The 144,179-nt window shown below is 36.3% G+C and overlaps 1 protein-coding gene across 1 annotated transcript; it reads left to right on the top strand.

Moving 5' to 3' along the window:
• The first annotated feature begins 62,522 nt into the window (after positions 1-62,522).
• On the top strand, positions 62,523-107,734 carry LOC150096345 (FAS-associated death domain protein-like). Its single transcript, XM_090408994.1, has 3 exons — positions 62,523-62,762; positions 79,199-79,567; positions 107,207-107,734. The coding sequence occupies exons 2-3, from the start codon at positions 79,207-79,209 to the stop codon at positions 107,488-107,490; spliced, it is 645 nt and encodes a 214-aa protein (XP_090265120.1). The 5' UTR covers positions 62,523-62,762; positions 79,199-79,206; the 3' UTR covers positions 107,491-107,734.
• Positions 107,735-144,179: the final 36,445 nt, after the last annotated feature.

A 144,179-nucleotide genomic window follows, 5' to 3' on the forward strand; every position in this document is an offset into this window, starting at 1 on the left:
TTCCCAAATTTCAAAACCTTACACTTTGAAACATTGAATTGACATGCCCACTCATTTACCCATTCATCCAGTGTATTCAAGTCCTCTTGCAAAGCTACAGCATCCGCTCTACTTCTGATAGCTCTCCCCAACTTTGTATAATCTGCACACAACTGCATATCACCATTCAGACTTCTCGAAATATCATTTACATACAAATTAAACAGCAAATGGACCCAAAACAAACCCTTGAGGTACACCATTAGCAACTCTCCTCTTCTGTGATATCGCTCCTCCATAGACAAATCGCTGATAATTATCAGACAACCAATCTTTAATCCAGTGAACCAATCTACTATTCAGCCCCATTCGTTCCAATTTAGTTACCAGCTTGTCATGTGGCAATTTATCAAACGCCTTTGCTAAATGTAAATATACCACTATATATGCAACACCCTTATCCAACGCATTTGTCACTTTATTATAAAAAGTAAGCAGATTGTTAAAGCACGATCTTCCTTTAGTAAATCCATGCTGACCGAAAAAGAGTATTTTTCTCTCATCAACCCAATTCTGAATCTTACTCCTAACTTCTCTAATACCTTAACCACAACTCCAGACACACAGACTGATCTATAATTCAAATCCTTACTCTTATTATCTCCCTTATGAATTGGAACAATTTTAACCTTTTCCACTCTTTTGGAACTTGACCCAGTGAGAGACTCATGTTGAAAAGATATGCAAAAGCGGTTGTTATCTCTGGCACATTCCCTCAAAACACGTAGTAAAATAGCATCAAGTCCCACAGCCTTATTTACATTAAGTCTATTCAATTCCTCATATAACTCCTGTTCACTTACCAACAGTTCCTCCTCCTCCTTCTTTCCCACCGCTTTCATGTTCTGCATTATGTCATATTCACAAGAATGAAATACCTTTATAAATTGCTTAATAAATATCTCAACTATATCCTCCGCAGCAGTTATCATTCCTCCGTTTTCACCAGTCAATCCCATCCTACCATAATTATTCTTTCTTTACTGGCGACATATCGAAAAAACTCCTTAGGATTTTTTGGCCGCTTTAGTTAACTTCTGCTCATACTGCATTTTTGCTACCCTTATCAAGGTAGTCACCTTCCTCGCCTGTTCTTTGTACTTCTCATGCAACTGGTTGTTATAAATACTCATTTTGTGTTTCTTCCATAACATCTTCTTCTTCCAGATTGCATACCTTATCTCTTGATTCATCCATTTTACACCTACTCTATTTACCCTTTTAACGTTTGCAATATACTCTGATATTGCCTGCACCAAGTAGTTCTTGAGTATGGCCCAACCAGCATTGATATCCTTTCCATCCAGTTCCTCTTTCCAATTTATTATCACAAGCTGTTTTCTGAGCTTGTCATAATTACCAGTCTTATAATTCCACATATATCCCTTTCTAACAGACGTCCTCGAATGACTGGTCACCCTGCAAGTGATCACCTCGTGGTCACTCTCACCAACTGGTGGAAGATTTGACACCTCATTTATAATAACATCATATGATGAGATGATCAAATCCAATACCCTTAATCCTCGTGTACCCTCCGTTACGTGCTGTCAAACGTAATTGTCTTTCAAAAACTCCAAAAATTCATTTTCTTTACTTCCAGATGCAGTATCTTGCTTCCAGTCTATATTACCATAATTAAAGTCGCCCATAATGATCACTCATTTCTTTCTAGCTAGGCCAATTGCCTATATATTTCCTTCTCATTACCCTTCATATTACCAGGTCTATAGCAACGCCCAACTAAATATTTCATCCTGTTTACTTCTACCGCACACCATACTGACTCAAAACCGTGGCCACTATTTGAACCTCACCTTAAATGGGCACAACTTATCAACAGGGAAGAAAGGGAGGCACAACCTCCCTTTCTTCCCTGTCTATCTTCACGAAAAATATCATATCTGTTAATCTCTATTCCTGTCAGGATGTAATCGTCATCTAACCACGTCTCACTTATACCAGCAATTTTGTTGGTATAAGTGAGACTCATTTGATGGAAATGAGTTCTGAGTTTGGGGTGAATAAACTCAAGCAAAGTAACAATTTCGTTCCCCTTATTTCGAATACTTCTAGCATTAGTGAATAAACATAAGAAATCATTACTGCTTCTACAAGTCCTATGAATGTCACTCCTACGATGTGACCCTTCAACACCTTCCCCAGTCACTTCCTTTATATTACCACCAATTCTAAAACTTTCCATACACCTAAACTCTCCCCACTCATCCCGGGCCATCTCTATTTGTGTTTGCCTGCTCAATCATTCATCTCTGAATTCAGCATCCGCATATTTCATAAAGTGTCTCACTGTCCACCCTGATCCCCCGGTTTCCCTGTTTGTGTTGTACCTCCACTCTCTTATTTACTTCATTCATAATATTCGCCTCCCCATTTGCAAGTGAGCAAATACCTCTCCCTACCCTGTTTTTTGCTCTTTAATATCATCTCGCACGACCTCAGATCTATTCATTACAATCACCTCTCCTGCCAGCAACAATCACTCCAGCCGACTCACACCAAAACCATTTAAATGCAGCCCATCTTCTTTATACAATTCCATCCGTCCCTCAAATTCCTCCCACACATTCATAAAATGTACTCCATTCTCCTCACATAACCGCGCTAACTCACGCATAATCTTTGCTCGACTCCTCAATTCATAACTATCAAAACCTTGGCAACACACCGACTACCTTTCCTACCACACTGTTATCGTTTCCTCTTAATAATCTCCTTACATCCAATCTGGCATTTTCCTTGTTCCCATCCAAATCATTTGTTCCTACTACAACCATCAACTCTTTTACTCTCTTATTCCTCGTGTCCAACGCTTTAATCACTCTCTCCATTCTACCACCAGGAAAACAAACTTTATGTATCTTTTCATTCACCACAACTCTAATAATGGAATCTCCAAAGAGAACCACTCTCGAATCATTCGATATATCTTTTGCATGGCCATCTTTCCTTCTGCTCTTTTTCACTCTTCCATGTATGTCTCTAATTCTTTTCATCTCATTTCGCATGCAGTTCATCTCTTGCCTCATCATCATCACCTCTGCTTTCATGTCCGCATCCAATATATATTCCTGTCTGGCATTTGCATGTAGCTTCATATCATGTATTTGGATATTTCCTGTTGCGCAGCATCTACAACAGACCTCACACTGATGTTCTGGATTATCCTTGGATAATTAATTGACCAATTTGTATTCTCCTGAGTGACATTCTGATCCTGTAGTGGAAGCTGCTTATCATGTGTTTTATGAATGTTTGGCGTAACAGCAGTAGGCCTGGATGTATCCCAAGACATCATCATCATGGGTCTACTGTCTTGATGTGAAGAACTGGCACAAGGGGAAACTGCAGCTCCGGGTAATAGGAGTGAGACACCAGGTTCGATATCTTTTATCATACTTTTTTCAACTTGAGAAGTAGATAATTCAGGTGATACTGAACAAGGAACTAATATTTGGCTATCTGCACTTGGCCCTGATTCTATGTTATTTGAGTGAGTTTCAATTAACCCAACAATATTAAGAACAGGCATCGTATTCATTACTGAGATTAACATTGGATCTTGGAGCAAACTGTCAAAAGATGTTGTAACCGCCTGTGATTCCTCAGTTTCTATTATTGTATCTTCACTTTGTTGTGATCCTTTTACCAACACTGAACTCTGTATAGATGGAAATGAGTTCTGAGTTGGACTAGGATATATATTTGATTTAGAAACAGAAATCTCATTTAATGGATAATCAGTTCCAGACAGTTCCAACTTTCCTTCACTTGTGAACGACTTTATTGACCTGTTGGTACCTTCTGGTGTGTCTAATTCATTTACTTTTTGGATGACATATTGATCTTCATGCCTATACTGTTAGAACCATGAAGATATCTACTCCAAGGTCTTCCTCCTTTCTTCTTAATTACCGGTGGCAATTCTGTGCTGTGTTTTTTTGGATGCACCTTAGCAAGTAACAAGGCCTGGTTACTTGAGTCATGTTCACTCTTCTCCTGAATATCAATACTGGAAGTATCCCTCTGTGCAACTTCTGTACAGATCTCACCATTCAGACTTTTAGCAGCACTAAGCAGCGTAGTAAGTTGGTCCTGCGAAATGATCACTTCATCCTTGTACATAAAATCTATTATCATTTTTAAATCCGTGTATTTTATATATTTGAGAGTAACAACTGGATGTTTACAAGAGTTTTCAATAAATATGCCATAAAAGAAAGAACTGCAGGCAGACAACACTATTTTGTGTGCTTTAAGTCTCACCTTCACATACTAAAGTCACATCTACAAAAGTTTCAGTAAAACGTAATTCATTAAAAGCAGTTAGTACATTGACATGGTGATTATTCCTTCTTAAAAAGATTTGCTGAGCCTGTTTGACACTTTTTTTGAAGTTAACCAATAAGTTGGAAAAATGAAACTAGCACCTAAATTGTTATGTCTTGACTAGCAATGCAATGGTAGTCATACACGTGTAAATTAAACCTAACTCGACGCGTGTACGACACCGCATTACTGACTTTACTCACCACATTAATGACTTCATTTATCCTAGGAATGTCTGATCACACATATAACATCAATATACTTGAACTTCTGCAATAATAATGTAAACACGAGAACTGAAAGTTATCTCACATTAACTAATACGCCACCTATGAGAATTCTGTATTCCATTTTAAAACACGAAAAACAAAGTGTTTTTCTTCCGAACTTTATTGTTTATGATGAAATAAGCAAAAGAATAATAAGAAGACAGGAGGTAATAGCAATTGTACTAAGATTATGTATAGTTTCTATATATTTCGGAATTATTTCAATGTGCTGAATTAATTATATACATATAGTAATATATATTCGACGAGAGAAATCCAGAACTCTTCAGCGAACTAGCAATCGCGGATGATGGTGGCATCCCTCCAGAAACTTGGTTTCTCATATCAGGCAGTTTTCGTTTCCTTTTATTAATTCTGACCAAAATTTCTGAATTTTTACATAATTTTATTCATGTTTCGCACTGAAAAAACTGCTCTAATAGCTCCTTTCGTTTTCAGCCGATTTGATCTTTTTTTTTAAATTAAAAATTAGAAACGTGTTTTATTTTCTAATTCAACAGCAGTGGTCAGAACTTGTAAAACTCAATATAGGAGCTCCACTGCTATTTAAAAGTCAAACCGCGAACGACTGTTTTTCTGTAGATATTATATGTCGCGTGATGATAGCGGATGTAACCAGCAAACTCTAATAGGTATTAGTTGCTTCCAGTGAGTTATTTAACGGCGCTTTGCTATCATGCAAATTCAGCTACAGAAGGTCTTCATGCCTTCTGCAGTATTCGAGACCACCATGTTGAAAGGAGATCGACTCGTACAACCAGGCCGACATATTAGGAATATGTTCGTTGCCTTGTAATTTATAATAAATAATTTTCACAGATAACTTCCATAAAGTGTATTTTATGAATAAAAAAGTAATATTAATATTAACTGTTTAACAATATTAGTAATTATAATTTTATAATGATGGTAATTACTTACAAAACACCAATATGAATAATTTAGAAACTATTTTAACTAGTAAGGAAGTTATAAACATATAAGAAATCAACGGAATTAGCAAAGAAAAATTAAAACGTATGCAACTAACACAACTGTTGATAAAAACGTATAACTAATATTTTTTAGAAATTGCAGACATCTTAAGGATAGCTACTATCGGACAACCAACTTTGATTTATGTTCTCAAACATTTAAAATTGCTGACATAGTTAGCCAGGTGGATAACGGCTCTCTCTCCAATTAAAAAGCTGTGGGTTCGAATACTATCGTAAGTGGATCCCAGTGACTGTGAATGTTGGTAAACATCTTTAGGGGTAAATGAATTTAATTGTTCTGTGAAAGCTATCCACCATGTTTAACGGGACTGATCATGGCTTGAAAGAGTTACACGTTTGTTTTTTTAGAGTAAGGGATCCTGATCAGGAACCTATTAGCACAAACCCAGTGTATTAATGTACAGTAGGTTTATAAGTGTTCGTGAATGGGATTTACATAAAAATTTTTCACATGGCTTATGAGAAGATTACGTTAGTAAGTTGCTTCATTCAACTAACAAGAACAAAAAAAGCTTTCAATAATGAAGCAAGAACTGGCAATACTCTGAAGTACGTCATGTGAATCGACAGTTATTGTTTCACCTTATCCCTGTTTCACCCAAATCGATTCAGAAATTTAGCGCAGATTAATATGTAGAGCGCCCTTTTTTTGACAAATAAGTATTTCTGGGAAACTAGTCTTGTTCATATTATGTTGAAGTACAGATATAGTTCTAGCAGCATGATCAGCAATTCAATAAACATTTATTTCTAATGGCAAACAATTGTGTTGAGTTGTTCAGAAAGCAACAGTGATATCCTGCGATCTCGCTTAGTGATATGGGAAGTATCGTAATGTCTGTTGTGATGTTAATTATTTACAAAGAGGTTAGTTTATTCACAAAATCGAAATAGAGAAGGTATGCTGTAGACGGAGGCGCCCTTTATAATCCTTTCAAAAACCCCCGTTAAAAACTGATTCAAGCCAATTTGCTGGGAGCATGAGTCAGTAAAATGAAATTTTAATTAAATATTACTTTCATTTCATATAACAAGATCGCTTTTAAAAGCGAATGAAATATCATTTTAACTTTCTATAACCTTCGATTTCAACAAATAAAATAGGAATAATCTATTTTGATATTTCAAATTGCTTTGTGCTTTAGACAATCAACACAGATTGCTATTTTGTAAATATTAAAAATCTAGAAACTAATACCTGATTAAAAACGAAAAGAAAACCGAATGAATTCTTTAAGAAATAACAATAATTATTCGCCTACATAACTATACTTTCTTTTTTCAGGTGCAGCAGAAGTGGAGACAAGTCCATCTCCAACAAAAGCTGACCTGTCGAATATGTCTCCGTGCTTAACAGTTCTCCAACCTGTGCAAGGCACGTCGCTAAGTCCTCCAAATACGTATAGTCCCCTTGGTTCCTTCGGACAATACCAAGGTAAACAAGGAAAAGAACTTAAAATTCTTATCAGTTTCGCCATTCTGTTTTAATGTTCAAATGTCCAGTTAGTTGTATACTTAACTTTGTCCCAACTCATTTAATATTTAATAAAAATCTAGCTGTAGAAGTTTACTATATTGATCCAGCACAAAAGCCCATCATGAGCCAACCAACGTTAAATCAACTGTGCACCTCTTTCTCCTTTTCAGTATTTGACAGAAAATTCGATCTTCTGAATCATTCTCAAAGAAAACTGAATGTGTGAAGTCGCATGGTCTGGCGATCTGAACTGTATGAAGAAGTTTTAATAATTCTCAACCTATTTAATGAATCTTTTCCCAGACGACATACACAAAATAAGCACCCTTCAGTGGAGGACTCATATGATACAAACCCTGTATCATATAAAGCTATTTATGATAACCCATGCTTCATTTTGCATGAATCGTCAAGGAAATGACTCATTAAATTGGTTGAGAAAGTTTTTTTCTGCTTTTCATAAACGTATTTATCTGTTTTGTTTTTCTTGTTTAGTTTATGATTAAATTAATCAATGAACTGCTCTCGCATTTTGGATAATATCTTGTTTTAGGGTTTTTAGGAGTATTTTATATTTCGTTGAATATCCGTACTCATTTAACAGAACTAAATGAGTTTTAATATTTAAGTGATATAGTAGCAAAAAAAGATTAGCCCAATAAAAATCAATTAATTATAATTTACATTGTTTCACAAATTTAACACGTTCATTGCCAAGCTGAAAATTGGAATTTCGTGTGGTGGCCAAATTTTTTTTTTTTTTATTTAGTTAGCGACGTCTACGCGATAACGCGTGATCGGCCACCCGGCGAGAACTCGCAACACGCGATATCGCGTGATTGCAATGAACGTGTTAACTTGCATTCAAATTTTGAACCAATTAATTTTATATTTTATTTTAAAAAAATCTAAATTATATAAGGCTTACGAAATGCAGATTGTTTTTTTGTTTTTTTTTTCATTCTTTAAAATATTGTTTTCCGTCAACTACAACTTTAATGAGATCATGAAATTACTCGAGTAGGTTTATTCACGTGTCTTTCATTCAACGAATGCTAACACATCTAGAAGATTCATATTTAGTTGTTTTGTAAAACGATCATTTAAAGAATATGGTGCCAAAGATTAACGCTCGAAGGAGAATTGTAAGGTGATGACGTATAATTCTGATAGATTTATTCGAGCAGTTGTCTTCAATTATGCGAATATCTGTTTAAAACATAACAATGACTCATTTTTGTCTCATTCAGGACTTTTGGATTTTGTTTTTTACTTTTCGTAAAATAAAATAAAGAAAAATAATTTGAATTTAAAGTTTCATACGTATGGGAGAAATATCTCCATTACTTTTAAAATTAACTACGCTTAAATAATAACGAACTGCTCAGTAATGACTGTTTTAATGAATTGCACTTGCAAGCCCATCTAGTAACAGTGCTTTTATTTAAAAAGTAGTCGACGTTGATTTCAGTAAAAAAACAAAAAAAAAAAAAGAATCTGATTAACTTTAACAAAATTATTCAATTTTAGAACCCAATCAGAATATAGCTATATAAGTGAACTAAAAGAAATATTCAATAGTATGACTATATATTTTAGTTTAAAATTTACTAAACAAAACCTTACCTTTTCCTTTTTCTTTTAGTCACAGGAGCTGCTATGACAAGTTCCGGATGCTCAAATGTTCAGGAATATAGTTACTCTTCACCTTATGCCCAGTATCCCTCTCCTACAAACTATACATCGTACGGGTACGGACCCAGTCCTATCATCAGTAAGTACCGACTTTTAGTAGAGCAATATGTATAATTCATTAAAACACCTTGCATTCAGCAACATACAAATTTTTTCTGGAACAAAACGAAGTCAAAAATTAAATGTTTCATATTTTACCACTGATTATAATTATAAACATTAATAAGTCCAGACTATAGAAAAAATACTTGAACTGCGGCTGCTTTAAAAAAAAAGCACAGGATCATAATATGCCTGGTTTTAGGACACATGACACTATATCGTTAGAGAGATGATGTCAAATGTCCGTTCTAGGGTATATAACACAGGTAGCCACGGATATGTACACAACGTGAAAATGTGACAACAAATTTATTATTGCAAGATATTATTGCAAGATAGGACCGAGTGCTATAGGTAGGAGCCAAATGTGCCTGTCCAAGCATCGCCATAACTTTACAAATTGGGGTGTTTATGTACAGCCATGTCTCCTGTGTATGAAGAATTGTCCTATCGCTGTATATAGTTTGTTGGTGTGAAATCCGACAGAAGTTAAAGTTTCTTCAACGGCCACAAACGGTCAGGTCACCGGATTATGCAAATCTCAAGCTAACTAGCTACCCGCTGAAAGTTGGTAATCGCTTTATTAGTATATGCCAAACAACGTGCAACTCGCTACTATATTTCGTATGAATCGACCTAACAGGAATCATAAGTGAAGCATATTCACCGCAGTGACTATGGAATCACTCAAGTGGTCCAGTCCCGCAGATGGCTAATTTCAAGAAAGAAAATTAAAAAGTATTGAAGTTAAAAATTATATTGTGAAAACATTATAATATTAAATTAGTAGTAGTTGCATTGGGAATCTATCAATACAATTTGAATTTGTAGTTTTTATTGAAAAAAACATCATATACATATCAGTCTTCTATACATCATATTAAAAATCTATGACATAAGTATATATATATGCTCAATAAGTATTTTTCCTGTTTTAATTATTATACGCCCATTTTGTTACTGTAAACATGCAATACAAATATATTATTCAATAGTAGCTTTCTCATTATGCACATATTATTTTTCAGACCCAACCTACTACTACGGAACCCGCTCTACAACGTCAAATCCTGCTTTGACGACAGTAGCTTCTGTCAATATGAATGCTTACAAAGGAGACAGATGTTAATGGAAAATTTACTGCAAGGTCATTCTCATCATTACGATCACTTAAAAGTCCAGTCGGCAACTACAAGTGTACAAATGTCTTCCAGGAAGAGGTCAAACACAGTCTACCTCACTCCCATAGTCATGTTATGCCAAAGGTCTCCACAGCGACTAAGGGATTGTCCACACTGCTCAATCATTATCATGGACTTCTTGGAGAGTTTGAAAACTCCTTATCCCAGTAAACAGCTCCTGATGGCGCTATTTTGTGCTATTCAATACCAAAGAGTCGTGCTGAGTTCCATATAAAACTGATAATAGACTAAATAATTGCCGTCTCGGTGTCAAACAGAAGTGCAGCTTATACCTTCCCCAGGTGAAAAGTAGACATGCGCTTAAAATTATGTGTGCCGCAATCAACACATTTGCGTCGTGTGGAGAGGTGGTTGATACCTTCTCTGCGATTTAGTCAGCTTCGGTCAATACGTAGTAATGGACTTCCAAAGTACAACGATCGCATTCATCTGGGGGAAAGAGACTTCGGTGATATAATTTAAGCAGCAGTGATATTAGCGTATTTTATTTATAGATTTCGATTCTGAGGAGATAATGCCTCCTATTCAATGTTTGTTTTTATTCTTTTGTTATCATTCTCTCATGTACAGTAAATTTATATGATGGATCCCGACTATTCCAGCTGTTTTTTTTTATGTGTGTGCGTGTGTGTATGCAGTGTAATTTTGCTTTTAGCGTTTGGTGTAGCTGCAGGTTAGAATAAAGATATTGCAAGTGCAATTGCAATTCAGTGATATTAATAGCAATTCTTAACATATATATATATTCACATAAAAGCTCACTCATTTATTCAAGATGGTTCACTTAATAAAGAAATAATTCTAGTTAAATAAGACTAATGAATTCTAGATTTAGCTCAGAAATATACACCACACAGATTCATCCAAAAATGAGAAAAGTATTCATTATTCCACTACACCTCACAAAAGTGAATAAGTTGATTATTAGATGAACTAATCCAGCAAGATCAGTTTTAAGGAAAGATAAGAAAATATATATTCAATATAGTATAGGAAATACAATGCAATAATTTTATTGCAAAGTCTTTCGCGCAGATATTTTTAACTTGAACTATTTCGTGGCTAACATTTCCTATTTGAATTATACCCGATCACAGAGGCACGTTTAAGTATTTTTCCGCGATTTCTAATGATATTAAAAAATTGTCAATCAATTATGGATCCAACATCAATAATAATTCTTCAGACAGTATAATAAAATATATTAATTAAATCTACGATGCCATACTATGGACATTTAAATCGGAATACAAATTATCCTTGCTCTGGAGACCAAAGAATGCCATCTTTGGTCTCTGGAGCAAGGATACCAAATTACCTGACCATACCACATCTAGGAGAATCAATGACACACGCACACATTAGATAGTCCTCATTTAATACAGTTTCTTTCTCACACCATTAAGATCATATTTCGAAGAATCCTAATATATTATTTTAGAATTTTAGGCCAAAAATAATGTTCAAACTATAGTCCATTTGCTTTGAAATAGGAGAGACTGTTCCAAAGACACCAGTGGGAGGAATGAATGAATGATGCGGAGTAGAAAACTGTTCTCTGAATCTGGAGTCGAACTGTGAGGAGTAATGAATAGTTGCTGCATCCATTATGACAAATTTGGAGAGCAGTTGTGGGAATTACCATTGCCTATGTGGATAAACAATGACCACAGAAACATGGAAAATACAAGTAAATAAAACTGAATGTTTCGAGAAAAAATAGACTGAAATGGGGAGTGACAGATCAATAATCGCTTTAATTGTACTCTTATTTTACTAAGTCATCGTCAGCTATTTTTATGGAGCTCTTAGACATCACCCCAAATATGAGAGCAATATTAAATAGTTGGTCGAATTTGTAACTTGTAAAGAGTTAATGACTGGCCAGAAATAAAAGTAATGCTTTGAACGGTAGAGAAAAAGGCTGATTTCTTGGATGCTGACGAGTCTATATTTGTAATATATTTATGCTAAGAAAGAATAGAAGTCAGACTTAACCCAAGAAGAACAATCCTGATATGTCTACAGAAAACACCAAATGGCCAGATATCCTATCCCAATGACTTTAACAGGCCTTTAAAGCCTTCCAAGCATGCTTGGATTCCCTAACCGAAGTACGAGGATTAGGATGGTCACCCCTATGCCTCTAAATATTCCTGGCTGTATTCCTGTGTGTTCACGGGGCCGGTTTGCCTGCTTGCGGATGAAAAACCCCCAGATAAACTGGCGGAAAAACCCTGCTGTCCAGGCCCAAGGTTTTATTAGTTAAAGAAATAAGGTTATCAGAACCCCATTTAAAAATAGTTTAGTTGCAAAGTTTGAAGATTGAGATCCATACGTAATAAGCAACCACAAAGAAAGTTGGCAATCTAGTTTTAGAAGTTCGGAAAAAATAATCCACATAATTTATTTTTATGGGGATTATTTTTTGTCCATATAAAATATTTGATCAGGTTTAGCACATAAGTATTTGTGCTAAACCTGATCAAATAATTTAGATATCACGAGAAATCACTTGAGATCCTAACATTTTCCATAGCATTCATCTATAAGTGAGCGACATAAAAAGATGATGCCATATTTGATAGAGTACAATCCATACGGGCAGTTATTTATTAGTTAAGATGTTTTCCTGTAGTATAGAAGTTGAATTCAACTCTTTCTAAAGTAATGGATGAAACCTTTACTTTATAAAGTGTTGAAATGAGAGAAGATGATTTCATGGTAAAGATTTGGTACCTTTCTTAGGAATGAATTGAATATGGACTAATTTCCAAACTGCGGAATAGATACTAAAGAAATTAAGAGGGAATTTAAAAATGGGCACCTTCCAACAGTTGTCAACTAGTAAATTCTTTTAAAATAACCGGAGAAATGCTATTAGAGGACTATCCAGTTCGCAGAAGATGCTTCTTATTTCTTTCTAGAGAAAAATCAATGTATGGCATGAATTGTTGAGCATTTGGAATGCTCAACATGAATTGTTGAGTATTTAAGCGAGAAATATGAAAAACGTTTGGATCTGAAATTCTTGAAATCGGTTCTGTATGTATTGATAATTTGATTATAGTTATCTGGGGCTTTATTAGAAGAGAAAAAAAGGAACATGTACGTTTCTATGAAAGTCATTTGTGATATACTTGCTTTTCTCTAAAATACCCTTGACACAGGCTTTGGAGAAACAAGAAGTCAGATAAGGGATGAGAATTTAAGTGTAACTCTTGAACTTCAACTTCCTATCTACCATAACTCCAAGATCTCTAAACCTCATTAGTTATCCCAAATATAATCCCACTAATATGATATGCCTATAGATATCTCATGATACCAAAGTGCATAACTTTATACTGTACTTATTAACACTGAATCAACAGAATATGATATCATCATCATCATCATCATCATCATCAGAGAATGTGATAACGTGCAGCATGATTCCTTTTCTAACTGAGGAGTTATACGATTTTTTACATTAGTCAAATTTACTGAAAAACAAAAATAACTGATGTACATAATTGGTGTAATTTTTGATATATATAAAAACTGCTACAGTAGCATATCTACGGACTGTTGATTCAAATTCTGACAGACTACGATCCGCCAAAGATCAACTTGTAATATTTCTGGTAAACCTATGAGAAACCAGTTTGATTAGCATTATTTGAACATCCCTAAGAAGTTAAAGTGCTTCACAGTTCTCATCTCCTTAGCTAAGATGAAGAAAATGAAAAATCATGTATATCAAGAACCTAAAATGACGATGCAGGATGATTTTTCCCCCTCTCATGAGATATCTGAACAAAAAAGAAAATTCATTCTGTATGTTATCACATGTTCTTCACTCAGACTAATCCATTGTTTATTTGGATATAAATATATATTATAAAACGATGGTACACCCTGATATTAAAAGGCATTTAAAACTACCAGAAGAGAATTCAGTACTCGTCGTACAATTAAATTAGAAATATTTCTCTAATATACCATTAATTATGTCTTGTCTTAAGCTTTTCACGAATCATTGAGGTCCTCTAGCTGTGGACTTCACAACCGCGACTGTCTTGAGGATAAGGTGGTTGGCCCTATGCCTCCCGGTGTGCCGTATGTTTGTCAATGAGTGTGTTCACTGGGCCGGTTTGCCTGTTCTGGGGGACGAAATACCCGAGTTTTCGGAAGAAAAAAACTCCTACATCCGTATGCGACTGGCTAACTCACCTTGTCGAAAGAGACCAAATAAAGGGTCTTCATAAATTTAATTATCTAAATTGTACGGCTTGATAAGAGTATTTTATAAGTTCTGTGCCGCAGCGTCAAATAAAGGCCGCAGAAGTTGAACGTAATTTGTTAATAATTTGTCTATCATAAAAACATATGTAAAAAAAATTAATCGAGTAATGAGAAAAGCAAGTTGGCTGCACTACTGAATCAGCTGCAGCTAATTTGCTGGAATTATCTTTTATTAGTGTCTTCATTTGTGGTAGTACTTCTTGAATTTCAGAAATGGCATATTCAGCGATTAAAATAGTAATATCCGCTTTTATGCCTTAGACCGGCTTCTACTTGTACTTCGCTCACATTTTTTCCCAAATATGAGATTTTTGGGAAAAAATTTATGGGAAATTTTGGGAAAAAAAAACACTACATAAAAAATGATTTTTATGTAGTGTTTTTAGCTGAAGTAATAAAACCAACGAGTAGAACGATTTCGAAAAGAAGAAATCATCTCATGAATGCAATTTGTCAGTAGCATTTTAGTTCATTCTAGCTCCTTTATAACTTTTCTTTCATTTTAGTTCGAATGCACTGAAATTTTCAGGTCTTATCGACGTCTTGGTACTACATGGCGGCACTCGTGTGGGTTTCTTGGCGTTAAAAATAGTACTATAATGTGTTTGAGTTTTGTAATTGTAAAAGATTACATTAGTTATCGAGGGCTGGAGGCCTGAAGGGTGATATGCGATCATGTTAGTGAAAGATATTATTAATGTAATGGTACGTATTATTTATGAATATATATTTATGAATCGGCGCGCACCCCACGTACGACTAGGGACCAAAGAGCCACCACGCCCAAGAAAAGAAACTATTCTGAGGCAAATTTTGAAAAAATTTAAAAAGGAAACAAGCCTGGTAAAATTCAGAAAAACCCACAATTTCAGGCGTTGTTTTTGAGCGCGTTCTTTAAATGCCTATTTATTTATGGTATGACTACACGACGATATCCAGCGTTCCGAAACACGCACGTAAACAAAATCACGTGACATGGTGAGTGATAAGATTTCGACATCACTGGAAATTACGTCAAGGCTATCGGCACGCCATCCCAAGTACGACTGGGGACCAAAACGCCACCACACATAAGAAAAGAAACCATTCTGAGGCAAAATTTGAAAACATTTAAAAAGGAAACAAGCCTGGTAAAATTCAGAAAAAATACCACAATTACACATATCAAGTAATAATAAAAAACAACAACAACAACAACAACAACACATCATTAAAATATGTATATATACGTAAAACATGCAACCAAACATACAAAATAATTATTAATAGTTCCTTTATTCCTATTTGTTACGAATAGGAAGGGGAACTTTTTTGTTACTCTCATGCATAAGAATACACCTACTGTCATTCTACTACCATTTATTTGTTATATGATCTTCGTGGAAGTAACTTCGCCTATGCCAATAACTAAATAAGTTCTTCAAACAAAGATCAATTATTCACTAACTTCGAATAATTATACAATATTCGTCTATTTTTCTTGCAGCAAAGAAATTTAAAGTTCTCTAACTTTATTTCCGCTTATGCTTGGTTTGTTTACATTATGCAAATACTGGTGATAAAAACATGAAAATAAATTTTAAAAAAGAACTTTGGTTAAGACTAAGCAGTTATATTTCATGCTGTATATTCTTCTGCTGCAATGTGACAGTGTCGACTTAAATGGTTATCGATGAAGATGTCCCTGATAGTATTTCTTCACTTCCAGTAACAAAACTTAGCATCCAATTTATGTAAATATGCAACGTGTGGTTTCCCTTGAACTAGAAATACTAGATTTTATTTCTTCCAAATTTCACTGAACACCAAATTAATGTACCATGATGGGTATAAAGCTAAGCAGAAGCATTTCTGCTTATATAGATGTCGGTCCAGTAAAACTGACACTGGTTTCAAAACCAAAATTAATCCAAAAAGAAAAGAAAGAAAACACTATACAACACACTTCAAATGAACATAAAACACCAAATCTTCAATGGTGCTGGTGCTTGGTACTTGTTGCTCGCTTTTACTGACATTGACGTTTTAAATGGTCAGGTTAGATCTCTCGAAAGCCTGGCAGCCCTCAGAGAGCTAACCTGACCATTTAAGGTGATTGAAACGAATAAATCGCCACTCCAACACAAAAAAAAAATACCTAAAACGTGAAAAAAATTACTAATGATTTAGTATTTTTTAGCGCTTCTGGCCTGCGGCCCCCAGAGACACGTACACCTACTCATCCCCCCCCCCGTCCCACTGGAAAAAACATCCACACACCTGCTATGCCCCACCTCAAATCAACCACCCATCTAGTGGACACATCGCCGGAAGTGACCTCACATAGGCAACTGATGTCCAGCCACATCACACCCACCCATCTTCCCCGGCTCAAAAACCCCGACCTAAAAAAAAAAAAACACTCATCCAATGAGCCGTACATCGAAAAACAGCCGCAGACTAAAAATAAACTGAACTTCCCGTCATCTCCAAAACACTACACACACATGCCCTCCTCACGCCACATTCATCAAAATATTAGCTGCAATCCCTAATATAACACGAACACATGTAATAAAACAAAACAATCATGACAAAGAAGAACACAATAAAGACAATAATTACAACCAAGTCACTTAAAGAAAATAAAGAAAAGTATGAAGAACAAATAACTCGCCAAATAGTCCGTTAACACTTTCATTGCCAAGCTGAAAATTGGAATTTCGTGTGGTGGCCAATTTTTTTTAATTTTTTTATTTAGTTAGCGACGTCCACGCGATAACGCGTGATCGGCCGTTTGGTGAGAACTCGCATCGCGTGATTGGCAATGAACGTGTTAAAATAACAAAATATTATTCGCATAAGCCATACACGAGAGAAACTCGTGGACAGATACTAAAAAGTAGTGTATAGAAGACCAGAGTCTAGGATGAAGCAGGTGACCAGTGGTGTGCCGCAAGGCTCTGCGCTTGTACCATTATTGTTTCATTTGTACATAAATAATACAGGAAATTATTTGAAGGGAAATATTCAGTTGCATGCTGATGATGATGCAAAGTTGGGTAGCGCAATAATTAATCAAGCTTATGTAGAGAGCTTGCAGGATTATTTAAATAAACTGGTAGTATGAGCAAAAGATAATTGATATCAGTTTAATGTGGAAAAGTGTAAAGCTATGCATTTTATGATTAAAAGATTACAAGCTGTGTACCACACTGATGGAACTGTCCTCCAAAAGATTGAGGCTACGGACTCAATAATCCTCCGTAGCCTCATTGGAGGCTACGGACTTTGGAGGGAGGGAGGGTTCGTGGATAGAGAGTTGAGGCTCAGAGGGCATATTGCTAAAGTGTCCTGATAGCTCATAGATTACTTGGATATTGAATAGCTTATTAGTGTATGTTATAGTGAACAGCATGTTAGTGTATATTTAATATTGAATATACACTAACATGCAGAGATAAAGAAGTTATTATTCCTCTTTATAAGGTGTTGATACGTTAATGTCTGGATTACTGTACTCAGGTCTGGTCGCCTGGATTCCTTGGAGATGAGGAAGTGATAGAAAAGATTCAGAGATGAGTGACCAAGTTGGTGAGTAGTGTGAAGAAGGCTCCTTACCTTGATAGATTGAGAATTTGTGGGATGAAGAAGTGGTAGGAGAGAAGGGGAGGGAGGATATGAGAGAACATTTAGGTTAAGTAAAAATAATTCATTAGTATTCATCTGATCCACTAATTACACCTCTCTCATGTCTCTAAAAACACCGTGGAACAACTAGAAACTTAAATGTTAAATGTAAATTAAATACACATTAAATGATTAAATATATTAATATAAAAGATATATAACTTTATCAGGTATTAAATTAAACAGGTATTAAATTAAATTAAACAGGTATTAAATGTGAATTACACATTGATTTAATGAAATAAACATCAATACATATCGAAATTATACAGATTAATCGGTACTGCATAAATGAAAACAGGTTTATTAATCGCGCTGCACTTAAAAAGAATGCTACAAACCCCTCCTTAATTTAAAAATTTAGAATTTTACTGAGATTGTAGAGCTTATCACAAATCTCACGCAGTTAAGGGCAGGCCTCTTCATGAACTAGACCTTGCTTAACTCTATTTAGAGATAAATGTAAGCAAAATAAGCTAAGAACCACTCAAAAGCTATGGATCGTCACCATCTGCAGATGCAAATAATTAAGCGAACATGTAACCACACGCAACGTCATCTGTCGCGACCCATTAATCGAAATTTTAGGTGTGTAATTTTGTCAGGACTAAAGGAGGTAACGGGCCATCCTTTGCCGGAATATCGATGGTGTACATGTATAAATAAGATTATGAAGTCCCAAACTGAACAGTAAAGTGTAGATTCACTGAGCTGGATGTACATCTTGTCATGGAATTGGTGATATGAGGAAGGAGAAAACGCCTACTGTCAGAAACGCCTACGGCCCTTAATTGCCCTTAACAAAACTGGGGGTATATTTCTTACATATTTCATTTTTATTTAACTATACATGAAGAATGCACACATTTTCTAAAACGCAAATTTATAATATTTAACACAACTGTTCCAAAGTTGCGTTAATATTATACGGTGAATTATTATTATTATTATTATATAAAACCTCCATGGAGTCTAGGACTCATCGTGAGAGGTCCACTGTTATACACAGAGTTTATCATACATTCATCTGATCCTTAAATCAGATTCATCTGACCGCGCCTTAAATATATTCACTACCTCTGCACTCACCACACTCTCGGGCAATACATTCCAATCACTCACCACTCTCCAAGCAAAAAACCTGCTCCTCACTCCCTTGCTCACACCCTCCCTATACAGCTTCCAGGGATTACCTCTTGTTCTCCTGCTATCCTCACCCATTCTGTGCAAACCCTCCCCGACATTAACCTGGTAATAACCTCTTAACAGCTTATATGTCTCAATCATATCTCCCATCTTCCTTCTATCCACCAATTTCTGCAAATTGCATTTTGTCAATCTGTCTTCATAATCTACATTCCAGAGACCAGAAACCATCTTATTGAATCGTCTCTGAAAGTTTTCAAACGCATTTTCATCTTTTAAAACCAGGTGACCAGATCTGTGCACAGTAATCCATAAGTGGCCTGATCAAAGCCTTATACAAAGGAACCATAACATCCTTACTTCTACAAGTCAATGTCCTCCGCATCATTCCGATTATCCGCTGTATTGTCTTCAAAATTTTAGTAATATGTCACCGAATTTTTAGGTCCTTCTCTACAACCACTCCCAGATCTCTTATCTCCTCTATCTCTTCCAAGATATTTCCTCCGATTGTGTGCGTTACATCGCATCTCTGCTTCCCAAATTTCACAACCTTACACTTTGAAACATTGAATTGACATACCCGCTCATTTACCCATTCATCCAGTGTATTCAAGTCCTCTTGCAAAGCTACAGCATCCGCTCTACTCCTGATAGCTCTCCCCAACTTTGCAGCATCTGTAAACAACTGCATATCACCATTCAGACCTCTCCAAATATCATTTACATACAAATTAAACTGCAATGGACCCAAAACAGACCCCTGAGGTACACCACTAGTAACTCTACTCTTCTGGGATATCGCTCCTCCATAGACAACTCGCTGATAATTATCAGACAGCCAATCTCCAATCTAGTGAACCAATCTACTATTCAGCCCCATCCGTTCCAATTTAATTACCAGCTTGTCATGTGGCAATTTATCAAACGCCGTTGAAAAATCTAAATATACCACTGTATATGCAACACCCTTATCCAACGCATTTGTGACTTTATTGTAAAAAGTAAGCAGATTGCTAAAGCACGATCTTCCTTTAGTAAATCCATGCTGGCCACCAAAGAGTATTTTTCTGTTGTCAACCCAATTTTGAATCTTAGTCCTAACTAACTTCTCTAATACCTTGACCACAACTCCAGACACACAGACTGATCTATAATTCAAAGCTTTACTCTTATCACCTCCCTTATGAATTGGAACAATTTTATCCTCTTTCCACTCTTTTGGAACTTGACTCAGTGAGAGACTCATGTGGAAAAGAAATGCAATAGCTGTTGTTAACTCTCTGGCACATTCTCTCAAGACACGTGGTGAAATAGCATTAAGTCCCACAGACTTATGTACATCAAGTCTATTCAATTTCTCATATACCTCCTATTCACTTACTAACAGTTCCTCCTCCTCCTTCTTTCTCACTGCTTTCAAGGAAGGAAGGGGGGGGGGGGCAGTGAAATAAACAAATAGCAATTTCAGAAGGTGTCGGGAATCTTGCCGATGGTAACTATTTCCATATTGTTATGAAAATAGGCAAGTCAATAATAAAAAAACACATTTATATCTGAAATAAATATATACAGGGTGTTCGGGATAAATTTGACATATTTATAATTAATTATATTTTTCCGTAAGTTACATGTATTAACACACACTTCTCTTCATTTAAAAGTTTGTACCCTTCTTCATTCACATACAAGATGTCAGAAAGGATGGATAGCTGGAACCCACCTGAATCATGGAAGAGAATAACTTGTATCATGATGATTCGTGCCCGCCATCAAAATAAGGATATTACGACTGCTGCCCAATGCTCCCTGAATACAGTAAAAACAATCAGGCATGAACTAGAGACTTGCAATGGTGACTACGAGGATGTAGCAAGAAGAAAGATCCCTAGCAGACGATCTGATTGCGTTCGTACAGCAGAATTCCTCGCAAATCTGCAGGAACAGGTGTTGAAGAACCCTGGCATTGGAATTCGGGCTTTGATAACAAGGATAACAAGGGTAGGCAATGGTAGGCCGTATGTATGGCAGCAGGATTCGGCCCCTTGCCACACCTCTGGGAAAAGTCAAAAATGGTTGTCTGAAAATTTCTACGACTTCACCAGTCCAAATGTTTGGCCTCCAAACTCCCCAGACCTTAACCCCATGGATTATTTTGTATGGGGCGCAGTTGAAAAAGACACCAATCGCACTTCCAGTAATACAAAAGCCCAGTAATGGATAAAATTAAAACAGTTTTTGCGGCCCTTCCCAGGGAGACTGTAGCATCAGTTTGTTCGAGGTTCCGAAGCAGAATTGAAGCTGTGATCGATGCTAATGGTGGTTATTTTGAGTAAATCTTGTTGATAGTATTGTAATTAACTCTGCCTGTAATGTTTTTTTGTCAATTCATTAAATTTAATAGATACAAAGAAGATTTTCTTTTTCCTTACGAAACTGTCAAATTTATCCCGAACACCCTGTATAAGCTTTCAAAATAAATATATATAAGTTTTTTGTGGTCGTTTCAGTCCGACAATAATAATATGGTAATAATTAATTACAATCCAAAATTTCGTATAATTTCCCCGAAATGTTGTAAAATTATGGTATGGGAGCAGCAGTAAAATCATTACCCTTAGAATCCTTATCCATAAAATAATTTAGATTACAATATGCTTTGTGGAGTTTGGCCTCCTAAGAGGAATCTTATGATTCCATGGAAGTTTGAAAATGATACTAATGAGAAATATATCCATCAGTTTTATTATTGCTCTGTTTATTTTGTGGGATTTAAATGCATTTGATGAAAGATGAAACGGTACTGAGTATAATTGCTATATCTCCACATTTCCAAATAATAATAAGAGAACACAAAGCAGAGAATCGCAAAACTCTCCCAATACATAAACATCGACAAGCAATTCATTTGTAAACTAAAAAAATGACTGCTTATAAGGGTTTTTAAAGAGCAAGAAACAGTAACTTCTGATTACTCAACCCTAAGAATAAGTCAAATATTAATTGATAATTATGTTGATATAACTAGATGTAACACAACTGAAAAGGCCGGGAGAGTTTAAGCATATGGCAAGAGTCACTGCTACATTTGAACTAAAGGTAAACGGCAACTGCGAATTATGTCACTATTTCCAGAAGGGATAAGAGCAGTTTTAAACCAATAATTAAAGGAACAGCTCGTTATTTACAAAATTAAAAACTATCTTACCATTATCAAAACTAAAAAAATTAAACATCAGCAGTGGTATTGAAAAAAAATATATATTGCAGGTTATAAACTTAATTAATAACACAAGAAAATAAATTCAACACTAATAAGAAACTTTCTTTTCTCGTCTGCAAATTAATTCTAATCCTCGCCGCGTTGACCAGTAGTGGCTCTGCATGTGTGAAATAAAATGTTAAAAAGGCATATTTAATATAAATAACAAATAAATATAAATGTATAAATAACAAATAAATATAAATGTATAAATAACAAATAAATATAAATGTATAAATAACAAATAAATATAAATGTATAAATAACACTGAAATTAAGAATTTTAAGCTTTAAACACAATTTGAATCCACTGCAACAAATTCACTATTCGAGCAAAAACGATACTATTGATATGCGATCAACAATGATTATCAACCAATTGGTTAATATTTTATAAAGCTACGGCATATGTGTACGATACATATTAAACGGGAAAAGAGTTTATAAATTATATTACAAAATGCGTAAGGTATTTATGAAATAGGTAAGCTAAAATATAAAACAAAAATAATAAGCAGAAGTAAATATGTTACTGTTTTGTTGCATACAGATTTGATCAAGCCACATATGAATTATTGTTCACAGATCTGGTCACCTGGTTTTCAAAAAGATGAAGATGGCTGCAAAGTATGCTTACGGGACATACTTTCCACAAGCGTCAGATAGCGATCAATGCCGATTTTGGACCATTCTTCCTGTAGGCATGTAATGAGGTCTTGGACTCTTGTGGGGCGGACGTCCTTTGACCTCACCCAATGCTCCAGTTCATTTCATCCCACAGATTTTCAATGGGGTTCAGATCAGGACTCTGTGGAGGCCAGTCAAGTGAGATAAAGTTCATGTCTACAAACCGCGCAGTTACAGCAGCGTTATGACAGAGTCCATTGTCTTGTTGAAAGCGACAATTAGTCATTTCCTTAGAGACGACACAAAGTAAAAAGCATTGCATTTGTGACACCACAAACAGAAGTCCAAGGCCAAACCAGCAAAAACAGGACCATACCAACACACCGCCACCTTCGAATTTCATAGTTGGGATTATGCACTCTGATATGAAACGTTCATCAGGCGTCCGCCACACCCACACCCGTCGATCTGCTCGGTAGAGTGTGTAGCATGATTCATCGCTTCATAACTCAGCTTTCCAAGCTTTCACGTTGAACTTTACACTCTCTTTGCACCACTGAAAACGAAGTTGAATGCTATTTCGGGTAATAAGGGATCTTGCGCATTGTGGTCCTACTATGGAAACCCATGTTGTAAGCCTCGGTTCTGAATGTTTTTGTGCAGATTTGTGTTCCCTTTCGATACCCGAACTCATCATTCATATTATCCTTTGTAGCACCCTTCGGTCACGTTCAGTGAATTTGGCGGATATCATTTGCAGTTGACTCCCTGTGCTTAATATCTCAGTGTCGTACCACTGACTGTTGACCTGGGATGGCCCAATTTGTCAGCAATTTTCCGAACAGATATGCATGCAACATGGTAAGGGTATCCTATTATAATGCCCGCTTTCTAACTCCGTTAGTTCCCTGCTCGCAGCCATTTCACCCAGACATAGTTACACTGATTTGGGAGCATCATATTCCTTCAATTTTTACCTACCCGTGATTTGTTACATGACACGATGCGCCCTGCTCATGGGGGTGGGAGTCCGTTGACTTCTTGCAAAGCAATGTATATCTTTATATATGTGTATTTATACACATACATGTAAACAGTTAAGTCGAAAAATGTCTTGTCGTGAGTACTGAAAGAAAAAACTACCACCATTTAATATCTTCCTCAGATAAGTTCTGGCCATGCTTCAAGTAAATCGGAAGAAACGCCAAAAAAAAAAAAAAAAGTTCAGTGCAGCGGTGTCAAGAACAATCATGGATGTCTATCAGAAATGAATGTTCCCGGTATTGAACAGAAAATGTAATAATAAAGTGCTAACTCTACATATGTGTAAAAAATACTTAATACTGTACTATTGGACAACTAAGGCAACTGGAAACCATCTTGTTTTATAAGAGTTTCCAGTACAGGTAGCATCGCTACCTCAACAACCAATAGGTTGAGGGAAGGAGTTTCACATATGCGCCAACAACTAAATATCTCCATATTTAACGCAATGATTGATCAGAAATAGCCTTAATATCTCCCTGATACTGCTAACTATACGCAACTCATTATTATTATTAATGAGACAGTCAATTGCTAGTCCACTGCACTAACCTGATATCTAAATCTACATGATGTAATTTAAATGTCAATTTATCGTGTAGAAACTTGCAAATGTAAATGACATGTAAATGACTTCTTACTAGTTCTTCCAAAATCTTACCAACCACAAAAGTAACACAAACGGGTCAGTTTGATGTCTCCAAATTTTCCACATCAGATTGCCAAGATATCCTTACCACCTTTTCAAAATAACGTTTGATTCCTTGATGTTAGTTTTCAGGAATCTATATGCCATCCGATAACAGCATCTTCTTTTGAAAGCTCGCGTCCTTCGAAATCTATGTTTTCCTAGTGTTATCAAATGTTTAGTTGATAATGAATGACGTCTTTATAACAAGAGAGCTATTACGAAACAAATACATTGGGTTCCTCCTCAGAAATTGACAGTAATCTCTTCTTATTACGAATCTGAGACCAGTCTGAAGGTTCACTTAACAATAATCATATAATTCATTCCGTTCCACTCTTCATTAATGTCAGATACAATGGCTTATAACCATTAATTAACTTATCATGAATTTCATTGTGCTCTTACATGATAGTTAATCATATTGCCATGGTGTAGGCTGACAGGCTTCCCTTTTCTGTGGAATGAAAACATTTCCTTGAGAAATACTGTATCTGTATTCTGTATCTTAAACCAAACAGGATTCGAACCCAGATACCCCTCCCCCCAGTCCAAAGGTATTTACTATTAACTGTGCTAAGGAGACGGTAATAATGTCATCATGTCATCAGAAATGCAGTATTTTTTTTCTAAAGTGAATTTACAAACAATACACTTTTTTTTTAAATATCACTCCCACACTCGAGAGGTTTCAAGCCCTATAGCAAATAATGCCGTGTGTGGGCTGGGGTGAAGAACAAAGTAATATGTTGATATTTCCCTTGAAGAGGTGGAGGTTGTAGTTCTTGGGGAATACTTCCGAAAGAATTCTATTCCAAGAATTTAGGCATGTGGAGGAATGAGAATAGTATGTTCTGTGAGTCAACAGTTCAGTAAAAGGATCTTGGGAAGCTGTTGCTTGTAGTGCTTGATCTGCCAAATGGAGCTCATAAAAATATCAGTAGATGAAGAGAGATAATGCAGAAACTGACGACATCTAAGAGAGGAGAGTTTGTGACAGAGGACTTGTCATTCTACTGTTCACTTCTAAACAACATCTAGAATTTTAAGAGAGAGATTTTAGGTGTACCACTCCAAATGTGAGAGCGATACTTCAAGAATGGATGAACTTGGAATTTACACAAAATAACTGATCGTCTACAACGTGTTTATAACACGTCGAGGCTTGAAGTGCAATGGTTGTCGTATGAATAGGATGAGTGTGGAGTATTATTGCTATTAGTCTAGAGTATTATTGCTATTAGTCTAGAGTATTATTGCTAGAGTCTAGGTTGATATGTTGCTGGTAGACACATCACTAGTTTTTGGAATTATTTGTATATGCCTTTACTTTCTTTTTGTAGAATGGATGTCAGCCGGGTATAATATAGTATAGTGATGACAAAAAGCAGATGTTATAGTTCAGAAGTACATCTCTTGAGCACAGTTGGTTGGATATAATCAGAACAAGAAGCCGTTTTGCTGTCCAAGTTATTCAAGATTCTTGAGTAAGAATCTTGAATAATTCCACAGGAGGCATGCGATACAATGCAATGTTCCAGATAAAAAAGGTAATGTGCATTCAGAATCTAAATGATATTTACATTCTAGAGCGGTCCAAGGATTATTAGACTCCGTAGAGCAGTCCAAGGACTGCTCTGTAGAGGTGGAATTGGTTTAAGTATGAATCAATAAATCTATCGTGCCAAATGAGAGGTGGAGACAGAGATGGAATCACAGATGAGCAGAAATTTTGCAACTTTTGCGAGGGACAGATGTCTTTGACTGCCACTGGCACAGGCGGCAAGTTTTTTTTTTACATTTGGCTCTTTCAAAGGCAGACAGCCCTGTTACGATGGTTTTGCAAGTGCTGAGGATTTCAGTGTAGGCTGTGAAATTCCGGAAACTTGATGAACAGTGATGGACTGTCCGCAGTGAAGTTCTAACTCACAGAGTGTTGACTAAAAATTAGATACGATATCCACTCGGGCAACCAGGCCTGCAGTTTCAATATGTTGAAATATATCCAGGTGCACTGTAGGCCCGAGTGGATATCGCATCTGGATTTTAGCCAACATGCTGTGGGTTAGAATTACACAGTACGCATGGATTTTTTGTGAATACCTTAGGTGATCGATAAATTTTTGATTTGTGACTACCAGCCTGCTTAAATGAAAACCTAAAGTGCACATGAATAAAACAAAAAATGCACATGAAGTTTCTCACGTAGAGTTTTTGAATATCCTATCCGAAGTCCAAGTCCAACCAAGGTACTAATGCTAATGTCTTGTGTGTTCATAACCCTTTCTTGTGTTGAAGTTTGTGTGTGTGTGTGTGTGTGTGTGTGTGTGTGTGTGTGTGTGTGTGTGTGTGTGTGTGTGTGTGTGTGTGTGTGTGTGTGTGTGTGTGTGTGTGTGTGTGTGTGTGTGTGTCAGAACTTTTCAGCCACCCCTCGTATATGAATAAAGCAGGTTGATAGATACGACAAAGGCCAACAGCTCGACTTGTCTGATTTTGAGCATGGTATAATATGCGACACAAGATGGGTGCGTTTGATTGTTAGATCTGTCATCCCTCTAAGTATTCATGCACAATAGTTTGGTGTATAATGAGAATAGTCAAACAGAAAGAAAACATCGGTCAAATATAAGGACAACAATCTCTTTATCCAAGAGCAGTATAATAGTGGCGACTGCAAATGTGAATAACAGAAACCATTCTACTTTTTGATTCTTGTATTGGTATACCTGAATCCTGTCATGAATGGGCTACAGTAACAGACAAACTCGCCAATTCCATTCACGCCAACTAAAAACAACAGGAATTAGATTAATTTCCGATTTATGCCGTTCCAGCTGTTCACACTGAGAGGACCGAGGTATTGGTTTGGTTTTAAATTATGGATGCAACTAAGGCTATGGAATTAAATATTATTCACCTTCCTCTATGAGAATGGCTAACTCATCTTGCAGTTGAAAGATTCCCATCCTATAGAGAAGTCCAATGGTTGCTCAATTGGAAAAGCCTGTACTAGAATCGTATTTAGATTTTAGAGCAATCCAAGGACTGCTAGACTCCGCAGCGCCTTCCTTCAACTGCTCTATGGAGACATACTGGCTTAAATATGAATCAATAAATCTATCCTATCAAACAAGTACACTGCGCAGGCTCCTACCGGTATCATGCGATATTTTATTGGCGCACATTAGGCCATCACAGTGATGGAATAACGTCTATCATAACTGAACATTGCTGGCAACCATACTGGCTTAAATATGAATCAATAAATCTATCCTACCAAACAAGTACACTACGCAGGCTCCTACTGGTATCATGTGATATTTTATTGGCGCACATTAGGTCATCATAATGATGGAATAACGTCTATCATAACTGAACATTGCTGGCAACCAGGAAACATATCTTCGTGTTCAATTTATCCGCCTAATAACTGTTATTATCCTGAATTAAGCTGGAAAATATATCACTTAAAAGGTGCAGATGGTTTGGAATAGTTCCAGAATAGGAAAGTGATTTCAAAAAGATATGTTGCGACTTCTGAATTGTGATATGAAAAATAATCTTGTTAATGTTTTTTGTTTATATACATACATACATACAGGATTCAACAAATACGCTTGCCTACTCACCGATAGCGAGTAGATATTGCCAGCTAGCGACCAAATAGAATATATTTTCATTTAATATAAAATAACTTTCTTAAACCAAATTTTAAGAATACATAGAAGAATATGCGGAATATAAAGGACTAGTCCATTAAAAAATGAGTATTGAAAGTTTTTCCACTTGGCTAAACTATGAATTAAAAATGCCAAGAAATTATAATTCTGAAGTCATTAGCCTCTATATACGAGTTGCTCTGTCCTGAAAATATTTCAGACGCAAACTTTGTTTGCTTACACTTGAATAAAGGATTAAACCAAGAACGTAATTTCTTGGCATCTTTAATTCAAAAAATTAGTGTGACAAATTATATTTTCCAAAAATCAATTTTTTATTTAATTATTCCCCCAATTCTTATTATTTATTGATATGCATACATATAGGGTTTATGTATAAATTTATGTATTATGTATAAATTACATACAGGAATTCCATATGGTCATCTCCTTGGAAGATATGGAATTCCTATTGACTTTTTGGTACATGATTATATAAAGAAACCTGTGGAGAATTCATGACTAAATAAACACATGCAAAACCAATAGGTTTTTTTTAACCAAGCTACCGGCCAAGACGTCTATAGACGTCAAGGTTATCATGGATGCAGAGTGCATATTAAAATTGTAATACCATCGATATTACATTGAAATATATGATGGATACGAAGCGTATGAGGATGCGTATTTGATTCATGATGACCGGTAAGGTGGCTAATACGTAAATATTTCGACCTAAGTGTCTTAGGACATCGTCAGTACAGTTCAGAACAATACCAGGAATAACATACATATAAGGCGCATGAATGCAATGGAATAGGGAACAGCTATGGGGTCCCCATTATCACCTAACTTGGCAGACCTGTTTATAGAAGATCTTGAGGAAAAAATGTTCGCGTTTCAACCCAAACCAAAAATCTGGCTACGTTATGTTGATGACGTCTTTGCAGTCTGGGGTCATTCCGAGCAAGAGCTGCATTTGTTTCTAGATAAAATAAACCTTCTTCACCCCCGCATCAAATTTACGTTAGAAAAAGAATCTCCACAGAGTATCTCTTTCCTGGATTTATACATCCAAAGTAAACGAAGACGGTTCCATCTCCACTTCTGTCTATCGAAAGCCGACATTTTCAGGTCGCTACATCCACAACGCTTCTGCTTATCATCCTTCTCAAAAATTTGGCATCATCAAATCACTGGTAACCAGAGCGCACAGATTTTGCTCCTCTGAGGAACAGATATTGCTCCTCTGAGGAATCTTTAAAACAATAATTGGAAATAATCAAAAACACAGACATTCTAAATGAATACAATCCTAAAACTACTCAAAAAATCACCAGCCACTTCTGCACACGTCAACCTAGACAAGTACATGCCCATAGGATTCCCATACCTTATGTCAAAGGTATCTCAGAACTTTCTAAAATTATGAAAAAATACAATCTTGCTGCGACCTACAAACCCATCAACCAGATCTACAACTTGTTACCTTCGCCTAAAGACAAACTCCCACCTCTGTTACTACCTGGCGTGTACGAGGTACCATGCCCCTGTAAACTGTCATACTTTGAGCAGACAGGCAGATCTGTTCTTAAACGCATCTCTGAACATCAAGATCACATCCTTCTCATCAAGCCGCAGAAATCCGGCCTCTCCCAACACGGAGTTGAAAACCTAACCATAGGATCCACTGGGAAAAGGCCAAACTTCTACACAGATCTTCATACAAACATTGACGTTTATATAAAGAAAGTGCTGAAGCCCTACTTCACAGACCCAATCTGAACCGCAATGATGTTCTTGCCATTCCTAAAGTATGGGAAATTGTCATACAGAATTGTGTAAAATAATTCAATTTTAATTTAATCTATATAATGTAATGTTTTTTTTTTATTTATTTTAAACGCTAGAAAGCGCTGCTGCACGCATTTGGATTCCATTGTATTGATGCGCCCTATCTGTATGTTATTCCTTGTACTGACGATGTCCTAAGACACTTAGGTCGAAATATTTACATAATAAAAAAACCAATTACTGTGGTTTTACGTGTGTTTATTTAGTTATTGGGACATATCATAAAAAAATGAGGGGCGGGGGAAAATCTTCAGTAAGTACATTCTTTTCTTAGCGAGTAAGATTTTGCATATACTGATAATATTTTATTGTTCTTAATAGACGAGTAGAAAATCACGTAATGGGAAATATTACTTAAAAGGCTTACTCAAATTGGGTGATATAACTGGTAGATAAAGGCAATTGAATCCGCCCTGTTACAGTCTGCTTATTAACTATGTTTAGCGATATAATTGTGCTCCTGTTTGAGAGCAGAGAAAGAATCAAAGGGCACATTAAGTTAGACAGGGTACACACTGGTCAACAGAGAATTCTTTCTGATAGCTATCGGAATATAATCATACAATACATCAACATCAATAAAATATTAGCAATCTGAATTTAAAAGCTTAGAGGTGTGTTTAGTTATGCGATTTGCATTTTAATTAATTGTCGTATAATACTTATAGTACGAGTATAACTCTAAAATTACCTTCAGAATAATAGTTTTCTTAAAATTAATTTATCCCATTTCGAATATGACTTCCTATTACTGTTTTTATTTTAATGCAAAATGTAATTAATTTCAATTACTTCCATTAAATTAATATTAAAATGCAATTAAAATGCAAATCCCGTAACACTCCACAGTCGAAAGAAATGAAAGTAGTACATGATTTTTAATGTATTTGCAACCGAGCTGAACGCGTATACATTATCCGGGCAATCTCGTGGAAAAATTGGCCAACAGTAAGTGCATCGGAGAACAGCGGAACAACTCAAGCTTATGTAATTATAGTAGCTTTAGCTATAATTTAATTTTCAGACATTATGCAAGCAATGCGCCACTCAACAATAATGACTGTTTTGTGCAACTTTTTTTAGTAAAAATTTTCTCCTAGTATGCGATTTTGGACATATTCGTCAATGTAGTGAAAGAGTTGCGTCAAATATTTCAAAAATAATATTACTTAAAGTTCATTACTGAAAGAAAAGGGAACTTTGTAAGGGTATTTAAATCTTGTAATTTTTTTATTTTAATACATAATAATACAGTTTTCAACTCATAAATATTCTCTATAATCAGATAGTTGAGTTTCAGTGAGGTGGAGAAAATCATTCAGTTTGATCGTAATCTATAAAATGAATATTGTATGGAAACAGTAATAGTCATAAAATTTTCTCTAAAAATTAGTTCTGTTTTTCAGAATTTTCAAATTTTAATATAACATTTTAAATGTTATATTAAAAAGTTTATATTTTTAAATTTTTTAAATTTTATATAAAATTTAAAATTTTGAAAAGTGTAATTTCATAAAAAAATCAGACGTTTAATTTATTAATAAAGTATTAATGTAAATTCCGATCTCTTGATTGCACAGTAATGATATAATAATAGTCATACGTTTATGTTGTTGTGATTCTTTCAAATAAAGATGGCAGCACTGTAAGAAATTTAAAACGAAAATATTATTATGATAGCGCTATACCAGAAGCTTCACAAAAAATAGTAATAGTTATGAAACAAAATTTAATTTCTCTCTATATTTTTTTTTTATAGTAAAGTTGCAGCTTGCTTTTTGATTCAGTAAATGGCGCTGATTAGCAATGTCTTGTTAAAATTTTGATGTTGTCATGGTAACTATATCTTTAGGATTTTAATTAATTTAATTTGAGAATTTAAAAAATAGGTATTCAATAACTTTTTAGTGTCAGTTATAAAATTTGAAAATCTGGGTTTGATCTAGCCTTATATATGTGTCTCTCAAGCATGCTATTTTCGAGCTGCGATAGCTTAATAGATTATGACGATGCGCTTTGGAAAGAAACTGGGTTCAAACCCCGTGTACGACACAAAGGACATTTATAATAGTTTTTTTTTTTTTTTTTTTACTGAAGTTAAATTATTTATTCTCATATGTATATGGCACGTTATTTTCCTCCTGGAGACTCAGCTTTTTCAACCATCAAAACAAGCAAACCAGCTAAAACACGTAATCAACAGACAATCAATCTAAACCAATCCTCTTCTCAAGCACACATAACAATAATGGCATTTAATAAATAAAAGGAAAGGAATTTTAACATTTTTCAACATTTACGTGTTTACGATGCCTGGTTTATGCATGCGAATGGTGGATAGCTAATTGACACTTGCGTAATAGAAAAATAAATCCTCATCGCCTTATGTTCCCCAAAAGGAGTATGTGGTACTCTCCACCTCAATTATTTTTTGCGGACATGAGTTAATAGCTGGCCTCCACTTTTATCATTCGTTAGAACAGGGTTTCTCAAACTGTGTTCCGCGAGAAGTTCTGGAATTTGTCATTTTAGTTTTCTAAGCATTTTTCATGAATAAATATTTTATAATGGCAATATTCTGAGGAGAATAATATTCGTGAATATGTCGAAAAGCTCAGACCCAGAACGCCTAATAACATCTGTGTATCGTTAATTTACACACATCGAAATCTTTTAACAATCGGGAAAGAGAATACTGCCGTTTATGACCGATCATAAAAATTGCCTGCAAGCCGATTACAACAATGGGTAGCGTGTTCTCAAAACTGAACGAAATAACATCTGTGTTGCAAATGTTAGTGACCAATCAGCAAGGAAGTATAACGAAAATTTTTCCACTGAAATTGATGGTAGTCTGTATCCGATTCTCAAATCTCTTAATACTGAATACTTTCTTCGCAAGTTCGTATTGCAGTGTGCAAGTGCTTGTTCTGAAACCGGAGTGCCTTGATTTTTTTTAAAAGTAATAGGAATACAGATTTAAATTATAATATGAATAAGAGACAAGGGAATTTGTTTAATTTTAGTATTAAGAAATCTCTTATTGAAGGTGTTTGTGACAGAACAGATAGTGAGTCATCCACCACCAGCTTACAAAAGCGATCTCCAGGATGTACAAAAGGAGGGGAAAACTACCAGCACACAGGAGAAAAAATCTGCATTCACTCGTAAGTACTTATAATAATGTTATAAATATATTTGGTGATCAGAATAGGATATGTCAATGAAAATCAGCACAAATTAATTTTATGATGGTTTATTGAAGCTTTAATTAAATCAATTAAATTAAACTTTAATTGATCTATAATTAATTATTAATTAATAATTAATTATCGATTATTAATTAATAATAAAATAGGCTAATTTGCCAATTAATTATTAATTAATACATTACAAAATAAACAAGGTGTTCCTTGAAAATTTCAGGATTTCAGAAAGTGTTCCATCGTAGAAAAAGTTTGAGAAACCCTGAGTTAGAATATTAACGTCACTGCAACATGCATAGAAAAAGCTCAAAAGGATATAATAAATAACTGCCGCCATCTCGTGGTCATAATCGTGAACTAGCAATGTGATGAAGAGTGTAATAGCTGGGGTCGGTCGAATTTTTTGCATTGATAGATTAAACATCCTAAATTTCTTCCGGAAAATAAATAAAAAAAAACTTAGCAGCGTTAAAGATCGATTAACTCGGGAACTAGCCAAAGAGTCGTCTAAATAAGTTTTTTTTTTTTTCTAAACCGTAACTAATAATATCAAAAATATATTTCTTCTGACATAAAAAATAAATAAACAGATAATAATAATAATAATAATAATAATAATAATAATAATAATAATAATAATAATAATAATAATAATAAAGCATCAAAAATTAGAAAGTATACAAAACATGTAATAAAACAGACCAAGTCTTATTAATTAAAACCTTCAAGATAAGCGTACCCGCTCACCAACCAACACGCTGTGGGTTCAAATTTCGGGCATGAATTTTGTCTTTAGGTGGGTGATGAATTTCATCTGCCGACATGTAACCACCACCACATTTATTGAAGGCCTAAAGTGCTATGTTTGGTCTCTATAGCGGGATTTCCTATGTGAAAAAAATAAATTAAAAAAAAACCATTAAATTTTTTAAAAATATCCTTACTTCACTCATAGAACTAATGTACAATAGATTTACATCTTTTCGTGGACGTAAGAAATATAAAAAAATAATAATATAAAATAAATTGGAATTCTCATAAACTGTTTCTTTGTTTTAATGCAAACATGTATATTGATAAAAACATGCAAAAACTGCATGTTTTAATCAATATACAGTGGATATTTTACATAAAAGGCTTTCTTTAATATTTAACAAATTAAAAAATATATTAAAGGAATAAATTTAAAATACGCTTTGCTTTGTTTTCATAACAAATATTTCTAAGTTTTGATTTTAGTTTAAAGACCTTTGAAAGCTCTGAGTTCATCGCGTGATAAAAGAAGGAGGTTCCCCTCACGAAATTTCCTGTTGATATCTTTTAGCAAATCACGCAAAGTTCACTTTAAAAATAAAAATAAAATTTATTGGAAGAAATTATCCATAATCACGATAATCTATTCTGGACTGCAAGCTATTATGTATTTCAATAAAGGAAAATCTGTTTTGCGATGACCTTTTCTCCTCTCAAGGTTGTGTCATGCTTATGAGAAGCATATTTATGATGGCTATCCATAATGTATGAAACCATTTTCGTTCCCAGGATATTACTGTTTTTTTACCCCTTGTTCTGGACTTCATGGGTGCCTGTGATATCAATAAGAAGACGAGAACGTAGTTACAGACAGTTACTAACCTTATGATTCAACATCTATACAAAATGATTTCATGTTTTTTGACAAAAATCGGGTTACTTGAGTTATAAAACGATATGGGCAAAAACTTCACAGAACAATTGCTAAGTAGCTAAAAATATAAGAAATATACAACTCAGAATTGAGTGTTTTATCTTGACATAGCTATCATGGCGTAGATTATTTGAAATACAATCTAGAGTATTAACATTATATTCTGCACTTCACGGACATATTGAATAGTTTGAACAGAAATTTTACTGCGTAAATAACTGCTTCACAACATAACTACTTCATATTTATGTAAAAGAAATTATTACTCAGATCATCCAAGCATCACGTTTAATAAGTATTTGGTCTTGGTTCAGAAGAACGAAGGAGAAACGCATTAAAAATGTGGAAGGAACGACAACTAGCGCGTGGCTATATGGTAGATTCTCGAAGATAGCAGGAACTCGATGCAGTCCAGGTATAAAGTCAACTAGTTATAAGAAAGTAGTCGTAGAAAGTGAAACGTTACGAACATATCAATCTGTATATTTGAGTGGATTTCGTTTTCTGTCATGGCAATCGGATTTCTGGTAAGAATTCTACCCTTTTACTTTTTTTTGTCGTAAATAAATATTACAGAAGTATTTTAAAAGACGAAATAATTTTATTTTATGCGTTTATTTTTCTTTCTAAAAAATGTATGTTCGTTAATAGCCAAAGAAAAAAATATATAGAAACAAACGCCGGAATTTTTTAACTCGCTAAAAAAGTATATTTACTGAAAGTGGACAAAACTTAAGTTTTGTCCTTAATATTTCCCTAAATTAAATAATGACCAATATGCAACATAAACAATGCCAGTAAAATATTTTAAAAGTTGAGATATCAAGCAGATCGCACGTAATCATTAGTATAAATAGCTTAGCCTATGCTACTTGGTCGTCTTTTTGTAATGTCAAAGATTTACTAAACGTGTAAATTGGACTGAATACAAACATAAGTTGCTAATATAGTGCAGAACAATACTTCTCAAACTATGTGTGTTTCGTGGAAGTCTAGATTTCCGTGGATTTGTAGGTGTTCCCTAGAGCAAGCAGACATTTACGACTTGTATGAGATGAAGTTTCTGAAAAAAATCTTCACTGAATGAGGAAAAAAATTAATTTTGATTAAATTGACTTATTTCTATGTAATCAATGCTATATTACTATTTTCAAGTTCAAACCATGTTCTAACACATTCGCATTTCGAATAGCAGTCTAGTACTAGACGTTTAATAGAGACATGCGCGTTAAACATAGTATAATACTATATTATTATTATTATTATTATTATTGCGTGACACCTCAGGAGTTCAAGACTCCAATGTTATTAGATCTTATATTATATTTCTATATTCTAAGACACTTTTTACTGTATTAATCTATCTATATCTTTTTCTTCCTCTGAGTATTTTTACTGCCAATCTGGCAGAGTACGCTTGTTTTGCTCGTTCCTCTCCAATTCTGTTTAAGTGACCATACCACCAGATATTAGCTCTGCTGACCCGTTCCTGGATGCTGATAATATCAAGTTCTTTCTTAATATCCTAGTTTTTAATATGACATTGCCATTGATGTCATCTGCTCAGGCCCCTAATCTTTCTCAGGACTCTAATATCTGCGGTCTCCAGTCTTTGGTCAAGTGTTTTACTTCTAACCCAGTTCTCACATCCATAAATTAAAATTGGTTTTAACACTGTATTGTGTATAGATAATTTAGTGATTTGACTAATTTTTCTCTTATTCCATGTACATTTATTCAGTTGACTTCCTACTATACCAGATTTATTGATTCTGTTGTCTATTTCCATATTTAATTTACCATCTTCACTAAAAATCCCTAATGTCTAAGTAGCTGAAAGGTTTTACTGGTTCTATAGATTCTCCCTTCACAGTGCAGTTGTTATTTTCAATGCTTCTGCCTATTTTCATTGTCTTTATCTTGTTGTTGCTGACCTTAATACCATATCTATTACAACGGTTATTCAATTTAGTCAAGGAATCTTGCAAAGGGTGGTCGATTGTTAGAATCTCTGCTACTAATGGCTCACGCAAAAAGTTAACCAAGTCTGAGCGCGGTTAGTAGTTGGAAGAGATCAATCATTTTATGAAGTTGGCACTCTGCTGAGGACTGGACATTCTCATAGGGTTAACTTCGGTTAAACTGTAAACTGACGTATGTCAGACCTCTGTACCCTTTTGACAGATGGGGATATAACATGACAATCTTGCAGACTTGTAGGGATTTACTTAAAGTATAACATCATCCGCATAAAGCAAAGAGCTGACATTAATATCTCCAATTCTGATATCATGTTTAATACCACTTTCCTTCATAATGTGATCTATATAGATAATGCATAACAGAGGAGATAATGTACATCCTTGTCTGACACCAGATTTAATATTAAACCATCTTCCTGTATTTCCTTCAATTCTAACTAATTCAATTCAATTCTAATTAAATCTTACCAGGAACACTCAGTAGAGAAATATCTCTGTAATTCTCACATTCAGTTTTATTTCCCTTTTTATATATGGGTATTATGAGAGCTCTACTCCAATCATCTGGAATTCGTCCCTCTGTCCAGGCTTTCTGAACTATGCAGTGCAGCCACTATAAGACTTTTATATCTCCATACTTGAGCATTTCTGGTCGAATATCATCTGCTGCCTTTCCACATTTCATGCTTTTGAGCTTTTTCTACTTCAAGTATGGATGTATTCCTGATTGCGTGCCTGGGCAGTGTTTTTTTACCACTGTGCTGCTGTCACTGATTGTTTTATTTAGCGATTTTTCGAAGTAATTACTAGTAATTACTCCATACTTCAAGGATGATGACGTTTATCATCTCTAATTCCTTTTACAGACAGCACTCTTTCTTCCATTTCTGAACTTCTTCAACAACCTCCAGAATATCTTACCACCTTCTTGATATTGATTCTCTATGTTCTTACCAAAATCTTCCCATGACTTTTGTTTAGCTAGTTTTACAATGTTTAGCTTTCTTACATTTGTCTCTGTATTCTCTAAGAGCACAAGCTGACTTATTTTTTTCAGGAACTTTTGATATGCTTTCTTTTATAAAATAAATAATATAACTTTTATTAAATTAAATAGTATAAATAGAATTTATTATTCCTACGTATTTCTCTCAATTTGTCATGAACTTCGTTCAGGGAGACGGCAGAAGAACTGGTAGCCAACATTTAAATTCTGAATACAAAAACGAGTCATACAGCAGGATTATAATATCACGTTTCAGTTTTATCTGTATAGTAGGAGGAAATCGATTTGACTCTATTTTTCTCCCCTCATTGCACATCTGTGTCTGAGATACGTGATATTATACGGATGGTGCACGATTCTTTCTTGTATTCAGAAATTAAATGTTGTTACCATTTTTTTTCTGCGTTCTCTCTGAATTATGCCCATGGCATATTGATCGAAATCAATATGAGTAATAAATTCTATTTAGTTTTCTCTTACATGTGTGAAGATGTGTTTAAAACATTATGCTGAGCAGTTTATTACTGTAATTAATTATTACAATAACTGAACCCAGAGCCATTTTATAAGCCGTTTTCGCAAAAGATGTTAAGTACATATTACCAGCTGGATTCCTTTTATCCATTGTACATAAGTTATTTAGAATTGGCAAGAAAATATTTGGAACAGACCATAAAAATATTTCTAGCAGTTCCAATTTTTGTTACAACTGGACCATTTCAATAACGATGTCAATAATTTTTCTCTGAATGGGGGGAATTTAATGAAATTTGGGATTTAAGGTACATACAGTACGTGGTTCAATTTTTAGTTTTAATCAAATTATTTACGATTTAGCAAAATGATTCGGGGCGGGTGAGAGTAATAATTCCCAACTCGGCGAATGCAATTTACTGAAATTTGCTGTTTTCAGATCTATTAAAATGTTGGAACTATTTCAATTTTTGGTTAAAATCCCGCTATTTGTAGTGGCAAAATCAAGTAAAAACAAAAATTATATACCGAGAGGCCCGAAATTAGTCGACGTGTAATATTCGCACTATAAACTGCTGATATACTTGTCGCATTTTTAGAAGTGTCATAATTTGATATGATAACACATACATTTTTTACTGATATCATGATAGTTCTCTCAAAATTTCTCGCAATAAAAATTCAACTAAGCAGTTTCAAATATTGTAGGGTAATAAGTACTACGCGTAGTGTTAGCTTGTAAATGCACACGGTGCAAGGAAGTAATTTTCGTTGTTAAATCGATTCAAGACTAATTAATTGATGAAGGATTCTTTATCAAATTTTCCAACTGAATTACATCAGCTTAAACAAAAATGGTTGGACGAATTGTACTTATGTTCACAAATACCAATAAAAACTATTTCTCCAGAGTATTTTTACGTTGTGAATTATTGTTTATTTTTATTTTATATTTTTAATTTATGTTTTTCTTTTTTTATTATTTACTATTCATAGATCATTATTCCTAATGACATTGTTATTATGGAAGAAGAAGAAAGAGAACTACAAAAAACATTGAAACTGTTAAATGAGTAAAGAAAGAGATTTGGACTTGTTATGAACTCGGTGAGAAGAACATGAATTAAAAGATACAAGTGGATGGAATTGATATCGAAAATGTAGAACAGTTCACATATTTAGGAAGTAAAATGACATATGATTTGTACTGTAAAAAAAGAAATAAAGATCTGGATTGCAAAGAAAAGAATAAATCTGAAGGCCATGGGTAATACTGGAAAAGTAAAGTGATCAGCCTAAAAACAAAACTAAGATTGCTGGAAACATACATCTTTAGTGGTGTACTGTATGGACCTGACACGTGGAACAAATAAGGAATCAAGAAAAACAATTTTGGCATTTGAAAGAACTTGTTGCATGAAGATTCTAAGAATAGAATGGGTACAGAAAATCACAAATGAAGAACTCTATCGGAAGATACAACCAAAGGAGAATCTAATGCAGAAGATCATAAAACAGAAGCTGCAATTATTTGGGCACATCTGCGGAATGAGTGAGGAATGGAGGATAAAGATATTCATGTTGGTATTATGGATGGTAAAGAGCCAAGAGGCTATTTTTCCGGCGTCGTAAATTAAGTTAAGGAGTAATAAATCCCTCATTAATTTAAAGCCCGAAACGAAACTCGGAGATCGAAATCTAAGAGTTTCATGCCGAAGAACTAGTGTTGTACTACTCAGGTGTTGACTTACGCTTGGACTCGCCGATAGTTCTTCGGCATGAAACTCTTAGATTTCGATAGCTTTCGATCTCCGAGTTTTGTATCCGGCTTTAAAATAATGAGGGATAATTATTCCCTTAACTCAATTATGAATGGTGTAAACAGATGAGGTAGATCATGCAGAAAATGGATAGACGACATAAAGGACTGGTGCGGAATGGATGTACAGAAAGTGCGACACTATGCACTGGACAAAGAAAGGTGGAAGAAAGTGAAGGAGACATCAGACACCAACGGGCAGTGAGTCCATGGTTCGTGATGATGATGATGATGATTCATAGATCATTCAGTACAGTACACGTGCCATGATGGATGGCTTCTTTACTTTCCTCACTAATGCTATAAATCCCCAGGGCACTATGCTTTCAAATACGATTCATAAATGACATTCTATCGCTATTTTAAATCCTGTCCATAGTTGTGCCGATGTCAATACTCTCCATTTATAACCTTTATGGTTCAAAAAACATATGAACAGGCTACATCTTGACCACGTGTCTACAGTGCAAAGATGTGTTATCGGTTTTGCAGTCTCTCGTATGTGGGCTGATATAAAAAATTGAAGCACTACACAAATATATTGTTCATAAATAAATAAAATAAAATCTCAAGCTTCTGGAAGTTGTTCAACTAAAACTTATTACATACACCACTTGAGATTTTTTCACATTTAGTACATGTACCTTGAGATTTGATTTTATTTATTTATGAACAATATATTTGTGTAGTGCTTCAATTTTTTATAATTGAAGCACTACACATAGTGTATCCAGATAAACATCTAGCAAGATATCCGACAGTAACTGCATAGTATTAAGAGGATATTATTACGGTAAACCCGTGTTTTCACATCAGTAGCTGTTACTACGTCTATAGAAAGATATATAACACTATTATTCACTCAACTAAAATTGCATAGGATGTTACATGGAGACAAAAGCAGAACATTTATAGTGCATGTTGTAATAGCATGTGCCGTTTTCCGCCTGGATGCGAATGGATCGTGTCACCGCCTTGCAACCAACAAGGTTCGAATTCTAAAAAAGACAACGCAACTTCAAATTAGATACTAAATTCTTCAACATTAAACTGCCAAATATGGTTTCTGTTATCGTAATGCTAAATTGTCAGTAGAAAGACATTCATAGGTTGATTTCTTGTCACCATCTAAAGAAACGTTTCCTGGCCTTTTTCTTTGGAAACCCTGGTGCATCTCAAAAACGGACCATAGAACTCACTACTGCAGGCAGTAATATTTAGGTTTAGCACCATGTGATGGTGAAATTTGCTTTCCGTACTCTCTCTCTCTCTCTCTCTCTCTCTCTCTCTCTCTCTCTCTCTCTCTACCTCTCCTGAAAAGCTTTCCTTCACTGATAGCTTAAAGATGTGCTGTTTCATTTATTATTTTAGATTGATTATATAGAGAAACCTGTGGATAATAATTCATGATTAAGTTTAACACACGTGAACCACAGTAATAAATAAAATAAAATAAAAAATAATAATAAAAACCTACTACTGTGGTTCACATTTGTTAAACTTGATCATTATTTTAGATTGTACTTACAAGAATTGTGTAGATATAATTCTGGACACCAAATTAAATAAACAAATTAAAATCAAAACGGCTCCAATTCCACGGAATTTATGAAATGAAGTAAAAAGCGAATCTTCTGCTCATAGCCACTGTACGTCTAGACGGACACTAAAAGTGTTTACAGTAAATAAATAAATCTTCTAACTCCCTTTTCATTCCCCAAAAGAAATAAGCAGAACTCTCTTATCCCTAACTTTTTAGCACTCGATAGACAGTTTAGACTTCATCTACCTACCATCACCATGAGAGCATTCCCATGGCGTGCTAGGTAAGAGATAAGAGGATTAGGATGTTTCCTAATCCTAAGTAATACGAGTTGATTTAACTGACTAGCAGGTTAGAGACATCGTTTTCTTTTAAAAAATTAAAAAGAAAAAATCCCTTGCATGCACCAGAGATCGACGATGAAAGAAGAAAGGCACAAAAAAAAAAAAAAGAAGTTCCGTAAGTCAATGAGTTGGGTTATTTTGGATTACGGCAAACGCAACTAAAGCCATGAAGCCAATGTGCTATGTTTGTTAATTGAGTGTGTTCTCTTGCCGCTTTTCCCGTTTTTCTAGAAGAAACACCTGAGTTTCTTTGAGGAGAAGCTCTGCCACCTCTATATAAGAAAGGCTAACTTACCTTTGGTTCAATCGGATGACTGTTTTATATTCATACGCCTCTGAAGAATAGGGCATGTTAAGAGAGAGAGAGAGAGAGAGAGAGAGAGAGAGAGAGAGAATATGATTACTACAATAGACCCTCCTCGTTATTAATTTTTTTTTAATTAATATTGTCTTATAACAGAAGATTTAGGTAATAAAATAACAATATTGCAATTCACATATTCAGTACTTTAATCTCTCTTTAATAAGGGGGGGGGGGGTATACCCCTGTCGCTTCATTGCACATAAAAACAAGTCCCGATCCCTTTAGGCTTAAATTACGAGTTAATGAATTACAATCATTAACGATCAATAAGCATGGATAGTTCCTCTAAAACGAAAAGCAACTCCAAAAAAAAAAAAAAAAAAAAAAACATGTTCCCTTTAAATTAGCATGTCATTTTCATGTATCCACCATGAAAATAAAAATAAAAACCTAACTAAACAAATATTATCTGAATAATTTCTTTTTCTGTATTATTGATTTTAATCACTGCTATTTAATTATTATAGGTTGCAATCCTCACTGTTGCCGTCTGTTTAGCTAAGGAAGCTGCCGAAAACACAACTGCTCACAATAAACAGATCAAGAATTCTAGCCACGACTTAGCCACAGGAAGCAGTGGAGGAATAGTTTTAGTGAAAAAGACTTCGTTTCCAAGACTTCAGTACGAAGAATCTGTTAACCACTTAAATCAACCTGATATGCTTGTGTCAAGATCACAGAGTAGCCAAGCAACTGCGAGAGGAGGAAGCAGAGGATTTATTTGGAAACCTGTGACTGGAAGTGGTAGCAAAGTAAACAAAGCTGCGTGGCAAAAAGATAGCACTGCGGATTCTACAACTGGTTGGATGGTAAATCGAAGAAAAGGGAATAAAGATGGAGCAAAAGCCACTACGTGGGTAATCATTAGTGAAGAGAATTCTACCGGGAATGGAAAAAGTGGCGACAGCAATACTTCGACTCGTTCCATGAGCAATGCGAGTAGTAAAGGTTCTGAAGGAAGGAATAAAAAGAAAGGCTCAAATGGTTGGAAAGTTAAAAGCAACAGTGGACGTAATGCCGGAGATGGAAGAGAAACAAGAAGAGGAGGATCACAGAATGGTGGAGGAGAAAGAAAGAGAAACGAAACTGGAAGAGCGAAACGAAATAAGTGGAAAGTAATCCAAGGCAAATCTGTTTGGGTTATCAATGATGACAGCAGTAGTGATAAAGGTGGAGGCGATGGAGGAATAGGTAACGAAAGTGGTTCTGACTCAGATGATATGGAAACTGGTGATGAAGCTTGGGAAGATGGAGGCACACAACCTGATGATGACAGAATAAATGATGGTGACGATAGCTGGAGAACGACTATAGCTAAAGAAAATGGTGAAGAAAACAATATCGCCCAAGGTGGATGGCCAAGCGTCATATACGATGGCGAAAATACAAGGACTGGAGGTGGGTCGACAAGGCGTACCACAGGTGGTGGCAATCAAGTTTGGAAGATTATTCAGATAAGTGGGGACGAAACGAATCAAGGTAGGAGAGACAGAGGACCAAGAAGGAATGGTAATAAAAAGAGAATGAATAAAGGAAAAGGAAGCAGAACGGGAAACACTGGATGGAAGATTATAAAACCCAGTGGGAGAAATCCTGAATGGCAGGTTACTGCAGGTGATGAAGCTAGTGATACAGGTGGAGAAGCAAACGATCAAGGTAGGGCGAATACAAGTCCCTATGGTCCGGAGTGGCATCTTTTTATGGACAGTGGAGGAAATGAGGAAAGCAAACCACGTGATAGTGGAAGCAGTGAGGACGACAACAGTGATGATGATGAGAATACGGACGATGCTGGAGGATCTGAAGACAGAACAGCATGGGAAGATCTGCGAGCATGGCAAGACGGTAATAGTAAGGAAAGTGGAAATGCTGAATCTGGTGATGAGGAAGAAGCTGGAGATGATGAAAATAGTACAAGTGACGGAGGCAGTAACGAAGATGACGAGGACGTTGCAAATAATGACGACGTATCTGATGCCAATGCTGATGAAGGACAGGGTAATGCCAAAACAAGGGGGAATAAAAGTCCGAATCCGTATGACTGGTGGAAGGGTCAATCAAATAGCGGACTTGATGAAGACACAGTCACTGCATGGCAAGTTGCTTTAGCTAATGCAGGTGTTGCAGGAAGTCAGTATGATAAATGGCAGCCCATTGTAAGCAAAGGCAGAACTAGAGGAAGTCAAACAAGCAGTCGGGATAACAGCAGGAGTGGAAGAGGTAAAAATAAAGGCAGCAATACCTCAGGATTTCGTAAAAGTATTTTGATAATTAACTCAGAAGATATAAAAAATATTTATGGTACGTCTAACGGCGGCAGTACAGGTGGTAGAACCACACCTCGTCCACCTACTCTTAGCACTCCTCCGAGCACAGGCAAACGTAGACCAGCAAGTCGAAATGGAAACCAAAGAGGTGGTTCTTCTGGAAAAGAACCTAAGAGTGTTATTCTCGCAAAAGATGTGGTTGTAATTGACTTCGGTCGCTTCAAGAAAGAAATAAGTGATAATAATGGCAAAGAAGCTAACCCCGGTAGTGGAAGAAGAAGAAGACCACGTCATAATAGTCACTCCTTGTCAAGTAAGGTGTATTATGAAAGACAACAGCATAAACCCGTTCCGGTGTTTGACAGCAACCACGCGAAAGAATTGAAACAAAGTGAAAAATGGAGCCAGCGAATTTACAGATGAGAATTACATCGAAACACATTTTTAAATTATTATTTTTATTATTATTTTTATTTTTAGACTTTCTGCAGAGACAGTAGTACAATAAAGGAAACGGGGACCTCGCGAAATGCTAACAACGATATTAAAATACGAATCTAAATACACTGATTGTTCGTTTAGCAGGATTTATTGACATGCACTGTTTAGATTTCCCAGAATATTACTTTGAAATATTGAGGAAAGTGAAACCATTATGAATGCTGTTGTCTTATTATAAAAAACCGCTTGGTAAGAATTTTAAGTATTATAACTGCCCGTGTTCAATATATACCATGATAATTTCTTTCAGAGTTTGAGATCTTGTGGTAGGAAATGAAACATCTGAAGAAAAAAAGCCACTCAAATTCAGGATTACTCAAAACTTTTTATGGTAAAAATAACTAATAAAAGTAACTTTTGGTACCATCAAAAACTGTATAATATCACAGATTTCAGTCATAAATTCTTTCAATCATAAAATTATATTGATGGCGGAGAATACCATCAGTATAATGTTGTTTTTTTTATAATTTTTGTTTGTACAAAATATCTTGTTCTTTATAAACGTATCAAACAATTAATTACAAAATGTCTTCAAAGTCAAATAGTTACATAGAAATCATTATTAAAAAATGCACGATTAGTAAGCTGACTTAGAAAAAGAATTAAATAGTAGAAAAAACATTCGAACAGCTAATAGTTATTTATGTTGGTTTTCTTTCATCAGATTATTATCAGCTTTATCGTAACAGCTATCATCGGATATTAGCACGCTACAGTGTTTTGCATGACATAATCCAGCAGAACAAGATCTTTTATTCAACTGAATGCTATCTTTAAATTAAAATTCATCAACAAAGTAAAATATAAAATAAAATAATAATAAAAAATAACGACTTCAAAGTACTCAAGTCGGTTTTCTATAGAGAATAAAAGTGAAATCAGTAAATCACAGAAAAGATAAAATGAGTAAGGAATGAAGTTTATAGTTATAATTTATAGCCCTGTTTTAAAACTTTTGTCCTCATCTAAAATCCCTTCTACGGGGAAGGGATTTGAAAGTTTTCATAATATACAATTTGCATTATTATTATTACGTGACATCTCCAGGAAGTCCAAGGCTCATCATAGGAGGGCACTGTAATCTGCCTCCCTAAATGCATCTCATCCTCACTACTACTACTACTACTACTACTACTACCATCAACGCCATATATTGTCCATCATCAACAACGAGAGTATTTTTTGCCTGTAAATTGCGTGTGTTCTGAAAGCAGATTTGTCTTTATGCAATAAGAAAAATCTCAGTTTCTGGGAGAAACAACCTTGCTATCTCCGTATGAGATCGGCTAACACACCTCTAATTGAAAAAGCCCATATAAGGAGTTCCCCTCGTCACGACAAGAATCAAACCCAGGTCTTTTTCAATCGAAGGGCGCAATGTTCCGCTGTTCTTCCAATTGCGCTACGGAGACATACAAACGAATATAACGTGGATTTTATGAAGCTGTCTTTGCATGCAAAACGTTTATCAGGAGCTATCGCATGCCCTTTTATTCTTCATATTTCTATTGTAATGGACTGATCAGACCTGTGTACAATATGTCAGGATTAAAATAAAGAAAAAGAGATTTTTTAGATCTGAGAATCAAAAGCAATATTTCCTTGATGATAGTTTTACTGTTGCATCTTACCACAACCCTTAACTACACTGCGCGTGCTAATATAATCACCTTGCTCAAAAACATGGCCGACAAGAACTTGTACGATGGTTAGATATTATATATGCGATCTTTATTATTATTATTATTATTATTATTATTTTTTTTTTTTTTTTACATATTATTATATAAAAAAATACTACTTTGTTATAAGTATTATTATACGGGTATCCATGGAGTCAGAAGACTCATCGTGGAAGACCCAAACTATCCACAAACCTTGAACTCATTAATATTGACTCATTACGGAAATATTTTCCCTGTTTCAGTCTTATAAAAACCTTTTAGTAATTTAAATGTTTCTATTATATCCCCTCTTCTCCGCCTATCAAGTAACCTTTGTAATCCACTAACTTTCAATCTATTAATGTAGGGAGCATTCCTTACAACCACCAACTTGGTCACTCACCTCTGAATCTTTTCTACCACCTCCTCATCTCCAAGGAATCCAGGCGACCAGACCTGAGCACAGCAATCCAGAAGTGGACGTATCAACGCCTTATAAAGAGAAATAATAACTTCCATATTTCTGCACGTTAATGTGCTCTTCAATAACCAAGTAATAATATGAGCTATCTCGGGCACCTTAGAAATATGCCCTCTGAATTTCAACTCTCCAACTCCCTATTCACTAACACCACCAAGTCCCTAGCCTCATCAGTGTCTTCGAGCACTGTTACATCAATGTAGTACACAGCTGGTAATCTTTTAATCCCAAAACGCACAACTTTACGCTTTTCCACATTTAACTGACATCTATTACATTTTGCATTTTGCGAGCTTATTTAAATCATCCTGAAATCTCTCTACATCAGCTTGGTTAATTATTGCGTTACCCACTTTGCTTCATCAGTAAACAACTGAATAGCCGTTTCCTATATCATTTGTGTACAAATTAAACAACAATGGTCCAATCACAGAGCCTTACTGATTGATCAAGTTCTTACAGTTTCCCTCCTTATTATTATTTACTCCACATAACAAAATCTTTATGTTACACTACAATTTAAGAAGGGATATTTGTAGACTGATAAATAACAAATTTGATAAACACTTTATGCAAAAGATAAATCATAGAATTTCTTATATTGAATAACACTAAATAATTTCAAATTAAATTACACAAGCATAAAACAAGTATTATTTTAAATGAAAAAAAAAATGCTCTGAATGATAATTGATTTTAAATTGTGACATTTTGAGAACTTTCAAACACACAGAACTTATTTTTTTCGTTACGAAAATTTCTGATGTTGCAATAAAAAGAATAAATAAAAAAAACTGTAGGTCTTTTTTGTCTTGAATATATCAAAAATGATGTGATAAATCTTGGTATTCCCATGATTAAACATCAAGTCAAGTCAAAATGTGGCCAAAAGTACAATGTTTATCATTGTTTTTCACATCAAACTAGATAAGCAAAAAATTGCATATAGATTGTCAAGTTCTGTGAAATGAGCAAAGATTGTAACCATAGTGACTTGAAACAAGATATGGAAATGGTAATCAGACGGACAAATGAGAGTATCTCTAAAACCGTTGCCCTACGAGGGCAATGTGTCTGTCAAATCTGTCGAATGACTATAAGGTACAAGGAAAAGAAGTCTATCCGAATGCACGAGGAAATTGATACTGCCAAAATGGAGAATAAGAACAGACGATCATTGAGGGAACTACATCCGGCAAAATAAAACGAGCAGATATGGCTAAATTGAATGAAAGATCAACAATATTGGATACAGAACTGCTAAAGAATGGTTCACCAGTAAGAGTTCATCTTTACTCGTGTGGAAGGAAGGTCAAGGATATGACGAAAACACTGCAAAGCCATAGTTCAACAAGTTCGCTTAACAACAAATGCTAGAATGATGATCTGAAAAATATTTTCTGTCATTAAGAAGTTCCGGGAGATAACAGTATAAAAGGGACCGAATCGCATGACATATTTGAATAAGGTTACAAAAAAGTAATTCATTATGTTGACCATTTGGCTTATACATGTTCTGATGAGTATTTCACACGTCATCATAGGCATATGCATATAATGGTTAGAAAGGGTAAATCAATTTTAAAGAAATTATCTCTTCTCAGTCACCAGATCGCAAGCAGCTTTGAAATACTGGGAAAAAAGAAATATTCATGAGCAACTTACTACTAGCGAATTTGTAGAGGAGAACATGATTCATCATGTTCTCCTGGCTTTGTGGGGAGTTTTTAGAAAATCAGGCACACTAATATGAGTGTTCCGAGTGACTTTAAAATGATGGAATGAAGATATACCTTGGGCAAAAACAAGATATTCGATTTGTATCTTTGATGAACAGCTTTCAGAATACATTTAAAATACGTAAACACGCCAGTTGACAAACTGAATAGCATTTATTTAGCTTAGTGGAAGCAGTTCCTTAAGTTCAAGTCTAGTCATCAACTGGATGAACTTTGCCTAAACCTTCCATCGACTGGTTCCTTAGTTAAGTGATCTCCAGCACATGGCCAACCAGTTTTTTTTTCCTGAAAACTCCGCTTTTTTGTCCCGTAAACTCGGGATTTTCGTCCCGTAAACACAAGAAAATCGATCGTATATCTCAGACTATTTCAGATAATAACATATCATGTTAAAGATAGGTGCTACGAGATGGAAGCACTTGTTTGCCAGACTTTTTCACTTGCCACTTATAACTAGGATGGTATTGGGCCAGCTATCTCTGGTTAACTATAGGTGGAGATTCAACTGCCTACTCATTCCAAAAAAATGGATAGAGTTAAAAGGCTTCACTTACTCCCTATAAGGGAATAAAAGGAGTTAGCTAATTATAAAGCAAAACATTTTATTTTTACACCACTTATCTACAATTAGAACCAATTCTAACGGCACCAGAATAAGAGCAATTTGAATAAAAGATGTATACAGTGCAGATACAGTGCAGACAGGCTATATTGCTGAGTTGAGGTGCAGTTTAAACTCCTCAGCGCTAAACCACTCCAAGAAAGAGCTTCACGAATTCGATTTCAGTCACCGTTTAGAGGAACTTTTTTCAAAGCTTTTTTCGACTGGTTCCAGTGTTAGTCAATCTCTGGAATGGACAAGCTGGATTTTTCTCCCAGAAGCTTGGGTTTTTCATCCCGCAAAACTCGAGAAAATTGACCATAGAACGAACATTATTTTCACATATTAAAAATATTGTCTTAGGGTTAGGCACCACGAGATGTTGTCTTAGGGTTAGGCACCACGAGATGGAGGCATTTGTTATCTGTCTCTTCACTGTGTGCCACTTAATTAGTGAGAGCCTTGTACCAATTATCACTGATTGCTTACCAGTAGAGATTGAATTGTTGACTTAGTCTCCAAAAGTTACACAGGGCTAAAACGGCCTCGCCTACTCCCTATACGTGAATGAAAAGACACTAGCTGATTTTTTACCAGTGTAGACACACATGGAAATGACGTTTGCATCCATAGCGCTAAGCTCCCTGAGAACACATTCCAAACATTGCTTCAAGTTCAATTCTACCTAATTACACAGATAAATCGTTCCAATTCTTCTTTGAAGGACCACGAGTTAGTCGATCTCTGCATGGATAAGCAATTTTGTACCCCAGAAACTCGACTATTTAATACCGCAATTAAAGAAATCCGACTCTACTGCTCACACTATTTCAGGAAATATATGCTCTTAGGTTTGAGTGCTGCATTAACTTTACTGGATGCTATTAAATATCATTGCTATCTTAAGCTGTGTATGTTATTAACTTAGGGTGGAGTTTGGCTGCCTTTCAGTTAGGGTTCCCAAGAAGGAAAGGCATCAGCTTATATTTGCAGATCCATGGAAATAAATCTTAATTTATAGCTACTGCAATATTCGTAAAATCTATTACCACATATAACAATTAGGGAAATAGAAATATTTAGACTTGCATTACTTTTACATCAGTGATATGACTTATTGAACTACAGATGTCTTCTCTCTCTCTTACTCACCCACCATCTCTCCCTTTTCCCCTTCCCATAACTTCTAATATCTCTATTTTTCATTCAATTCTGAAATTTATGCCATATTTTTACTCCCATATTTATTTTTCGAGTTCAGAGATCCGTCGTAATCGTCATTCTTTGGATCAACTGTTTTATTTCTGAACGACTCTCAAGATAGTTTACCGTTTCTCTCTCTCATTTCATACATACACTGTGTGTGTGTGCATGCGTGCGTGCGTGCGTGCGTGCGTGCGTGCGTGTGTGTGTGTGTGTGTGTGTGTGTGTGTGTGTGTGTGTGTGTGTGTGTGTGTGTGTGTGTGTGTGTGTGTGTGTGTGTGTGTGTGTGTGTGTGTGTGTGTGTGTGTGTGTGTGTGTGTGTGTGTTCAGCAGGTCCACAACCATACCATCTTTGCATACTCTATTGTTTATTTCTACTTAATTTGTCATCTTTACTAAAAGCATTCCTACATAGCTGAAATACCCTATATCTATAGTTTTTCTATTGAGAAGTAGTTGCTATTTTTCATGCATTAACTCTTCTTCTTCTTCTTCTCCTCTCTTCCATCATCTATGTGGATGATGATGAGGCCCGATGAACTCTTTCCACTTCTGTGTCCTGGGAGTCCGAACAATTCTGTCCAGTTTGGTGTCGGCTGTTGTAATTTGGTTTTCAGTTCCTCTTTTATTTTGTCTATCTATCTACCGGACCGTCCTTTGGATCTTTTACCTTCCACCGTTGTATTCAGGGCTTTAGATGGTAGTTTTTCTGTTCCCATTCCCAAACCATCGCAGTCTTCTTTCTTGGATTTTGTCTATTTTTGTTATTTCTTGTCTTGTTTTAGTCGTTTCCTGATGTCTTCCTTTCTTAGTAGATCCAGCAGAGATACTCCAAGTAATCTTCTTAGCCAACCCATTTCGGTCAACTTAAATATTAAAGAAGGACTGGTCTGAACAATCTCTTGTTTACCCCACATGAAAGTAGAATTCCAGAACTACAAAATAAAACACAGATTCTTGTGATAGTACATGGATTTTTCAGCTGTGGCAAAATGAAAACTCCATCCTAATCCCTTCTTTTGATGCATCCAAACTTGGTTTTTTTCCAAGTTTCATTTTCAGAATTTTTCCTAGCCTTTTTGTAAGTTTCCTACGTGTATCTGATCGGGAACACTGACATTGAATGTCAGTGCCCGAATCTGTCAAGAATATATCTCTGTCAAGAATATGGCTATTATATTTCAGTTACATTTCTGACTGCCCGAAGAAAGATAGTTCCAAGTTCAATACTAATCGCGGCAAGATCTTTTTTGTAATAATTTCTTCGACCATTTTGCAAGTTAGACGATCTCTCCAGGGAAGTAGGGTTGCTCTCCACGAAACTCGGGTTTTTAGCGCCACATCTGAAAATTCGAATATAGAACCTGGTGTCTAACAATGAAATGAGATTTTCAATTACAGCCAAAGGCTCTCTCTCTCTCTCTCTCTCTCCTCAATTGCTTTGATTGATTGATATGTTAGGCTCACTGTCTCTAAATGCATGAAAGAATCTTCAAACGTTAATTAGAGATAAAAGGAGCCCTATTCAATCCCTTTTAGAAGTAAAAGTCATTAGAAGATGTATTTGTTTTATATTTAAAATTTCCCATCTTTCTTATTTGTATCTTTTATATTCTTGCTAAAGCTTTCTGATGACTTTAGTTTTGCTAGTTGTACACATATATTGTTAGATTTTCTCTGAAACTTTCCATATGCTTTCTTCTTTTCCAAGATATTTTATTATTTTTTCAGTATCTGGATTCATCATCTACTGACATCGTCTCTTCTTCAGATGCCGCTTATAATTATACTCTGCTGACTATCTCTAATTGGCTACTGGTGGAGACTGAATTTCTCCCTCATTGTCCATATCCTAGATAAGGCTAAAAGGGCCACTTCAACATGCTATAAAGGAATTAAACATGTGAGCTGATTTAATTTTTTATTTCAATGGGATCCACTATGAAGTTCTTATTTTTCCATCTTTCAAAATAATTGATATGCTTGATAGATTGAGTGAATGCTCTGATTCTGGTTTTCCGACTCCACGTTTTTTTTAATAATATTTGTATATTATTTGTATCTAGAACGTGAATAAATAGATTGCGTATCTAATTATAAGAATAGGCGAGATGGTAATTTATTATGTCTATACCCAAATCCCAGGAGTATTAGAAAAGAAGGGGTTAAGTTTGTTGCTTTATTTAAACGATGTTGCCTAAGATTTTTGATATTAGGGAAACCTGGCTATCAGAATCCGATATGGTAAATGGAATCGAGTGTAATGGGTATACCATTTTTAGGAATGACAGAAGAGATAGGACAGGAGGAGGAATGCTACTAATGATATCAGATGACTTTAGACGAGTTAGGGTAGAAACACAAGAAAACAAGGATGGTAACAATGTCTCATGTAGCGGTGAGTTTGAATCTATCTGGAGTGAGGTGGAGGTTAACAGAATGAAATATATGGTGGAGTATTGCTACAGACCTAGTGGCTCAGTTGCAGGGGAAGAAGAATGCATCGCAATTTAGACTTATGGGTACCAATTGAGTGATCATTATGGGTGACTTTATTTTTCCAAACATTGATTGGGTAGAAGAGAAATCTGATGATAAGAAAGTAGAGGAATTTATTGAATTGTTGGGAGACAGCTTTCTCAAGCAGCATGTGAAAGAAGGAATTCGAGGTCAGGGTGTTGGATTTGCTCATAGCATCAGAAGGGATCTCTGTCAAGAATATGGCTATTTACCACCAACTGGTGACAGTGATCATGCTGTACTTTCTTGGGAAATATCTAATTCCATTGTGCTCTGACTGATTAAAACAGGTTACATGCTGAACTACAAAGCTGGAAATTATGATCAATTTAGGCGAATAATGTCTTTGGTCCCATGGAATCAGCTACTGAATGGGAAAAATGTCAGCAATGCATGGAAATCTTTGAAAATATGCTTAAATGAGATGGTATTTGAATGCATCCCTAGTGTTTAGAGAATAAATAGGTTGGGAGTGAAATAGATGTACAACTTATTAAGCAAGAAATCCACAAGAAGAAGATGATGTGGAAAGAATATCATGAGAGTAAGTATGAGAGGAGTTATGAAATATATAAAACTTATGCCAAAAAAGTATGTGAAGGCATACTTTCCTCCCAATGCGAGAAAAGCATTGGGAGGAAAGCTAAATCAGAGTATGAAAATAACTTGGACATGCAAGCTAAACGCAATCCAAAAGAATTTTATCGTTATGCTGCAAGTAATAGAAACAATGATTGTGGAAGAATAACTTTGTTGAATGCAGATGGTACTCGAGTTTCCGAAGCTAATGAGATTGTTCAGTTAATAAGTACTCACTCTGCTAAGATATATCCTCTCAATGAGGTGTATGTAATATGGTGCAGAGTGCTACTGCTACATTGGATGACGAGTTAAAGGTTCATGGAAATGAGGTTGAAGAGCTGTTCCATAACCTGGATAAGAATTTGTCAATACTGACAAATGGAATAGCCTGTTTGCTAAAGGAATGTTTAGCTGAATTGGCTACGCTTTTGACATGTCTGTGTAACTTGAGTCTCAGCTCAGGAGTGATGCCAAATAAATGCAAGGAATGTATGATAGTTCCATTGAACAAGGGTGGAGCAAAAATTGATGTGTCTGACTATCGATCTATCAGTATCTCTGATGTGGGTCTTCCAGGTTCAAAAGGGATAAAAAAGTTCTGGAAAGGGTGCAAAGAAGAGTTACAAAGATTATAAATGGATTATGTGATTGAGATCATTGGGACAGATTTCGATTGGATATGTAGATCGGTTAACAGGAGAAAGAGGGGTGATAGAGATCTATAAACTTTTTAATGGATGTTATATGATATCACCTGATGAAAAGGCTTGTGTAGCTCAGTGGAAGTGGCGATTGCGTTCTCTGCGCTTGGCCGCTCAAAGTTAGATCTGAGTTTACGTGTAGTCGCTGACTGGAGGATCTTTTTGTAAGCCTTTCTTCGACCGTTTTCCAAGTTAGTTGATCTCTGGCACGGCGAGCGGGTTTTTCCTCCTGGACACTCGGGATTTTCTTCCCGTAAACTCAAGAAAATCGACCATAATACCCGCATTATTTCAGACAGTAACATATCTTGTTAGGGTTAAGTACCAAGAGATGGCAGCACTTGTTTGGCAGCCTCTTCATCGATGGCTGCTATAATTAGTAATAGACATGGGCCAGCTTTCTGTGATTGGTTACCGGTGGAGGTTGAATTTCCCACTCAGTCTTCAAAAGTAGATAGGGTATAAATGCCTCACCTACTCCCTATAAGGGAGTAAAAGGCATTAGCTGATTATTTTTTCAGCTGATGAAATTTTTCATTATATGGAAGGTGAAGAGAGAAAATGGGGCATAGATGGAAGATAAATTTATTTGCAGTCAAGAAACGGGTAAGAGTCAGGATTTTCTCTCTGAGAGCAGTGAGTGAGTGGAATAATTTGTCCTTAGGGATTAGTGAGTGTATCTAGTGTGAATGAATTTAAGGGAAGTATGATAGCTGTTTTGAATGACTCATACCTGCCTCCATAAGTTCTTGACCCCCTGGAGGTCTCAGATAATATTACTAATACTATACTACTACTAATAATAATAATATCTAACTTGACTATTCGAGAATCATCTTCATAATAATAATAATCAATCTTATCCGTCCACTGATGGACGATGATCGCCTCCATATTTTTTGCCATTTCTCTGTCTCTAGCTCAGAAACTCCAGTAATTTCCCATTAAATGAAGTAGTTGATGGTCTGCCATGTCCTCTTGAACCTTCTTGAATTTTTGTCTAGAGTAGTTGTCTCCCTATCCTATAATGTGTCATTTTTTATTTTTATTTCTTTAATGTCTTTTAATTCAGTTTTTTTTTATTGATGTGTTTTTTATTTAATCTATTCCTTTTGTATCTAAGATTGATCTTTCCATGTTTCTCTATGCAGCTCCCAATTTATTTTCCAGTGTGTTTTTCTAATTCTCCAAATTTCTGCTCCATATGTCATAGCTGGAGTGATCCCTTGTTAATGTTCTTTTATTTTTATATTTATACAGATGGGTATGTTTTCTTAAAAAAATTATTGTATTTTCCAAATTGTTTCCATCTTGGGTTTATTCTTTGTTTTGTTTTTTTTCACGTTCCTAATTTCTATCTGATGCCCGGGGCAGAGCTGACTACTACCGGGTGCGTCCCCAGGTGGCGGATTGGGGAACAGCCTTCAGATATGGAGGTTAGCTGCGATATAAGCAGAGCAATCTGGCGAATAAGCAGCCGTGGACCAACAGCGACTGAGCTATCAGGGCGTGGGGGAGCAGAAGTGGTAACTCTGTCTCACTTAAAACCTCACAAAGCCCAATGACAACTCGGTGACATGGCGAGTAATGCCGCCATTAAATAAGTACCTGCTGGGGTCACCGCCCCTGACACTGGGAAGCAGCATTGTCAGTACTGACACAAGGTTGAAGCCAAATGATGACGGAAAAGCTTGTGATCAGAGATTTGCAGATGGCAATATGATTATATTGTGTACATCTGTAATACTGCGGAGCAGAAAGCAAACGGAGAAACTACTGCTCTATCTTATCTCCAGAACAACCACCATGGCGAGCAAACCCTTACAATTGGCCCCAAGTTCCCGGCGTCCCTTAAATGGGACATTGGTGCGAAGAATCTCCGGGCTCAAAATGGTGTCCACTTTTAAAATTGCAACTTGGAATGTCAGAACTCTGTATGAAGCTGGCAAATTAAGAAATGCCACAAGAGAAATGAAGAGGCTGGGCATCCGGATTTTGGGAATTTGCGAGATGGCCAGGATCTGGAAAGTGTCAACAAGATAATATGACAATGTATTACTCTGGGAATGATGAGAACAAACATCGACATGGTGTAGCTGTAATAGTAGATGAAGAAATCAATAAATCAGTAATAAATTGGATTCCATTTTCTGAAAGGATAATGCTGTTACAACTTAAGGGAAACCCCATTAACATAAATATCATCCAAGCTTATGCACCCACAGCTGACAAAAGTGAAGAAGATGTTGAAGAGTTTTATGAACACTTAAAAGAGATTAAAAACCTAACAAAGAAACATGATATAAACATAGTGATGGGTGACTTCAATGCAAAAGTGGGAAGAGGGGGTGATGGAGAAATTGTTGGCGAACATGGCTTAGGCACTAGAAATGACAGAGGAGATCGCCTAGTCCAATTCTGTCAGGAAGATCTAACAATAGCAAATACCTGGTTTAAACTTCCACCAAGAAGACTGTACACTTGGAAATGGCCTCAAGATAACCAACATAATATTGTCAGAAACCAAATTGATTATATACTGATAAATAAAAGATTCCACAGTAGTATAAAGAGTACAAAGACTTATCCTGGAGCAGATATCTCATCAGACCACAATCCCATAGTTGCAGAAGTACGTCTTAGATTAAAATCAGCTAAAAAATCACAAAAGAAGAAAAAGAAAATTCATGTAGAAAAACTGAAAGACCCGAACATAAATAAAAGTGCCAAGACACAGCTTAACCTGCGATTACAACAGATTAACATAGAAGAAAATAAAAGTGTGGAATCTCTTTGGAACAGCTTAAAGAATGCCATCATAACAACAAGTATTGAAGAAGTTGGTTATGTGAATAAAATAAAACAACAGGAATGGATGACAGATAAGATTCTTTCTCTTATTGATACAAGAAGAATGTATAAAACAAAGACCTAGCCAGGTATAAAGAAACACATAACATCATCAAGAAAAAAATAAAAGAAACCAAGGAAAATTGGATGAAAAATTTATGTACTGAAATTGAACTGCTTCAGTAACAACATGATAATTTCAATCTGTATAAGAAAATCAACGAAATTTTCGGAAAACTGAGGAAAAAGCAAATAGTGTCTCTAAGAGACGAAAATGAAAAAATAGTTCTAGAAGAAGAGAGTAAAGCACAGATTTGGATAAAATATGTAACAGAACTTTTCAATGATACTAGACAGAAGCCTATAAATATAAAAGATAACATTCAAGGACCAGCAATCATGAAATGCGAAATAGAGAATGCTATACAAACAAGTAAAACAGGAAAAGCCAGTGGACCAGATGGTGTGCAAACAGAATTTTTAAAATTAATCGAACCAGATAACATCAAACTTCTTGAAAAACTATTTAATAAAATATATGAAAGTGATGAATTTCCATCAGATTGGCTCAAATCTACATTTATCACTATCCCAAAGAAACCCAAAGCGAATTCCTGTGGTGACTTCAGACTTATTAGTCTAATGAACCAAACATTAAAAATATTTTTGAAAGTAATTCAGAATCGCATTTATAGAAAAAGTGAAGAAACTCTAAGTGAAACACAAATCGGCTTTTGAAATGGTTTTGGTACTAGAGAGGCCCTTTTCTGTACCCAAATATTGATACAAAAATGCATATAAAAACAGAAATCTGTCTTTGTGTTTCATAGATTTTGAAAAAGCATTCGACAAAGTCAGACACACCAACTTAATAGAAATTCTTCAACAAATAAGGCTAGACGAACAAGACATAAGACTAATAACAAATCTGTATTGGAATCAGTCAGCTACCGTTCAATTAGACAACATTACCACCAGTGATATTAACATCAAAAGAGGAGTGAGACAAGGATGTGTGCTCTCACCACTCCTGTTCAACATATATGCAGAGGTAATCTTTAAATAAGCATTGCAAGAATGTCCAGAGGGAATCACAATAAATGGAAAGATTGTTAACAACCTACGATATGCAGATGACACCGTGCTAATTGCAGATAACATTATGGATCTCCAAAAACTCATTGACAGAGTATACATAGAAAGCCAAAGAATGGGAATAAATATAAACATCAACAAGACAAAATACATGATCATCAGCAAACATCCAGCCTCATCAATGAAACTGACACTCAATGGGAAAAATATTGATCAAGTGTCAAGATATAAATATCTTGGTTGCTGGCTTAATGAACGGTGGGATCCAGAAATAGATATAAAGACAAGGATCGAAGTTGCACGGCAGTTCTTCATGAAAATGAGAACACTATTCTGCAATAAAGACCTAAACATGGAAGTCAGATGCCGAATGCTGAAATGTTACGTGTGGTCTATTCTGCTCTATGGAGTTGAAACATGGACATTGAAGGCGACAACCATCAAGAAAATCGAAGCCGTTGAGATGTGGCTATACAGAAGAATGCTAAAGATATCATGGACAGAAAAAATTAGCAATGAAGATGTCTTAAAATCCATTGGCAAAGCTAAATATCTTGTACAAATAATCAAGAAACAAAAAACATCATATCTTGGACACATCATGAGAAACAGCAAATACCAACTTCTACAAACTATTTTGGTAGGAAGAATTGACGGCAAAGGAACTAGAGGAAGAAAAGGAATATCATGGTTTGACAACATCAAGACCTGGACAGGAAAGAGCAATGCACAACTGCTCAGATTAGCACAAGAGCGCAGTTTGTTCGCCAAGATGGTCGCTGACCTTCGATAGAAGATAGCACAATAAGAAGAAGAATTTCTATCTATGTTAATTATTTGATGTAGATATTTAAATTAGTTATATTTGTATTTCTTTGTCATTTATTTCTATCTTTTTTATAATTGGTATTTTTATTGCACATTATTTTAGTTTTATCAATGTTTATGTTCATATTAGAATTTTTTTGTACCTAATTCTTTAATAATTTTTTAGCTACTCTGATGTTTTAGAAATTAGTACAATGTCATCTGCAAATCTTAAATTTCCTAGATATTGATAATTTATTCTGATACCTCTTTTTCTCCAATTTAGATGTTTAAATATATCTTGTAGGCAAGCAGTGAATATTATTGGTGACAGGAATATTTTAATTTGCTTGTTGATGAAACAATCTTAGACACTTTTCTTTTCAATGTAGTATTGATTTAAAAGAAAATAAATAAATAAGTAAATACCTAACGCCTCTTATTCCCCATAGAAGCTTGGAAAAACCATTTTACTGTGCCACCACAGATGCGAGACCCCTCGACACTTCTGCGCATGGCAGAATAAGGCGAATCTATTCCAATAATAGGATAATCAATGATTTTCATCGGATTTGTTTATTATTATACGTCGGAAAGTTAGCTTTTCTTTTACCTAAATTCTACTTTTTAAAGTGGTAACTATTTTGCTTGTACAACAATTGAAAAATTTACCTATAAAGCACGTGATTTCGCTTGTTGGTAATGAATTCGTACATCGCCTTATTCCTTTCTTCCCTTCAATGTGATTTGGCTCTTCTTGGCATTGTGCCAGCTGAGTGTTTTGCATCTGTGGTCGGACAGTACGTTTATCTAACTTTTGTAAACTGAGCGATAATCGATCTGAGCTGTAGTCAATCAGAGATAGCTGACAGAAAGCCACTAATTTTGGATGGCATCCAGTAAAGATAGGCTAACAAGTTCCACTATCCAGTACTCCCTTACTATAATGCAGCATGTTATTGTCTGAAACTGTGCGAATTCTTCCATCGATTTTCTTGGGTTGACGCGAATGCTGAATTTCTGATAGAAAAAAAACCGATTTCCCAGACTTTGACTAACTTGGGAGCCTATCGAACAAAGTATTAGTTCTTCCATCAGGATTAGAATCAAAGTCAGAACAGCTTTCTTTGGGTGGACTAGCTCTATTCATTCAAACGTCATTTCCACAGAGCTAAACAGGCCTAATATATTTATTCATATCGTGCCCAAATATTGCTTCCTCTTTCAATCTTCTGTATATCCTTTTTTCTTAAAGCAGTGTTAAAGACGTTATCAAGAAAAGATAGTCATTAGCACTTTTCTTATTTCTTGACATGGGAATTTATATGCATCGTTTTTTTTTTGGAACATGATATTAATAATTACTACTTGATGACCAGAAGAGAAATCCATCAGATAGTTTTCATTATGATTAATTTTCCGAAATTTTACCATATATTTCTGGCTTTCATTCCCTACACTGTTGTTACTTCTTCAACAAAGAACATTTTTCTTTCTTTATATCTATCTTCTTTAACGGAAATTCCTGCAGATCCTACTCAGCCGATAGGTGGTAATGTCTTATTTTTCATTTCCTCATTATGAAAGTTATCCACATCACTACTTGATGCCTATTATTCAAGAAATCACATTCATGCTTAGTGTTAAATACTCTAGTTATATCCCTTTTACAATCAGTGTTATACATTAACACTTCACGGTTATTATTATTATTATTATTATTATTATTATTATTATTATTATTATTATTATTATTATTATTATTATTATTATCTGAGACCCCCAGGGAGTCAAGGACTCATCGAAGGAGGCTATAAATATTTTGAACCAGCTGTCATACCTTCCCTCAAATTCATTCACGCTAGATGCACTATCCCTAAAGGCAAACTGTTCCACACATTCACTGCTTAATAAGAGAATTGCACCCGCCTTATCCCCACCAAAGTACGTTAGCTCAATTCTTTGTTAAGAAGTAATATAATAAATTTATATTCTGAATAGGCTTTTTTGTCTTTCAGCTTCATGGTTTTCCTTTAACTAAAAAAAAAAAAATTAAAAATCAGCTAATGCCTTTTTATTCCCGTATACGGGAGTAGGTGAGGCCATTTAGCCCTATCTAACTTTTTTGGAGACTGAGTGGACAGTTCAATCTCCACTGGTACCAATCAGAGATAGATGGCCCAAGGCTATAACTGATTAAGCGGTACACAGTGAAGAGAGACGACTCAAATGTGCCGCCATCTCGTGGTCCCTGACCCTAACACAATATATTTAATGTCTGAAAATAATGTGAGTTCTACAGTCGATTTTCTTGAGTTTACGGGACGAAAAACCCGAGTTTCCGGGAGGAAAAACCCGCTTTAACTAGGTCCTGAGATATCATACCCTAATTCTTTTAGAAAAAAAAAAATTAAGGGTCAAAAAATCAATTTCAGGAACGAATTATACTTTTTTCCATAGGTTATTATTATATTCGATTAATGCTCCTGATTTAAAGAACGCATTAATCGAGGGATTGCTGTATTTATTTACTACCCCTTTAGTCTCCAATACGTTAGTGTTGAAAATTCCTCGCCTACTGTATTATTTTCTATATTTTTTTTTCATTAAGATTTTTGACACATGGTCATTTGAATAGATGGCGCTGATATATCGACATATGCAATTTTGGTATATATCCCTCCGTTACTAGATGCTATTTTTATGTGCTGTTATGTCGTCATCAGTCAATAAAGAATTTAGTCATTTTTTTTTTAAATAAATGATATTGCACTTGAACAAATGAAATAACGTGTCTTTTAAACATTGCGATTTCTCATCCTTGACGTATTTTTATTAAAGAAAACATATTTTAATGATATAGGAACGTAGTTTGGTGTCGTTCCATATTGCGAATATTTTGTGGCACCTTTTCATGAGGATATAGTACCTACGGTAAGTAAGGATATTTTCCGCTAGCATTATAAAATATGACTATAAATCATCCAAAGGAGATTTCGGAGTTTGGAAATAATGCACCTGGAAATAATGCACCTGTCTCTCTTTACTGACAACACAGTAGCCTTTAGCAACCTGTGGTAATGCCAATGCTAAGTTTTCATAGATATTCTACGTTTGTCATTTAAAGGTGAATGATTCAAAGTAACCAGACCCAAAAATTCTGCTCTAGAGACCAAACGGGAAACTCTTCCAATTCTTCAGTAAGCAGGGTGATAGTCTCTGAATGGACAGTGAAATTCATCTAAAAAAAACCCGCACACAAATATTATTTATATGGGCACTACGTGGAGTCAAAAGAATCATCATGAGAGACCCACTCTATTCATTAACATTATCTCCTTAAACCCATTCATTATTGGGGTGCTCACAACCACCTCTGGCAGTTCATTCCACTCATTCACCACTCTCCAAGTAAAGAACCTAGTCTGCATGTCCTTACCAACATCACCTTTGGACAACTTCCAAGTATGACCCCTTATTTTCCTTTACTCCCATGTATTGAAAAATTTCTTCTGTGTCAGTCTTATCGAATCCCTTTGGTAACTTATAAGTTTCTATCATATCCCCTCTCTTTTGTCTGTCATCTAAACTCCGCAACCCACATACCATTAATCTGTCTTCATTGGGAACTTCCATAGACTGTAACTAACTTGATCACTCGTCTCTGAATTCTCTCCACCACCTCCCGATCCCCAAGAAATGTGAATCTGTGCACAGTAGTCAATATGTGGCTTATTGACTAGTGTGTCAATAAGCCACATATAAGTCAATATGTGCCTTATAAAGAGGAATAATAACCTTCCTATCCTTACTTGTCAGTGTGTGTTCTTCAGCCTCCTAATAATCCTCTGAGCTATTTCGCCAGCTCTTACCATATGTCCTCTGAATTTCAAATCTCTATCCACCATCACCGCAGATCCCTAGCCTCATCAGTTTCCTGTAAACTAGTAGTACCATCGATATGATACAAAGTGTGTAATCTTTTCGTTCCAGAGTGCATTACCTTATATTTTGCAACAATTAATTGACAACCTTTGTCCTTTGCCCACACTGCCAATTTATTTAAATCATTTTGTAAAATATCTACATTACTTTATTGCCTCCCCTCCCCCTGGTTTTGCATGATTGGCAAATAACTGAATATTCCCCTTGAAATCTTTTACTGTATCTCTAATATACAAATTAAAGAGTAGTGGTCCTAGTACAGACCCCTGGGGCACTCCACTAGTCACCCTCATTTTCCTTGATTTCGCTCTACTGTATATCACCCTATGGTGTCTATCAACCACCTTCTATTCATGTCACCAGCTATCCATTCCCATTGGCACCAGCTTAGGTAATAGTTTTCCATGTGGTATTCTGTCAAATGCCTTTGCAAAGTCTATCAGTATCATGGTGTTTCCTTTATCCAATTCTGCCTTCACCTTATTATAAAATATGAATAAATTACTGATGCAGGACCTACTTTTTACAAAGCCATGGTGTCCCTCCATAGTGTATAATATTCCTATCTACCCATTCCTGAATTTACTGCCTTGCTCAAACAACTCTTGACCACTTCCCATGCACTAATTACATTAATTCCATGTAGTTTCTTAAGTCATGGCAGCGTTTCAAGTTGCCTCCTAAGTTTGTCATAATCACCAGCTTTGTAATCCTGCATAAACCTCTTCTTGACTGAAATTTCGACATGTTGAGCAACTTCCCCCAGACAAGACTGCATGGTAACTTTTCCTGATCAGAGGTAGAGTTGCCACTGTTGCTAATGTGTTACCAGATCCAACACTATCAAAGCCTGGTTACTTATCACGTGCTGTTTCAGGTAATTATCCGTAGTAACTGTAAATTCCACTTCCATTTTGCCACGTGTTCTTTCCTCCTTCCATTCTATATTGCCGTAGTTGAAGTCTCCATGATAATTGTTTGGCCTGCACTTTTGCTCATCTGTTAATGCATCATGTCCACATCATCTTATGGATCTTCCCTCAGATCTATAGTGGCAACCAACAATACATTTTGTCCTATTGGTCTCTATCTCACACAAAACATCCTCAAATGAACCATTTCCATCAGATGGTTCATTTTTCTTCGGTCTTCAGCTATCGTTAATAATACCCCTCCTCCTGTTCTATTTCTTCTATCTTCTCTGAAAATAAAATAGCCTACATTCTATCCCTTTAATTACATCATTCTCTTGTCAACCAGGTTTTGCCAATGCCAATGATTTTCACCAAGTTGAGCTGATCATTGTCAAAAACTCCTTCCTTTATTTCTGATACTTGAGACATTCATGTACGTACATTACAACATCCCTCTGAGGCCTACAGTTACCCTTACATAATGTTATTACCTTCCCATTCCTGGGAAACTGCATCCAGTTCTTCAAGATAATTCTTGGTGGTGGCTATTTCTGCACAGTCATTCCTGCACTTACTCATTTATTCCAGGGGTAGCTAGACACATGCTAGATGCTTCAACAGATATTTCAAATGAAAAGGTAAAAATTTCTCTCATAATTTCTCTCCAAAACTCAGTTGATGTGTACTTCAATAGAATACAGAATGAAATGAAATGAACAAACTTGTTTTGCCAGATGACTGGAAATTGGTTAGGCATTTGGAACAGAAGTAGCATGTAACATGCTAGATAAAAAAACAGTGGATTAGTGGCAAAATTAAAAAGATCTTACAAATTATTGCTCCTAATTTGAATTTGACTGTTTTAAATTCTGTTAAATTATTCCCTTTGTTCCTGATATTTAAAAGGTGGTAAATATTTAACATGGGTGGTCTGAACCTCGGCTTCAACCATAGATGGCAACACTATTGGCAAGATTTTTTTTTTCTAAGTTGGTACATCTGTCATAAGCATCCATGTGAAATTGCAAGTCATTCTATCAAGTAGTTTTTTTTTTGTACAGCTGTTGGAAGCCAAAGTGTTGTCTTTATCCCTTGAAATGGATAAAATTGAGTATCATGCAGTTATAAAATTCTTTGTAAAAGAAGGTTTAACAACAAAAGAAATTCATTCAAAGTTCATAAAAGTTTATCAGCACTCCTCTCCTCCATTTTCAGCAATTAAGAAATGAGTTGCCGAGTTTAAACGCGGCCATACCAGCCTTCAAGATGATCCATGTGAAGGATGTCCAAAAACTGTAACAACACCAGAAATTGTTAATCAGTGCACAATATGGTATTGGATGACCGCCAAGATAAAGTGCGTGAAATTGCTGATACTACAGGTATTTCAAAAGAACATGTAGCATATATTTTGCATGAAGAATTGCAAAAGAAAAAGCTTTGCAAAAGATGGGTTCTGCACAGAGCAAAAACGCTATGTCCTATCAGCAGTCCTCACAGGCACCTAAGTGCCCACAACCTTTCCAAGTATTCTTGGACTTTGCAACCATAACTCAAGGATAAGGTGATTAACCTACGCCTCCCGGTGTATCTTCTGTCTGTAGATGCGTGTGTTCAATTGGCCGGTTTGACTGCTTGTGGGATGTAAAACCCCAGATAAACGGGCAGAAAAACAATGCTGTCCATGCCCAAGACCGGCTAACTTGGTTATGGCTGAGGAAGATCCTTAAGCTTCTCACATCATGGATGGGAATCGAACCTAGGACATTCCTTCCCCAGGTATATGGTTGTGAAGCGCATAGCCGCTAGGCTAACTACGCAGACAGATCAAAAATGCACTCGCATGAAAATCTCTGAACAGTGCTTGGAGCTTTTTAACAAGAATAAAACTGATGATTTTGTATATCGATTTATTACTGTGGATGAGACTTAGATTCACCATTACACCCCAGAATCCAAACAGCAGTCAAAACAGTGGACAAAATCGGTGTTTTGGGATGCTAAAGGCATTTTGTTTATTAATTATCTTGAAAAGGGTAAAACAATAACCGGGGAATATTATTCCAATCTTTTAAACAGACTAGATGAAAAAATTCATGAAAAAAGGCCCAGTTTGCAGAAAAAAATCAAATCATCTTTCATCGGGAACAATCCACCTGCCCACAAAGGTGTTTTGACAATGGGAAAATTAAGGGATCTGCACTATGAATTATTGCAACATCCACCATATTCCCCAGATTTGACTCCCATTACATTCTATCTCTTCCCAAAACTAAAAATCTTCCCCTTGCTAGTCAGCATTTTTCTTCAAGTCAAGAGGTGATTGCAGCTGTAGAGGGGTATTTTGCAGATCTTACTGAGCCACTACAGGGATGTAATAATGGTGCTGCAGCATTGCTGGAATAAATGAACATAATCTTCCTTAAGAGGAAGATTATGTTGAAAAATAAAAATAATTTTGAAATTATAAATTAGGTTTTTCATTGTTAGAGCGAGAACTTTTCAGACCACCCACATATAAATACACACACACACACACACACCTTATAGAATTCATAGTATAGGCGAGTAAACTTTTTTGTGTGTGTGTGGCTAGTAAATTTGTGCTATTTTTGAAAGCCCTGTTTGTAAGAATATATATATATATTCGTATAGCCAGCTGGGTTTGCTGAGTAGGTTTGACTCTTGGTGTAGGCATGTATGGATGTTTATGATCATATTTAGGTGGTAGATCAACTTTATCACCTGGTGTGAGTACCACAATATTTACTGGAGACATGAAAGAATGATTGGTCTCTAGAACAGAGTTTCTGGATTATTAATAATGATGATAATAATAATGAAAAAAAAAAAAGACAAAATTCTTAGCTCACGCATAGTACTATACATCTCTTTTTTTTAACTGAAACATTCCCTTTCTTAGCCACCTCTGAAATCAGTACCTTGTGATCCTCTATTTTAGTCATTCTTGCCACCTTGATATGCTACATTTTTTCAATTTTCTTCATTTCTGTTTCCATGTACATATCAGTAATCCTCAGTCTCAACTAATTTTGCTTCTGCTAATAATTCTTCGCCAGATATTATTATTATGTGACATCTCCAGGGAGTCCAAAGACTCATTGAGGGAGAGTGTGCCAACAGCATTGAAAAATTGAACCCCTTCCAACTACTTATTGTACTCAAACTTGCTTAACTTTTTGTGAGTCATTAGTAGCAGAGGCTCTACCAATTGACCAACCTTTGCTGGCAAAACTAATATTCCATTAGTTTTGCAAAGTCATTACCCCACAGTTCTAATAAGCAAAAGTGCTTTCTCAATATATTGGCAACAGTCCCTCACACACACACACACACAAAAAAAAAAAAAGAAACTCAGCCTACTTTAAAGCCAGTATTGCAAACCTCGTGCTCCAAAATGCAGACAGCATGGTCAGTTTCAAAGTCTCATCTCTGTTCACCAACTTCTCATTTAAAGACACTTTAGGCCTTATTCAAGCTAAATTTCCTCCTGATATTTCAGCCTTGTTTAAATTCACTATAAACTTTGGCTTGGTTAGGGAAAATTTTATGAACAGGTGTCAACAATGTCAGTGCATCATCATGGTTACGAATCTGAAACATTCTAACCAACCAATAAACAAAAATACATTTATATATATAAATAATATCTTACTGGAAAAGTAAGATAATATATTGTTGATCTGGTAACAGCATATGACAAGGTGCAAGAAGAAAGCTCTTCAAAACATTAGTTATATGGTGTAAATGGGATTATATCAAGCAATACGTAGTCTCTATTTAATCTGTGAGTCAGCATTTAGAACCGAAGGAGCTTTGGGTGATGTTAAATTAGGTGTGTGACAATGGTACACATTATCTCTGCTATTCATTATTTATGTGGATCACATTATGAAGGAAAGTGGTATTAAATCTGATATCAAAATTGACTATGTTAATCTTAGCTGTTTATTTTATGCAGATTATGTTATACAGTACTTCTGAATAAAAAATCTAGCACAAGTCTGCAAGATTCCCTGACTAAATTGAATAACTGTTGTAATAAATTCAAATGTGAAAATCAGCAATAAAAAGACAATGAAAATAAGCAGAAGTATTGAAAACCTCAACTGTATCCTGAATGGTGAACCTATAGAATAAATAAAACATTTAAGCTATTTAGGCAAAATTTTTAGTGAAGATAGCAAATTAAATATGAAAATAGGCAACAGAGTTAGTAAAGCTGATATGGCTGGAAGTCAGCTGAATAAATTTATATGGAATAAGAGAGAAATTAGCTGTATAGAAGACAGTGTTCAAACCAATTTTAACTTACAGATCTGAGAGCTGGGTTTAGAAATAAAACTTGATCAAAGAGTAGAGACTCTCTATTATAAGAGTTGTGAAAAAGATTGGTGGAGTGAACAGATTATTATTAGGTGATGCCTCTGTAAATTGTACGAGTTCTCAAGGCTTGTCTTTATGCGTGATGAAAAACCCAAGTTTCCGTGAGAAAAAAAAAACCTGTTACCTCCGTATGAGATCGGCTAACCTACCTTCAGTTGAAAAGAAAACCATATAAAGATTCATCTTATCATGATGAGAATCGAACTTGGGCCTTTTCCAAAGGGCACGACATACCGCCATTCTTCCAGTTGCATTACAGAATCACTTAAGCACAGAGATGAAGATGGTACCAATGGCAGTATAACATTTGTGTCAATGAGGATATTAGGAAAGAACTTGCCATTGTTATAATTCAGGAATATGTTAGTAGAACTAATCTCAGGTAGTATGGTCACTTAAATAAAATGGGAAAGGAAAAATCAGCAAACAAGTGTTCTTTGCCAGGTTGGCATGAAAAAGAACCCTGGACAAAGACCAAGATGTAGATGGATTGATACAGTAAAAAGTGCTTATTAGACAGAAATATGAGCTCTGATAATGTTGGAATCTTCACAGATAACAGATTAATTTGGAGGAAAATTGTTGCATGAAAGTTAGTAATGGTGTACTATCATAATTATTCAGTACATACCCTGATGGTACATATCAGGAATTTGATGATGTATTTTCTTACTCTCCATGACTGACTAACTAGAAGGGTGGATACAGTCCAAGGTGGTGGTGTAACAATTCATCCTCTTTCTGACACACAAACATTCATTCATTTGAAACTGTATGCATATTCTATGGATATTTTCACAGTCAATCAGAATTGCCATGAGCAGTTCCACCAGTTTTCTCTAAACATTTAGTACAGCAAGTGGAATATGAGTCTATTGTAATAAAAAAAAAAAAAAAGAAACATTGGCATGTTTATTGAAATTTGAGTTCAGACGCTGAAACACTAGTTATAAAATAGTTGAATGACTTATGGAAGATCCATTTTGATATATTGTTCAAAGTTCTCATCACATCTTTGCAAATGGTGTCCACATAATCAAAATAGCAGCCTTTCAGTGATGCATTGAGCTTTGGGAACAACAACAAAAAAGTTTCATGAAGTTAAGTCTGAGTATGGCAGCTATAATAGCATGCAAGTTTCTTTTTCATGTTAAAAAACTCCAACAGCGAGCACTTTGTGGCTGCAAGTGTTGTCAAGAGGAATTAGCAACAGCATCCTGTTTTGCTACTGAAACACTCGCATCTGATTATCTGTAGCATATATATAATATGAACATACATTCATGAGCCAAAATATTATGGCCACCTGCCTAGTAGCATGTTATGCTTCCTTTTGCTAAAATAACTGCTTGCACCTGTATTAGCATCAACTACTAGACCATGGAAGGCATCCTGAGGTATTCAAATTAGGAAATTAAGGTGACCTAGAGGAGCAAACAATACTTAGATTTGCTCTTTAAACCATGCCTGCGCAATGTGAGCCATGTGACATCTTGACATGAGACATCTTGCTGGAAGAGTCCAGATCCATTGGGCCACATTTTCACCATGTAGAACAATAGCTAGTCTGAAACAGTCTTCAGGTAAGGATTAGCAGTTGTGATGAGAGAACCCAGTGATGGTCATGAGAATGCTACCCATACCAAGATATTGCCATCACTGGCCTGTTACCATCCAACAACCATGCTGTCAGGTTGGCTGGAAACAGGCTTGGGTGATCATTTTTTTTTTTTTTTTTGCTTATTACCAGCATGGCCATTTCCAATGAATTCTTTGTATACAATTCATATTGCAGAATTCCAATTTATTATCAACATTGTTTTGATTTTTGATCTTTCTTAAGAAATTTTGTCCATTTTGCTTCTTTAAATTTTTAGTTATTTGACAAGTTATTGAATAGATCCGAAATCATTCTAAAACAGTGGTTATGCGCAAACCATGTCAAGGATGTTAGCCATCTAGCAATTTTCTGCCATAGTGGAAACATTTTAAGTGTCTCAAAAATACATACACATGATAGCAATTACCACCATGAACTTTCGTCATAATTTATTAGACACACATTCACAAGAATGCAGTAATTTTATCACTGCAAATATTTCATTAATGCATCTGCATAGCTACAACAAAGAATGTTAATCCTATTTACTGAACTGAGCCACATGCTGGATGCCACTTGGTGGTTACAGTAAAATACGATTACAGTTAAGGCCCAAATTTAAAATGAAGTGATTTGAAATAAAATTAATTAGATAATGAAATGACACAGCATTAAATTAAATTAAAAGAAATAATTGCCATTTATGAGGATGGCAAATCTTGGCGAGAGAGAGAGAGAGATGGTCATTCCAATTTAAATTTAGGCTGTGTAGCAGTGCTTCAACACTCTTTAAATAACTGCTCAAGCCTAAACTGCACTGATGCAAAAGGCAAGTATTGGACAGTAGTATATTGTGGTCGGTGTCCACTCCATGTTGAATATGGCCAGATTTTTCAGGTTTATTGTTAATATAAGATTGATGTTCTTGTAATCATTTTTCAACAGAACGTCCTGTTTGTCCAAGCGAGCAGAGGCATTTGCTTTGAACTTAGTAAACACCAGGAAGAGAACAAGGGGAGCTGTTTCTTTTGTGGATGGTAATCAAGAGGAGATTTCGTTGATAGGAAAAAACAAAAGTAGGAACCAAATTATCTTAGCAATTGTCTGAGATGCCTACGATATATGGGATAGGGACTTGCCATAGATGTTCAGGGGTTTGGTGATGGGCTTGTAAGAGTTCAAGATGCATTTAAACTTCCTGAGGTGAAAAAAATTATTCTGTAGTAAGATGCATTGGATGATGCTCAGTTCTTGTTGGAGAGCTTGGGAATTGGAGCAGATAATGCTCTGAATTTTAATGTATAGAGCAGCCTGTAAAGGTAGGTTTATGGTGAATAGAAGTAGCAAGTATTCCAGAAGGGATACAGGAAAGAAGAACATCCCGGAAGGCTAACTATTTATCCTTTTTTTTTTTTTTTTTTTTTCCATAGTGAAGTTGATGGTGTAGGCTGATTTTGGTTAAAAAACAAGTAGAGATTCTTCTGAGTCTAGCAAGATGGCAGATGCATCATCTACTTATCAAACCCAAAACAAAGGTTTGGGTTGTATTGAAGAGAATAGAGATTCTTCAAGATGCTCTAAGTAGAAATTAGCAAGTGCAGATGACAAGGGGCCTCCCATGGCAGTTCCTTCAATCTGTTTGTAGAATTGGTTCTGGAACATGACACAGTTCAACTATGTCTGAAGGAAACTCATCTGATAACAGTTTGGAGAATGTTAACCAGAGGTACACCAATAAATAAGGACTGGATATCAACGCTAATCATGAGGTCTGTAGGCTTAAGGGTTAAGCTTTTTATTTTTTAGGTTTGCCTGAAAATCCATTTTTACCTGGTCAAAAAATGATCATTTCTTCTCAGAAGTTTTTGTTTGGCCATTACGGGAGCTTAGAAGTGGGTAGCTAGTGTCCACCCTTAGCCAATCACAGAATACCTTAAACTGATAACCAAATTAAAATCACTGGTTTGAATTTGGCATTTGGGAAAAGAGAGTATGGCAGACAACTGCTGTGACATTGCAGTCCCCAATGCTATATATTATGTCTGAAATAGTATAGGTTCTATGATCGATTTTCTTTAGTGTATAGGATGAAATAAAATCTGAGTTCCTGGAAGAATATACCTTACTTGCCTGTATCAGAGATCAAATAACTTAGAGAACAGGTCAAGTAAAGGCTAAAAAATTTTCCTATTGTCAGCAACTCAAATTGAACATAGAAACACCATTTTCACAGGATAATGTTTTATTTTATTTTTTTTTTAAATTATGCTTTAAAAAAAAAATTATTGGAAACCACAGCATGTTTTGGTATCATGGGTGGACTGGGGTGTCACAATCCAGGTGCCCTGCATTAGAGACTAACATGGAGCTTTTTCAAGCTACACAACCTCCATTAAGCAGGATGGCAATTTGATATCAGTAATCAAAGTTGCCTCTACCTAAAAATCTTTACAAACATTCATGTCACAGTGAGATTTGGACTCAAACCTGTTGATAAACATGTATAATACTTCCCTTTGTGACAGTCCATTCATACAGTGCTTTTGAATTATGGCCAGTGTCTATTTATATGATAATACAGTCACTGATGTGACTATTTTAGTGACCATGGCCCTCCCGAGAATCAACGTGCAATTTTTTGGAACTGTTTGTTTGTTCGTTTGTATCATCGATTGCTACATTTTTTTGTGTTTTGGTGTTTTACTCGGAATTATAAACTGTTTTGTAACTCTTATTTAATTGTTGTTGATAATGGTAGCCAAATCAAAGTAAGGGTGCTGTTGCTTCCAGTGAAAAGAAGATGCATAAACTTATTACATTACATACTTAGATTTATTATTATTATGGGGGACCTCATCCCTACCAAGCATGTCCCTCAGGTGGCAGATGAGGGAAGCCCAAGCAGGCAGCTCTGAATAGCAAATAAGGAGCTGTGGACCAAAGGCACACTTCAGAACCATGGTCAGGAGGTGCTGTTGACCGCTGTAAAGATGCCAGCAAATAGAAGAATAAAAAGGCCTTCAGTCCTGCACGGTTCTGTGCAATCTAACTAAGGTGGTGGTGAGAAATATGCAAGAGCAGAGGGTGCTAAGAATTCAACCCTATTTATTGGTTCTTTCAACGCTGAAACTTTTTTTCCGACTCCCATATTGATTTCCTGTTTCAAGAACTGCAAAATATAAAGTTTGATGTCCTTGCTATTTTTGAAACCGAAAGAAGCTCTGAATTAACAGCAAAATGGAACAATGGAATGTCAACCAGATTTTACTGGGAGCTTCAGATAATGCTACAAGGGATGGAGGAGTTGGCTTCATCATAAATGAAAAGCTAACTAAAAATGTTATTTCTTGCACAATCCATTCTGAACGACTGGGAACACTAAAATTAAAAATAGGAGAATCAGTAACAATAAAAATAATAGCCTATGTACCCACCTCAACAGCTGACTAAGAAGAAATAGAAAATTTCATCAGCTTTGTGCAACCTACGAGAAACATTACAGAAAAAAACAACATACACAATAGTGTACTTTTTTTTTTGTGGGGGATTTCAATGCAAAGATTATTATTATAACGGTGTCTCCATTGAGTCAAAAGACTCATCGCAGAAGACCCTACATTGACACACTAACCATTATTTACACCAGCGTTTTCCCAAACGTTTCCTACGACGGAACACTTCGCATATCCTGAAATTTTCACAGAACACCTTGGTTATTTTGTAATGTATTAATTATTAATTAATTGTTAATTTAGCTGATTTTATTAATTAATAATTAATTAAACATCAATTAAACATAAACATCATTAAATTAATTTGTGCTGATTTTCATTAACATATCCCATTCTGATCACCAAAAATTTATAATGTTATAAGTATTTACGAGTGAATGCAGACTTTTTCTCCTGTGTGCTAGTAGTTTTCCCCTCCTTTTGTACATCCTGGAGATCGCTTTTTAGGCTGGTGGTGGTGGATGACTCACTATCTGTTGCATCACAAACGCCTTCAATAAGAGATTTCTTAATACCAAAATTAAACAAAGTCCCTTGTCTCTTATTCATATTAAAATTTAAATCTGCAGGCGTATTACTTTTAAAAAATTATGGCACTACGGTTTAGAAACTTTCACCCTATAATACGAACTTGCGAAGAAAGTATTCAGTATTACTAGATTTGAGAACCGGATACAGACTACCTTGATCTTCAATTTTAGTGGAAACATTTTCTTTATACTTCCTTGCTGATTGGTCATGAATATTTGCAGCACAGATGTTATTTCTTTCAGTTTTCAGAACAGAGGATATGCTGCCCATTGTTGTAATTGGTTTGCAAGCAGTTTTTATGACCAGTCATAAACAGCGACATTCCCTTTTCCAAATATTGAAAGGTTTCGATGAAAATTAATGATACACAGATGTTATTAGGCATTCTGGGTCTGAGCTTTTCGACATATTCACAAATATTATTCTCCTCAGAATATTTCCACTATAAAATATTTATTGAAAAATGCTTAGAAAACTAAAATGACAAATTCCAGGAGAACTTCTCGTGAAACACTTATTCACCTTCTGCGGAACACAGTTTGGGAAACCCTGATTTACACAATACCTATCATACTTCTCCTTAAATTCATTCACAACTACCTCGGGCATCCCACCCATTCACAATCCTTCAAGCAAAAAATCTAGTCCTAACACCCTTATTAACCACACTCTTACATAATCTCCAGGGATGGCCCCTCATTCTCTCCCTTCCTGCACTGGTCTTAAAAATGTCATCAGTATGAATCCTATAAAATCCCTTTAATAATTTATATGCCTCTATCATATCTCCTCTCCTATGTCTATCAGCTAGTTTTTGGAGTCCACAGATCTTTAATCTATCCTTGTAGAGAACATCCAACAGACCTGCAACAATCTTTGTAACTCAAAAGATTAGTATAGGATTTATTGAAGAAAAATACATTTGACCATGGGGGGAAAGGGGAAAGAAATGAACAAGGTGAACTCCTGGCAGAATTTGTAGAAGCAGAAAGGCTGTATATTATGAATAGTTTTTTTAAAAAGAGAACGGGAAAAAGATGCACTTCGCAACTTTTTCCAAATGGAGAGACAAGAAATAAAATTGAATTCATTCTAACAGATTGCAAAAGAATAATAAAAAATGATGAAGTCATTGGGAAAACCTACTGCAACGTTCATTCAGACCACTGTTCAATAAGAGTCATCCTCAGAATACATAGAAAAAATGAAGAACGCATATGAGCACAGTTCCATAAAAACGCTCAAAACAGATAAACCCAGAAGAATTTAGAAAATACGTGTAAGAAGCCGACTGGAAATTAAAAAATGACATCGACGAAGATATAACAAACTTTAATAATCAGTTAATGAACTGTAAAGAAAGAATCTCCTATGAACTTCCTCCTAAGACCAGGGAACCTATAGTACGCCCACAGATTCAAGACCCTTCGACACTTCTGTGCATGTCAAAAGAAGGAGATTCTATTCCGATAATAGGGTAATCGATCCATATTGCGGGATGAGTGTTTTATTATTACACGTTGGAAAATTAACTTCTCTTTTATGATCATTGTAGTATTTAAAGTGGTAACAGTTGGAACCTATAAAGCACGTGATTTCACGTGTTGGTGACCAATTTGTGCATCGCCTTATTTCTTTCTCCAACATGAATTGACTCTTCTTGGCAGTCTGTCAACAACAGCTCTCACTTCTGTGGTTGGACTATCAGCAAGAACAGTAGAACTATTGAAGAAAAGAAGAATACTGAAAGATACTGTTTAGAATATAAAATTATCTGTTAACAACTGAGGCAGAATATCAAAAACGGCTATAACATGTAGAACGACAAAATTGGCAGAAGCAGCTAGGCTCTGCAGTAGCCTAAAAAAAGGCAAAAAATAAATCAATCTAAAGCAACCATCACTGTCAGCACAGACACACAAACAGAGGTGAAATGGAAAAAATAGTAAAATTGTTTAATGAGAACCTTAACTCATCTAAACAAGTAATCGCGGCTCCAGTACTAGACGAAAATTTGGAAATACCATCTGTCCTACCTGAAGAAGTAAAAACAGCTATCCACCATATGAAAAATGACTGATCACCAGGAATTGATGGTATAAAATCTGATGAATTAAAAATTGGTGGACAAGTACTCTTTAAAGCTCTAGCAGAAAGATTTGCCCGATATATACAATTAAGGAAAGTACTGAATGGAAAACATCAAAGATTATAATTCTGCATAAAAAAGGTAATAAAGAAGACATCAGTAACTACAGACCCATCTGTCTATTGGTGCACGCATATAAAATGTTCACCAGAGTCATCCTAAACAGAATACAAACCTCCATCAATGAAAATAGCTGCAAAGAACAGGCCAGTTTCAAAAAAAAAAAAAAGGCTTTTTGACAACAGATCACATTCAAACTATTACTCAGCTAACAGAAAGATGTAGAGAATACCAGATTCCACTTTGTCTTCTTTTTATAGATTTTAAAAAGGCATTTAACACTGTTGAACACAACACAGTATTCCAAGCTTTAATAGAACAAGGCTTAGAAAAAGCATACATCCAACTCATAAAAGATATCTACAAAGAAGGCACAACAAATATCACCCGATTAAAATCAACTTAAGTAGAGGAGTACATCAAGGCAGTGTCTTATCACCTAATCTTTTCACATCTACTCTGCAGCATCATTCGAAAAACTGACATGAAAGGTGGAATAAACATTAAAAGTCAAATGTTAAATATCCTATTATATGCCAATGATGTGGTATTAATATCTCACTCACCCAAACTCTTAGAATCAATGCTGAAAAACATAAGCCAAAACTGCCAAAAAATTGGATTGGAAATACATCCAGACAAAACAAGACAGATGAAAAACAAATACTGTAAAGATTATACAATCACTCTAGAATCCAACACCATCGAAAAAGTTGAAGATTACATCTATCTCGACCAGTCCATAAAAATGAATAATGACATATCAAATGAAATAGCAAGGAGAAAAAGAGCCGCTTGGATAGCCTTCAACAAAATAAAATCAACAATTACCAACTAAAACATAGATATAGAAATAAGAGTCCATCTTTTCAATAGTCACATCTTACCAGCATTAACTTATGGCAGTGAAACATAGAGCACAACTCTAAAAGAAGACCAAAGCTTAATAACAACTCAGTATGCAGTAGAAAGAATAATGTGCAATGTAAATAAAATAGACCATGTAAGATGCACAGAAATCAGGAAGAAGTTTGGACTCGAAGGTGTAATAGAAGCAATCTACAACAGCAAAAGAAGATGTGCGGGACATCTCATCAGAATGAGAGACAACAGATGGACATAGTAACAAACTGGTATCTGAGAGATACCAAAAGTAAACCTGTAAGACCAGTCATAAGGTGGGAAGACCCAATGATTAAGAAAGTCAGAAGAAAATGGAGAAGAAAGGCCCAAGACAGGAATAGCTGGACTCTTTACGACCTGCAGTCATGGAGAAATCCTGACTGAAATCACAGGTTCGTCAAAGTAATTTTTATTATATGACACCTCCAAAGAGTCCATTGACTTGTCAAGGGAAGACATCTCCTCTACAACTCTGTCTCCACCACTCAGTCCATCAACTACAGTGAACCATGCCATCTACTGCCTGTCATCACCACTAGTATTTTCACAGACAATTGCAAACATCCATGCACATGGTGGGATTCAAACCTGCAGCCTTTTGGCTGGAAAATGGCCAAAATGTAAATGCCAAAACGGGGTAAATGGCATTTACGTCTTATTTTCACTGGAAGCAACCGTTACTTTGAATTTTATTCATTCACCATCATCACTAGATGAACTTATTAAATTTAGTGATGTGTTTCTAACACTGAGATAGGTCATAGACTAAACTTACCTCTCCCTACTGTTATTACAGTTTAAAACAAAGAAAATGTTCTTAGCAAAGTGAAGTGCTGCGCTATTTAATACTACGGTTATCTGTAAATGCAACAATTTTTTGCAAAAATATTACACTCACTAAGGTACTTAAAAACTTATTACACTATTAGATCTATCTACAAGTGTGTGTGGGGGGGGGGACCTCAGTGATTTGCTATATGATGGCAGTCTGGAACTTAATGTCTTATGACCAGGATATGCCTGTATATCTAATTATAAATTATTTAACTTATCATAGAGCCACCATTAATGTAGTATAGGATTAATGCATGATTAATCATGTACTTAATGAAATGTCATTTTTTTCTCCTTTTTTGTTTAAACTACTTAAACACATTACTAATAACTGCTTATATTCAGAATTGCATTTAAATTTACTATTACACATTCTGAACAGAATTATGAATATATTTTTCTCATTTTATGTTTAATTATCTAAGGTAATTGTAAGTCAATTCTTATTAGATCTATACAGTTAAAAAAAAAAAAAAAAACTTTGTATACAGAAGTGTTATTTATTTTTGTTTTAGGATAAAAAATGAGACCCTCTGATTCCTTGTTACCTTATCTGGAATTAAAACGAGATGTTTTAGGGTTTATTGGTGATAGAAAACTTGAGGTTACCATAAAGGAAAATTTTCAACAGGAAATATGCTCTAAGAGAAGTTTATCACAGCTGAAAAGTTTTGAACAGCTCTTCAGTATTTTAGAGGACAGAGATTGCTTGAGTGATTCAAATGTCATTCTCCTCAAGAAACTTGCTACTATATTAGAAGATGGCGATATATATGATATTGTTGCAGCCTACGAAAAGCTACATCTCCAGAATCGTGCATGCTGCAAGATGTGCAACATAACAATTCTGCCTCCTCCATCACTGAAAAGACCACAAAAGACTGGTATGTTTTTAGGATTTATATATATATATATATCTGTATATATACTCAATGGACAAAACATTAGAGATAGGGTGATGGGAAGTTTACACTGGCATCCCCATGAAATGGGGGATGTGAGAGTGAAATTCATCCAAACCAAATGCAGACAGTAAATAGGAAGACATTCGGCTTCCCAGTAGTGTATAGCAATCGATGAACATAAGTAAATATGACAATCTTAATGACTTTGATCATGGATGTATTATCATCTCAAGACAGAGGGATCATTCTATCAGCCAAGTGATAAGAACCCTAGGGTTGTCGAGGTCAGCTGTATCAAGGATCTATTGTAAGTATACTGTCGACAGATGTACCAGCGAGCAAGTGGTGGCTGACTGTACACCATTGATGACTGGGGTCGACGTAGATTGTCCAGGCTTGTACAGACCAACCGCAGGGCAACAGTGGTACAAATCACATCCAGTTTCAATGTTGGATCCAAGTTGTGGACAGTGCTGCTTGGCTGATGCCAGCAACACTCTGGCATCTGGTGGAGTCAATGCCTTGGAGAGAGTGTAGGCTGTTATTCACATTAGAGGACTGACATGCTATTAGGTATCGTTAATTTTTTGTCCATCGAGTGTATAGATACATGTACACATTGCTCCCTGAAGTATTTTGTTTTATGTTTTAATGTATTTTTTGAAAGACACTGTGCAAATTTAATTGTAATCATGAATAGGTATGCATATAGAGGCTTAGGTGTCATGGATGATTCATGATAATGTTTCATAGTATAAACAACACCAAGAGAGGAAAAAAAATACATTTATTCAACTCGCTAATATTTTATTTTCTGGTTTTCTAACCATCATCAGAATACAATTATAACTATGATAGGCATGCACATTAAACTATATAATTGAAGTAAACAAGATTTTAACTGAAACAGAACTAATGTCCTTATACGGTGTCCTCTATGGGTCAGATAACCATAAAGTTAATTTAGAGAAGTCAGACTATCAGGGCTTAAAATGATATTCTCTTACATCTTAAGTAAATTAATACAACCATACTTGAGGTTAGGAGAGTGCTTCATGGGTGATTCTAAAATAGTCACTCGGACCCATAATTCCTGTGTTATAAAGATGTTTTCCTCCATCTGATGCTATGCAAAGGAGAATCCAGAGCACGGTCTGCCAATCCTGACTTGCTATATGGATTATCGTGAGTGTAATTGTTGTGTTCTTTTCAGGAAGATGTTAACTGATCTACCAGTCTGTCCAAAGTAGGCCAAAGTGCAGGCATAAGGATCTTTATATACTCTGGGGACTCAAGTATTCTCAAGCATGCATGTTTTTTGTTTTTTTTTTAAAAGCTCCACCCAAACAACTCTTAAATCGAATATTCTAATCTTGAATCTGAATTTTGCATGTACTGACATTTAACATCAACACACAATTGCAAAATTGTTATGTTAGCACTTCTCTGCTATCTAGAGAAATCTACTTGCTATCTAGACAACTCTAAAAATCTGCCATTTTAATTAAATCTTGTGAAATAAATGTATCTTTAGATACATTTATTATCTTTAGATACATACACCACAATCAAAGGATTGTAGAATCCATTCTGGTACAATCATAATTATGATCTTGAAATCACATTAGTGTTCTGAAGAAACTGGTACAATCATAATAATGATCTTGAAATTATGTTAGTGTTCTTTTAGTTTCTTCAGTTGGTTTGTGTATGATAGCAAATTGTCCGATAGGCAATTTGTGAAATGTTTAGATTATAACTGTTGTAGCACTGTGAGATTAACTGTGACAGTACATCGTCTGTTGACTACTTACAGTGTGACACACATGTATGATAAACAATCATGTTTGCCGGATGGTTCTGTCACTTGGCAATACAAAATTGTCAAAACTGAAAATTTATATAATATGTACTGGTATTTTTAAATCATTCATCATTATTATAATTGCCTATCAACCTTAATCAATCAATTAACATATATTGACCCCCCCCTCTTTCAAGTCGATTAACCCCATTGGGAATCCCTTGGTCTCTAAGAATGAATGAATTTGATCAGTGGTGTACCACAGAATTCTGTACTCAAGCCCTTATTTAAGTTGTGTATTAGTGATATTGGGAATGGATTAGAGGGAGATATCCAGTTGTTTTGATAAGTTGGGGCTAGTGTTTAGGGATACATCTGATACAGATTCTCTGCAAGTGACTTGAACAGTAATTCTATGATCAAATGCTAATTAGTGTTGGCTTAACTGTTTCTGAATGTAACGACACTAAAAATCAATGGACATTGCAGGAAAAGAATTAGTATTGATGGGAATTTGCTACTGTGTGCAGATAGTCAGCTGGATTCTAAGGAGGTGGGGAGACAGCTGAGGTAGGTATGATCTTCAAAGTTTTAGGAATACAGATGAAAATTTTCAAGACCATACAATATAAATATAAGCAGTGTTTTTTTTTTTTTTTTTTTAGAAGAATAAGTGCGAATACTCATTCTTTGCTAGTGCTAGTAGGTAAAACTGAAAATTAAAAGGATATGAAAAGAAAACTAAACATTATTTACCAGTATGGGATTGTTTAAGGAAACTGACAACAAAGACTAGATAATAACTAAAAATATTTAATTATTTCTTCCTAGATATATCGCTTAACCACGCTACCAGCCAAGACGTCTATAGACGTCAAGGTTATCATGGATGCAAAGTGCATATTAAAATTGAAATATATGATGGATACAAATCATATGAGGATGCATATTTTATCCATAATGGCCGGTTATGTGGTTAAGTTAAATCGACATCTTCAGGGATTAATACAATGGTATTAAACATGTGCATGCAGGCACGCTTCAGTAACAGAGATGGAACAGGAGAGATACAGGATTACCTAAACTCCTATAATTATGTCACCTATTAGCTTCTGTTGGGGTGTCCTTGGCTGTTGGGCTGACTTGTCTGCCAGTGAGGGTTTCTCGTATGACAGGCAGTTTGATACAACCGTATTTGTTTAGGTAGGGACAGTTGGTAAGAGCCGCAGCAGATTTGAGGTAAAGCCTCTCGAATTTAAATTTGTTTCAGTGAAGTAATGTGGCTTTTTTCCAATGGATCTTATGCCAGTGATCTAGGGTATAGTCTGTTAATCCTTAGCAGCTGTAGTGATGGATACAAATGTCATCCTGAAAGTAAATTAAACTTGCCAACTGATTCTGACACATCAGATAAATTGAATATTTTAGCAGAGGAAGAGATGGACACTGGCTGTCCATACCTCCTAAAAACAATTGTTATATATAAACCTGAAAAAGGTAAGCCCTCATCTGCCTGGAAAACCAGATAATTCTATAAAGCAAAAACAACAGGAAAATTTTTACAATTGGACTGTCATGGGTTTCGCGAGAATATCGGTAATAGCAACATTTTGTTGCAGAAACAAATTTTTCTCTCTACAAGAAACATACTTAAGACCCATTGAGGACTGTACCTTAAGGAATTTCACCGTTGTACAGGACAGAACTAGAGGTGGTCCTGCTCATGGAGGAGTAACTATCTTAGTGGGGAGTCATACTCCTTTCCATCATGCCCAAATTAATACTGCTCTGGAAGCAGTAGCATTTCGCCTATCTGTGGGATTTCTTATTACAGTATGTTCAATTTATTTACCACAGAGTGAGATAAATTGATCTTGATAACCTTATTTTGCAACTTCCTCAACCTATACTTCATATGGGTGACTTTAAGGGTCATATAAATTAACGATACCAAGAAATTATATACTTGGTTTAATCCTTTATCCAAGTGTAAGCAAACAAAATTTGTTTGCTGTATAATGCTATGCATTATAGGAAGAATCACTACCCAGACCATTTTATGGGACCTTTATTATGAGAGTCAAACCCAGAGGTCATACTTAGGTTGAAATAATGCAGAAGTTTAATCCTTTATCCAAGTATATAATTTCTTGGTGTCTTTAATTTATAGTACAACTAAGTGGAAAAACTTCCAACAACTATCTTTAAGGGTCACAATACTCTGTGGAGTAGTGCCATCACAAATAGATGAGGGTGAATCATTGAAAGAATCCTTGACAATAATGATCTCTCCCTTTTGAATAATAGAGTCGTTACTTTCTTCCACATTCCTACCTTCTCATATTCTGCAATCAATTTTGCAATTTGCTCCCCCTTTCATTCTTCTACTGCTCACATGGGACATCAAAAAAGAACATATATGGAAGCAATCATTTTCCTGTTCTTTGCACAATGTCTTCACAGGACCTACATCTCCCTACATGGATACCCATATGGAAAATGGACCAGATTGACTAGAACACTTTTCCTATCTTGCAAAATTTAATGCTGATATCATTAGTCAAACCCCTATCGATGAAGCAGTGAAGTATGTAACAGACTGCATTGTCCAGGCAGCGACAGCCTCCATTCCAAGAACATCTCAATCTCCACTCTATTCAAAGCCTTAGTGGAACCCAGAATGCCAAAAAAGATCAACAACAGAGTATATTTCGTAGATACCCCACTACATCTAACCTAACAGCTTTTAAACATGCTCAGGAAAAGCATGTTATGTGAGATGTCAGAGTCAAACACATCTTGGATCCAATTTACCTCATCGATAATTAAATGACCAGTGTAAAAATTGTATGGGATAAAATCTGGCAAATGAAAGATAGATGTAGAACACACTTTTTTAAATAACGAAACCTGTGGTGAGATCATAATTAAAAGAAACACACATAACCACAGTGAAAATTATTTAATTGTAAATATTTCATCCTAAGTATCTTAGGACCATAGGATAGAAGAAGTCCATAGGATTCCCTATGGACTTCTTACGTCAAAGGCATCTCCAAACGTCTTTCTAAAATTATGAAGAAATACAACTTTGCCACTACTTACAAACCTGTCAACCAAATTTACAACTTGTTACCGTCTCCTAAGGACAAACTCTCACCTTTGATGTTGCCTGACGTTTATGAGATTCCATGCTCATGCAAATTGTCTTACTTTGGACAGACAGGCAGGTCTGTTCAGAAACACATCTCGGAACATCAAGACCACATTCGTCTTTTTAAACCACAGAAATCTGGCCTCTCTCAACATGGAATTGAAAATCCAAGCCATAGGATCCATTGGGAAAAGTCTAAACTTTTACATAGATCTTTATATAAACATGAACGTTTATATAAAGAAAGTTCTGAAGCCTTACTACGCAGACCAAATTTAAACCGTAATGATGTTCTTACTATTCCCAAAGTATGGGAAATTGTCATACAAAATTGTGTAAAATAATTATTATTAGTGTTTTTTTTTTTTTTTTTTTTTTAACTTCTGTAACACGTTACGCACGTTTAATGAGATTCTATTGTAATCATGCGTCCTAACTGTATGTTATTTCTATTATTGTTTAAATCACTGTACTGATGATGTCCTAAGATACTTAGGATGAAATATTTACAATTAAATAATTTTCACTGTGGTTAATATGCGTGTTTCTTTTAATAGAACACACTGTTTGTGTACCTTATACCATAATGGAAGTATTATTGCTGTCCCAAAGCTATTGCAGGGCACTTTGGGAGAAAATTTTGCCAGAATCTCAGCAATAACTTCACATTCTCCTGAATTTTTAATACTGAAGGAGCAGCAAGAGAAACAAAGGCTGCATTTTTCTATCAATGGACTTGAGCCATACAATCAACCATTTGTTAAGGAGGAAAGAAGAGCTCTTTTACTGATATCCACCATCATCTATGATGGATATCAGTGTCTTTTCTTACCACACATCTTACGAGTGTGGTAAGAAAAGTAAAAGCAGATTATGAAAGAACATTAGCCATGCAAGCTAAAGAGAATCCCAAACAATTTTTTCGATATGTTGCAAGTAAAAGAAAAAATGTATATGGCAGAATGATTTTAAAGAATGCCGATGGTAGGAAGGTAACCGAATCAGTTGATATAGTGGAATTACTGAGTGAGCACTTTGCAAGAGTATATCATCAAGGTGGTGACACTGCAGGAATGAATGAACCAATAGCTTATATGGGAATTGTGGTGAATGAAGTGGAGGTGAATAGTCTATTACAAAACCTCAATGTCAATACATCTGTGTGATTGGATGGTATACCAGCTTGTGTCATACGTGAAGCAGCTAAAGAATTGTTGGTGCCCTTGACCATTTTGTTTAATTTGTGTCTTGGGTCTGGGTTAGTCCCAAGGGAGTGGAAAGGGGGGAAAAATAGTTCCACTGCATGAAGGAGGTTCAAAGACTGCTGTTGTAAATTACCGACTGATCAGCATATCAGGAATCGTTGTCAAGGTCTTGGAGAAAATAGTCGAGAGGAAAATACAGGATTGGATAGATGAAAATGGGATACTGTATGGGGGACAGCATGGTTTTGTGAAGGGTAGATCATGCCTCAGTAACTTGCTCACATTTTATAACACAGTGACGACTGAACTGGATAAGGGAAATGGATTTACAGTGATTCTACTGGACCTTGCTAAGGCCTTTGACAGGATATCACGTGGAATTCTAATCAGTAAACTGCAGCATATGGGGATGGATATAGGGTTGGTGAGATGGATAGGATGGAGAGATATCAGAGAGTGGTTTATTCAGGAGTTGAGTCCAAATGACAGCCTGTGACTATTGGTGTGCTGCAGGGTTCTGTTCTTGGACCGCTACTGTTCAATTTGTTCATTAATGATATAGGAAAGGATCTGAGAGGAAGTGCTCATTTGTTTGCTGATGATGCAAAGTTAAGCAGAGCAATAGTGAGTGCACAGGATGTGAAAATTTTGCAGGATGATTTGGATAGTTTGGAGGACTGGGCTAAGGAGAATGGATGTCAATTTAATGTGGCAAAGTGTAAGGTTATGCATTTTGGGGTGAAAAGATTAGCAGTAGTAGATCACATTGGTGGAACCATACTCCAGGAGATTGATGAGGCCAGGAATTTGGGAGTGTTGGTGGATAGGGAGTTGAAGTTCGGGGGGCACATCGCAAAAGGGGCTAAATCAGCTCATCAAATCACTTGGTTGCTGAAAAATACTTTAACAAGAAGAGACAAACAGGTTATTGTTCCTCTGTATCAAGCCTTGATAAGACCCCTATCTAGACTACTGTGTCCAGATATGGGTACCAGGGTTTCTTCTTGATGGGGAGGAGGAGGTGGAGAGGATCCAGAGATGAGTGACCAAGATGATAGCAGGTCTATGGAATGAACCTTATGAGAACAGGTTGAAAATTTGTGGGTTGCAGAAATTAGTTAATAGGCGAAAAAGGGGTGATTTGATTGAGACATTCAAATTACTGAAGGGTTTCTATAAGATTAATTCAGAAGATATTTTTGAGAATAGGACTGGTGGTGGGAGGACTAGGGGCCATACATGGAAGCTGGGCAAGAGTGTGGTTAGCAAGGGTGTTAGAGCTAGGTTTTTTACTTGGAGAGTGGTGAATGAGTGGAATAAGCTACCAGAGTCTGTTGTGGGTGCCATGACTGTGAATGAGTTCAAGGCGAGGTATGATAGATACTGTGTGAATGTCAAGTAGCTGTTCTTGACATGATGTTAGATGAGTCTGTCGACTCCTTGGAGTTGCCTGTAATAATAATCTATGGATCTCCTTCTCTTAATATACAATAGAATACTTGCAGAGGAAGAGTTTCTGGATTCTTGGTATAAGTCAGCTATAATTGCTATCCCAAAACCAGGAAAGGATCCAAACACAAGCAAATAATTATCGACCTATTGCTCTGACCAGCTGTCTTTATAAAATTATTATTATTATGTGACACCTCTGGTATATATCCCAAAGCCTGGAAATTGGCTTATATTCAACCCATTCCCAAAAAGGGGAGACAAATCACTGCCATCTAATAACTGCCCTATCTCACTCACCTCAATCCTATCCTAAATCCTAAAGTGATGGAGAAAACATCAATTCTCAACTACTACTCTACCTTGAAGGTACCCAGCTATTAAGCGACCACCAGTATGCATTCCGCCGATGCTGATCAACTGGTGACCTGCTCTCATACAGGGTGTTCGGGATAAATTTGACAGTTTCGTAAGGAAAAAGAAAATCTTCTTTGTATCTATTAAATTTAATGAATTGACAAAAAAACATTACAGGCAGAGTTAATTACAATACTATCAACAAGATTTACTCAAAATAACCACCATTAGCATCGATCACAGCTTCAATTCTGCTTCGGAACCTCGAACAAGCTGATGCTACAGTCTCCCTGGGAAGGGCCGCAAAAACTGTTTTAATTTTATCCATTAACTGGGCTTTTGTATTACTGGAAGTGCGATTGGTGTCTTTTTCAACTGCACCCCATACAAAATAATCCATGGGGTTAAGGTCTGGGGAGTTTGGAGGCCAAACATTTGGACTGGTGAAGTCGTAGAAATTTTCAGACAACCATTTTTGACTTTTCCCAGAGGTGTGGCAAGGGGCCGAATCCTGCTGCCATACATACGGCCTACCATTGGCTACCCTTGTTATCCAGGGCTTGACTACAGTTAGCAACTCCACGAACAAAGCCCGAATTCCAATGCCAGGGTTCTTCAACACCTGTTCCTGCAGATTTGCGAGGAATTCTGCTGTACGAACGCAATCAGATCGTCTACTAGGGATCTTTCTTCTTGCTACATCCTCGTAGTCACCATTGCAAGTCTCTAGTTCATGCCTGATTGTTTTTACTGTATTCAGAGAGCATTGGGCAGCAGTCGTAATATCCTTATTTTGATGGCAGGCACGAATCATCATGATACAAGTTATTCTCTTCCATGATTCAGGTGGGTTCCAGCTATCCATCCTTTCTGACATCTTGTATATGAATGAAGAAGGGTCCAAACTTTTAAATGAAGAGAAGTGTGTGTTAATACATGTAACTTACGGAAAAATATAATTAATTATAAATATGTCAAATTTATCCCGAACACCCTGTATATCATCCATCTCTGTACATATATCATGGAAAAATTTGGCAAATCTCAAGTAGTTGCACTCGATATATCTAAAGCCTTTGACCGGGTCTGGCACAAAGGCTTAGTAATCCATCTGTCTTAGGACTTCTGCAAATGGATTACCAGCTTCCTGTCTAGACACACACTATGTGTAATGGTAGATGGTTCCCTATCTTCCCACTATCCAACTAATGCTGGGGACCCACAAGGTTCAGTTCTCTCACGATGCATCAATGACCTACTTCAGTTGACCTCCAACCCAATACACAGTTTTGCAGTTGACAGCACATTGCACTCCCTTTCATTTGAAAAACCTTACCCTACACAACTCACTTCAACCCACAGAACATCAACCACAACTTCCCTTAACACAGACCTCCAAAACATCCTCCGATGGGGCTCAGATAACCTCGTCAACTTCAATGCTAGTAAAACTCAGTTCTGTCTTATTTCCCACAAAAAAGAACCATTTTCCCCCAGTATTATTTTTGATAACACTCAAATCCTCAGACAAGATGAAATTTCTCTTCTCAGAATTACCATGACATCAGGCCTCTCCTGGCATAAACACATCACAACCATTGCATCCCCAGCTTCCAAAAAAACTAGGCTTTATCTTTTGCTCAAGATGTTACTTCACTTCAAAACAGCTGTTAACCTTATACGAATCACAAATCTGCTCAGCTATTGAATACTGTTCTCACATTTGGAGTGGAGCTCCTAAAAGCTCCCTCAAACTGCTTGTGCTTGACTCAATACAGAGGAGAGCAATTAGACTGATAAATGATCCGTCTCTTACCGACTCACCCCATCCCCCCCACTTTCACATAGACGTTTAGTCTCTGCAATTTGAATATTCTACAAATATTTTCATGGAAAATGCTCATCTGAAACAACATCAATAATTCCCCCACTCTTTACTAAACCCATTGTAACACATACAGCCACCTCCCAACATCCCTTCACAGTACACCTTGAAACCCACAGAACAAGTTTCTTTTCCTCCTCCTTCATCCCTGCTACTGAAACAAGCAAATCAAAGGAACGGGAACACAAGGCACATACAGCTGTTAGTGATTTACCAATTAAAACTGTTGATGCATGCTAGAAATTAATATTAATAAATAATATCATTAAAAACTATTTTTGATGGTTACATAATATAAGAATCTCCCAAACTTTCGAGAGAGAAAGACAATCGTTCCGATTCTGATTTGGCCAATGTAAAAGGGCTTCACAACTTTCTTTGAAAAGGCATTCATATTTAAACCTGCTTCTATGGAGAAGACTTTCATCTGTACTTTCATTTCATTAAAGTTAATTACTGTGGTTATTGTGTAATTTACTGTTTATAGTTATGCCCCAGGTACCTTTAACAATATGACGATATGATGTAAGGTAGTCAGTGCCAAGATTTCATTCTCAAATATTTCCATAAATAAATCTAAAAGGCTGTTATTTATTTTTGTAACTCTAGTCCTCTTAGTTATTATCACATCAGGGATGTTAGATTGTAAATTATTTACACTATTAAGATCTTTAAAAAAAAATTAATAAGAAATACTGTTGGTAATAACAGTTTCCTAAATTTTGGATATGGATAGTCCATAATTAAGGTTGAGTGGAACCATGAAGAATCTTTGGAATTCTTCAAATTCAAACACGTTCTTTGGAAACATGTTTGAATTTGTAGATTCTTCTATGTACAAAGTTTACTTTATAAAGGATCCTCTGGCATTATCATCGAATTCCTGATATATACCTTCAAGGGATGTACAGGATATGATAGTACTACATGAAAAATTTACATCATTACTAACTTCCTATCTACAATTTTCCTCCAAATCAGTCTGTTACCTGTCAAGACTCCAACATTCTCTAACCACTCGGCCAGACAGGCTGGTCAAGTGGTTAGTGTCTGCTCTCCAGTCAAGAGGCTGCGGGTTCGAATCCCACCATGGACATGGACGTTTGTGATTGTCTGTGGAAATACCAGTGGTGGCGGTCGGCAGTAGATGGCGTTGGTGTAGTTGCGGTCAATTGGTGGATTGTGAGTGGTGGAAGCAGAGTTGTAGAGTAGATGCCCTCCCTCGATGAGTCTTTGGACTCCCTGAAGGTGACTAATAATAATAATAATAATATCTTGGTCTTCCTCTGAGTCTTTTTCCTGTCAACCTGGCAGAGAACACTTGTTTTGCTAATCGTTCCTCTCCCATTCTGTTTAAGTGACTATTCCACCTGAGATTAGCTCTGCATTCCTCGATGCTGACAATGTCAAGTTCTTTCCTAATATCCTTGTTTTTAATGATATTGCCATTGATGCCATATACATGCCCCTAATCTTTCTCAGGACTCTCATATCTGCAGTCTCTAATCTTTGGTCAAATGTTTTACTTCTGACCCAGCTTTCAGATCCCTAAGTTAAAATTGGTTTGGACTCTTGTATACAGCTAATTTAATGTTTTGGCTAATTTCTCTCTTATTCCATATAAATTTATTCAGTTGACTTCTTACCATACTAGCTTTGTTGATTCTGTTGCTATTTCCATATTTAATTTACCATCTTCACTAAAAATTATTCCTAAGTAGTTGAAATGTTTCACTTGTTCTATAGGTTCTCCATTCACAATGAAATTCAAAGAAAGACAATGAAAATAGGCAGAAGCAAAACTTCTGCCTATTTTCATTGTCTTTCTATTCTTATTGCTGATTTTCATACCATATCTATTACAACAGTTATCAGGGAATCTTGCAGACTTGTAGCAGATTTATTTAGAAGTATAACATCATCTGCATAAAGCAAAGAGCTGAGATTAACATCTCCAATTTTGAAATCTGGTTTAATGCCACTTTCCTTCATAATGTGATCCATATAGATAATGCATAACAGAGGGGATAATGTACTTCCTTGTCTGACACCAGATTTAACATTAAACCATCTTCCTACTTCAATTCTAACTGCTGACTTGCAACTCAAATAAAGACTAAGTATTGCTTGATATAATGCCCCATTAATACCATATAACTGTAGTGTTTTGAATATCTTCTCTCTTGGCACCTTATCATATGCCTTTTCCAGATCTACAAAACTTAAATACAGATCTTTGTTATATTCCCATGTTTTTCAACTATTTGTCGTAAAGTGAAAATCTCATCCTGACAGCCTCTATTTGGCCTGAATCCACCTTGTTCTTCACCAAGTTTCTCTTCCACAATACTTCTCAACCATTTCTCGAGTATACTTGCGTATATCTTACCTGGAACACTCAATAGAGAAATACTTCTGTAATGCTTTCATTCAGTTTTATTTCCCTTTTTATATATGGGTACTATGAGAGCTCTACTCCAATCATCTGGAATTCGTCCCTCTATCCAGGCTTTCTGAACTATGCAGTGCAACCACTGTAAGACTTTTATACCTCCATACTTGAGCATTTCTGGTTGAATATTATCTATACCTGCTGCCCTTCCACATTTCAGGCTTTTGATGGTTTTTCTACTTCAAGTATGGATATGTATTCGTGACTGCATGCCTGATCTGTGTTTATTACCACTGTGCTGTCATCGCTGCTTGTTTCATTTAGCAATTTTTCGAAGTAATTACTCCATACTTCAAGGATATCTTTTTCTCCAGTTTTCATGTCACCTTTATCATTCTTATTCCTTTTACAGCACTCTTTCCTCCATTTCTGAGCTTCTTCAACAACCTCCAGAATATCTTACCAGAGTTTTCCCATGACTTTTGTTTAGCTAGTTTTGCACAGTGTTTAGCTTTCTTACATTTGCCTCTGTATTCTCTAATAGCATAAACTGACTTATTTGCCAGGAACTTTTGATATGCTTTCTTCTTTTCCTTCACTGCCTCTTTAACTTCCAATGTCCACCTTGGTGTTCTGATTTTTCTATCCTTGCAAACAACCTCACCACATGCCTCTCTGGCTGAATCAATCAGTGCTTTCTTCAGGGCTTGTCACTGTCCAAGGTTTGGTTCCTGTTCTCAAACTGTTTAATTTTTTCTTGAATAATGTTTGTATTTTAGTCTATAGTTCACATCTGAGAGCTGTTCAACTTTAATTCGCTTTAAAACTTTCTTACATGTTCTTCTTTTCAATATGCAATTCAGTTTTATCCTACTCAAGATTAAATAATGATCACTTCCAATTTCAAATCCTCCATACACTCTGGTGTCCTGCACCAGGGAGAAAACATCACTACAAATCTGGATCCTCTGGCTAGTGTTATTAATTCTATGTTTGGCAAGAATAGATTTATGCTGTTTAATCTATTGGATATAAAATTGGTGTTCACTAGGGTTTCTGAACTTGGCTATTTTTCTGGTCTCTGGACTAGAGACATTTTTTCCCCAACTCCTGAGACTATACAATTTCACTCCAGAAAATAATTTTTTAAATATATTTCTTATTTATTGCAGTTTTATAAAATCTTCATCTGCTAAACGAATGGCATGATTAAAGCAGAACAAATTTTCAACTGAGCTTTCACTTTCCAAATGTTTGCATCATAATATGAATATTAATTGAGATCGTTTTCCAGGTATGTGAACTAAATCCTAAGTTAAAAACTGCATTATCTGAATAAACAACAGTACTGAAATATCCTTTATTTCTAATAGTACTCCACCATCCCAAGTAAGACTGAAACTGTGATCCGATTTTGTTAATTCTTTAATTTTTGATATTGCTCTTTTTTTTTTTTTATGTTCATAGAAATCCAAAATTAACTAAGATATTTAACTAGTTCTTTGGTAATACCTAACCAAAAATTCACATGTATGCCATAGTAATTAACTTTTTAATATGTAAATATTTCTTCTTAAGTATCAGAAGACATCATCACTACAGTTATTAAACAACAATCAGAATTACATTTTAAAAAAAACGATGTGCATGCTTACATTGGAATCCCTCTATGTATAAGGATTAAAAGTTATTGGACTGTAATTAAATTAAATATAAATTTATTTTATACAATTGAGGATAACAATTGAAAGGAACACCAGTCATCTGACTAGTATTGAAGCCAAGAGACTACTTTTTGAAATAGCAAAAGTGATCGATGATGCCAAACTATCAGAATTGAACATCCCATCATCAGAATTAAAAGCCCTGAACACCTTAAAATGAAATACTGTCACTGTAATCTTTGATACTAGTCATACGATTGAAAAATTAATTTATTCTTCGAGATCACAATACATACTCCCAGCTTAATTATGATCCTACCAAAAGATAGTTCAAAAAATTCAAGTTACTGGACGAAGCAACATCCATAGATCAGGAAACCATCAAAAGACTGAAAACATACCAGGGATGACCTCCTAGAATATATGGATCACCTAAATTACATAAAAGCAACTGTCCAATTAGACCTATTGTGGATTCTGTGAGCAGCCCCATGTATAAAATATCAAGATTTCTGTCTAACCTTCTCCGTCCCCTCAGGCCACTCAGCTTCTTTGATAAAAAAAAAAAAATTCCACAGAATTTTTTTTTTATCAAAACCCAACACCCAAGAATAAAAGACATTAAACTCTCAGATATAGCATGTTAATAAACTTCAACTCCCTTCACTAATATCTCTCACAAAGAGACAGTAGAATTGTTAACCGAAAATTTCCATCTGATATTGTGGAATTATTCAAATTTGCAATCACATCAGATTACTTCACATGGAAAGGTAAAATATACAAACAACAGGAAGGAACAGCAATGGGCTCACCCTTATCCACCTAACTTAGCCAACTTTTTTCTTGAACACCGAGAACAGTGTTTTCCAATGTGAGGCCTACGCCCCACATGGAGACAATTATAAAATGAAGTTGTAATCGTCACATCATCACTTATATAATCAAAAAATCACCATTGTTGGCAATAAATTATCAATGTTGCAACCCTAACTTTCTGAGAAAAAAATGCTGGCAACACTAGTACAGCAGTCAGCATAAATACTTGATGGCATAAGTGTGTTAAGGTTAGATCATAGCATCTGTCGCTTCTGTAAAGTAAATAGTTCCAATTTAACTTTGTGCAGTTTTTGTTGTAGAAACAATGAAGCAAGTTTGTTTAATTTTTTTTTCACATGGCATATTCCGGTAATTGGACCACATTTTTTTAATAAGCTATATAAGACACAATGATTAATAAAAGACCCGACAAGTTTCGTAGGTCATTTGACTTACATCTTCAGGGGTAAAAGGTAACTTAAAGTTTAAAACACAAAGAAATGAGAAATTATTAGTAATAGTTCATACTATACACTATACAGTTGTAGCCGTCTGACTATTCATAAAATTAAAAATCAGAATTTTTATGTATTGTCAGTGTTTTTTATGCTAGCAGGCATTTTTTTATGTAACATTTTTACTTGTTAGTTTTCTGGTTACCCAAAAGTTGTGCTACTATCATTTTAAATAAAATGAACACTTTGCCTCAGTTGTACTAGGTTTGTTTGACAGTTCGAAACACAAACATCTTTCATATTTCGTTGTTTCTTTTTCTCTGCTTGTGACAGTAGACTTTTAAAATTTAGTTTCCAAAAAAATTTTCACCTGTTTTAAATGAGATTGAATTCAATTATAAAATGTATCAAAGCTAATGCCAAATGTGTCTTTTCACACAATTCTGTGAGGATAAAACTGCTGACCATGTAAGACTATTGCTTCACACAGAGGTGAGGTGGCTGTCACAGGGGAATTGCCTGAAAAGGTTTGTGGAACTAGTTGATATTCTTAGTGAGTTTTTGAATGGCAAACCTGAAATGAAAAACTCTTACAAACAGTTGATGGTCAAGCATTTGTGAGCTATTTGACAGATAACTTTGAAAAGCTGAATATGTTAAATAAGCAACTGCAAGGAGCAAATGAGATCCTTGTTGATGCAAAGGCTGAGATATTTGTAAATGAAGCTAAGATTGTGTGCAATTATGTCAATGTTTCAGCCAAAAAATTTGACCAGTTTTATTGGTTAAATAAGTGTGAGGTAAATGATGTTGCTCTACTTGTTATTGATACAAAATTAATAACGGAAAAAACTCACGTACAAAGATTATTTAATAGTATAATTTTCGCCTGTGTGTCACAGGCATCTTCAGTACATATTAAGCTCAAATTAAACAATAACTGACAATTCCAAACAGCACCACCTAAGTAGCTGGTGTAAGATAACTAAAAAGGTCAATAAATTTCCTTAAAAAAAATAAAAAAATAAATACAATAAAAAGTTAGGAAAGATTAGCTGATTTGTAAAGTTCTATCTCCCATAAAGGGGATAGATGTAAGCCGTCGGATCTGTTTAAGTTAGGAGAATGAAGTAGAGTTTCACATGTTTCTTTATAAAGGCGTTTCATAAGGAACTGACTTTTGTGAAGAACTTTTGTCTTTCTCGAATGAACTTTATGTCTAGTGAAGATGGCATGTTCTGCAAGTCCAGACCTTTCAGGTTTAAAGTATTCAATATAAGATTGGTGTTCTTCTAGCTGAATAGAGGCAGATCTTCCCGTTTGTCCGAAATAAGATAATCCACAAGAGCATGGAATCTGGTAGACACCTGGATGATTAAGATGTGGAAGCTTATCCTTAGGAGAAGTGAGAAAGGTGGAGATTTTTCTAAACGGTTGAAAGGCAACAAAACTATTCAGTGGTTTTAAAACTTTTGCTATACGTTCACTGATGCATTGTACATAAGGGATAGGAATAAGCGTTATTTCTTCTGTGTTTGAAGAGGAAGGTATATTAAAACTACTCAAAGTTCTTTTAATGAAGCAATTCTTATAACCATTAGATGGAAAGGAAGAAGTTATATATTGTAGTTCTTTCTGTAAAAGATCGTCTGAAGAACAAAAGGAGTGGGCCTGATGAACCAGTGTTTTAATAGTTCCTGCCTTCCTCTAATCCAAATAACCATATTTGGATTAGAGGATCCATACCCATTTGCTCTAATTTATGCAACAGAGTTCCATGTGGAATCTTGTTGAATGCCTTTGCAAATTCCAGCAGTATCACTGAGTAAGGATTTCCTTTATCCAACTCTACTGTTACTTTATCATAGAAAGTAACAGTAGAGTTACTGAGGCAGGACTGACATTTCACAAAACCATGTTGTCCCTTATAAAGTATCATATTGCTGTCCACCCAGTCATGAATTCTAATTTTTACCAATTTCTCCAAAACCTTAACCACCACTCTAGATATATTGATTGGTCTATAATTTGCAACCTCAGTCTTAGAGTTTCCTTTGTGCAGTGGAATTATAGTCCCCTCTTTCCACTCTATTGGTACTTTACCAGAACTGAGGCTTAAATTAAACAGCCTCGTTAGAGGAGGCGCTAATTCTCTTGCACATTCTCGTAACACATGGGCCGATATGCCATCTAACCCAATGGCGGTGTTAGCACTAAGGTTCTGTAATATATTAAGCACCTCTATTTCGTCTTTCTCTAGACTCTCATTAGTCAATGACACATTTGACACTTCACTATCACAACTATCTATCTATCCCTCTCATCTGTCCTAGGACAAGTTGAGTCCCTTCCTAATGAGGGAGTTACTGGCGTATTAATGCAGCCGGTTCTCCACTCCTCTGCTGCATCCCCTAAGGGAGATATTTATGACTGTAATCCGTGTGTGTGTTCACGGGGCCGGTTTGCCTGCTTGCGGGATGAAAAACCCCAGATAAACTGGGGGGAAACCCTACTGTCCACTCCCAAGACCGGCTAACTTGGCTATGGCTGAGGAAGATCCTTAAGCTCCTCACGTCATCGACGGGAATTGAACCTAGGGCACTCCTTCTCCAGGCATATAGTTGCGAAGCGCATAGCCACTAGGCTAACCGTGCGGCTATCTATTATATAATATAATAAATCTACCTATTATATTACTATTACTATTATTACGGGCAACTCCATGGAGTCATTAGACTCATCGAGGAAGGCCCCAAATCATATTAATCACAACTATTTGACATTCATACAGTATCTATCATACCTCGCCTTAAACTCATTCACTGTCACAGCATCCACCACAGACTCAGGGAGCGCATTCCACTCATTCACTACTCTAAAAGTAAAGAACCCAGCTCTAACACCTTTACTAACCACACTTTTGCCCAGTTTCCATGGATGTCCCCTAGTCCTCCCACAACCAGCCCTGTTCTCAAAAATATCTTCTGAATTAATTTTATAGAAACCCTTCAGTAATTTGAATGTCTCAATCATATCTCCCCTCCTCCGCCTATCAACCAATTTTTGCAACCCACAAATCCTCAACCTGTTCTCATACGGTTCATTCCACAGACCTGCTATCATCTTGGTCACTCGCCTCTGGATCCTCTCCACCTCCTCCCCATCAAGAAGAAACCTAGGTGACCAAATCTGAGCACAGTAGTCTAGATGGGGTCTTATCAAGGCTCGATACAGAGGAACAATAACCTGCTTGTCTCTGCTTGTCAACGTATTCTTCAGCAACCAAGTGATTTGATGAGCTGTTTTGGTCACTTTTGCAATGTGTCCCCTAAATTTCAATTCCTTATCTACCAACACTCCTAAATCTCGTGCCTCATCAATTTCCTGGAGCACGGTTCCACCAATGCAGTAAACTGCCGCCAATCTTTTCACCCCAAAATGCATAACCTTACATTTTGCCACATTAAACTGACATCCATTCTCCTTGGCCCAGACCTCCAATCTATCCAAATCATCCTGCAAAATTTTGACGTCATCTGCATTCACTATTGCCCTACCCAACTTCGCATCATCCGCAAACAAATGAGCTGTTCCTCTCAGATCATTTCCTATATCATTTATGAACAAATTAAACAGCAGTGGTCCAAGAACAGATCCTTGTGGCACACCACTAGTCACAGGCCGTCTTGTGGACTCTACTCCCGAGTAAACCACTCTCTGATATCTCTCCGTCAACCACCCTCCTATCCATCTCACCAACCCTATGTTCATTCCCATATGCTGCAATTCCATGTGGAATCCTGTCAAAGGGCTTGGCAAGGTCCAGTAGAATCACCGAAAACCCATTACCCTTATCCAGTTCAGCCGTCACTGTGTTATAATACGTGAGCAAGTTACTGAGGCATGACCTACCCTTCACAAAACCATGCTGTCCCCGATACAGTATCCCATTTTCTTCTATCCAATCTTGTATTTTCCTCTTGACTATTTTCTCTAAGACCTTGACAATGATTCCTGATATGCTAATCGGTCGGTAATTTACAACAGCAGTCTTGGAACCACCTTTATGCAGTGGAACTATTTTCCCCTCTTTCCACCCGCTCGGGACTAACCCAGACCCGAGACTCAAATTAAACAAAATGGTCAAGGGTACTGACAATTCTTTAGCTGCTTCTCGTACAACACGAGCTGGTATACCATCCAATCCCACAGATGTATTGACATTGAGGTTATGCAATAGACTACTCACCTCCACTTCATTAACCACAATTCCCGTATAATCTACTGGTTTATTCGTTTCTGCAATGTTACCACCTGGATGATATACTTTTGCAAAGTGCTCACTCAGTAACTCAACTATCTCAACTGATTCAGTTACCTCACTACCATCGGCATTCTTTAAAATCAATCTGCCATGTACATTTTTCCTTTTACTTGCTACATATCTAAAAAACTGTTTAGGATTCTCTTTAGCCTGCATGGCCAATGTTCTTTCGTAATCCATTTTTGCTTTTCTTACCACACTCGTCACCCTTCTGGCCTGCGCTTTATACCGTTCATGTACCTGCCGGTCACCCTTCTCCTTAAATTCCCTCCATAGTTGTTTCTTTTTTTGCAACTCAAGCTTAATAGTGTTATTCATCCATTTAACCCCTACTTGATTTATTATTCGGACTCTAGGTATACAGTCAGCCATTGCTTCATGCAAGCACTTCTTAACTACCTCCCATGCACTATCAACTTCTAGTCCTTGCAGTTGTACATGCCATGGCACTGAACCAATCAAACTCCTAAGCTTGTCATACTTTCCAGCCCGATAATTCCACACGTACCCTGTCTTAATTGAAAATTCTACACCTTTAGCCACCTCCCAAGTTAAGACCCTATGATCACTCTCACCGATTGGTGGCAATGTGGTTATATTTGTTATACATAGATTTATTGTGCATTTGTGGTACAAGCACATGAAATGTTTCTTCTAAGATAAAAAAAAACCCTACTTAGTCTTAAAACATTTTAAATTTGTTTTCATTATTTCACGGCCTCCCACAACAAAAGTAACTGCCCCTAAGGGAGCCATGGCCCACAGTTTGGGAAGCACTGTTCTAAGCAACTTTTTACCATATCAATCCACCTATATCTTAATCTTCTTATGGGTATTTTTCCTACCAACCTGGCAGAGAACACTTGTTTTGCTAATCTTTCATCTTCCATTCTGTTTAAGTGACCATACCACCTGGGATTAGCTCTGCTAATGCATTCCTGGATGCTGACAATGTCAAGTTCTTTCCTAATATCCTCGTTTTTAATATGATATTGCCATTGATGCCATCTGTTTATTCCCTTAATCTTTCTCAGGTCTCTCAGATCGATAAGTTAAAATTGGTTTGAACACTGTCTTGTATACAGCTAATTTAGTGTTTTGACTAATTTCTCTCTTATTCCATATAAATTTAATCATTTGACTTCCCACCATACCAGCTTTGTTGATTCTGTTGTCTATTTCCATACTTAGTTTACCATCTTCACTAAAAATTGTGCCCAAGTAGCTGAAATGTTTTACTTGTTCTATAGGTTCTCCATTCACATTGCAGTTGATATTTTCAATGCTTCTGCCTATTTTTATTGTCTTTGTCTTGTTGTTGCTGACCTTCATACCATATCTATTACAACAGCTATTCAATTTAGTCAGGGAATCATGCTGATTTGTAGGAGATTTATTTAGAAGTATAACATCATCTGCATAATGTCAGCTCTTTGCTTTAGCAAAGAGCTGACATTAGCATCACCAATTTTGATATCAGGTTTAATGCCACTTTCCTTCACAATATCCATGATGAATAACAGAGGGGATAATGTACATCCTTGTGTAACACCAAATTTAGCATTAAACCATCTTCCTGTACTTCATTCAGTTCTAACTGCTGACTTACAACTCAAATAAAGACTAAGTATCACTTGATATAATGCCCCACTGACACTATACAACTGTAGTGTTTTGAACAGCTTCCCTCTTGGCACCTTGTCATATGCCTTTTCCAGATCTGGAAAACTTAAATACAGATCTTTGTTATATTCCCATGATTTCTCAACTATTTGTCATAAAGTGAAAATCTGTGAAGAAAAGAATGGTGAAGAAAATCTTGTTCTTCACCAAGCTTCTCTTCCACAATCCTTCTGAACCGTTTATCAAGTATACTTGAGTAAATCTTACCAGGAACTCAGTAGAGAAACATCCCCGTAATTCTCGCATTCAGTTTTATTTCCCTTTTTATACATTGTGGTTCAAAATTCCATGTACAAACTTTGGGGGGGGGGGGGGAGAACATCAAAATCAATCATATTCACATAGGAAAGCATAACTGGAAACGGCACCTGAAAGTGATAGGTGGCGCTGTTCGGCAGCGCTCCGGGTGAGCAGTTGGGGCTTCCTCATTCAAGCTTTTGATGTCGTATGAAGAACATTCGTCGATTTTGAAATGCTGAAATGGCAGACATGCACCTTGTTTATGGATTAGCTGACGGTAATGGACGAACTGCTGTACAAATGTATTGCAAGAGATACCCAAACAAATGTGTACCGAATCACCAAATGTTTGCGCATTTGCATCAGAAGTTGTGTGACTATGGATCATTCAGGGATTGCAAGCATGATAGTGGGCGGCCACAATCGACACAAAATCCCGCCATGGAAGAGGAGTTATTGCATGCAATGGACAATAATCCAGAGACAAGAACACCTGCTATTTCCTCTGCTATACGAGTATCTTGATCCAGTGTATTGCGCATTTTGCACTCTGAGTCCTTACATCCATTTCATCTGCAACAGGTCCAGTTACTGATGGCCGTAGATTATCCTCGACATGTGGAATTCGTGCAGTGGTTTCTGCAGAAATGTGCCGTAGACCTGGATTTTCCAACTTGTGTTTTGTTGACGGATGATGTTTCACTTACCTGCGAAGGTGTGGGACCATGAGAACCCAGACACTCTGCGATCACATGCTGCACAACAATGCTTCGCTATTAATGTATGGGCAGGTATCGTCCCTGACTGTTTAGTCGGCCCATATCTGTTACCATCCCAACTGGACTCCCGGAAGTATTGGCCCTTTCTGGAAGAAGTTCTGCCGGATTTACTGGAAAATGCTCCAATGACTGTGTGTCAGCGGATGTGGTTCCAACTCGACGTGGCTCCAGTCCATTTTGGCATTTCTGTGCATCAATATTTGACAGGTCCTTTTGGGCTTGATGGATTGGGTGTGGTGGACCTGTCGTATGCCCCCACCCCCCATGCTCACCTGATTTATCGAGAATCAATTTCTTTCTGTGGGTGAACCTTAAAGCTGTGGTGTATGAAATGCCTGTTGCCTCTGATATGGACCTCGTGGCAAGAATCGGCATTGCTAATGGTCGTAACTTTGAGCACCTGATGTGAAACAATATTATGTATCCAACTACTATTGAACTGTTCAGTTATGCCTAATGAAGTTTTTTACACTACTTACTGCCTTGTGTTATTTCTGTATCTTTGTGTCCCTGTTAGTACCTTCCGGTGGCATTTCTGGTCATGCTTTCCTATGTGAATATGGTTGATTTTGATGTTCTCTACCTCCCCTTAAAGTTCGTACATGGAGTTTTGAACCATCCTGTATATGAGTACTATGAGAGCTCTAATCCAATCATCTGGAATTCGTTCCTCTGTCCATGGCTTCTGAACTATGCAGTGCAGCCACTGTAAGACTTTTATACCTCTCGCATATATTTCTTATACGTCTTATAAACTCGTATACTTCTCTTACAAATATTATTGCATGTGCAACTGATGGAGCACCAGCTATGATTGGTCGTCACATTTAAAAGAAGCAGTTCCAAATATTTTTACAATTCACTGCATTCATAGACAACACTTAGCTTCAAAATATCTTAACAGTAGAACACATAAGACTGGATGATGTTATTAAAGCAGTGAATAAAATAAAAGCCCAGTCATTGAATACCTGTATTTTTCGGAAATTTTGCCATGAAAATGAAGAAGAGTTTGAGCATACTTTTGCTTCACATTGAAGTTAGATGACTCTCAAATGGAACTGTCTGCAATGCTTTAATGATCTCTATGATACTGTTTTGGAATTTCTTAATTCATCTGATAAGAACACATGTAAATAAAGAAAAGGTGGACATTGCATATCTTTCTGATATTTCCACCAAATTAAATGAGGTTAACATCAAATTGCAGGGAAGCAGTATGATTCTTATTAAAGCTAAGGGAATTATAAATGCTGTTATCAGCAAATTAACATTCTACAAGCAGAGCATTGTAAGACGAGATTTTCTGCTGTTCCCAAGTCTACAAATAATAGATGCTAATTTACTATTAGATACAGATTTGGATTGTTATTGTTCCCATCTTCTGACACTGAAAAAATTGATTATCAGATTCAAAGACTTTGACAAAGATTATATCTAGATCGGGTATTCTTAAAATACCTGATTGGGTCATAAAACCATTTCTTTCTGATGCCCCTTCTGTTCATCCAAATTTGTGTGAAGAATTTATTGACTTAAAATGATTTTGAAGTTCAAGTACAATTTCAAGAGCGTGGATATGAAAGATTCCGACCAAAATGCAATGCAAGTATCCCTGCAGTGCAGCCACAGTCTTATCAAGAAATAAAATTATTGCTTATTGCTTTTCCTTCATTCTTAGTTGAGAAAGGATTCAGCATCGTGTTGCAATTGTTAGCTAAGCAGAGAAATGGATTGCAAATAAGTGAAAGAGGAGACTTGAGAATTCGTTTGTCGAACACTGAACCTGATTGAAAAATTAGCAAGATCTGATCAGGCTCGGGGTAGCCATTAATGATTGGTTTATTAAATACAGTAAGTTTACATCTTTTTTGAGTAAAAATTAATTTGTATCAAGGCCGTTGATTTTTAATTAACTATCAGTTGAAATATGTTGAAGGTAATTTAGGTTTGCCTAATAATATATTATAATGATCTTATTGAGTCATTAACTTAGTGTAAAATTGAGCAGGGGATGTCAGGCAAAAAAAGGTTCAGAACTACTGTCTTAGAGGGTAGCTCAAGAGGACATTGATTCTTTTGTTTTTAATATTTGGTCTCATAGCTCAGGCACAGGTACGTTTTGATTGCACTTGAACAGCCAACATCAAAAAAATACATGCCACTATAAAAGAAACTGACAGCTGTGTCTCCTTTCTTCCTAGATGCATTAGTTACTTGACTACTGTATGGATCATTATCCTTTGCTGTTTGAACATACATTCAGTTTTTCTTTTGCAAGGAATGCAACATTGGCTTTCTCAAAGCAACTTAAAAAATTAAATTAAAATTAAAAAAAAAACTTCACAAGTAGAAAATATAACTGGCCACTGTCAGTATATATTGACCCTTGAACAACATGGGGGTTAGGGGAACACCCCCCCCCTGAATTGTTTGAACATCGACATATAACTTTTCACTCCCCAAAAACTTAAATAATAATATCCTGCTGTTGACTGGAAGCCTTACCGATAACACAGTCAATTAACACATTTTGTATTGTATGTATTACTATATTCTTATAATAAAGTAAGCTAGAGAAAATCATAAGGAAGTGAAAATGCATTTACCATAATGTACTGTATTTATCTGTAAGTTTATGTCATCTGTTTACTAGATGAATCGTATGTCTGTCAGTACTTACATCAATATTCTCTTAATAGATACAAAACACTGTAGATATTATACGTATTACTAATGCTATACATCAAAAACAAAAATATAATGTGCAAAAGAAATTATTCATATTTATTTACAGGTATAACGATTCATGCCTTGATAATGAAGAAGCAGCAATATGATTGCTTTATGGTAACCTAGTGCAATCGATACGATTGCTTTGCGCTAGCCTAAATTAATTATCATAAGCTAAATTAGCATAAATTAAATTTTATAAAAAATTTATGCTAATTAATCCTGCATACGCATGGATGTTTGTGATTGTCTTCCACCTTCACCGAAGTATAGATACTCTCCCAATATGGACTGGGTCACCATGGGAGTAGTAGACCCAAACCTCCTGTAATGGGAGAGGCATTAACCCTGCACTGGGTAGAATAACTATTGATCATCATCAATTAATTAATTACACTCTTATCAAGGCCTTTTATAAGGCCTCGATAAGACCACATGGATTAGTATGTGCAGATTTGGTCTCTCATGTTCCAAGAGGATAAAGATGTAGAAAGTGCAAAGAAGGATTACAAAGATTATATCCAGATTATGGGATTTAGATTACAGGACAGAGTCTGAGTATGTGGAACATAGCCTCTGGTGAAAGAGAGATTATATGATAGAGATCTCTAATAAACTTCTAAATGTGTGTTATAGGATATCATCTGATGAAATGTTTTGTTATATAGAAGGTGGGGGAGAGAACACCTAGGCATCCAAGAAAGTTTTTTCGCAGTCAAGAAAAGGGTAAGAGCTAAGTTTTTCCTCTCACAGAGCAGTGAATAAATGGAATAGTTTGCCTTTAGGGGTAGTGAGTGCATCTAGTGTGAATGAATTTAAGGGAAGGTATGACAGCTGGTATGGGTGATATGGGTGATGTATAGTTTTCTCGATGAGTTCTCTACTCCCTGGATGTCTCAGATAATAATATCATATTTAATGTTATTTATTACAAATTTGTCACTTCTTTCACATCATTTATATATATACATGGGTGGCCTGAAAAGTTCTCAGCCTAACAATGAAAAAATAAATTTATAATTTCAAAATTTTTTTTATTTTTCAACATAATCTCCCTTAAGATTAATGCATTTATTCAAGCGATGCTCCAGTACCATTATCCCGTCCCTGTAGCACTTTTCAGTAAGATCTGCAAAATACCCCTCCACAGCTGCAATTACCTCTTGATTTGAAGAAAAGCACTGACCAACGAGGAAGATTTTTAGTTTTGGGAAGAGATAGAAGTCAGAGGGAGCCAAATCTGGGGAATAGGATGGCTGTTCCAACAATTCATAGTGCAGATCCCTTAATTTTCCCATTGCCAAAAACACCTTTGTGGGCAGGTGCATTGCCCTGATGAACGATGTTTTTTTCTTCTGCAAACTGGGTCTTTTCTCATGAATTTTTTCGTCTAGTCTGCTTAAAAGATCGGAATAATATTCCCTGGTTATTTTTTTACCCTTTTCAAGATAATTAATAAACCAAATGCCTTTAGCATCTCAAAACACCAATGCCGTTACCTTGTCTTCTTTGGTGCTGAACAACCGGCTTCTGTCCACTGTTTTGACTGCTGTTTGGATTCTGGTGTGTGCTGGTGAATCCAAGTCTCATCCATAGTAATAAATCGACACACAAAGTCAGTTTTATTCTTGTTAAAATGCTCCAAGCACTGTTCAGAGTTTCATGTGAGTGCATTTTTGATCTGCGGGGCACCCATCTTGTGCAAAGCTTTTTCAGCTTTTTCATTTGCAATTCTTCATGCAAAGTATATCCAACACGTTCTTTTGAAATGCCTATATTTCATTCACTTTAACTCAGTGGTCATCCAATACCATATCGTGCACTGATCAATGATTTCTGGTGTTGTTACAGTTTTTGAACGTTCTTCTTGTGGATCTTCTTCAAGGCTGATACAGCTGCATTTAAACTCGGCAGCCCATTTCTTAATTGTTGAAAATGAAGCAGAAGAGTGCCGATAAACTTTTATGAACTTTGAATGAATTTCTTTTGACATTAAACCTTCTTTTACATAGAATTTTTTAACCGCACGATAACCTTTATCCATTTCAAAGGATACAGATAACACTTTGGCTTCTGACAGCTGTATAAAAAAACTATTTCATAGAATGACTTGCAATTTCACATGGATGCTTATGACAGATGTACTAACTTAGAAAAAAAAAATTTCCCATAGTGTCACCATTTATGATCGAGGCCGAGAACTTTTCCGACCAATCACGTACAGTGTATATTTCAGCACATACAAACCATGTGTTTAATGTACACATAGTAGCACTCAATGTTTGAAATGTCCTTTTGCCTTTGCACAGCTGAAGTCAGTGAGGCCACATATCGATGGCAGCACATGCAACATCCAATGGCAATACTGCCACTGCTTGCTCCAAATCAACCTTCAGGCTCATGTTTATTGGATATTTAGGTTTGAGGTGTACAATAACTTTTAGTTTTTTGGTGGTGGGGGGGGGGATATTTGGAATCGCTCTGTGCATAGCTTGCAATAGTTATTTATTTATAATTAGATAGCATTGAAATGTAATGCATTTATTTAATCTGATACCAACTGTTTATTAAATATTTAAACCTTTCACTGCTATTTTGGTAGATATATTTTATGCATAAATGAAAAATATCAGTATCTATTATGAAAAAATAATTTTTTTAAACTTTATTTACAGATGTGCTGAAAGCCCTTGATTTTATCAGTTCTAAAATCGGATATAGATGGGTTCATTTGGCTAGAATGTTGGATTTGCAAGAATGTATAATAGATATCATTAGAACCAATGAAATCCGCAATACAACAAAACAAGCAAAAACAATGTTATTAAAATGGCATGAAGAAAATAAACATTCTGCTGCCATTGCCATTGATGAACTAATAAAAGCACTCGACCACAGATTGTGCCAGAGACAAGATTTAGCTGATCATCTCCGAAAAGGTGATCATCTGAAGACATGAAAACTGGTATGTGTCTCCTTCAAGAAATTTCTTTGGGAGAGTTATCAGTATACTGTAAAATGTGATTATACAATATTTTTACTAGGTGGAATTTTCAACAATGAAACTTTTTTTAGTGCACAAATAACACAGAATCTGTTTTAGTAAAACTGCCATAGTGTTGCAATTAATGTATTCTACAATTATACTTCAAACATTTTAGACATCCAGTAAATCCATTATTTAGGGTATGTCTTCATGTTAACATGTGAGTCTGAGTTTAGTCAATTGTCCATTTTTAAAAAGAGTATGATTATGCCAGTTGTTTCAGTTGTGAAATTTGTATATACAGTATATTAGGTGTATGCACGTATATGTATTAATATTCTGTTTTATTATCATTATTACTGCCATAACTCTACAGTATTACCTAATCTAGCCATAAATACTGTTACAACTTGAACAGCGCATACTTTAATCTATCAGTAAATCATTTACAGCTTTCAGCACATACAAACCAAATGTTTAATGTACATATAGTAGCACTCAATGTCTGCCACTGCTTGCTCCAAATCAACCTTCAGGCTGGCAATTCTTAGGTGTAATTTCTTGCATGTTACTCTTTCAAGCTTCAACCACAATTTGAAGTCCAGCAGATTCAGTCAGGACTTACAGATGGCCAATCAGAAGGTGATATGTGGTCTTGCACATTTGCCTCCAGTTACTGTTGCATGGTCCTTTCCTTGTGTACAGATAAGGTCCACTGCCTATCATGAAACAAGGTGTTGTTCAGGAGCCATACCATGGGTTCCAGCACAGTGTTTTGATGCACTTTGGCAGAGATTTTACCCCTTACTTGCAGAACTGCAACTTGGATAGTCCTGATACATCGTTTCAGCATCACATCTGAATCTTTGGTGCTATGGTATGTGCTGTGCACCCATCTGGGGATGTTTTGGTAGTTAAATGACTCTTCATTGGTGAAAATCTTCTCATCTGTGAAGAGGATATATGTCTGATGTTCGTGTACTGCCAGAGAAGTGGCTTTGATTTTATCACCCTCTGCTACATAAGTCGTGGTGTTAGGAAATGCCCAGTTGAACGACAATAGGTTCTCACCTCTAGATCATCAGTTATTATACATGGTGCATAATTCTCTGTGAAACATTCATCTCTCACAAGATCACTGCATTCTCACAGGATTACAGCAGAGGCATGCCTTCACAGCCCTCGCAAGTTGCTGCTTCTTAATGCAGCATCTTTCCCATTCTTCCCAATGCAGCTGCTTCCTAACATATCTGACCACAAAGCACCTATGCTTTGGGGTCAGATAAGTCTTCTGTATTGTTATAATGGTTAATAGTCCAATACACAAACATCCTACTAATCCGGAGTGTTTATAACAGATGGCTGCATTCCAACCTTGTTTAGTGCTACTACAGCTCTACATGGTTCTCATAATCTCCCCACCACATGTTCACCTGTACAGCTAGTCAACTCTCTCTCTATACTGATATACATGCGATGTTGGCTGTGCACAGTGTCACTAACAGAACTGGCTCATGCAATTCTGTGGGTGGTGTGGATGTGTGTGGAAGTTGTAACAGTAATTATGGAAAGACCGTGTAAATATATTTGCTTCTGGTCCATATCCAGATATGTGATAATTTTTAAATTGGGACAAGTGCAAATTTCAGATAATGTTCTAGTCCTTAGAGATCTAAACAGTAAAGTAAGAAATGAATATAAGGCACAGAAAATGCTTTGGAAATTTAGAAAAAATGAGGAAGAAAAAATAATAATGGTAAGTGCCTTCTAGATTTCTGCTCAGGACATGGACTAGTCATCTTTAACACCATGTTTCAGTATAAAGGTTCACAAATTCACATGGAGGGAAGACACAAGAGAAAAAATAGTCTTTTTGACTAAGTTACCATATTTCTCATTCCTTGTATACTCTTATATCCTGAGCCAGCATGAAGATATCACTATATGGTCCTTCTAGATGGGAACCAGAAGGACCATATAGTGATATCTTCATGCTGGCTCAGGATATAAGAGTATACAAGGAATGAGAAATAGGAAATGATTATTACTTACTTTTAAGCAGAACAAAAGATGATATCATATTGGAAAGAAATATATATATATAAAATAGTTTAAAAAAATGTCACACCACTGTAGACTGAACCACAGAAATGTTATTCAAGAGAAACTTATTATGATGACCCCATACATGGAAGGGGGGGGGGGTGTTCAATTTATAGTACACATGCACTGTGAATGGGCAGGATAGGTTTACATTTATTTTGAATAGCTATGGATTGTTTCCTTTGGAAAGACATAGGATGGGAGACTTTAAAGATGGTTGTTGTAGAAGGGATGAATGAACTGGCTTGAGTGGTTAGTGTTTTGGCTAATTTTCTTTCATATTCATATAGACTTATTCAGCTGGTTCCCCACTATACCATTGCATATTCTCTTGTGTATATTTTGATTGCCAGTTTGGTATGGATGGATGAAACAGTAAAAATAGTTCTTTATATACATTTTAAAAATTATAATTTCTTTCTTATTGACTTTTTTTATTAATTATTATTTTTATTTATATTTTTAATCCGTGAACAATGCTTAACCATTCTTATGTTTTGGTGTCTTTGTAACAGAGGAAATCTGATATACTGGGGAAAAAATAAATTACATTGAGGAATTAGATAAGTACCAGATCGTCATAATAGGGATGACTGAAACAAAAAAGACCAAAACTGGTGAGATCTTTCTGAGCAATAAATACAAAATGTTATATTCAGGCAATGACAATCAAGGAAAAGAAGGAGTAGCCATAGTATTCAACACAAAATACAAGGCTAATCTTCTTGAATGGCAGTCAGTCTCAAGTAGAGTAATGTGGGCAAATATGGGAATGGGGAACTGGACAATGAGACTTATTTGTGCTTATGGTCCCACAGAAGGTTCTACTAAGGTAGAAGTGGAGGAATTTTTTGATGCTTTAGAGAAAGCAACTGACACAATGAAAAAGGAAAAGTTGGTCCTTGTTGGGGATCTAAATAGCAGAGTAGGAAATGATTGCGAGAGATACAAAAATATTTTGGGAAAATTTGGAGAAAAGAACAAAGCTAATAATAATGGTAAATATCTGTTGGATTTCTGCTCAGGACATGGACTGGTTATTACTAACACCATGTTCCAACATAAAAATGTGCACAAATTCACATGGAGAGAAGAGGCAAGGAATAAGAAAAGTCTCATTGACTATGTTATTGTTGATAGTGATGTTTTCTCCCTGGTGCAGGACACCAGAGTGTACAGAGGATTTGAAATTGGAAGTGATCACTATTTAGTCTTGAGCAGGATAAAATTGAATTTCATATTGAAAAGAATAACATGTAAGAAAGTTTTAAAGCGAATAAAAGTTGAGCAGCTCTCAGATATGAACTGTAGACTAAAATACAGAAACATTATTGAAAAAAAAATGAAAGAGTTTGAGAACAGGAATCAAACCTTGGAGATTCAGTGGCAAACTCTGAAGAGAACATTGATTGATTCTGCCAGAGAGGCATGTGGTGAGGTTGTCTGCAAGGATAAAAAAATCAGAACTCCCTGGTGGACACAGGAAGTTAAAGAGGCAGTGAAGGAAAAGAAGAAAGCATATCAAAAGTTCCTGTCAAATAAGTCAGCTTGTGCTCTTAAAGAATATAGAGACAAATGCAAGAATGCTAAACACTGTTTAAAACTAGCTAAACAAAAGTCATGGGAGGACTTTGGCAAGAATATAGAAAATAAATATCAAGAAGGTGGCAAAATATTCTGGAGGTTGTTGAAGACGTTTAGGAATGGATGATAGAGTGCTGTAAAAGGAGTTAGAGATGATAAAAGTGACATGAAAACAGGAGAAAAAGATATCCTTGAAGTATGGAATAATTACTTTGAAAAACTGCTAAATGAAACAAGCAGTGATGACAGCACACTGGTAAAAAACACTGACCAGGCATGCATTCAGGAATACATATCCATACTTGAAGTAGAAAAAGCCATCAAAGGCTTGAAATGTGGAAAGGCAGCAGGAGTAGATGATATTCGACCAGAAATACTGAAGTATGGTGGTATAAAAGTCTTACAGTGGCTGCACTGCATAGTTCCGAAAGCCTGGACAGAGAGATGAATTCCCGATGATTGGAGTAGAGCTCTCATAGTACCCATATATAAAAAATGAAATAAAACTGAATGTGAGAATTACAGAGGTATTTCTCTACTGAGTGTTTCTGGCTCTATGCAAGTATACTTGAGAAACGGTTGAGAAGAATTGTGGAAGAAAAGCTGGGTGAAGAACAAGTTGGATTCAGTCCAAATAGAGGCTGTCAGGATCAGATCTTCACTTTACGACAAATAGTCGAGAAAGCATGGGAATATAACAAAGATCTGTATTTAAGTTTTGTTGATTTGGAAAAGGCATTATGACAAGGTGCCAAGAGAGAAGCTATTCAATACACTGCAGTTATATGGTGTCAATGGGGCATTATATCAAGCAATAGCAATACTTAGTCTTTATTTGAGTTGTAAGTCAGCAGTTAGAATTGAAGGAATTACAGGAAGATGATTTAATGTTAAATCTGGTGTGAGACAAGGATGTACATTATCCCCTCTGTTATTCATTATCTATATGGATCACATTATGAAGGAAAGTGGTAATAAACATGATATCAAAATTGGAGATGTTAATGTCAGCTGTTTGCTTTATGCGGATGATGTTATACTTCTAAATAAATCTGCTACAAGTCTGCAAGATTCTCGACTAAATTGAATAACTGTTGTAATAGATATGGTATGAATGTCAGCAATAAAAAGACAAAGACAATGAAAATAGGCAGAATCATTGAAAATGTCAACTTTGTTGTGAATGGAGAACCTGTGGAACAAGTAAAACATTTCAGCTACTTAGGCACGATTTTTACTGAAGATGGTAAATTAAATATAGAAATAGACAACAGAATCAGCAAAGCTGGTATGGTGGGAAGTCAATTGAATAAATTCATATGGAATAAGAGAGAAATTAGTCGGAACACTAAATTAGCTGTATACAAGACAGTGTTCAAACCAGATTTAACTTATGGATCTGAGAGCTGGGGCAGAAGTAAAACACTTGACCAAAGACTAGAGACTGCAGATATGAGAGTCCTGAGAAAGATTAGATGCATGAACAGATTGCATCAATGGCAATATCATATTAAAAATGAGGATATTAGGAAAGAACTTGGCATTGTCAGCATCCAGGAATGCGTTAGCAGAGCTAATCTCAGGTGGTATGGTCACTTAAATAGAATGGGAGAGAAAAGATTAGCAAAACAAGTGTTCTCTGCCAGGTTGGCAGCAAAACGACCTAGAGGAAGACCAAGATATAGGTGGATTGATACTGTACAAAGTGCTTTAGACGATAGAAATATAAGATCTGATAATGTTGGAGTCTTGACAAGTAACAGACTGATTTGGAGGAAAATTGTAGATAGGAAATTAATAATGATGTAATTTTTTCATGTAGTACTATCATATCCTGTACACCCCTTGAGGGTACATGGCAGGAATTTGATGATGATGATGATATATGTATATATATATATTCCAATTGCGCCTCCGTAGCGCAATTGGAAGAACGATGGTACATTGCGCCCTTCGATTGGAATAGGCCTAAGTTCGATTCTCGTCGCGACGGGAGGGATCTTTATCTGGTCGATTTCACCCCCCCCCCCCCCACCCCCCCCCCCCCCCACCCCCCCCCCCCCCCACCCCCCCCCCCCCCCACCCCCCCCCCCCCCCACCCCCCCCCCCCCCCACCCCCCCCCCCCCCCACCCCCCCCCCCCCCCACCCCCCCCCCCCCCCACCCCCCCCCCCCCCCACCCCCCCCCCCCCCCACCCCCCCCCCCCCCCACCCCCCCCCCCCCCCACCCCCCCCCCCCCCCACCCCCCCCCCCCCCCACCCCCCCCCCCCCCCACCCCCCCCCCCCCCCACCCCCCCCCCCCCCCACCCCCCCCCCCCCCCACCCCCCCCCCCCCCCACCCCCCCCCCCCCCCACCCCCCCCCCCCCCCACCCCCCCCCCCCCCCACCCCCCCCCCCCCCCACCCCCCCCCCCCCCCACCCCCCCCCCCCCCCACCCCCCCCCCCCCCCACCCCCCCCCCCCCCCACCCCCCCCCCCCCCCACCCCCCCCCCCCCCCACCCCCCCCCCCCCCCACCCCCATTCATTTATTTACAGAATTAAATTGATATGCCATTGGAATCCGATTATTTTTCTCTTAAAAGCTAGTTATTGTCGTCAGTTGGGGTAAAATTCGTTAATCCGAACGAGCATGGTTTTTATTAGTTCGGATTCGCGAGATACCACTATACTTTTTTTTTGTTTGATCAGATCAAGTATTCGGTAAAGATTAAATAGAGCACGTTAATTGTTTACTATATATGAAAAGACAAATAATTATTCATATTTACCATGTTTGTTAGGTTTTGTTTCCATTTTAGCTGCATTTTCTGATGAAGAAAGTTTTGGTTCGTCTGGAGATTTCGAATCTTTTTCACCCAGATTTAAAAAGCATATTTCACATAATGGATCTTCCGTGTTATATTGATTTTCGTATCCTTCTATAAGGGCACTTAGTTGTTGTTCCTTTAGATGCTTTGCCATGAATTTAAATATTTTAACATTGTCCAGATCAAAACAATCTCGTTCATCCAGAACCTTTAACAAATCCTCGAAGTTATTGATTCGCGATAGAGTGCGTTTGGAGTTAACTTTATCTTTTATTAAGTATCTTGCGTGTTCCAGTTTCTCATCATCTATCCATTTTTCAACATAATTTTTAATTTTTTCATATTCTTTCAGCTTCTTCTTCTGTTTGTTTATCGCCCTAAATTTCGTTAAAAACAAAGAAATAAAGCAAAAGCAATCATTTAACAGAATAAGCTATATTTAGGATGAATAATAAAGTAATACTGATTTTTCTATTCATTGATTCAAAATTTGCATTTCATTCCACAACTCAGTAAAATCGACTGCAGAATACACGCGAATAGTATACGAATGAATGCTAGTTAGGATTAGGCATTGCTTCTTATCTACCAATATATAGAAATGCATGCATGGTTATCTTGTCGACTGATGTTTATTCTCATTTTATAAAAAAATATGAAAACATTAATTACTCTTCTAAGCATTTAATGTTATAAAGCATATGTAGCTCAGTGGAAGTGATGTTTACACTCCTCAGCGCTAAACGACCCGAAGATAAACTTGAGTTCAAGTCTAGTCGCCGACTAGAGGAACTTTTTCTAAGCCTTTTTTTCGACGGGTTCCCGAGTTAGTCGATCTCTGGCACGGGCAAGCAGGTTTCTTCTCCCGAAAACTCAGTTTTTCGTCCCGTAAACTCTACGGGCTGTAGAGTTCAATGGCAGAACCCAGCTGGTCAAGACTGATGTTTACATGCTTCGTTATACTGTCTTTCATCGCTGGCAATTATCACGATGATCCCGATAAACCCCAAAGCCAGAAGTCAAAGGGGATGAGATCAGATGAGCGAGGCGGCGAAGCAATGGGAAACGCACTTCTGATTACTCTAGCTTCCGTGAAATGTCCTCGAAAAACCTGTACGGATCGACCGATGCGTAGAGGTGTCACATGCTGCATGAAAATGACTGAATTTACGCACACGTGCTTCTGTAGCACAACAAAATTATTTATCATTCTCAATACTTCTCGCCAGTAACTGTGAGCAGGTCATAGGACCTGACTGGCGAATGTCCTCAAAAAAGAATGATCCAATGATAAACGAGGCTGTAAATCACACCAGACAGTACCTGTGGTGAATGCAAAGGACTTTGTTAGATTGACTTCAGGTTTTGCGTATCCTCATACCACAACTAAAACGTTCAGCTGAAAGTGAGCCTCATCTTCCCACAAAATCATTCACTGCGACGTAGCGTCCAACTCCACTAGAGCAAGAAATGTTAAAGCGAATGCCAGTCGACTTTCAAAGTCCTTAGGGCGCAACACCTCTGTCAGAGTTATCTTGAATGGATAGAAATGCAGAATCTTCCATAGAATTTTCCACAGTTGTATAAGGCGCATCCATGTGTCTTGATACAGCACTTGCACTGTAGGAACTAATGTTGTTATTCATGGCCTGCTCTGCAGCGGCAGTAGCAACTTCACTCACTTGTGAACTGATTGGCTTGCGACCTCTGCTAGGTCTAACTTCCAAAGATCCAGTTTCTTCAAAACGACTAATCATTCGTCTCAGAGCACATGGAGATAGTGGAACTTGTCGACGTTTGTTGAGACGACGACGAAATTCGCAGAGTGCAGCAACAACATTGCAATTGTTTAGAGCTTCACGAGCAAAGCACGCTGCCACAAGGTTACTGTCATCACTATGGATGGTATTTCCTACCAGAATGAAGGGAAAAATCCCGTGTCCGTCTTTATAAATCCTCCTGACACCTGATAAGTTGCATGTTATGCAAATTCCATGCATTTGGTGTTTAGAACTCCCGGGTGGTGAAATTAGAATGATTTTTTTTCAGATATTGCCTTCGCATGACGCACAATATATTCCTCAAAGTTTCTCAGCATTTGGATCACTTGGTGGCGCTCCACAAGGACTTAAACAAAGATACTTTAATTTTGATCATTATGTACAGACATTCGTCCACTTATAAAGTACTGTCTTTATTATACTCATTCTCTATTAATTATTTTGGTCAGTAAAATGAAAATAAAGTGATTGTGAACAATTTTTACAGTTGGAAGCTAAAATGAAGGAAAATAGAAATATGCGATAAATAAATAACAACATATTAAGGAAGTATTTTTGATCACCTTACGTTACCTGTAGTGGACAGGGAAGCATAGGCTATTTACTTACTCCTCTCTATGTTTGAATCAAAACAAACCATTACTGTAAATGATAATCTTTGAGTGATTTATTTTACATCAACTGGATAACGACATTTGCCAGTTTTCAGCGCTATCCTATGCCCTTTGTTACAGATAAAAACTTATCGTGAAATATGACAAAACAAAATAGGGAATTCCCGGAGGGGTAAAACCTAAATTCACATTTTAAAGCTAACGAATCATGTTACTCTCATGAGTATATCTGCACTGTGATTTTTAATTTAGTTTACGTTACATCAATTGAAAATCGATGTAACCCATTGGCGGAATTAAATAATTTTGAATAAGGCTTTATTTTGAAACCACTCATTTAGTGACGTCATGGCGCATGGTATTACATGCATGGAAACAGAGTTTAGCTACTGACAATCAAACAGTAGGCGATAACCATCTGCTTATCTTATAGGAAAACAAATGCAGGATAGTAATTCCATAATGTGGAATCGGTTAATCCTAGAAAGATATATATATATATATATATATGTGTGTGTGTGTGTCACCAAGAAGTTCCACTCTTGTACATATCGCCCATACAGAAACCATCCAGTCTCTTTGCCATGACAACGCTTCGACAATGCCTCCCATAACCAACATACTCAGTCTATTCATATCGCTCTGAAGAACTAGCTTATCAGCGTCATTCTTAATAGTATTATCCAACTTTGCATCATCTGCAAACAGTTAAATATCTACTCGCATTATCATTACAAACAGATAAATCAGCAGTGGTCCCAAGACAGACTTCTGTGGGAGTCTACTGGCAATTCTCCTCCTTGGACACAGCTTCTCTATACACAACCCGTTGATATATATTAGAGAAACAATTTCGTACCCAATCAACTGACCAGTTATCCAAACGCATTTGTAGTAACTTCTACGCCAATTTATTATGTGATAGTCCGGGAATGGTTTGCAGTATCCAAGAAAATCTACAATTCGAAGCAACCATTTTGCTTCCACCATTATTATTATATGAGTATATCCATGGAGTCAGTAAACGCACCCCATAATACTCTTACTTCTCCTTTCTTATTATATTTATCACTCTTCTAGTTGCCTTATAGGCTAAATGTAACTGTCCACGTTTTCTGTAATTCTTGCTTACAGTAATGTCATCCATTTGACATTTACCTACTCTATTTAGGCACACCGTCTATTATTCCATGATCAAATGTTAACTGTCGCTCATGCAGTATTAATCTCTTTTCTTTTCCATAGAGCTGCTTCAAGCTTACTTCCATACTTACTCCTAAACCTTTCATAATCTCCTGCCCTGTAGTTCCACATGCATCCGCTTATTCCAGATATTTCTGTATGCCTTCGCACCTTCCAGGTCAGGACGGTTGGATCGATGTCACCAACTGATGAGGAAAATGATATCTTTCCTAATCACATTATCCGACGTTATTACTAAATCCAATATATTGACCCTCATGAGCTCCCCTCCTCCATCACCAACTGTATGAAAGCGTGATTCCTTAAGAACTCAAGAAATTATCTTTTTTGTTCTCCCATCTAGGTGGCACTGTCAACACTCATTCTTTAACCTTACCGTCTTCTACATCTCCCTCAAATCCATTGCCACAATTTACGCTCCTTCTCATATCCTTCAGTACTAGCAAATGCAGAAAAGAGAGTTGTACTATCGCTCACTCCATTAGCTGAACTTGGCTCACGCGCACTAAAGTTCCCTGAAACACCTAATGTTGTCCCAGTAATCCTGATAGTTATGTTTTAACGGCACTAAACTGGTTACGTTCCTTTTATTAGTTTTTCAACACATTGGTTTCTCTTGTTAAGATGGTATGTTCATGTCTTTCTGATGTTATCCTTCCGAATGCCCCTTACCACCACACAAAGCTGAATCACTTGATTTGGGCATCTATGATGTCGCTTTTTGGTTATTTTTTCTTTATCCTATTATCTTTCCTGGTATGACTGCACCTGTTCCCGTACATGTTTCCAGCAAAGAACCAAGGGAAGGTTGGTAAGTGTAGGGGGGGAAAACACAGGACTCTAACTTTTGACAAAAGAATTGAAGTCCGATTTCTGCTAATTACTTGTGCAAGACCTTTCTCCATAAGTGTTTCAGCCATTTATAAAAGTTCAGGAAAATGATATGGGATACATCGACTTAATGGCGACACATAAAATCTTATATCCAATTTTAAATCTGTATATCCTATATCTTTCATAATTACAATAGGATGCTTAAATAAAGGTTGAAAAATAAACTCTTCTGAAAACTATAGATTTAAAAAACTTAGCCTTCGCTTTCCAAAGTTAGGTCAATCAACAAGCAGGTCACTAGAAGGGAACAGCTGATCTACAGCTAACATACTGGATTCATAATTGTTCCATTTCAAACACAATTGTGTTCCCATTTTCAGTGTCTTCTAATAAAATTAACAACGTGGATAAATAAACGACCATAGAACCTACATTATTTCAGACAGTAACATATCATGTTAGGGTTAGGTACCAAGAGATAGCAGCACTTGTTTGCCGTCTCTTCATCGGTTGCCGCCTATAATTAATGATAGTCATGGAACAGCAATCTCTGATTAGCTACTGGAGATTGAACTGCCCATTCAGTTTCCAAAAGATAGTGTTAAAAGGGCTCGCCTGCTCCCTATATAAGAGAATAAAAGGCGTTAGTTTATTTTTTATTTATTTATAACTGTTGTGCAAATATCTTCCTTTTACGTAAGCATGTGTATGCAACATTATGCTATAAAAATCCATAGCTACCAAAATTAGGCTTATAAACAATCTGGTTCAAATACTTATTGAATTATACGCAAATAACCAGAAATCGACACTAAAAGATGCACATATTTAAAAGAAGTATCTAACTGAGATTATACAATTATAAAAAAAAATCGTGTTTAACTTTTCGATTTAAAAGGAAGCACAGTCAAATTCAATCTATTATAGATAACTATCAACTAATTTTATTCAATTTTTCAGCTGCAAATTACCAGAGAATTTTTCATTGACTTAATTTGGACTTTCAATTTTTTCATAAATGAACCTCGCCAAGTTTGGAACAGTTTTATTAACACGACGAAGCAACTGGCTGTCTCAGATTGTTTCATCTCGAGATCCTTAAATCTTTGTCTGAAAAAAAAAAAATCTGGATATTTTAACGAAAGAAGTTCAGACGTGAAAAATTGCTGTTTTTCACAGATTCGCTCAGATTTCTGATATACTTTCGTTTTAGCTTAAAAGGTATAAAAACTAGATATCAGAAAAATACTTCAGCGATAGCGAATAATGCGATAAAGTAATTTACAAGGTCGTTTAGTACACAATAAAAAAAGTAATTCAACCTTATTATTATAATTTCTGTGAAAATACAGTATTCTGATTCTTGTAAAATTGTATTGCGTGTTCTGACTCGCTTATTTGAAATATAGAATTTTTTACATTATCCACATGAAAGTAAATGTATTTATAGACACTGTGCAAAACTTTATTGAAATCAGTTCGTTTATTTCGGTCTTGAATTAGTCTGAGGATTTGCTAGTGTTGTGTGGTGGTTTTTCTCTTTCAGTCGTTTCCGACCGTAGGTGACTTTGTAGGCATTGCCCACAAAATCAACAAAGTCAACAAAAGACTGATAAATTATAGAGAATTATTGTGCCATGGGTGAGTCAAAGGTTTCATACGGAAATGCTGCTTTACGGACTAAACACTGTACTTTTTCAAGCCATTTCACATCAATAAGTAATGGGAGCGTGTATCAAGCAAGGGTAGATTACAGATTTACCAGAAAAGAATGGGAAACGGCACTTGAGGTTATGCACAGTGTGCCAGTTAAGTAATAAAATTGACTTTTTACAGGACAGTCCTTTGAATGAAAGTAACAAACGTGTTTATTGTTTTCACTACTAGAGTGTGTTGTAATCGCTGGCGTAACTATCAACTCGGGTGAGGCAACAGTTTTCGTGTGGCAACCATTGAAGTAACAGTGTGTGAGTGGAGCGTGTTAGAAGTTGCGTTATGGAGCAAAGAGTTGTGATAAGATTTTACTGAAAATTAGGAAAAATTGCTATAGAAGTGTACTAAAACCTCTAAAATATTTATAGAGATGATTGTCTGAGCCCTGTAAAGGTGTTCTGCTGGTTTTGAACGTTTTAAGAGGGAAAGGAGTCTCTGGAGAATGAACCACTCTGTGAACGGCCAATTTTTGCACGGACAAATGAAAATGTGAATGCTGGGAAAATTTTTGCCCATGACAGGCGAATAATCACTAGGCTACTCGCTGTACAGCTTGGTGTCGGTAAGGAAACAGCCAAATTAATCATAGGAAGAGATTTGCACAAAACATTTCACGTTTCATCCATGCAGTTGATCAAGATCGTGATGTGTTGCGAAGAATTGTCACCGGAGATGACAGTTCATGTTTTCAGTTTGATCCGGGAACGCCAGAGCATGGAATGGCGTGGAACGTCTTCTCCCCCGCAGAAGAAAGTCAGGTTGTAAAAATCATGTGTCAAGACAATTGTCATTGTTTTCTTCGACGCTGCTGAAATGATCCACAGCGAATTTGTTTTTAAGGGCGCCACAGTGAATGGTCAGTATTACTGAGGAGTAATGCAACGTGTCAGGAAAGAACCGTTCCACAACAATTGGTTTCTGTTGCGCAACAACGCGCCTGCGCACTGTGAGCTCCCTGTGAAGCAGTTTCTGGCTTTGAAGTCGATCTATCTGATCAATCATCGACCCGTCCCCAATCGCTAGGTTTTTGTTTCCTGCAGACATTTCATTTTCCAAAGAAAAAGTGTGCCTTGAAAAGGGGGAGAGCGCTGCTAAACGGAGAACATCTAATGTGGTGTGATCCCTACACTGCAGGAGGTTCCCGTTCAGGACTTCCACCTTGCCTTCGAACACCTATACGACAGATGTAAAAGTTATGTAGAGTTGGAAGGAGATTATTTTGAATCTGTGCAATTGACAATTGCAAATATAGTTCTTTGTTTTGATATAGTAATTTTTGTCTCATTACTTAACGGACACACAGTGTATGGTGGTAAATGAGGCCAATCGTGCAGAATATACAGTACCTCACTGCTATAAGGGATGCAGAAGAGGATGCATAGGACCTGAATCAGTCAATTAAGTCAATAGCTGCAGAAAAAGTAATTATTAGGAGGCACAGACTAAAGGGAAAGGATGGATGAGGAGAAATAATTTATGCGGCTTCTATAACGATCTGAAACAGCATGTGATGGAAGGCACACGGATCTGATTCAGAGAATTTGTCAATAACTAAGGCTTCCATCTTGTTTACAATTAGAGGATAATCATGGTATTTTGACCTTGTAGGTGAATTTTACTTAAAGAATGGAGGCAACGGCTGGGTGGAGTGTTGTGAAGGAAGGATAAACTAGATTGTGAGTAGAAATTAGCTAAGTCAGCAAAATAAAATCCCGAAACAGTTTTCGCTTGGTAAAGAATATAAAGAGAGCGATTACTGTTAGGCAACCTTAACGAATGCTGATCATAGGGAGTTGACAGAAGGCATAGCTTTATTACTGATGGATCATTCTTCTGCCAGAATATATCAATCACATCCAGCTAACTGATCAATATGAAAGAAGCTAATGTGCTGAACTCAAGAAAACTGACATACTTCTGACAGTGCTGTTTAATTTGCCTCGGTAATGGTAGGGTCCCAAGGGAGTGAACAAATAGTGCCATTACATACAGTAATAGACGGAAGTAACAAATTATAGACCGATCAGTACCTGAGTGCTGATTAAGGTACTGGTAACGCCGATATGGAGATAAATCGTTGCAGAATATGATATTCTCCGAGGAAAATAGCTTTATGAAGGCGGTGCTCCCTTTGTAATACACTGTTCAACAAAATAGACCACTCGGTTTGATGAATAGTTTATTTTTAATAGTGTCAACGAAGGAGAATATTTGATATAATAGGCATTCTGGCATGCAAATTTCGAACGACTCATGTCCGCCCACAGTGCAAATCACTCATAAGTATAAAAACTTGGGTTGTGGATTCATCATCACTGCAATCCCGTTTTTTGGCTTTCTCAGTGGGTTAACCACACCTCAAGTACCTTCTGGATGGTAACTCGTTATCGTTTAGATGACAATCTGCAGGGCGACTGAAGCCAGGCAGTCACACTCGAAGATTTGTTTACTGTGTCGTAAAGTGTCGTCTCGGTATTATGGATGCAGTTTCAGAAGACAGGAACAATTACACGAAGAGCTGGGCAAGGTCACCGGAGGTGTACGTCAACCAGAATAGATCGCTATGTGGCTCTAATAAGACGGAACCCTTCAATGTCCTGTCACCAATATCGAGCATGGTCCGCAGATGTCAAGCTGTTTAGCAGTTAGGTTCATACACTCTTCTGTTATATGGCCATATTTTCGATCAATTTCTGTAATGTGACTGTTTTGGTTTTTCTTATATACTCATGTCTCTTATGCCTGTCGGACGTTTCTCACTGACTGCTCATTTCATTATTATTCAATCGTACATCACCGTACTAATTTGTCCTGTTTCATTGCAATCTGCACGTTATACCACATTTTCTTAGTAAGCTTAAGTTTTCTTTGTGAAGGCATGTATAGCTCAGTGGAATTGGCACTTGCATCCTCTGCATTAGGCCATCTGAAGATAGACTTTAGTTCATGTCTAGTTGAAGAACTTTTTCTAAGCCTTTCTTCGACCGGTTCCAGAGTTAGTCGATCTCTGGCACTGGCAAGCCTGTTTTTCTACCAGAAACTCGGATTTTCGTCCCATAAACTCAAGAAAATATAGTACATAACCCACATTATTTTAGATAAAAACTTATCCTGTTAGCGTTAGGTAACAATTGATGGCAGCAGTTATTTTCCCGTCTCTTCATTGGTTGCCGCTTATTATATTTGGTGATAGTCGTGGGCCAGCTATCTGATTGACTACTGGTGGAGAATGAACTGCCCATTCAGTCTACAAACGGTAGATGGGATTAAAAAGCCTGGCCTACTCCATATAACGGAATAAAAGGAGTTATCTGATTATAATTTTTTTATATGATTTTATTTCTTTAGTTTGTCGAGCAGTCTCGTTCTAAGGCAACAACCATCCTCTCAAGGATTTAGGCCTTGAGTGGCCTGTTCTTGCCTTAGAATTCAGCGTTGAATCTCTTAAGAGGACGTCCTGGTTTTCTTTTTCCTAATGGTTTGTAATTTAAGCCATGTTTTGGCAATCTTCCTGTTTTCATTCTTTGAACGTGTTCCATCCATTTATGTTTGTAATTTTTTAATTTTTTTCTATTACTGATTCCTGGTTTAATTCTTTCATAATTTCTTCGTTTCTTTTGTAATCAAATAGGGCAGCGGTTCTCAACTTTTTCCAGCTGCATACCACTCTATTTAATTCAGGATATTAGATGTACCAGTAAGCAAATTTATTCTGGAAAAGCGTGATTTGTTGGTCCCAGAGGCAAAATAAGCATTTCTCTACAATACTAGTGATTTATTTAGTTATTTTTTTATTTTATTCAGATATTTATTGGAGAAACAGATACTCTTTGAATCTATTCAATGGATCGTTCTGTAAAATGTGCAATTTTTAAAAACTAACATAATAATGAGTGAATACACAAACAAATTTTGACAAACACATATTCCTGATAATGGTACTCCAGTTCTCAAATAAATTTACAATCAGTACAAGCTATAAATGTAACATATTTTTAATTACAGAACTCACATTCTTGTTTCAGTGTGAAGGTTGTGCTTATTTAGCTAAACATAGCTTCTTAATGTCTGGTTTCAATTGACTTAATTTGAGTCTTAAATCGGGTTCAGCATTCAACTTATTCCTGTACTTGTTTTTGATATAAATGAGAGAAAACCCAGATTCACAAAGGTAAGTAGTTGCAAACACTAACAGAAATTTTACCGCTTTTTCTGAGATCATTGGATATTTATTTCTTTTTGCCAACCAGAAGTCTGTTAAACCCATCCTCTTGATCGTTTGCCTGAGACTTCCGTCGCAGGAGAACTCGATGAGTTCATCTTTCTCGGAAGAAGCAAATGTTTCTGGTAAGGTGTCATCAATGGAAAACGGTTCTCTGTAATCCAAAATTCTGAAGCCAGGTTTTTAGGGAAGTATTCCTTGAAATCCGTGATGAGACTCCCAAGATGCTTCTTTATATTCACTGCCAGTTCAATATGAAGAAGAATTTCATTCTCAGTTAAGAAAGCGTCCAATAATTAATAGGAACACGTGTTTTCAGCATCGATTTCTTTAATGATAAGCCAAGTTTCTTCCTAAGAGCCGCAGTTTTATCCTGTACCTGTTTTATCATGTGGAAGTACTCGCACCCTGAAAGGTCGTGTTCGGCTAGTTGAGGTGGCAAAATAAATCTGCCAGGTAAGCCAACTGGGCAAGCCACAGTTCATCAGTGAAATAATTCAAGTCTGAGTCTGAGGATTTGTCAGAGAGAAAAATCTGCACTTCTGAACGAAATTTCAACAGGCGACTCAATACATTTCCCCTCGACAGCTACCTAACGTCGGTGTGAAGTAAAAGAGAATCACGTTCAGTACCCATTTCATTGCACAAAAGTGAATTCATAGCTCTGGACTTAATGAAGTTAACAATTCTCACACTTTTATTCAAAACTGTCTTCAGAGCAATAGGCATATTTCTTGCGGCTAAAGCCTCGCGATGAATGCTACAATGTACAAACTTTGCTTGTGGAGCTACTTCTTTAATTTTTGCAACAACACCGCTGTGTTTCCCAACCATTGCACGTGCTCCATCAGAACAAACACCAACACATTTATTCCATTCTATATCATTCCTTTTCATAAATTGGTCTAATTTTGAAAATATTTCATTTGAGGTTGTTCGAGCAGGCAGTGGTTCACAAAACAAGAACTCTTCCTTTACTGTTTTCCCATCTATAAATCTTATATACGTAAGAAGATGGGCCATGCTGGTAATGTCAGTAGTTTTATCTAATTGTATGGAAAAATATTTACTAGCTTCAGCTTTTTCTATCAACTGCTCCTGAACATTTGAACACGAATCTGAATCGTATTTAATGGCATCATTTCAAGTTGTTTTGCTGCCTTTTCCCCCGAAAATTATTCTAACCATATCTGTAGCTACTGGTAATATTAATGACTCTCCGATCGTGTGAGGTTTTCCTGCCTTAGCTATTATTAAACTGACTTCATAAGAAGCCTCCAGAGCCTTCGTGTTAAATCCTGAAAATGAGGATCTTTGTTTCCTTGCTGACAAATTGGACAATTTTCTCTGGAAATATTCCAAAGGTTTGTGTTTTAAATCGCCATGCTTGGTTTCAAAATGATGTTTAAGAAGGGAAGGCTTTCGAATGTTTTGATAGCTTTTCAAAATCACACACTGGGGAACAGGCGCGGTTTCTTCTCCAATATATGTGAAACCATTTGATAAATAACTAACATTATATTTACGTTGTGCTGTACGGGCCGTTTTGTTGCATTCTTGTACAATGATGTCCTCCGTTGGTTGGTTAGGATTCGAAGTGGTGGCTTCTGGCAGAGAAGAATTGTTTCCTGCTTACACTCATTTCTCCTATCTATCTTTTTGAGGACCCGCTCGTTAACCACTTATTCATGTTCCGCTTTCTATCCTCTGGCACAAACTACATATAAATATGATAATTTCACACATAAAATCTCACATTCAAAGACAATAACCTAACACCACTACTTTCTTAATTGTAACTGTGGCTCGCGGCTAAACAAACGACAACCGACAACTGTTTCCCATTATTGTCAGATTAAATATATTCGAGTGACTTTCTATCATTGTCATTTGATTAATACTTATTAAATTCAAATTGAACTTCCGTATTATTTTTGTATATTATTATACAAAAGTTTTTAATAATAATGTAAAATCTAATTGTTTTCATTTAGTTGAATGAAATATTTTAAGTAGAACAGTTAAATATTTGTGCATACATTTTTATTTCTCAACTTATGTTGCGAGTAAAAAATATGTTCATTTATTCTTTTATTTTATACTCTGTTTTCGTACCACAGGCAGTAGCTCACGTACCACCAGTGGTATGCGTATCAAGGTTGAGAATTCCTGAAATAGAGTATATTTTGCAGTTTTTCTCATAAATTCCATTTCAGCTGTTATTAATATTTGTCTGTCTTTGTTTTATTGTCCAGATTTCGCTTCCATACATTAAGACTGGTAGGGCTAATGTATTGCATACTTTTAGTCTGGTTTGTTTTTGAACTAGGTTTGGTTTAAATATAGAGTTAATTACACCTGTTATTATTTAATATTTTGCAATTTTTAAGTTTATATCTTTTTCATTTTCATATGTAATCATACATCCTAGGTAGTTAAATGAATTCACCTGTTCTTAAGATCTTGTTATCTATTACTATTTTAGTTCTTACTGGATCTTGTCGTTTAAAGGCCATAGTTTTGGATTTTTCTGTTGATATTATCATTCCACAATCTTTGGCTATCTCATTTAGATTTAAAATGGCTTTTGTAAGTTATCTTTAGAATTTGTAATTAATATTTGGTCGTCAGCCTGTGTAGCTCAGTGGATGTGGCGTTTGTACACCACGGCGTTTGGCCGCACGAAGGAAGACTTGGTTTCGAGTCTAGTCGGCGACTAGAGGGAATTTTTCTAAGCCTTTTTTCGACCGGTTCCCGAGTTAGTCGATCTCTGGCACGGGCAAGCAGTTTTTTCCTCCCGGAAACTCGGGTTTTTCGTCCCGTAAACTCAAGAAAATCGCCCGTAGAACCCACATTATTTCAGACATCAAATATATTGTGTTAGGGTTAGGGACCACGAGATGGCGGCGCATTTGAGCCGTCTCTCGTCACTGTGTACCGCTTAATTAGTGATAGCCTTGGGCCATCTATCTCTGATTGGTACCAGTGGAGATTGAACTGCCCACTCAGTCTCCAAAAGTTAGATAGGGCTAAATGGCCTCGCCTACTCCCCGTATACGGGAATAAAAAGGCGTTACCTGATTTTTTTTTTTTTTATTTGGTCGTCGGCAAAAAGGAGAGTGTTTAAGTTCACAGTAGGGGAAAGTTTAATACCTTGATGGAAATTTTTATTCCATTTTATTATTATTTCATTTAAGTAGATATTAAAAAGAGTTGCTGAGAGGGGACATCCCTGTCGGACTCCTTGGTTTATCTCCTCCTATATGATAGCTGCTGATTTAATCTTATTTGTATTTTATTTTCATATATACTTATGATAGCTTTTAGGATATTATTTGATATTTGTCTTTCTTTTAATATGTTAAATAATATGTTTCTTTTAACTTGGTCAAATGCTTTTTCAAAGTGAATAAATGCAATATGTGTTTCTTCTTTTCTCTATTATTAATTTTAGGCAAAAGGTCGGTTCTATACATGATCGTCCTTTTCTAAATCCATTCTGTACTTCTAAAATAAAGTTTCAAAATATTTTATTAGTAGTGAAAAGTAGTGTAATATATTAAAAGTAGAATTCAAGGGAAGGCAGGTGACCAATTGTGTAGCACAGGGCTCTGTACTTGAGTGTTGGTTTTTGGTTTATACATTAAAAATACGGGGAATGATTTTAAAGTTAAACTGTTTAACGCAAAGTTGTTGGAGTTATTGTTTATTGCGTGTGTGCGTGCAGGCTCTCGTGAACGCCAATATTGAATAACTGCAGTATGGCTATCTGGGATGTTATAACTTAAATTGCTGTTTAAGTGTTCAGGATTCAGGATGATTTCCCTGGATTCAACAATTTTTCTTTCGAACTCATCACCACAGCGAAAAATATTTTCTCATCTATCCCAGCAAACGGAGTGACTTTGGAGATCATCATTAGGATTGTTTGAAAAAAGAACATGACTGGACAACGCAGTTGCACGTGATCTTTTATAGGAGATGTCTCTCTTATGCTCCTCTACACGTTGTTCAATAGATTTGTTGGTTTGTACAAAATTAGAGATATTGCAATTGCACCATAATTTATATACACGTGGATATTTTAGGTTGTGATGAATAGGTTTTGGATAGCTGATAAGAGATCGGATTTTTGGAAATGTGGTGAAGAACGTCCTGATATTGTATTTTATACGGACCTTAGCCAATTTGTTAGAGACTGTGCTAATGTATGGGGCTGAGATGCTACCTTTAAAATTATTTTAAGTTTCTGTGGTGCACTGCCTAGGAGGATTCAGAAGAAATTTCTTAATCGTTTTTTCGGAGTATCCATTTTGTTTAAAGATAAGAGAGAGGTGATTTATTTCTTTTTGGAGTTCATCTAGTTCATTCAAAAGAGAGTGAGGTCTGGTCCTAAGGTAGATATAAATAATCTACCTTATATAAATAGAGACGATATTTATATAAATTATAAAAAATTACATTATATAAATTATAAAAGATAGAAAAATAGATAAATATAAATAGAGAAATCATCCTCAATCCTGTTAATTTAAATAATGATTTAAGCTACAACCTCCCAGACTGTCATTCTGCTGTGATCAAATACTGGCGCTCGCGAGATGCTATACGCGCGCACTCACCCAACAATGGTCAGCCAACGAAGGAACAGCGTCGTTTGATACTATTAAATCTTTTCCCTTTCCTCTAGGTTTATGTCATTCAAGTCTTTTAAAAAATATGTTTAACAACCGAGTAAATGAACCTCCATTTATAAATAAATAAACCTCCATATATATATATATATATTGGCATCTCACTGATGAGACCTCAATTAAGATCGAAACCGGTCTTGGTAGTGGCCCTTCCCTTAGTGCATAGCATCATACATTGCCGCAAGCAGATGTGCTTTACATTTTGGGAGATATTAAGGAGAGTGATCAGAGCTTACTCCACCTTTACCACGAGTTGCCTCAGATAAAATACTTCAGGTGCAAACTTGACTCATCTGCTTTTTTGCTTACTTGGTTAAAAGGATTATAAACAAGTTTATGTAAAATTGCTTGGTATCTTTAACGTATAATATATCTCCAAAATAAAAACATTCTACACACACACACACACACACACACACACACACACACACACACACACACACACACACACACACACACACACATATATATATACTTCTGTCCAAAAAGAAACCGAACTCTTCGAAAATAGAAGAAACTAGTGGCGCCACCTGTTGTATCATTTTGTTGTCGTTTTGCAGTGTGTTTTGATGTGTTTTATGCTCTGAAATCGCTTTCAAAGCGATTTCAAAGTAGTTGTGAGACGCTTGAGAACGACGAAAAGCCGGGCCATTCAAAAACTAGTTAGCGAAGTTAACATCCAAAAAGTGCGTGATTTCATCAAAGAAAACCCAAAATCTTCCTTGATATTGATTGAAGATGAATTGAGGATTCCAAACTCAACTGTGCACAACATTTTGACCGAGAGTTTGGGCCTTCGTAAATTGAATTGGCGATTTCTTCCCCACAAGTTGACAGATGACCAAAAATTGTATCGAATTGAACACTGCAAGGACCTCAAAACCGCTCGTAAGTCCAACATCCTTGAAACGATCGTTACTGGTGACAAAACGTGGTGTTTTGAGTATGAGCCCGAAACATAGCGCCAGAGTGCTGAGTGCAGACCACTAGAAGAGAGGCATTGGGAAAAAAGTCGGTTGGAGAAGTCAAAAGCAGTGGCGGCCGGTACACAAGCACTGCGACACTGCAGCACCCAGAAGGAAAAAATGAAAAAATTAAAATTTTTTTGTGTTTATAAATAATTGTTTATTAATAATTGGAATCGTTCGATTAACGCTTTAGATTACGAAACAAATGCACTGCGATCTAACGCCGATAGTTTGCGCTTGTCATTTCACAGTTACGTCATTCCCAACTTAACTGCTGAAACGGCAGTGTATTTTTAGTATGATTACGCGCCTTATTTCTGTGAGATATGAAACGATTATTATTGGTGTGTTTGCCCGGTGAACTATTTTTTGTAAATCTTATTTTATTTCGTTAAAATAACATATAATTATTTATTTATTATATATACAAGGCTGAATTATGACGAGTGTCACTGTTGAAAATATGAAAAGAATTATATTTTTTCAATTATCGTTACACGAAACAAACGCACTGCGATCTAACGCCGATATTCGTTTGCACTTGTCGTTGCTATTGATACGAAATTTTTATTATTGGTGTTTGTTCGTGGTGAGGACGAAATATTTTTAATAAATCAATTTTTAATATGTAAATTTATTTATTAATAAATTCGTTACTGATTAGGAATAAAAGGTTTTTTTTGTTGATTTGTTTTTTATATGCAGCACCCCCGCACTTAAAATTTCCACCGGCCGCCACTGGTCAAAAATAAAGACAATGCTGATTTGTTTCTACGATTCCAAGGACATTATCCACAAAGAATTCCTTCTGCCTGACCAAACGGTCAATGGTGAGTTTTATCTCGAAGTTTTGAAGCGATTGATGGAGAGAATTCGTCGCGTACAGCATGAATATCGTAATGCAGGCAGCTGATCACTTTTGCACGATAAAGCACCATCTCATCGTTCGAACATTGTGAGAGTTTTTGAGCAAAAAACCAAGTTTGTGTGTTGGATCACTCGCCGTATTCATCTGATTTAGCACTCTGTGACTTTTTTCTCTTTCCCCCGACTTCATTTGCCGATGAAAGGAAAGCGATGGAGAGTATATCGAAGCTGAGGAAGAGTATATTGTTTGAAATAAATGATTTAAATAATTATAACTGGCTTACGTTTTATTTTCTATCAAAAGTTCGGTTTCTTTTTGGCCAGAGGGGGTATATAGTGTTCAAGTTACGAAAGCAAAAATAAACTTACGGTGAAAAAAAAAAAAAAAAAAAATATATATATATATATATATATATATATTTTCATCTCTTCCGATAAGGGATAGAGTCTTGATATGTTAAATAAAACCAACGATTCGCTGCGTAACTATCTGCGCTGTCCGAAGTTCATTCCCAAGGCCGATAACCGAGTAGGTGTACGCAGTCTCCTGCCGCTAGCGAATGACTAGCAACGCGTGAAAATTACATAGTGATGTATCCTGCATTAAGACCAGAATCAAGCCAAATGTAAGTAATGTATTTATGTGATAAAGATATCTAATTTTTTCAAAATATGTCTCATGTTTCATGCTTGACGCCAAAATCGTCTACACTAGTTTTTAACGGCGTAGCATAGCTTTTGGTGAATGAATACAAACCAAAACCAAAACCAAATTGAGTACCTTCAAATGCTGTTTATTCACCGAGCGTAAAACTCGTAGATTTCAGGGGCTAAAATTGAATGTGTTTAAAACGATTAAAGTTTGTAAATAGGAAAGGAATCATTCTTCATCCTAACGTGATATTACGTTTTAAGAGAGTTCGAAAAAAAAAAAAAAAAAATATATATATATATATATATATATATATATCGAAGCTATTATTATTTAATTGTGTTAAAGTTACGAAAGCAAAATTATTCAAACATTTTAGAACGAGAAATATTTTCTTCAAAAAATGCAGTTTGACTTTAGGAAGAAATGGTACATTTGGCACTGAAATAATCTTGGATCTTTAATATCCACTGTTCTAAGTATCATTTATTTATTTATTAGAGCATGGTGGTCTTCAAATTTACAAATAATTACCATCATAATTTTTTTTACTATTTTTTTATTTTTAAGTTTTAGTTTTCAGAGTTCACATTAGCGCTTTGCAAGTTGGTGAACGAGGATGTATTCTTGTAGATGGCGAACCAGGAACAATATGCTACTAGTAAGCCTAGCCTCGCATAGCATGGCATGTCAGCATACTTGGTGACCATCCTATGTGGACACAACAAAACGCTTTTAGGAATGGCATACCAAATAAATAATATAATTAAAAATGTAAGTTTATAAGCACATGCTTAAAATAATAAATGGGGAATTATATTAAAAAAATGTACAAATTAAATTTTGATTTACTTTAGTCGTCTATGCGGCCGTTTGAGGAGAATGACCAGAAAGTCAGTTTTAGGTGATGTTTTTTTTTTTTTTTTTGGAGTTTGTTTTTCCATCACGTTTTCCCCTTGATATGAATCTTCAAGACGTGGATCTATTCTCTAAGTTGAAAGCACCACTCCGTTGTTATTGCTTCACTGCTGTTGACAAGGTGTCTATTGAGCTGACCTTACTTATCAAATACATAAAAAAAAATAAAATAATAATTATAAAACGTGTGCTGACAGAAATACAAGATTTACCCAAACGGAGTTGCCTAGCATTTGGGTAAAGGTAGAATGAAGATTATACTGGAATATAAATGTATTTTGTTAGATAAATGTTTGACTTGAAGGATACAGTGTGCAGAGGTTTCGCAAATTCCTTCGTATGCTAGCTGACTGGAAAAATCCCCTGATGCATTACTTGAGATATAGCCCGGATAATCTAGTAGTTAGCCTCCAGAACTGCTTTATCCTAAAATAGAGGAAATTCTGGTATACAGAACATCGGTATGTAATCATAATGTAAAGCGAAGAAATAGAAATTGAAATCCCTATCAGCCGCTTCAGGCCTCTGATAAGAAAGGTAGTAGATCAAGGTCATGTACTACGTGGCGAGTCTAGTTCACATATCCTCCACCTAAGATTTAATTTTTTATAGTAGAAATAATACTTCCTGTTTTCTCCAAAATTCCCTTTGTGAATAACAAGCAACAGGTTTGACAACTAACTGTTAGAGGCTTTACACCTGTCCATTAGGAGCACAAATTCGCTTTTGTAAGGGAAATGACGTTATAATCATTCTTTACTTTTATCCTCGTAGAAGAAACCATCTGTTTTTCTAATTCTGGATAAAAATATTACGTATCACTAATCATGGGTGTATTAAGTTATTTGATGCATTTGGATATACTTTCAAAATTTTCATTAAATCGAAACAGAAACTAGATTATAATTCTCAGAGGAAATGAGAAATTTCCTCATTGAAAAAAAAATGAGAAAAACTCTCCTAGCAAAAATCTAGTCGTAACACCATTCTTAACCACATGCAATTGCACTACTGAAAGCTTGTCATAATCACAGCGTTATAATTCCACATATACCCCTTCTTAACAGAAAATTCTGCACGTTTGACAATCTCCCAGGTCAAAACTACATGATAGCTATCCTCCAAGTGGAGACAGTGCGGCTAAATTAGTTACTGTTATATCTCCGATGCTATGACCAGATCCGACACTCTCGACACTCTTGTCCCTTCCATTGCATGCTGTCTCAGGTAGTTATCTCTTAACTTTATAAACTCCATTTCTTTCCTTGTGATCATGCCTTCTCCCAGTCCATGTCCTATAGTTAAAATCCCCATGATAATTACTCGACCTGCACTCATCATGCAAATTTGCCAACGTATACCATCGATATTCTTCCTTAAACCACTTGGATTATAGCGGCAATCAATTACACATTTCATCATCTTGATCTCTATAACACATCCAATAGCCTCAAATGAACTGCCATCTGCATCCCTGTCCTATTGAGTTACTTGTACCTTTTTGGATTCAATTCTTCCGTCATAATTAGTAAAACTCCTCACCCCATTTTGTCCCCTGTATCCTCACTGAAAATACTGCATCCCTTACATTCTATCCCTATAAAATCATCCTTTGCCAACCAAGTCTCACTAATTCCTATAATTTTTGGCAATTTTATACTAATGCCAATACTCCTTGCATCCCTATAACCTTACGGTATGAATTAGCCTTGAGATATATCATTTTATAAATCAAGAACTTTTAAAGGCATTCATTCTACACCACCACCACCACCATATACTTTCTTCTCTCTGTATCACCATGATCTTTGGGTGGAAAGACTTGGGTTAAAATGCTGCCTAGGGTGCAAAGAATCCCCATAAGGACTTTTGACCTGATGAATTAGCAGGGGTTAAAAACTAGCCCAAGAATATTCTCAACTGGCAGAGAGTAAAGTTTGCTGGTAGGATTAAAACTTCTATCAGAGCATTTAATAGGTTGATACGAAACCAAGTTACTTGGCAATTACAGGCCATTGAGCCTAACACTAAGAAGATTGTGTGTGTGTGTGTGTGTGTGTGTGTGTGTGTGTGTGTGTGGACCCTGGAGTTCTGATAAGATAGACTACAATCTATATGGCTAAAATACTCATTTGAGTCCAAGTAAATTCAGTCTTTCAATCTGGAATCCCCAAACAGAAATTGAAATCACATGTAGTCTGATTGATACGAAACCAGGTTGCAAACACTGATGAATGAACAGCAAATTAGTGCCTCGCTCAACGGTATGCATAATCACACGTGGAATTTATTCATTTGATTACAAAACCACAGAAAGGCGAGGATTTGTAAATGAAGCCCTTGTCATAATAATTAGGTGAGCACTTCTCAAACATTTCCATAGTAGATTTACCACGTTAATTTATTGCGTCCGCGTGTGTGTTTAGGATCTCATGTCAAAAATTATTAATTCTGTAACATTCATTAGGCTGGATCATAGCGAGAGAGAAAGAGAGAAAATTACTGGGCGAACTTCCTAACAAGCAGACAGTCGGACATTTTACTTAATTTCTCACTGGAGAGGAATAATCTAATTGAATTCCCACCAATTACCGCATTATTATTATTATTCACGGATCTTCATGGATTCCAAAGATTCATCGCAGGAAGCTACAAAGATCGTTCACAGTCGACTAATCATACCTCCACGCATCGAAAATGTCACCGTGGGAGGAAGAAAGTAATCATTATTAACAAAGATCTCTCCTTAAATTGATTCACCTCCGAACAAATAACAATTACCTCAGGCAATCCATTGTACTCATTCACCACCCTTATAGCCAAAAATCTAAACCTTAAATCATTGCTAATTCAAATTTACTCAACCCCCAATGATGACCTCTTGTTCTATTACCACCTACCATATACGGAAAAATTTTCCTTGCATGCAAGCTGCTAAAACCTATTTAGCATCTTGAATGTTTTTTTATATCTCTTCGCTTCCATCTGACAATCTTAGTTAACTGCTTCTGAATCTTCTCAACCATCTCCACATCTCCAAAAAAACTCAGAGCGAGAAAATTTGAGTACAATAGTCCAAATGTGGACGCATCAGATTATTACACATTAAGCAAGCAATCTTTTGTGTTTCTTTTCTCAGTAATCTTGGAAATTCGGTACGTGGTACCGAAAACAATTTAGTATGTAAAATTTACTCAAATTCGTTACGAAAACAAAGTGTAGTGTGCATAAATAATGTGTCTCTGTAGCTAAGTCTGTATCGACGAAGCCAAGCCCTTTGGTTGGAAAGATCTGGGTTCGATTCCCATCGGTGACGTGAGGAACCTTTATCTGGTGTATTCCAATGAAAGCTGAGTTAGCCGGTCTCATGCTGAGCTAGGGTTTTTTCACCCATAACATTTTCGTCACTCAGAATAGGCAAATCGGCCCCTTGAACGCACATGGATTACAGTCATGAATACGTCCAGCCATATGCCGTTCCCGAGCCCGTATAAAATTGGGAGGGGGGGGGGGGACGCAACTACCCTGTAAAAAACTCACGCAGAATATTTTGTGGGCAATGCCTACAAAGTCACCTACGGTCGGAAACGACTGAAAGAGAAAAACCACCACACAACACTAGCAAATCCTCAGACTAATTCAAGACCGAAATAAACGAACTGATTTCAATAAAGTTTTGCACAGTGTCTATAAATACATTTACTTTAATGTGGATAATGTAAAAAATTCTATATTTCAAATAAGCGAGTCAGAACACGCAATACAATTTTACAAGAATCAGAATACTGTATTTTCACAGAAATTATAATAATAAGGTTGAATTACTTTTTTTATTGTGTACTAAACGACCTTGTAAATTACTTTATCGCATTATTCGCTATCGCTGAAGTATTTTTCTGATATCTAGTTTTTATACCTTTTAAGCTAAAACGAAAGTATATCAGAAATCTGAGCGAATCTGTGAAAAACAGCAATTTTTCACGTCTGAACTTCTTTCGTTAAAATATCCAGATTTTTTTTTTTTTCAGACAAAGATTTAAGGATCTCGAGATGAAACAATCTGAGACAGCCAGTTGCTTCGTCGTGTTAATAAAACTGTTCCAAACTTGGCGAGGTTCATTTATGAAAAAATTGAAAGTCCAAATTAAGTCAATGAAAAATTCTCTGGTAATTTGCAGCTGAAAAATCCCCCCCCCCCCCACCCCCCCCCCCCCCCACCCCCCCCCCCCCCCACCCCCCCCCCCCCCCACCCCCCCCCCCCCCCACCCCCCCCCCCCCCCACCCCCCCCCCCCCCCACCCCCCCCCCCCCCCACCCCCCCCCCCCCCCACCCCCCCCCCCCCCCACCCCCCCCCCCCCCCACCCCCCCCCCCCCCCACCCCCCCCCCCCCCCACCCCCCCCCCCCCCCACCCCCCCCCCCCCCCACCCCCCCCCCCCCCCACCCCCCCCCCCCCCCACCCCCCCCCCCCCCCACCCCCCCCCCCCCCCACCCCCCCCCCCCCCCACCCCCCCCCCCCCCCACCCCCCCCCCCCCCCACCCCCCCCCCCCCCCACCCCCCCCCCCCCCCACCCCCCCCCCCCCCCACCCCCCCCCCCCCCCACCCCCCCCCCCCCCCACCCCCCCCCCCCCCCACCCCCCCCCCCCCCCACCCCCCCCCCCCCCCACCCCCCCCCCCCCCCACCCCCATTTCTACATCCAGAACGAAATGCTAATTATGCGTCCTCTTCAAATAAACAATGTCTTCCAGTTTTTAATTTAATTTGTTAATAGATCGTTTTTTTTATATTTTTATATATAAAGAATGCCTTGAAGCGTCTAAAAAGAAAACATATATATATTATTATTATTATTATTATTATTATTATTCCTGATACCTCCAAGGAGTCCGAAGATTCATCGCGGGAGGACATCTTCAACTGTCTCTACACCTTACCTCTACTACGAATCAACGCCATCTACCGCCCACCTCCACTACTAGTAATTTTTGTCTGTAAATTGCGTGTGTTCTGAAGGGCCGATTTGTATGTATGCGGGATGAAAAACCCGAGTTTCCGGGAGAAAAAACCCTGCTACCTCCGTATGAGATCGGCTAACTCACCATCGATTGAAATCGACCAGATAAAGATCCCTCCCGTCGCGACGAGAATCGAACTTAGGCCTATTCCAATCGAAGGGCGCAATGTACCATCGTTCTTCCAATTGCGCTACGGAGGCGCAATTGGAATATATATATATACATATATCATCATCATCATCAAATTCCTGCCATGTACCCTCAAGGGGTGTACAGGATATGATAGTACTACATGAAAAAATTACATCATTATTAATTTCCTATCTACAATTTTCCTCCAAATCAGTCTGTTACTTGTCAAGACTCCAACATTATCAGATCTTATATTTCTATCGTCTAAAGCACTTTGTACAGTATCAATCCACCTATATCTTGGTCTTCCTCTAGGTCGTTTTGCTGCCAACCTGGCAGAGAACACTTGTTTTGCTAATCTTTCCTCTCCCATTCTATTTAAGTGACCATACCACCTGAGATTAGCTCTGCTAACACATTCCTGGATGCTGACAATGTCAAGTTCTTTCCTAATATCCTCGTTTTTAATATGATATTGCCATTGATGCCATCTGTTCACGCCTCTAATCTTTCTCAGGACTCTCATATCTGCGGTCTCTAGTCTTTGGTCAAGTGTTTTACTTCTGACGCAGCTCTCAGATCTATAAGTTAAAACTGGTTTGAACACTGTCTTGTACATACACAGCTAATTTAGTGTTCCGACTAATTTCTCTCTTATTCCATATGAATTTATTCAATTGACTTCCCACCATACCAGCTTTGCTTATTCTGTTGTCTATTTCTATATTTAATTTACCATCTTCAGTAAAAATCGTGCCTAAATAGCTGAAATGTTTTACTTGTTTCACAGGTTCTCCATTCACAACACAGTTGACATTTTCAATGATTCTGCCTATTTTCATTATCTTTTTATTGCTGACCTTCATACCATATCTATTACAACAGCTATTCAATTTAATCAGAGAATCTTGCAGACTTGTAGCGGATTTATTTAGCGGATATATATATATATATATATATATATATATATATATATATATATATATATATATATATATATATATATATATATATATATATATATATATATCATACACACACACACGCGGATACAAGAATACATAACGTATAAAAGTGTTAGAATTGATCACAGCGTCAGATGTTTCAGTTAAAGAAGTAACTATTCTGCCTCCGGTTAATGACAATGATCATGTGGGGACTCGTTTATGAATGTTGCATTCAGAAAGGGTTACATGCTGAACAACAAAGCGGGAAATTATGACAAACGGAAGAGTATACTAAGTTCAGTAGAATGGGAACAGTTGCTGAATGGGAAGAATATCTATAGTACATGGGAAGCATTTAAACAATTCTCAAATGATGCAATATCAGGGTGTGTCCAGAGAGTTCGAAGAATAAAAAGGGTAGGAGTCAAATGGATTCGTAAGAAGAAAAAGGTGATATGGAAGGAATACCGTGTGCATGAGGATGATCTCCATTATGAAAATTATACGCAATTTAATTTAATGTGCAAGTTAGAATAGTCACAACTGTTGCACGGATAGCAAAATCTGAGCAGGAGAAGAAACTGGCTCTGTGTGCTTAAGACAACCCATAAGAATCCAATCGATATGCTGTAAGTAAAAGAAAAAGAATGAATATGAAAGAATGATTCTTCTAAATGCAGATGACATGAAGTCACCCTCAGATGTAGAAGAGGTGATTCAACTAATGAGTGCCCATTTTGTTAAAGCTATCAACATGCTTTACACGACATTAAGTTCACTGCTACTCCTGGAAAATTATTCAAAAGAATAAAATAATATAAAAGAATCTTTCACTGGATGAAGAAACTCAGATGTATGTATATGGACGAGTTATTATTAGAGCTGTTGCACAAACTGAATAAGAATTCAGCAACGGGGACTGATGGGATATCAGCATGTGTGCTAAAAGTGTGTTCAGCTGAACTGGCTATTCCTTTGAACAAGCTGTTTAATGTTTAATATGAGTCTTAGAAAAGGGAAGATTCTGCATGGAAGGAATGTATGGTAATTCCATTGCACAGGGTGATGCAAAGACAGATGTATCCAACTACCAACCAATTAGTATCTCAGATGTGGTGGTGAAGATTTTGGAAAAATTGGTTAGGACTTGCATTCAGAAATCGGATGACGGTGAATCTCTACTTTGCAATGAACAACATGGGTTTACTGAAGGAAGGTCATGTTTTAGCAACTTGCTCACATTCTATTCTATAACAATGTTGCCCTTGAACTAGAAAAGGGGAATGGATATATACCATGATGCTTTTGGATTTTGCTAAGGCTCTTGACAAAATACATCATGGTAGAGTGTTGCATAAATTAGAGAATATGGATGTGGATTAAATATGGATGTGGATTATAGAATATTAGCGTGGATAAGAGGATGGCTGACTGACAGATATAAAAAAGTGGTATATGGTGGATATATATATATATATATATATATATGGTGGATGTGAGTCTGCAAGATTTAAGGTAACCAGTGGGTTAACCACAAGGATCCGTGCTTGGTCCACTGTTATTCAATCTGTACATGAATGTACAGATTGAATAATCTGCACATTAATTTTCTTTTGAATAATAATCTACTTTAATCTTCCAGGACTGGGAAGGATTTGACAAGGACTTTGCATTATCAACAAATAGCTGATAATGCAAAGATAGTTAGGGTAACCATAGAAGAAACTGATGAGGCTAAGGATTTTGTAGTATTAGTAGGTAACAAGTTTTAAGTTCAGGTGGCATGTAGAAAAGACTGCAGATACCACTCAAAAGATAATTGCAATTCTGAAATGATCATTAACATGTAAAGATAAGTATGTAAAGATAAGTATGTCATTTTGTCTCTTTACAAGGCGTTGATAAGACCTCGTTTGGACTATTGTACGCAGGTCTGGTCTCCTGGTTTCCGTTGCGATTCTGATATATTGGAGAGAGTACAAAGGAGAGTGTTAAAATGGATTATGGAATACTGATTATGAAGACATTGAGAATTTGTAGACCGCAGACACTATCAAACAGGAGAAAGAGGAGTGATATCATGGGGACATACAAACTTCTGAAAGGGGCATACAGGATTTAAATTGATGGGATTTTTCAATTTATGGAGGGTGGGGAAAGGACAATTTATGGAGGGTGGGGAAAGGATGAAAGGGAATCCTTGGAAGCTGAGAATGAAGGCTGCCAAGAAGGGTGTAAGGGCCAGATTTTTCTCTCAGAGGGTGGTGAGTGATTGGAATGGATTGCTATTGGATGTTGTGAGTGCAAGCAGTGTGAATGAATTCAAGAATAAGTATGATAGCTGGTGAGTGTAGTATGTGTCCTTCCTCGATGATTCCCCGACTCCCTGGAGGTCTCTCTTAATAATAATAATAATAATAATAATAATAATAATAATAATAATAATAATAATAATAATAATAATAATAATAATAATATCCTCTCTACAGCCAACAGGCTTCAAGTTCTCATTCCGCAGTGTGTATGGATGTCTGTAATGTATTTAAGAGATGAATTTCAGTACCAGGTAAGAACCCTACCCGCTTACTACAAGCCTGAAGTTACTTGAAGAAAGCATTGACGTTCCGAATTTTACATCTGTCGAAGTATATGACTTCCTTGACTACTAAAACGGTGAACAGTGGAGTTTGAGATAATCGGTAATTTGTCGGAAAAAATACGATGGAGCTCTACTCATTGCCAATATAAAGTTTTTACTTAGCGCTCTCCATATCTCCATAAACAATTCTTTTTGAAACTCCAAGTGGTGATAATCGCTTAATCCTTCTTCCAGGATTGGATTATACAGAGGGAAGCATTTTATGTTAAACATTATTTTATTTCAAAATTAAATAACATTTATTTTAAACATTAATTTCAGATACACAAGTACTTTTCTATTTTCTCGTCATGTACATGAACAAAAACCTGGCCATAAGTCAGGTTCAACGATTCAACGATCTGAAATCGCCATTGGTGTTCCAGCCCGATCTCGCTTTGCTGTTTGTTTTTTAACCAAAATGAAGTGAATGTCAGCATGCCCTTAGCCGGTGTGTTTTCAGAGCATATACACAGTTAAACACAGTGAAAAGTAATTGTGCTGTTCGACATTTTAGATTAGATACTTAGTTTGTTCTACAGTATGAAGCACGAAACACCAAAACGTATTGGGGTTTGGACAGAGCTTGGAATTGCGGCCAAAGTTAAGGGTATAAAACCAGTATATTATATATATTCACTGTACATGTTATCCAGCATAAATTATCCGTTTTTTTTGTTTGTGTTTTTTTTTGAGAAAAGTCAAATTTTTCCTCCTCCTCATAATCAAATTCCCGATATGTATCATCAAAAGGTGTACAGGAGGCTATGATGGTACTAGATTAAAAGTTTATTTTCGTTGTTATTAACGTCTATAGGCAATTTCCTCCAAATCACTCTGTCAAGACCCCAATATTATCAGCGCCGATATTTCGGTCTTCTAAGGCACTTCAGGCTGCATCTATCCACCCACATCTTGGTCTTCAGTACTTCTCTGACATATTGCTATAAAACAATTATTTTGCTAATCTTTCATCTTCTATTCATTCTATTTAAGTGATCATACTACCTGAGATTAACTTCGTTCACACATTTCTGAATGATAATAACGTTAATTCATATTATCTTCATTTTTCACGATTCTGCCATTGATTCCATCTGTCCACTCCTCTCATTTTTCTCCGAACTCTCATATCCGTTGTCACTGACAACAGACAACTTGTCAGTAGTCTTTGATCAATGTTTACTTCTAACGTAGCTCTCAGAAACTGGCTTAAAATCTATCATTGCTAATTCAGTGTTCTACTATCTTTCCATTCCATGTAAATTTATTCAATTGACTTTTCACCATACCAGCTTTTCTTATTCTGATGTCTATTACCATATTTAATTTGCATCTTCACTAAAAATTGTACTTAAATAGCTGAAATAACTATTTCAGTTCTTCTGTATTTGCTTCATTTCTATTTACTGACTTACAACTAAAATATAGAGTGCGCATACAGTTTATAATCTGGTTGCAGATTATATGATCATAGATGAAGTGAATGTGAGAAGCAGTCAAAAACCGGCTGCCCCCATGCAGTCCTTGAGCCCATGTTATTCAAGGCAAAATGTTTTTTTAACGCCCTAAAATTTGGCCATCGGAAATCTTTCGATAGCCTATAAAATTTTATAGTATGAATTAGTCTTTTTAATAAGTTTTTCAATATTTTTTGGAGGTATGAGTAATGGAATTAATAAAAAGGGGGGAGGGGGGAGGGAGAGGCCAATATGCTCTGTTCAGTAGAACCGACCAATTGTTTGTGATAAAATTCATCAAGTTCTTTGACCGAATAAATACGACAGCATACCCGGTAAAAAATCTTTCGCTGTCAGTTTTTGTAAATTATCCAGTCATTCGCCAGTTGTGGTGCATTGTTATCCAAGCATTTGATGCCATTTTAAAATTAGCAGAAGAACTCAAAAACAAATGTTCCAGTTTACATATAATACGTGCTTTTTGTAGAAATTTCTACACTTAGCTTAGAAGTTGATATGCAAAAATCTCTTTTTTAAGTGTATTTTGCAAAGTGTATACTGTGTATATAACATTTGTTTTGTCCGTCCGTACAAAATGAAGTCATTTCTATGTTCTGCTAGACAGATATTCTTTAAACTCTTTAAAATAAAAGGCGATACATAAAAACATTACTTGGGTATATTATTAACGGATTGCGTACATTAGAATGAATTCGCGAACTAGCTGCGTTGTTGTTCTGGAGCACGAGAACGTGGTCTCGAGAGCGCCATAACTGAATAGCAGAGGAGTAACAATCAAAAAAGTTGTAGCTGAGGTTAACATTAAGTAAAACAGGTTTTCAGAATACATAGGTGGACAGATGAAACTAACGTCCCGAAAGGAAAAGTGTGCAAAGTATTTTGGAAGCAAAGAATGCTGTAGAAGTAATGTGTTTGTGCCACGAAAAACTAGCGGGTAAGAGTCAGTCCGAGGAGAAAGGGACCTAGTCTTGACTCTTAAATTGAGCATGATGGAATGTAAGTAGGGAAGAACTAACGTCTTTTTTTCCGAGGGGGAAAAAAGATATAAAATTGCGTTTTGGAAACAGAAAAGTGACCAGGAGACTAGGTTGTAATCGCACCACTGAAAGATGGGTTAGACATCAATGTTTAATGTAGTAAAAGTAGATGATCTGAAAGATTGAGATGTTTTTGAGCACTCCAAATTTTGTCGTATGCGTAGGATGAGTGGAGAGTGTGCTATTATCAATAGAACTGTGGATACGGTTTGTGGTTAGTGAGAAAAAGTCGTTTAGGTATAAGAGTAAAACGAATAGTGAAATAACAGAGGTCTGAAGCGAAAACACGCTCCATTACAAGCAGTTAACGATCCCAGTTTTCTCTCGGATCGTTTACAAGCAGGTAACGATCCGAGAAAAAATTGGATTGAATTACAAAGGGTGGAAGGCAATCCAAATGATGGCAATTTACTGAGAAGTCCTCGATGTCAAACGCGATCAATGTTTTGAAA

Source organism: Typopeltis vanoorti, chromosome 19 (assembly GCF_054136105.1).
Source record: "Typopeltis vanoorti isolate ZY-2024b chromosome 19, IOZ_Tvanoo_1.0, whole genome shotgun sequence".
NCBI lineage: Eukaryota > Metazoa > Arthropoda > Arachnida > Uropygi > Thelyphonidae > Typopeltis > Typopeltis vanoorti.

Excerpts from the sequence above, each read along its gene's own strand:
- LOC150096345 (XM_090408994.1), top strand. The coding sequence starts at position 79,207 with ATGAGACCCTCTGATTCCTTGTTACCTTATCTGGAATTAAAACGAGAT. Across the intron at positions 79,568-107,206 it reads GAAAAGACCACAAAAGACTG|ATGTGCTGAAAGCCCTTGAT; the intron begins GTATGTTTTTAG and ends CTTTATTTACAG.